The sequence below is a fragment of the Ixodes scapularis genome, unplaced genomic scaffold, assembly GCF_016920785.2.
Source record: "Ixodes scapularis isolate PalLabHiFi unplaced genomic scaffold, ASM1692078v2 PGA_scaffold5__190_contigs__length_132052651, whole genome shotgun sequence".
Lineage (NCBI taxonomy): Eukaryota > Metazoa > Arthropoda > Arachnida > Ixodida > Ixodidae > Ixodes > Ixodes scapularis.
This window is the reverse complement of record NW_024609880.1, coordinates 9,919,483-10,063,661: the sequence shown is the minus strand read 5'-3', so window position 1 is coordinate 10,063,661 and position 144,179 is coordinate 9,919,483. Positions and strand designations below refer to the sequence as shown.

The following is a 144,179-nucleotide window of genomic DNA, read 5'->3' as shown; positions in this document are numbered from 1 at the left end:
TGTTCGCGCTATGATACTAGACGTCCGATAATGTTTGGAGGAAGCAAATCCGAGTGAGCGCCGAGCACCGGTGCCATTTCTTCCGCGTTATTCGTAGTCCGTGCCAAATACAATCTATATCTTGCTGTCTGTCATGCTTTCCTGCTTATTGTTTCCTGATTTGTTGAAATGCACCATTAAAATCCTTAGGCAAACCATCCGACCTCTTTGACGTTGACCATCCGGACTGGGCTCCCAGCTTGTCTCTTGGACACAAGAAGAAGTATGCTAATAAAATGCACAGGTAAACAGATCTCTTCATCATTAGTTGTGAGAATATTTAGCAGAGCTTAGTGAATTATTGGTCTTGAGTGTAAAGTGCTCATCCCAAGTGCATGTTTGACGCAGGTACAATCGGCGTAAAGCCAGACACCAAAAAGCACGGTATGGAAAGACACGAGACCAAAATGGTATTATGTGTCCTCTTTGAATAACTCTGGTCCTTCGCGCTAGAATATAGAATTCGAATTGTCGTCAGTTGCCTGCCGTCCTTCCATGCGACTCTGTCGAGTGGTGTTACGACCAAATTCTCGTTGTGTTGTCACCAGATCTGCACGAAATGTCACAGCATTCATGTCGTATTGTTGCTTTTAACCAAGCGCATCTGCCCAAACTGTTGCATCACTCTTGTCGTGTTGTTGTGATGTGATGTGAGATTGTCCGAGATGTCGGCCTACATGTTTTGGTCAACCTGTCCGTCGAATGAACCTCTACGCCTCCTTGACCGCACCCCTGAATAAGAAAGACAAGTTGAATCTTTCACCGTCAACACGATTGACACTAGTGCTTCTGCACCATTACCCATCCTGAGAATGAAATTGATTTCTTGACCTCACAACTGACATAGCAGCGTGGTTACTCTTCACATTCCAGCTGTTAATGTAGTCTTCCACGTCGTCATTCAATCTTTTGAATCATGATTGAATTTACTTCTGGAGCTGTGATCACACGTGACCGGCTATCATTCCAGCCTAAGGAAAGAATGAACCAGGCATAGTTTCTACCAAAGTAAATCTAAAAACAGAGTTGCAGTGTTTAGGAGACGACTCGTTGATGGCATGAATACATGTACTACCCTTGCATTCAATTGCATTATAATAACAAATTAATGCTTTATGCAGGCCTCGAACCTGACTCGTGCAGCCAACCAGGAACGAGTTCTGTCGACACAGCCAGCTGCAGTGCAGGTAAATTGATTTTAGCGATCCGCAAAATTTAAGAAAGGGTCCGGCTCGTTACACAGGCCAGAAAGCTGTAGTGATCTCAGCATGGAACTCTTTCTCGAGTGGTGTTACGACCAAATTCTCGTTGTGTTGTCGCCAGATCTGCACGAAATGTCACAGCATTCTTGTCGTATTGTTGCTTTTAACCAAGCGCATCTGCCCAAACTGTTGCATCACTCTTGTCGTGTTGTTGTGATGTGATGTGAGATTGTCGGAGATGTCGGCCTACATGTTTTGGTCAACCTGTCCGTCGAATGAACCTCTACGCCTCCTTGACCGCACCCCTGAATAAGAAAGACAAGTTGAATCTTTCACCGTGAACACGATTGACACTAGTGCTTCTGCACCGTTACCCATCCTGAGAATGAGATTGATTTCTTGACCTCACACCTGACATAGCTGTGTGGTTACTCTTCACATTCCAGCTGTTTATGTAGTCTTTCCCGTCAAATCATTCAATCTTTTGAATCATCATTGAATTTACTTCTGGAGCTGTGATCACACGTGACCGGCTATCATTCCAGCCTAAGGAAAGAATGAACCAGGCATAGTTTCTACCAAAGTAAATCTAAAAACAGAGTTGCAGTGTTTAGGAGACGACTCGTTGATGGCATGAATACATGTACTAACCTTGCATTCAATTGCATTATAATAACAAATTAATGTTTTATGCAGGCGTGCCAGTCCTCGAACCTGACTCGTGCAGCCAACCAGGAACGAGTTCTGTCGACACAGCCAGCTGCAGTGCAGGTAAATTGATTTTAGCGATCCGCAAAATTTAAAAAAGGGTCTGGCTCGTTACACAGGCCAGAAAGCTGTGGTGATCTCAGCATGGAACCCTTTCTCGAGTGGTGTTACGACCAAATTCTCGTTGTGTTGTCGCCAGATCTGCACGAAATGTCACAGCATTCTTGTCGTATTGTTGCTTTTAACCAAGCGCATCTGCCCAAACTGTTGCATCACTCTTGCCGTGTTGTTGTGATGTGATGTGAGATTGTCCGAGATGTCGGCCTACATGTTTTGGTCAACCTGTCCGTCGAATGAACCTCTTCGCCTCCTTGACCGCACCCCTGAATAAGAAAGACAAGCTGAATCTTTCACCGTGAACACGATTGACACTAGTGCTTCTGCACCATTACCCATCCTGAGAATGAGATTGATTTCTTGACCTCAAAACTGACATAGCTGCGTGGTTACTCTTCACATTCCAGCTGTTAATGTAGTCTTCCCTGTCGAATCACTCAATCTTTTGAGTCATCATTGGATTTACTTCTGGAGCTGTGATCGCACGTGACCGGCTGTCATTCCAGCCTAAGGAGAGAATGAACCAGGCATAGTTTCTACCAAAGTAAATCTAAAAACAGAGTTGCAGTGTTTAGGAGACGACTCGTTGATGGCATGAATACATGTACTAACCTTGCATTCAATTGCATTATAATAACAAATTAATGTTTTATGCAGGCGTGCCAGTCCTCGAACCTGACTCGTGCAGCCAACCAGGAACGAGTTCTGTCGACACAGCCAGCTGCAGTGCAGGTAAATTGATTTTAGCAATCCGCAAAATTTAAAAAAGGGTCTGGCTCGTTACGCTGGCCGGGAAGCTGTAGTGATCTCAGCATGCGGCTCTTTGTCGAGTGATGTCACGAGCAAATTCTTGTTGTGTTGTCACCTGATCTGCCCGAAATATCGCAGCATTTTTGTCATAATATTGCTTTTACTTTTCTTTGAGCCGAGATTCGGAAAGGTTAGGATAAGTGACCGAATCTTGCATTTCGTGTCAACCTCAGGAGTAAATCTAGTCATAGAATAATCCTGGTCAGCACTTCTAGTATAGAGATAGGGATATTTGTCTTAGAATTCTTCACCTTGGAATGTTTGTGTCTACGTGCCACAGCCAGCAAACTGTCAAGCTTTTCACATCGTTTCTCTCGCTAATTAAGCTAAAATCACGTAATCAAACTTGTTATGTAAAAATTTTTATTTTTCAAACTAAGAACTAATAAGATAAAGATAGTTTAGAAGGGTACGGAAACGAAATTCCAGCTCTCATTTTCTAGCTTAAATGTGTTGCATGATGCACCATAACCTGAAAAACAGCAGTCTTTTGTTGGAAGGCGTGGGAAAACTTAATTTAAAGTTAATTAACAATCTTTCAATGTGCACCGTGTGTATGCTTGTGAAGCTTAGTTGGGAAATCATCTAGCAACGTTGGGAATCTTGCTATGCAGTCATGATGTAGGAGGAACCGTTACATAGCCGCACTAAACATTGAAGCAGCGCCACTCTTTGGAAGTATGTTCAACTGTTGCAAGTTACCTCGGCCTGCACACGATTGCGAAGTCCCTGCCCATGCTCTTTGCCCTTTTGCGAAGGAAGCCAACAAGTTGCCATGATTGACATGTTGAGATGTCGCCGCGCTTCTGCATAGCTGAGAACTGTGGTAACGACTGCAAACAGCATTATGCCGATGAACAAGTTTCCGAACAACGAGAAACTTCGTGCCCTGTGGATCTGGCTCGCACGTTTGTCGTTTCCGAAACGGGTTCCGACGCCTGCTGCTCGCTTTCTGAAATGAATACAGGGAGGACGGTGTCGGTGCCCTCGTCCTCACTCGTGTTGTTCAAGTTTATGTTCCCAAGGAAATCCTTCTGAAGCACCATTGGAGTGGGCCACACAAACACGACGCGCACGACTGGTCTCGCACGTGAAACGATTGTCACCCCACGGGTACTTTGAATGGCTCGGTTGCAACGCGTTGACACTGTTGACGCCACCACAACGCTAACAACGTCAAAGCTCATAACCCCGCCAGCCTTGCTAATCAAAAATGCGGGGAATCTTTTTTTTTTGTGCGTGTGCTTTTGTTTGCGACGAATATCCCATGACGAATCACACTCTCCGTTCGCTTCTTTGAGTGCTTGCTCGAGTGCACCGTTTGGAACGAAAAATATAGCCAGTCATTCAAAATACAAACATGCAATTCTCATTTACTGTTATTATTCATCATGCTCAACTCATTGTTGAACGAGATTTGTATATTTTAGTTTGTGTGCACTTTTAAATATGTATTGCCTGGCTCGAATTCTTTCTTTGTATAATTTTTTTTCAGGAGTGCAGACCGATCTCACTTTTGGGCAAATTGAAGCAATCGAATCTACTAGCCTTGTGCAGACGGCCGAGATCCGCACGCTAATGGTCAACCTTTCCGCACATGAGCTGGATGAGGAGGCATTAAAACAAAACCAGGGGCTGGTTCAGTTTTACACAGGCCTCCCCAACATTGAAGTGCTCCAGGCGGTGTTTGACCTGGCGAAGGGCTCCGTGTCACACACACCCCTCAATTGCCTGAGCCAGTTTGAAGAAATGATGGTGCTGTTCTTACGTCCCCGTTTCAACGCACAAATGCTGGACCTTGCTTACCGGTAAGGAAAGATTTGTCACCTTATACATATGGGGATTTGGATAGTTTCTTGCATAGTGGGACCTACAGAGGAGGCAGGAAAAGGCAAGAAGGCAAGGATGAAACATGGGAGGACTCGGAAAAGGCACTGCATAATTTAAACGACTACTGCATGTCATATCACTTAATTACGTAACTCTGCCGAGAGCTGCTTCTTGATGGTTGTTTCTTTGGATGTAGGCAAAAATGTCTGGTTTCGAAAGTGAATTTAGTATTTCAACTGGGCATCCACATTTTTTGCAATACCATTGACTAAGTGAGTTGCAAAACCAAAATGTGCAGCAGTCAGAATAAACCAGAATGGGATCTCTCAATTCCTCATGTTCCAAGATCATGCCTCAATTAATTTGGTGTTGCCGGTTGAATGTTCTTAGTCATCAAACATAAAATAAATACTAATACGTGAAAGCATGAAACAGACGACGGGGACGGGAAAAAAAGAACTTCTTTCATTTAGGTTTACAAACATTTTTTTGCTTTCCTTCAAGGTTTCATGTCTCGGAATCTACTATCTCGAGAATTGTTCACCGTTGGCTGGATGCTCTGGACCAGTGTCTCCAGCCCTTCATCTCCTGGCCCTCAAAGAAAGAACTTCAGGAACCAGTGCCTATGGGGTTCCGAATGTCGTTTGGCGTGGATGTCGTCGTTGTAATGGATTGTTTTGAACTATTCATAGACAGAGCCACGTCAATGAATCCACACTCATTGACGTGGTCTCAGTACAAGCACCACAACACAGTTAAATATCTGATAGGCATCGCACCCCAAGGTGTAGTGACCTTTGTTTCACGTGATTGGTGCGGGAGAACAAGTGACAAGGCTGTAACTGAGTCATGCGGCATACTAGACAACCTTGTTCCAGGCGACTCAGTGTTGGCAGACAGGGGGTTTACGATGGCGGAGTCTTTTGGCCTGCGTGGTGCCCGCCTCCACCTCCCTGCCTTTACCAGGGGGCAGGCGCAACTGGCCCCCTGGGAGGTGGAGCGGACGAGAAAAATTGCAAATGCCCGCATACATATGGAAAGGGTGATTGGACTTGTGAGAAACAAGTAACCAATCCTGAAAGCAACCCAATCCTTCGACATGCTGCTGCTGCGAGACGAAGACTTGACTGTGCTGGACCAAACGGTCTTTCTCTCTGCGGCACTGACTAATCTGTGCGACTCTGTTGTTCCCTCAGACTAGTGCAGGATTGGGACCAGGTTTGGTAATAATGATAAACTTATTGCTCCAACTCCACATGACAAGATTAACATTTTGCAATTTCATCAAACCATTTTTTGTAGGGATGTAAGAATATTCATTTTTCAAGTAATGAATTGAACATATTTCACCATGCGATTTGTTATCAGAGTCTCTCAAAGTTTTGAATATTTTTCACATAATTTCTGACAAGTCTGCGGTTTAGTGCCATGAACGTTTTCTACAAAAGCACCTATCACGGGCCTCCCATATGCACCGTAAAATATAACCGAGCTCTTTTGTTGTTTTATGCATCCACTATCTCTGTGTGGAGTGCAGGAACAGATGCAACTAAAAGTAGCATTAGTTTTTGTGTTGCAAAGCACTGGGCAAACTGTGATAACATGTTATCTCATTTTTTGTTCGAGATTCATTTTCCCCGTTCAACTTACACACTTTGTAATCAGACTCTAGTAGTCTACCCGAGCGGTTTTCTGTGATTGCGATGCTTCAGCAGTTTGTGTTCTGCTAAAATCCAGCTGTAGTCGACAAACTTGCACATTCTCCTAGTTTGTGTCTATTTAGTTACATCTTCTATGTGTCAGTTTCACCTAGCCTTGCATTCTTACAAAGGTTTCCAGGAAACCATGAGCTGTACTTTTGTAGACTGTGTAGCCCTTTATAAAATGCATGAACCATTCAATTCGAAAGATCACTCTTTACACGCCTGTCATTTTTTGTGTTGTGGGAAGTCTGAGTAATAATCACTGAAATTCGAGTAGGGCTGGATTTTCTTTTTTTAGTGTTCACATTTTTTCTTTGATTTTCTTCCACTCAGTTGAACATGTGCTGGAAGGTAGTCAATTTTTAGTTTCCAGACGCGATTTCTGCCTGCGACCAGAACATGTAGAACAGCTCCGGCAGTACCACCTTTACAAAGAAAGTCTTGCACTTAATCACAACCTCGTCATGAAGGGCAGCGTCGGCATACACCCTCTCAATAAACATTGCCTCGGTGGTCCAGAGGGCAAAGTCACAGTGGTTCTTCTTTGCAACAAGCATCTGGGTTTGTACCTGGTAGTAGTATGTGTGAGTGGTCTGCAGTGACACCACACCAGTGCTCTCTTCCCGCTCCAAGCACTCTGGGAGAGATAGTAGCAGCTCGTCTAGTGTGCAGTGCCTTTGGAGGTAGGGGCACTTCACCTCCACGAGCCCTAGGCCACAGCAGCTGCACTCTGTTGCCCCATCTGGAGTGGCTGCGATAAAAGGCAAGTCTGGGCGGATTAACAGTCCACTGTTCACACAGGTGAAGCTTGGATGCGACAGTCCCATCACTTCGGTGTATGGCTGTCGAGCTTCATCTTCGTGTTCGATGCCCCAGGTTGTCGCAGGACTCTGGAATACAAACTTTTCCGGGTGGCATATTTTCTTTAGGAGGCTCAGTGCTGGCGCATCCATTGACGTGTGGCACACAGATCTTGTGGTGGACGCCGTTATTCTACCCGATCTGATGGAAAACCACTTGGCTGATCGGTGCTGTGTTCGTGTGTTCTCCTCAATCTTGTCTGCAACCTGCGAGAAAAATTGGGGAACATTGAAGGAGAGTTATATCATAACATACATCGGGGTAAGATGCACAGATTTTGTGCACAAAAATTAACATAGAGTGTAAAGGACACCCATGTTATACAATGACAGTAAGTGCACTTTGTCTACACCAGAGTACCCGCACTTCGTCTTAACCAAATGAAGCCAGCAACCGAGTAATGACTAAAAGTCTGGCAGCGACATGCGTGTAATTTTTCCCAAGGTAGCATAAATTCACTGATCAAAACTTTATGTTCTATTGTTCAGACCTAAAGACCGTGGCCACTTTGGTTTCAATTCAGCTGAAGCTTGGTGTAGTAATGGCTACATATGCTGCAGACAGAGAAAGGGAGGGGAGAGACTCTTTATTACAAAGTGCTGTAGATGGGGAGGGGGGAGAACAGGTTCCAGCAAAACGGAGTTTATGCAATTTAGAAACTAGGCCAGTTGCGAACAGGGTGATTAATGATTGCTGTTGGAATAGCAAAGTAATAAATGACCTGCCTACCTCTTGGTCAACCTTCAAAGAGCTTGCGAATGCCTCGCAGTCCTCCTCAATGTCCTCCCATGGAGGTAGAGGACCTCCCTTGAAGAGGTTGCAAAGGAGTACCTCCTTGTATCTCCCTTCTGCTGGGACGTATGGAGCAGAATACCCTCGTACCTGTGCTAACAGCGCTTGCTTGGAAGGAGCTTCCTTCAGCTTGTCGTAGAAGGCACTTATCATGGCCTGACTGGGCCTGGGCACGTGCTTCATGAGCTTTTGTGGTGGTCTGGCAGCTTGCTCGTCCAGCTGCCTCTTCTTCATGGATGCCGAACCGAAGTCTATCTCGGCTACAGTCTTGCAGACCAGCTTGTTGACTGTTGGTGGCAGCCACGCATTTTCCCCATCTGTGCAGGCCTGACTATCCATGCGCCTCACCACCACCTCCATGTAGAAAAGGATAGCCGCAACATGGGAACAGGCTTCAGCCAAGCCGGCGATGCAGGTGCAGTGTGCGGTGAGGACCTCGCCGTCTGGTCGTAGGAGGACCCATGGGAGCGAGGGCTTTGAGGTGAAGGTCTGGGAGTGCTTTACTTGAAATATATAAGGGTACATCATCATTTCTGTGCACGCAATGCATCCAACACAAAATGGCCAATGGTATAACTGGCCGAAAACGGTTTGGGTTGGGCAAACATTTACAAAACTAAGTATAAGCTCGTTCGTAACTTTTCCCCCACATCAGGGGACAACGTAGACGCGTGGCCACGTGGCTGAGTAGGATCATTTTGTTGTTAACTCGAGCAAACTCTCGAGGGGTTAAGGCGCCTTTCGGGGTTAGATGCTTGCGCTCGCACACTCATGAACACGACTGGGTGGAATGCGGTGGGTGATTTCCGCTCGCGGCGAGGCCACTTAAAAGCAAAAGCTGGTTAAGCAGCTTGACGCCGACATTTAAACGCACCAATAATTTTTATTCAAAACCCGCGTCCCGCTCAAGCGAAATGTTGGAGGTGCAGACCGACAACTCCGAGTAATGCTGCTCTGCGGTGAACCACATCCCACGATGTAACGCAGCGCTTTTACGCTAATTACGCGAGCCTTAGTCGTGCGACACAGGTTCAGAATACTACTATTTTTATGAATACCGGACCCATGCCACACAAACCCAAAAATGCATTGTGGTTACTGATTCACTTACCTTCGCGACACAGACGACATTATTGTCCGGCAGGACTTTGAGCCTGGGCTGGCTCACCCATCCGCTTGTTAAGTAATTATGCGCTTCCAGTGACTTGGAAGCTTTGAACTGTTCTCTAGAGTAGAAACTTGTTCCGTTCACGAGATAATCCTTGATGTCCGTCGTTTCCACTCGTGGATACAAGTTGACATCCACGAGAGTGTCCCCATCGTCGAATAGAAGCGGATCGACGGATACACACATCGCCACTTTCTGCTCCTACCGTGCCCGAACTCGCCCGGTGAGACTCGCGGCATATGCGCCTAAGATTAACATTGCTAGGCAGCACAGAACAAGACACTCCGAAATGCGGAGATGGCAGCGCTGCTACAGCGAACTGACGCCGAAGACCCGCCAATATGGCGTACTGGGCGAAATCAGCCGGAAGTGACGTCTTATGCAAGAAGCGTATAGGGGGCGGCACTGAATAGTCCAAAATGGCGGTCAACTGGCTGATCGATGGCCACGACGGGGTGCTGTAGGACGTGTTTGCTGCTGTTTCGGAGCTCGTTCTAATTAGTGTCATGGCTGAAGCTTTCGTTTTAACTTTAGAGACATTGCTAAAGCACATTGGAGGTGAAGGCGACCGTCGCATACGGTGCATCGTTGAAGGCGAAGCGGTGTTGAACGCCGGTCACCTTCTGTGTTGTGGCATCAGCGCGCACTCCGCGTCTTTGCCCACAATACAAGCGTTGTGCGTACAGACGAGCAGCCCGAAACAAAAGCCACACGAGCTGCGATCCGTGGTCTTTCAAGACGGCAAGGTAGAGGTAAGTCGCACATTTACTGTTGATCGATTTGTTATCCTAGCACCGACGCTGGAAACTTGAGCGCGTTACTAAAATCACCTAAATAAGGCATGAGAATGAACAGTGTCGCCAGTCTTATCAGTCTAGAGTGATATGCTCTAATACGCTGTATGTGCGCCATTCATAGAGATGCAAGCGCGTATATCGGCATGATGCGGTGTTCATACGAGCGTGCTCGCACGTTCCAACGACGCCGTACAACTACCTCGTTGGGAGCTTTGCAGACGTCGATCGCACATATTTTTGTTGCTGTTACATATTTCCTGTTTGGAATTTCAGCTACAATGGCAACAAATAGTCAGCGTGAAAGCTTGCTCACGAGCTAGACGCGAATATTCCCTACCAAAATTTATATTCGATTGACTTAATCTGGTTCTTTTTTGGGGGGTGGGTTTCAGGCACTCTGCTCATGCAAGGCAGGCGCATCTCAACGGTGCAAACATGCAGTTGCTCTGATGCTGTTTGTAAACCGGTGAGACCATTGTTTTAAGTTTCTTTCCTATGTTTTGCAAACACCATCTTTGCTATATTCACATTTCAGAGATATCATTGTGATGTTTAGAACTGAGGCAAAAAGCAAACAAAAATATGGATTACTTCATTTCTTATTTGAGAGGTACTGGCTACGACTTTGTTTTGCTTTTTGTGTTTGGCGTAAAATATTTCAGGGGACCAAGCAGTTATGCTGTTATGGGAAACATGGGTATCTTGCAAAAGGGTCAACAGGTAGATTTTGATCACTTCAGTAGTGTGGTAAGTCATGGGCATCCAGTATGCCGCCTGCTTGATTCAATGAACACAGCAGTCACTGAAACAAGTCTGTGCGAAAGCAATGGCTGGCAAAGGAGTCCGCCTACTGCAATTCTTTCTCGGGATTTTTAAGACTCACTGTAGGAGGGTAATTCTTAGCATAAACGTGGTGCCTGAAATGTGTCCAACTGGCATGTCTGCCGTATCCTCACTGTTGGTTCCTCGATTTCTGCCCGACAAGCCACTACAGGGCATTTAGTTAGCAGCAGCAATCCTTGCGGTCTCGCACCAGCACAGGTGGATGTAGGACAAGCCTGTTCTGTTGTTGGTGACCTTACATCCTGACAGTCGACACAAACAACGCAAGAAATATTGCATTTCTTTGCCAGCAGCAGTCCCGGCAATGTCCCGCCAGCACACTTGGATGCAGGACAAGCCTGTTCTGTCGTTGGTCGCCTTGCATCCCGACAGTCGACGCAAACACTAGAAGCAATATTGGGATGTTGTGACAACAGCGACCTTTTTGCCGACAATCCTGGAACTAACTGCCAGGACTACAATGGTTGACTAAACGTCCCACTGGCTCCAGTGACGTATTATGTTGCCACTTCCGGACCACTTGCAACGCATGGACAGTATCAGACATTGTAACGCATGCAACGCATGGACAGTATCAGACACCAGGCACTGTAATATGACAAAAAGGAAGAGATACATAATATTTAGTTCTTTATTTATTTTATTCATCTGGACTATGCGTCATCTGCCAGAGACTCTGAGGTTCCGCTTGTATCCGGAGCCAAGAGCTTTACAAAAAGTACAAGTGAAGCAGCAGATTATGACAGGATTTACTCATCTGGTCCGTTCAGCATGTGGTCGATTGGAAGTTGAAGAGAGACGGCAGACCACAAAATATTTCTCTCTCAAAGGAGGCTTGAAGTTGCCTGGCTTCGATGTGGAGCATTCACCGCTTTGCCTAAATTCTGATGAAAAGAATGGCAAGTAAATATGCACAAGACTGACATGCATGCACACGAAAGCCTAAAAATGGAATAGAAGATTTACCAATCAAACAGATTTCAATAAAGCGATGTGTGTGCACAACTTAATTTTTCTTGTGCATGTTTTTCATGTGTTTTGTCAAAATCTATGTAGCCCAACTACATGCCTTGCTACACTCATCTTAATTCTCATGCTCATACTGACTTTGTTTTTAGTGTTGGGACATCAAACCTCGAGCAACTCTCTCCAACGGACCTGAAGCAAGCCTGGGGTTATTTACGGACAACGCAGTTGTACGAGCCGAAGATGTTGCAAGAACTCTGTCACGTCCACGCCATGCTGGAGGTACAAGTGGACGACATGGTGCTGGAGGACATTCGTAGCAATCTCTTTTCGTGTGCCACGGAATCTGCTCTTGCCCTTCACCTGAAAGGCAGGGAAACAAGTGAGGTCAGCAACCATGGCAAAAGTCCAGAAGGCAGCTCCGGAGCTGTAAGTGCTGCCGACACCGATTTCTTCCTCGGCATAAGTCGCAGCACCTGTGTAAAACAGTATGAACACGTTAGTTTTCACACCGTTGCTTTTCTCGATGTCGCGCATTTCAGAATCAACAAATTTATGTGGGAAGATCTGTCACCTCAAGAGCAGGCAGCAGTTTTACAAAAAAAAAATGTTGCCGTGACAGCTGACGAGGCAGTATCTATTTGCCATGACACACTCTTACAAGAGGGCGGTCGTTGGCAGTGTGAGCGCAAGCTGCGCATTACTGCTAGCAGGTGTCGTGCCTACTTCACCTTTCTCCCTACGGAACACCGGTCTTGGGCAGGAAAGGTCCAGCTGATGTACTGCGACAGCTTCCGAGGAAATAAGGCGACCCCGCATGGAAAACGGTACGAAGGACCTTCCTTGGAAAAATACACAGAAATGACGGGAAGCAGTGTCCGAAGGTTCGGACTCGTTGTAAATCCACTTGTACCCTGGCTCGGGTGCAGCCCTGAAGGTGTTGCAGAGGCAAATGGTTTGCCGTCGATCCTGGTCGAGGTTAAAAGCCCTGCGGCGGGAATAAATACCTCAGCAAGGGAGCTGATCGCTGCGAAGAAGGTTGAGTACATAATCAAAGAGGGTGAGAATTAGCACCTGCGAAAATAACATTCACATTACTCTCAGTGCCAGCTAGGAATGTTTTTGTTGGATCTCAAGATGGCTCACCTTATGGTGTACTGTGAGAAGGGCTTCCTAATCATTCCTGTGAGCCGAGATAGTGCACACATTGACGAGCTCGTTAGGATGCTTGAATTTGTATACTTCGAACATATTTTATGCAAGCTAGCGCAGTAAGTCTTGCTGTGCAGACCCACTTGGAGCAGATATGACCGAGACTGCAACTGGTGGGGCCCAGCGCACATCTTAGACGGTATCATTCATGAATTGAACAAGTCCATACCAACTGAGCACATTTGCGCCCTTCAGGCTGATGTGGTATTGCTTGAAGCCCGAACACCGCCCCCAGCCGTAGTCCTGGCCAAGTGCTCCGAGCTTTTTCTTTGGTGACACTATTTTCTTAATAGTGCGTGATGCATGTTCAAGACCCCCAGGCTAGCAGTTGTACTGCGCTGACAAAATTCCTCATCTACAGCGCAGAGACAAGTCGCCCCTCTTCACGGTAGACTAACATCACACTGTGCAAGCATTCAGTCAACGAATTTACTTTTTCACCAGTTTTCTGTACTCTGTCAATTACTGCACTTGTCTCAATCCAATGAAGTCACAACTGCGATTTGCCTGCCTTGTGGGATTCTTTTTTTACTAATACATGCTCTCGGAATTGGAACCAAAGAAATGATGATGTGTACGTCGGTGCTGTCGGGTTGCTTCACATGTTTTTAGTGCACAAATTCTCCCTAGTCTGACATCTGTTTTGCATGTACTCTGTCTTGGTGGCTTTTAGAACCTGAATCAGTTTTGTATGCTCCTGTGCAATACTGATGTCTTCCACCTAAACATGCCAATGCAGATAATGTGATAGTTTCGTATGCTTTGTTTTTGTTTCAGTGTGCAATTTTATTTTCATATGTACATTATATCATTTTCATCTCATGCTCCACACAATGTCCAGTGAGGTTTCTGGCCACACCAAATAAAGTATGATTATTATTTCTCACAAAACAGGCTGGTTAGGACAGTTTTGACTAATCGTGTTAAAGAGGCCCTGCAATCCTATTTAAGCGTCTACCTTTTTTGCGGTTTCCACGTCTCTTGGGATTCAGGCAAGCCAGCGGGCACGGAGAAAGTTCCTAAGTATCAGTGCATCATATTTTAACTGAACAACGCGGAAACCTCATCCACTTACGGGGGCGACCCGTGGTTACGAAAGTGTGCGATATGTGAAGTCTTTGGTCCTGGGCTTACTACTAGTCAGAGCCGCTAAAAGCTTTTTTTGAGTCGAGATACAAAATATAAGTGGCACGAACCGTTACAATTATACATGAAAGTAGTTTTTGTTCAGTATATTAGATCAGAAAAGAAACAAATGTTGTTTAGAGAGTACGGAAACAAGGATTGACCCGTCAGCATACCCGCCACCATGCGGTGGAAAAGGCGGCGCATACTAGAAAGGGGTAGCGAGATCAGGCGCCGACGAGCGGCGAGCGTAGAAAGGTCCTGGATGTGCGCCGCTGCGCTGCGGTCGTATGGACCACCGAAACCCTAAATAGCAAATGTAATTAGGCCATCTGGGGACACTCCAATCAAAAATTTTGCAGTGTGGCAACCCTTGTAATGCGAGTATGTAAAAAAGTCGGCACGCCAGACAGTGCGATTTTTCAATTTCTACCTCTGTGCAATCGAGTACAACTTGCACCTCGCCATAGTCCTTAAAACAGTGGGGGACATTCTTCTTGTTCTCTGGGTGGCCAGTACATCGCACTCTTCAGCACAGCAGCTACAGAAGGTAGCGTCCCGGAAAAATATCTGTGCACCGTGGCCTCACTCACATTAAACAGAGTGCCTATGCATTTAAAAGAAGGAACAGTTTTGAGCCTCACAAGCACAACAACACGCTCGTGTACAGACGCGTCGGCACGCGTAGTGTTGAACCGCTCTGCATTTCTAGATATACTTTGTAGAAGCTAGATTGACTCCGCTCTCATGAACGCTTTAACTGCTGCATTAGTCTTCAGGAGACTAAAAAAGTGTCTTTCTTTTGCACCAAGGATCTTGTGTCCACTTGGACACTCCGATCTTTCGTTTGTCTGTTAAGAACACTACCGTTTTGCAGGCTCAGGAGGGCTCTCGCCACAATGAGGTCGCCTTCATGGCGGTGCAGACCGATGTTGTCTCCAGCCACACCATCTTCTAAGGAAGTCCCCAAAGTCACCTAAAAAACGTGGCTAATTGGAACTGTGTAACACATACTGCAAATGCCGAAGATCAGGGATGTTGTGTGTGCTGCTGTTCCCATAAAGAGAATAAAACCTACCTCAGCTGGTGGAACTTCTTCATGAGGCGAACTTGGCTGGCTCTCTGTTGCACCGTTTGCGAAAGAACACGACGACATTCCTGCATGTGGTGAACTTGACTGGATCTCCTTTTCATTGTTTGCAGAAGAACACTACAGCATTCCTGCGAGATAGATAGTCAGAAAATCTTCATTTCAGTGCAACTCTTTATGGTGATGCACCAAGGTAGCACAACATAGGCACAGCGTTGCATTAGATTCACATGTAAGGGGTGCACGCTATGTTTCAAGGGTGTCTACTAGCCTATAAAAACCTAGAATGATCAGATAAACGATCAAAACATGGCTAAATTAGGGAAAATGACCAGTGAAAGCAACATTTTGAATAGGGAACACAAGTACTATCTCGGTAACCGTTTCGCACTTGATGGGATGCACATGTTTTTCGTGCATAAAAGATTTAATATGAGTATTGGAACACAACTGCTTCTAGTCTTCCATACAAAGTACCCACCGGATGCGCTTCGGTCATCACGTTGCCTTCTCGGCTTCGGCGCTGGCCTGTCGTGCTGCTGCCTCACGGGTAGGCACAGAGAGGGCATGCTTCCACGCTTGAGCCTTTTCAAAATCGGCGACCACTCGTCTGGACCCGATTGTTGACACAGAAGCACAACAACAATAAATGATCTGCCACATTGTGAAGGCCCAATCAACTTGTAGCGTTTGCCAAGATTTCACAAGTTTCTGCGACATGTCGTGTTGGTTTGCGGATGCAAGCGATATGGTGAGTGACGAGACAAGCGACGGCAACCCGCTTCGCTGTCGCTCGGTCAGTCGCGCGACGAGGCAAGCCGCATGGAAGCGACGGGAGCAAGCGACCTATAGGTGGTGAGCTACGTTTCCTAGAAATCCGAAACCGAGCGACGCGACGGGCGACAGTGAGAAATCTCCGTCGCTCGTCGCAGACTCTCGTTGTTGTCGCCGTCGCTCGCTAAATTGCTTACATCCGGTTCGGAGATTTCACGTTGACTTGCGGCCGTAGCTCGACCTCACGTAAGAATCAAATGATTAACAAAACTCGCCAGTCGTGTTCCAAAAGTCTTCTTTCGTGAAATGGGAGCTGCATACTCGCAACGCAGCCGTGACTTGCTTTACAATCCGCAACTTTATCAACCAGGCCTTCTTCAACCGTTTGTCGAGTGTAAATGAGTGAAGGCTGATTTTTCCCTACACAGCGCGGTCTGTACATTGGGGAACGCAGCACATACGATTGCTCTAATATTTTAATGTAATTTTGTTCGCAGCCATCGTATAAATAAACTGGAGAAGTCCGGAAACACGCGAGCTCACAACAGACAGCACGAAAACCGACGAGTGAGGCGAGCGAGGCGAACGCGATCATCCAGGAGATAGGGCAAGCGTTCGCTGCACCGCGGCGCCACCGTCGCTGACATCTGCGCATTGTCTCTCGGAGATTCGTCCACACTAGGATCATCACGTGCGCAGATTTCTGCCGCAGTTGTGCAGACGTCGTTGAATGTCGTAGACACCGAAACGTGGTAAAGAGTGCGGTGTAGACGACACTTGCGCCTGGCGCACGCCTGCCCCAATTCCGCCCGTCGTTGCGTAGAGGATCACGTGACATCTCGTACCACTAGATTGCCATGTACTTGGTGGCCCGAGGCCAACGTTGCCGGACGAAGCCTAAGTTTCGGTTTCTGCTTGTGTTTAAAATTAATTTAAAAATATATATCCCATTTTTCGAGAAGCAAACGACGTAGCCTCTTTTGCTAGTGAGTGGATAATGAGTGATTTTCGAAATCACTGATTATCCCGAAATCTTCGGAATTGAGCGGAGTTGCCCTTTAAGTTTCCATGCCATGTGGTAGTTTAAAAGGCCGGTGACTGTCATTTAGAGCAAGTAGAGTTAATAGTAATATGTTTTTTCATTGTTACGTGTCAGTATGCATAAAACACCAATGTGCAATTTTTTATTGTTTCTCCATTAAATACATACATTCAATCTGACTTTATTTTTCAGAGCATTGTCTGCAATCAATTAACAAGTGTCTGCATGCTGCTATCTGGGGACATAAAAGTGGTAAAACAACTTTCAAAACAAACAGTGGTTCAATTGGATTTTGCCTGAAGAAAAAAATAATAACTTCTTTGAACTACAGTAGACTCAATAATTCAAACCCGAAGGGACCTCAGGGTTTCTTTTGGATTACCAGAAGCTCTCATAAATATGGCACCAGAAAGCAAAATTTCATTTTAAAAAAGTTGTTAACGGTCGACTGCTTTATTGCTGCACGCGACTTTAAAACAAATTTCTCTGAGCACCAAGAGCAGTCATCTGTTGTGGTAATGAATTTCTGGCAGGCGATCGGCTTTATTATCGACTGTTAAAGCGATTAAAAAACTCAAATGTTCAGCAAGTGGCGTTAATGGCAACAGACATTTCTCGGTGCAGACAAGCAAATAGTATGAATTAACCGAATGGTGTAGTTTGAATTAAACAACTTTTAAATACATTAAAAACATACCGAGACAACCAAACATTTAATTTTTGTTTGATTTAGCCAGAATGTTTAAATATTAGCATTTGAATTATCAAGAGTCTACTGTAAAGGTTCATTGAGGGAACTATCCCAACTTGTTCTCCGACAGAATGGGTGCAGAGAGATTTACGATAGCTGCAACCACGGTGATTGCATGATCAACTACTTGAAGCGTTTCCCAAAGAATTGGCCCCTTAAAAATCTTAAAAACTTTTATGCGCTGTATCACTCGCTCAACATGAACTCTAGCCTGTGCAACACTAACAGTCCTCATTGCATCAGCGACAGAGAACTGCTGTTGCTGGCGCAAAAACGGCGGCTGCGCAACGCCTAGCCCCAGTTTGTTTCACACTGCGTCAACATGAAATCCCTTGTCGATTATGACATCATCTCTGAATGGCTGGAGCCTACTTAGGACAAGAGACCTCTCCACGCAGGCTTTGTCGGATGCCCTCCGTACAAAACCAGGGCTGACGAATGTAATTAGGCCAGCCGGTGACACTCCACTTAAAAACTTCACTGTGTGGTGTCCCTTATAATAAGAGTAGGTGAACAACCGGCATGCCAGGCAGTGAGATTTTTCAATTTTCACCTCTGTGCAGTCTAACACAAATCTCACCTCGCAATAGTCTCGAAAACAGTGGGGGATGTCCTTTTTGATTTCTTCCTTGATGGGCCAATATGTGTCACTTTTGAGCACAGCCGCTAGGTTAGGCAATGTGCCATAAAAATACCTGTGCACAGTGGCCTCGCTTACTCGAAATAAAGTGCCGATGCACTTGAACGAAGGGAACGTTTTCAGCCTTACTAGGACGAGCACGACGCGCTCGTGTATGGATAGCTTGGTATTCATTGTGTCAAACCGCTGTAGATTCTTTGATATTCATTGCAGCAGCTGGATAGACTCTACACCAATGAAGGCTTTTACTTCTGCATCTGTCTTGAGAAGATTGTCAAGCGTCTCTCTCTTTCCCACTAAGAACCTTGTGTGCACTTGGGCACTATCGTTCTTGGTTTGCAGAGGACCACCTCCTTGTAGTATGAGGAGGGCTCTTGCTACAGTCAGCTCATCATCCACATGGTGACGTCTGCCGTTTTCTGCAGCTAGGCCTTCTTCAGCACAAGCCTCTCCAGTCACCTGAAAAATGTGATTAATTTAAACTTTCCGGTATACTTCTGAGAAAATAGACAATTTCCAATTCTCGCTGCATATTGAAGTGCAAAAGTGTCTGTCCCTTATCATCAGTTTATGTGGACTATCTGTTCACCGGTTTCCTACTTAGGCTTGGCACATGCAGTCCGTAGGTACCACCATAGCGGCCATGACATCGACAATTCCGTATGCCTTCTGGGAACTACTCGTCTCCCTCCCTGGTGAACCCGCCACTGGTACAGCTTCAAGGACAATCGTAAATGCGTCCCACATCCGTGCGGACGTGATACCAACAGCCATGGATGTGTATTTTCTGCACGCTACAGGAGCCAGTTTCAAACACTAGCTTGGCTGCCGCAATAGGCAGGTTCACGGGGATCGGACAAGCCATAAAAAGAAGCCGAGAGCTTGAGGGAGCAAGGCACTCGAAAGCTTCCTGCCAGTGTTTGGGCTGGGTTTATGTAGCCTACGTGAACTGGATTTACCCTTGGCTGTCACTATCGGGTTCCCCCGAAAGCGGGCGCACCCAGGATCGTTCGCGGAAGCTGTGCCGGACACCCAATTTCTCTCCGAGCATTCTCGGAACTACTCGGCTCAGCTGAGTGTCATGGCAAACAATTCAGTGTCATGGCAAAGAATTCAGCTTGAAGCATCTCCATGGTAACGGAAGGACCACTAGTCCCTAAACATGCAGATCTTTGTTCTGGCTGAGAATTAAGATTAACCTTGGTCACATTTTGTCTAGTTGATTCTGGAACAGCTAACACGTGACGAAAAACCCCACGTCAAAGAGCAGAGACAGAGGCCTCCTGCTTTGCCAAGGAGACGCTGCAGAAAAAACAGCTGGCAGTGCCCCCTACGATTTGTTTATCGGTATTGGGTAGTACAAACTGGCACATTTGAACTTGTCGAGCATAAAAACGTTAGCCGGCGGTATGAATTCCCCCCTTGAAATGGTCATACAGCATGGAATTGAGCCAATTTCTAACGTGGACATCTTTTTTCGTTCCTCAACAGTTTGCAAAGAGAATAAACTCAGCGATGTAAGCTACGTCTACGCTGCTGTACAAGATGCCGCAAATTTAGTGTCGGTGCGGTCACTCGCAAAAACAGCGAGCTTCTTATAATATCGAGCTTGAGGCGAGCATTAAGAGATACGTTAACGCGACTTGTAAGCAAAAACTCCCAAACTGCAGCCCCTTCGTACAGCCAATGCTACGAGCTGATGAACAATTTTGAAAATGCCCGAAACCAGATGCAAGCGAAGAAGCGTCGGCCGAGCACATCGTTCTTACTATTACTACTACTACTGCTACAATAATAATAACATTCATAATCTTTATTTGCAGAGAAATTTTACACTGAGTGGCTTGCTCAGCTAGAACAGAAAGGCGAAAGCTCGTACGCTCGTGCATCTGCTAGCCAACCACCCAGGGCAGGAGAAAAACAAAGGACTGCACGGCTGCCTCTCAAGCACTTGTAGCTTTTCTTGCATATCTGCGGTGCAGACATGTACAAATTACTCAAAAAATGTAGTTAAGTTAAGTTACTGAGTATCGACGCCAAAAGTAATTGGAGTAGAGTAGAAATTACGCATTTGTTATAGTAATTGAGTAAACTACTAACTACTGTAAGAAGTAGCGAGTTATTTTGAAGTTACCTTCGAAGTTACTTTTTTTTATATTTTTGTGGTAGCAAACTGAACAGCAGTTCTGATCCGTGAAAAACCCGGTGAGCCTAAAATAAATGCAGTCACTTTATGGCTTGCGTTTTCACGAAAATAGTTTATCCGCTCCCAGAAGCAATTGTCTTTCAAAGTTCTTGATAGAAGAGTTTTCCCCTTTTCCTCCTAAAGACGTCCCCAGCCCAGCTAAAAAGATGTTCCACCGACTCGCTGGATGGGACGGTAGCGTTGAATTTGAGAAACGGGCTGTGCGGGTCGGGTAAGCATGTGAGGTTTGCCTCGGCTAGAGGGTCTTTTGTAACAAATTCTCCTCCTTTTTTCTTTTTTCTTCGGCAAGTTGAGATTGTTATGACTGGCCCCTTTTTATTCCCACGACGTTCGGGAGGTACACTGAGCGAGTACGTGCACCTGACCGTCAAGGGTTCTAATCTCGCGCCGCGACGATGAGATCATCCGGACGACTGCCCGTCTCGTTGCAGTGCTAGTGCTACGATACTGAAAAAAAAAAATTATTGTTTGGTTTAACAGAAGATGGAACGAAGTATACTTCGCCGCTGACGCCGGGTCCAACAGGGCGGATGCTGCCCACCCGGTGACTCGCAATTTTCGCTGGCGACTACGGTGTCCTGACGCTCCTGACACGCCTGGCAAGCAAATCGTTTTCAACAAAAAAGAGGTCTCCCTGGCGTGGAAGGTTGGAAGGACGCGATGGATTACGTGAACAAGCATCGTCGCTCGTACAATTGCAGCTGGAAGCGAGAACGTGCTCCCATGAACGGATTATCCGTGTCTGCGTTTGTCCGCGGGGGAGTACGGCTTTGACAAGGCGTATGCGCTGACGACGAGGCGACCATGGGCACAGGCGCCCAGCTGCGAGGTCATTCCAGTGGCGCCTCTCCAGGAACCCCCAGACCGCTTGAGTCAGAACTCACTAAAGGAAGACACCATGAAAACAACAACCCTCGGAGTGTCCCCGTCTTTCACGGTTGCAGCTAGTGTCACTAGTTGCAGCTGGAGGCGCGGCGCCGGCATGCATTACCGGATTAGGTCAATACCCGACCAAGGCTTGTTAAGCATCTCTGCCGCTGTTATGTTTTGGCTGCTCGACGGCACCTTGGCCCAAGGACGCCTGTGATGCAGTTTCTACGTCTGGCGAGTATAAGTGCGTGGGAACGGAATGTGAGGGGGCCCCTTGTTCTAGAATGCCACTTCATCTGCCGGCGTCTTATTTATTTCTGCGCTCAAACTTTCGTGATGAGCAAAATTAGCAATTAGATTTCGAAAGTAGTTAGTAGTTTGAGTAGAAGTTACCTGAAAAACGTAGTTAAATTAAACTACTAATTACCCAAATAAAGTTGTAATTGAAAGTTACCAAGTTACTCGGAAAAGTAGTTAAACTACAGTAGTTTGAGTAGAGTAGTTGAACTGCGTCCAAGTCTGCTGCGGTGTAAGCTTTGTGAAACATAAAATCAGCTGTAGGAGCTCCGCCTTCAGCACATGCTTGTAGCTTTCTGCAGTGCTTTAGTATGCGCACATGCTCAATGTAGTTCAATCGAATCGCTCCACTGGTCGTTCGTGAAATTCGCATGACCCACATTTTGATGCTAACCACGGCCGCTTGATAGAGTGGCCGTGCCATAGCAGAACAACCTGGAGGGTGTGAAAAACAAGTCTCGCTTGCTCAGTGTGCTGAGAGGCTAGTATCGTTCCCTCCGTTCGACTTCGCACGGCTTTGAAGGGAATCTGTAGAAGTTCACTCTGGGGTTAATACCGTCCCGTTCTTGACAGTTGACAACGCAACAGTACTGTCGACTGCGACGTTTCGAACGCATCGAGGCCACACTGTTGGAACCCGGTTTTCGACATGCTTGAACGAAGAAACGAAGAAAAAATCGCTCGTTTGCAGCGAGCTCGGGTCCCCGGGGTAACATTGTGTGGTGACGACTGCGGGTGACCTATTTTGAGTCGTGACCACGCAAACACACAAATTACAGCAGCATGCAGAGGTAAACAACGGCTTGAACAGGTTTGTTATTGTGCGGGGCAGTGAATCTTGTACTAGTCAGACACTCTACTGCCCGCCACCAAAGGGCGCCACAATAAATTCGAAGCTTCGGCGCAGGAGCCCTATTTTGTATGCCCTGATCCACCACTAAAAAAAAAAAAAAACCTACTGCAGAGTGCACAACTTCTGCCCGTGGCGTACTTGGCTGGGTCTCAGCTGCCTCGTTTGCACGAGACGAACACGATGGCAATCCTGTAAGATAGTAAGATCTGTCTCACGAGAAAATCAATATATTTTTGTAGCTCGCCACAACGAGGCAACTATACGTGAGACAATATGGTCCCGGCGTGACATTAATTTGGATGTAACAGACGCTTATTAAATTTTACTTTACATCCAACACGTTATTTTTATTTACTCAGTACTCACACCCCCTTTTGGCATTACAGTAAGTGTGGTGGGGCAAAACAAAGAAAAATATATATTCCAGTCTCTTTTAAGGCATTTATTTAGTTTTTAGTAGGATCTATCTCTCATTTTCTCACCCACTTGAAGGAAGGGTCACTGCTTTCATTGCAGTGAAGATTGCAGATGAGCAATAGAATATACCTGCTTCTAATTTTCCGTTCAAAGGACGTACCAGATGCACTCCCTGGCGTTGGGTCACATTGTTGACTCCTCCGCATCGGGGCTGGCCTGTTATGCACCCTCACGGGCAGGCGCAGAGATGGCATGATGCCTTACTTGAGCCTTTTCAAGGGCGGGGTCCACACGTTTGGATCTGATTGCGGGACGACGTCAATGCACAGAAGCGCATGTTTACATTTTTGGTTCAACCCGGTAGGGCGACAATGTCGCGTTGACTTACGGCCTCACGGCAACGTAAAGTAGGGATCAAATGTGTAAAAAACTCACCGATTGTGCTCCACAAGAAGACTTCTTTAGCGAAATGGGCGCTACATACCCGCATCGTAGGCGTGACAGCCTTGCCTATTCGTAGTTTAATCACCCAGGCCTTTTTTATCCGCTTGTCGAGTGGGAACGAGTGTAGGCTGATCTTTCCTTTCAACGTGCGGTTTGAACATTGTGGAACGCAGCACATGCGATTACTGCGATACTTCACTTTACTCCTAGTCGATGCCATTAAAAATTTGCGCAGAAACGCCTGCAAAAACACGACTTTACAACAGCACGGGCAGCCCGGGTACGAAGAAGCGAAAAGCGATCATGCAGGAAGAAGCGCGAACGTTCGCCGCGGCGCGGGGCCACCGTCTGTGGATGTTGTGAATAGTGTGGAGCGGAGGTCCGAAAGAAAGTCGAGTCGCAGGAGATCGCAAAATTCGACCCACTGCACTGGGGCGGATCGCGCGGAAATTTCAAATTCGGCATTTGGAAATTGCTTCTTTTTTTTTTTAATTAAAAAATACTGAATTCCCAAGTTTCGAACTCCGAGGGTAATGTCCCGGCATCGTTTTAAATCGTTTGGGATAATTAAAAAAAATGATTTTGATGTGTCAGTGCCCTTTTAAAGAAGTCGAAAATGCGAGCCCTACGAATGGGGCTCTGGCAACTCACAGCGCCGTCCTAACCAGCCCTCAACGCTGGATGGTGGCTTTTTATGAGAAGAAGGACGACTTAGACGCATATCTCCTTCGGCTTCAGCGTTTAGCCCTCAGACAACTCTGGCCTCGCGACCAATGGGCTACGACGCTCGCATTGTGTTTGAAGGTCGAGGCACTGTCGGTAATTTCTCGACTTGCACCGAAGGAGTCCGTTGACTATGAAGGCGTGAAGAAGGTGTGTCGATAGCCACAGAGAAAATAAAAAAAGGAGATCAGTTCAATTTTGGAATGCATCAGACGTAGTCGCTTTTCGTCTGTCTTTCTCTTTCGGCAGCATCCCTGGCGAGCCTATTCGATCGTTGGGTCGCACTTGCCGAGACGATCAAGGAGTATGACACTCTCCGGAACCTAGTGCTCACCGAACAATTCATAAATGGGTGCACGCCGAAGTTCGCCATCTTCATCAACGAGAGAGGATCTAAGGCTCTGAACGACATGGCCGACTTGGCCGATCGGTTTTTGGAAGCACAAGGGGCCCAGTCTCTTGGATTCAAGCCAGAAGAGAAGAAATCGAACCCTGATGCTCCACGAGACGTCAACAAGGAACCTGCGGGAGAAGGACGGCCTCCCTTGAGATGCTTTCTCTGCGACCGCAAGGGACACTGGGCTGCTGACTGCCGGGAAAAAGGCCCGAAGACTCCCTCCTGCTGGAGATGTGGTCGGACGGGCCACACCGCAAATTTCTGCCAGGGAGGATCCCAAGAAGTACTCCGGGGGCGATCTCAAGCTTTCTGTTGCGTGGCTGCTGAGAACACCTAGATGACCAACGGGCTCATTCAGAACAGGTAGGTGGAATTGAGGAGTGGGGAGCGACTCCCGATCGTAAATTCGATCATTGCGGCCAAAAGGAAGCACTTGACTGAGGGAGTACCAGTACGAAAAACTTGACGGATGGAGTACCACTACGAACTGGAAAAGTGGGAAAACGGGTCGTCACGATCCTCCGCGACACCTGGTGCAACACCGTTGTCGTTCGGAGGAGCCTTATCGCAGATGAGGACCTCACGGGAACGTCTAAAGCGGTTTACCTGGTGGATGGCACGGTCAGGGTACTCCCCAAAGCCAGACTGTCGATGCGCACTCCCTTCTTCAGCGGCGAGGTAACAGCACTCTGCATGGAGAGTCCATTATAGGACATAATTCTGGGCAACATTACCGGGGCTCTGGCAGCAGGAGAGCCCGATCCCGAGTGTGATGTAGAAGCAGCTGATGACGGGGTCACCACCGAAGTCGGCAGGGAAAATGAAGTCGAAGCCAGGCTTCAAAAGAAGCCTGGTTTCGACCGCCGTGGAATCCAGGCTTCAAAAGAGGAGCAGCCAGACGGCCGGATCTAAGCAACTAAAGGTCCCGGAAATCCAGAATGAAACCCCCACTCCCGAAGCTCTGTGGGCAGAACAACGTAAGACGAGGGCCTCCGGAGCTGTTTCCTGAACGAGGGCAAGGAAATGACTGTCAAGAAGAAGATACATCCTTGCGATTTCGTTATCAAGGAGGTGAATCTGGGGCACTCGACAAATTTGTTTCACGGGAACCTGCTGACAAAGTACGAAGAGTGACAGACGGAGAGGGCGACCAATGCCTGCAACATAGTAACTTACGAAGAAGAGGAACGCGAATGTGATTTCTTTTTACTAATGCAAGCAAGCGAGAGCTCGAAAGACGTTGTGCTTAGGACGGGCCTTAGCCCTCAACAGAGGACGGACGCAGAGGCAGTAGTAGAGAGGTTCCACAACATCTTCTCCGACTTCCGAGAAGGACCGATCTCCTCGGATATGAACCAAAAGCCTCCACTGATCTGCCAGTGTGAACGAAGGCGTACCCGCTACCATTTGCAGTACGAGGCGTCATCGAACAGCAAGTTTAGCACATAAAGGGCAGGGAAAATGTTGGAGCCGATTATTTAGGACGGCTTTAAGAGTTTATTTTTATTTTTGTAATTTTTTTTTATTATTGTTATTTTCTCTTTGGTAGGGTTTTGACTTCAGGGGCGTCGGAGCGCTCTCTCTTGTTCATTTGTATGTGTGCTCTTTACCGCCTGGAGACGTATGAGGTTTTTTTTGTTTTGTTTTTTGTTATATGTTGAAGCGGCTGCTTTGGCGTCAATGCGTCTGAATTCGTGCCTCCCCACTTCAAGAATTTTGACGCGTGACAAATTCTTGAAGTGGGGAGGGGTGTCACAAATTCAGGTTTTTCTTTATTTTGTTTTTTAAATATTTTCATGGTCTTTTTTTGGGCCACTCTAAGTGTCGGTACGGTCAGGAAGGGGGAGTGTGGTGCCGCTTTTAATCTCAGTTCGTCCCGTCGCAGTTCCTTTCTAATTGCCTAACGGGTTTCCTCGTTTGCGAGATGGGTGTTTGTTTACGGGGGACGTGGATCATCCCGGATCACAGTTTGTGGCTTTGACCTCGCGGACGGAGGGGTGCGTGTGCTGGCTCGCGAATGGTGCCGATTTGACACGCGGGGGCGCCGTCGGGTTACAAAGATGTTTACGCTGGCTAGCGCGCTTTTTGAAGGCAGCAGCTTTGCCCAGTCTGCCGCCTGTCGTGGTTGTCGTGTTCTACGTATTGGCGATAATTGATGTTTTTGGACTCGTACGGGGAAATGGATGGGCACGTATGTTTGGTTGTCGGAAAAATGTAATAGGTTTTGCCATTTGGGTCGATGCCGGGTAGCTTTGTTTTTCTGGGAAGTTGACTGACCCGAAAGGGCGGAGAAACGGGAGGTTTTTCTGTAGACGAGCCTATAAAAGGGGATTTGGGAACAAAGGAGGTAGTCGAACCCCGGAGCCGGCAGGGTCGCTGCTCGACGCGGTTACTCCCTGCACGTGAGTCTTGGAACGTTTAATTTCTGGCTTCTGCCCTGCCTGTCGGGCAAGTGTTCGAGTTTGTTGTGCTGAAGCGTACGTGGCTGTGTGGTGCGCGGTGTCGACCTCATCAAGTTTCTAAGTGGACCGCCGGACTCTCAGACGACGCTCTTCGGCCGACAACTCAAGACTACGGACTGCTCTGGACTCAGCACTTACCGGAAAGCTAAGCCTGGTTTTCTATGACTTGTTTACTTCATCCTCTGGCTTTGAAGTACGAACTGTTGAACGTTGGGACGATTTTTACGCTGTGCTACTTTCTGTCGCGACTCTTTTGGGGGATTATCTCTTGTGTGTAGCGGTAATGTTCAAGTTCTATCTCGGTTTGCTCTCGTTGTTAGTTAGTGTCGGGTTTTCGTCACTGTTTTGTTGGCTTGATCCTGTTTTACCAGCGTTGAGTCTTTTAGTATTAGTTTCTGGCTCGCAGGGCTTCATAGCGTCGAGCTGGAATGTGGTTTGTGTTGAGTGCTCTATTGTCGTGTGCAGCTTAGTTTTTCACTTGATTAGATCTAATATTTTGTTTGCTTATCCTCCCTGTGTCGTCGTCTTTCTCTACTGATTATCCACCAGGCGTGGACCTAGCGCTAGTCACTGGTCGAACTTAGCTCTTTTGTTCTTTTCCCGTAATTTCTCGTTTATCCTCAGAGTGGATCATCGATTTATTTTTATTAATTTGACCCCCACTCCGTGACACCGAAAAAGATGGGAAAGCACCACAAAGTATTAAACTCGTCGAAAATTAAATTTTTTTTTTAATTACACCTTACCCATGCTTGCTACGTGATGAAGCCCGAAGCTTAGTTCAATGACAATCAATATTAAATGTCTTTAGATGGGCACCTGCTGCCCGATCATGGCCTTTATTGCAAAGCACTGTTCACACATTTGCGAGTCCTGCAGTGCCTTGCGGAACGGTGGCCAATACTTGGCGTTCCGCAAGGTACTGCAAGACAGATCAGGCTCAAATTTCGAAGGTCGACGTGCTTACGGAATGGTGCAGCAAACCAATCATAGGCCGAGGGGAAAAAAAAGCTATGTGATGAAGCCCAAAGCTTAGTTCAATGCCAATCAATATTAAATGTCTTCAGATGGGCACCTGCTGCCCAATCATGGTTTTAATTGCAAAGCACTGGTCACACATTTGCGAGTCCTGCACTGCCTTGCGGAACAGTGCGCGATACTTGCCATTCCACAAGGCACTGCAAGGCAGATGAGGCTCAACTTTCGAATGTCGACGTACTTACGGAATGCTGCAGCAAACCAATCATACGTTGAAGGAAAAAGAAAGGAAGTTGCATGCCTGCGTGTGCTCTTTGCATGTGTTTTCTGCACTGTTATGTACCCTGCTTGCGTGATGTGATATGCAAGCCAGTGCAGGATATGTGTTTCCACGATTTATTTGTGTGTTCAGCTGTGCAAATTTGTGATTGAAACAACCAAGAAGTATAGACCATTCCATTTAGCGCTCTCTGGGCGGCACCATTTTCTTCGACAGCAGCGCCCTCTCCATACATCTGGGAAATTCAGCGGGTTCGGCGGGGTAAAACGAGAGAGAGGGCACGCGCCCGACTCCGCTAGCAGACGACAAAACGGGAGGTTGCAATTCTCCATCTTTGGGCTGTATCGGCGGGCTGTACGGAACATCGAACTCTCGCTCGTGGCTGGCGTTGTGAAGCGGTTCGCGTTATTAGAATAGTTATGGCTACTCCAAAATCAGCCTAGAGCTCTCAGTTGTTCACTTCGGTAAATGATCAACTGACATATCTTTTTTCCGTTACTTAAATAGCAATTGAGTCAGCCGGCAGTACTACCCTCGACTACTGCGTGTATTGCCGCAGGAGAGCACGTTTTTATTTATTATTTCAGACATCCACCCATGGTCGCTAAAGGCCTACACCAGTACGATCTCTGTATAGTAAAAAAGGTACAGCCACCGGACTCACTTTTCGCCGGAGAGACCGGCCAGTTTGACACAGTTTTCCCTATTTTTTTTTTTATTTGCACGCAGATAACAGCGCAATTCAACTCTGTTAGTCTTTTTTATCTAGCATAGTAACACACGATAACTGGCATACCAAAATCTGCGCATCTGCGCCTGAAATTTCCAAAGTGACGCGATTTTAAACAGAGTTTGTACGCCAGCCGGATGCTAGGTACTGCCCACTCGGGGGAGCAGACGACATGCGGGTGAGAGGGGGAGGGCATTTTTTTCTCTTTTTACCCTCTCTGCTATGACCCTAATGGAACGGTCTATACACCAACTCAACTCTCCTACGTCACGCCGCGGTGGTGGCGCGCCGGACGCACTTCCGGTCTGGGGCGGTGGGCAGAAGTTGCCGTGCCAGACATGCATTCCTGTGTGCCTTCAGAAGATACGAGACAAAAAACCTGCCTTCTCGTCAAAATGCTGCGACGGGGGCTGTACCAAGAGAGTCTGTAAAGGTGTGAAGATCAGTTCTAATGTGTTTTTGCCCTCTCCGTTCGTCCGAGAACGTGGATAGTAGCCGTGAAAAGGGCAAACCAGACGCTGTCAAACTACGATTGCGTGTGCGAGCAACACCTTGTGGTCGCCAGATGTATTTCCTTTGTTCCAACATGAACGAGAGAAAGCTGCCAAGTTGTTTGGACCATCCACGGGCTCAGTGCGTCTTCAAATTCACACGGCCGCCTGATCGTTCGGACTTTCGTCTGCTCTTTCAAACTTGTCTGCTTTTTGTCGTCTGCTCGTTCAAACAAGAGCGGCCCGTAGACCAAACTTTGACGCGGTGATTGCAATAAGAACTAACTACAGGACTGAAAAGACTCAAGTAGGCTCGGTGTAAACAGTAGATACAAGATATGTTGATCATTGGTACCAGTGGCCATCACCGACGTTTTACGCTTGGTCTGTTCCCACTTCCGATTTTCAGTATCGACGTCGATCATCGCCGCTACCTTCTACACTTTTGCAGCACGAGCGACATCGTGACCGAAAATAGCTAGAAGAATATCATCATGGTTTTGGCGTCCATTCTGCGGCATTCATGCGAATGAATCGCCGCACGTCAAATTATTTACGAAACGTTTAGCGGCGTACGAGCCTTGATAATTTCGCTCAGGCGATTAAAGTGGTAGGACATTGCGATGACGACGTAGAATCGACAATTTCAACGCGAAAAAGAGTATGCAGACACACACAGACGCCGACAACGTGACATTCGAATGGTTTGTTGACGCGGGACGCGGTGCTTCTTGCCCGTGCTCCATTGCGCATGCGTTCGAACTGTCGTCTGCTCTTTCAAACTTGGCTGCTTTTTGTCGTCAGCTCGTTCAAACGACAGCGGCCCGTAAACAAAACGTTGACCCGGTAATTGCGATAAGAACTAAGTGCAGGCCTCAAAACACTTTTGAAGGTTGGTTTGGTTAAGTAGGCTAAGTGTAAACAGATACAAGAAGATGTTGATCATTGTTACCAGTGGCCATCACCGACTTGTAACGCCCGATTCTACTTGCGGTTTTCAGTATCGACGTCCACCATCTCAGCTACGGTCCACGCTTTTGCAGCCCGAGCGACATCGCGACTGAAAATAGCGAGCATAATCTCATCGTGGGAGTCAGGCTCTAGCGCCCATTCTGCGGCGTCCACGTGAAATGAATCGCCGCACGTCACATTATTCACGCAAAGTTTTGCCTCGTTAGTTTTGCTGAAGCTGCTCAAGTAGTCAGGCATTGTTAGCAGGACGTAAAATCAACGATTCCAACGCGAAAAAGAGCACGGGGACTACCACCGACGCCAACAACAACGCAATTCAATGGTTTGTTTATGGGCGACGGCGGGCTTCTTGCCCACCATCCACCGCGCATGCGCGGCGCCGGTAGCGTCCGCTAGGGGCGCTCCGGTTTGTTTGTAAACATGAGTTGGTGTATAGACCGCCGTTCTTTTCATCAAGTTAAGGCTTCGCTCAGCCGAACCGGGGACGATGACTGCTGTTGTTTACATGATTTTCGACAGCTCTGTGGAGTGGCTGTGTGTTTAAAATTGAAATCCCAAGTGCAAAAAGAAGTCACAGCTGACTATACTGTTAAAGGTTGCTGTTTAGAAATTCCAACTGGCAGGCTTTGGCTACGACTACCTTATTATTAATTCAAAATTGTTTGCATTTCTACTTACTTTGTGATCGCTTCATTTGCCAAACACATTAGTGGCCGGTCACCTTACCAATGAAACTAATGTGCTGGTGTCTCCCGCGAAGAATTCCCTCAGGGCTTCATGCAATGCACAACACAGTTTGCAGCCCGTTTTGACTGAAAGCTCTCACACTGGGGAAACGTTGTTGTTGTCACAAACGCAGTGAAGAAATGCGATAGGACTGAGGGACAACAGGGCGATTGCCCAAGTTGACTGACTGACTGCATGAGCATATGTTTCTATCGCCACCGTGTTCCCTCCACGCAGGCGACGGAGAAAACGATATAGAGACTCCTCGCGCTTGCCTAGTTTCTCTAAAACGTCGAAATACGAGACACCAAGCAGCGAAGTGTCGATAGTGCCGGTGAGAGCGGCGGGACAACAACCAGCGCAGGGTTACGGCTTCGTCACTTTTAGGCGACGATGTCTTCGGTTTCCGCTCTCTGCAGCTTCCACCGGGACGATAGCCGTGCCTAATTGTGCTAGCTTTGCGCACCGCAATTCGTAGGGTTCACAGCGCCCGAGCGAAAGCTCGCGCAAAAGAACCGGCGAGCAGTCGAGTCGTGTCCGATCGTCGGGGTCGCTGAACGCCGTTTGTGAGAATCGGGCCTAACGCTATTGCGTGATACACGATAGAGACCTGAGCCGGCTTGCTCAAAGCAAATCTAACGTTCTTGAACAGCACATAATAAAAATTTGAGACGTGCTACATTCTATACAAACTTGATCAAAACATCCATCACTCACCTTTGACTCCTACGACCGCCGTACCGCCTCGAGGCAAAAGCAACATGGCGCTCGACGTTTTGGGGTTTTGGGCTGGGGTGTTTTCATGTTGCTTACACACCTAGTCGTGTGTAGGGACCAAGTGTAGGTCGTACACATTTATTTACACTATTTACACTTTGCAATATCTAATGGTATGAGCGATATGTTCGGAGGCGTTGCTTTGGTACTCCACCGAGATCGTCGGCCGTGCTGCACGCTCTGTCCAGTGTCGCGCGCTCCCCGACCTTGCGCTCCTCTTCTTCTCTTCTTGGCGCTCGGCGCCCTACAATACTCTCCCTCCCCTCTCTCTCTCCTGCGTTCCTAGCATGACCGTACGATAACGGTAAACACCACGTCACTTGGCGAGTTGGAGCTTGGAGAGAATCGCCTGTGTTTGTTTGGTTGCGGCGAATAATGGTTGTCGTGTGTGACGGAGAGTTTGATAGTCTTGATCCAAACTGACCGCAGTCTCTGCGGTTGTTTTCAGAATAAGCAGAGCTGGGTCTGTTGGATTCTTGAGGTGCTTGTGTGCATTAGAGGTGTTCTGTATGGTTCTGATCAGGTCGAGGGAACCGGTGTGAGGTGAGGCAGGTGAGATTCGTGGTTGGTCGAGCGGGGATGGTGGAAGTATGAATGGCATGGTTTGAATTACCAAGCGGTTCCTGATGAGCGGGTTTTAGGCGGTCAATGGAAACGGTTTCTTGGCGTCCATTGTAGTCAATTGTAAAAGTCTTGGCTTCTCTTGTAAGTACCTTATGCGGGCCGCTGTATGGTTGTTGAAGCGATCTTTTAGAGCCGTCCCTGCGTAAAAATACGTGGCTGCACGTGTCAAGGTCGTTAGATACGTATACTGGAGCTCGTGCTTTCTTACGGGGTGATGTGGGTCGGAGATTTCGCATTATCGTTCGCAGCTGATTGGCATATGCCATAGGATCAGGAGCGGGCTCCTCCATACCAGATGTGAAAAATTCTCCGGGTAGGCGAAGGGTAGAGCCATATACCAACTCGGCTGGACTGTAGCCGAGGTCTCGTTTCAAATCAGTCCGAAGTCCGAGGAGGACGATCGGTAAGCTTGTTTTCCAGCTATTTGGGTTGGGTTGTGCCATCAGCGCTACTTTCAATGAGCGATGAAAACGTTCGACGAGACCATTTGCGGAAGGGTGGTAGGGGGTCGTTCGTATTCGTTTTGTTCCCAAGAGGGATAGAAGTTGTCGGAAGAGCACGGATTCAAATTGACGTCCCCGGTCCGTTGTGAGAGTAGATGGGATGCCGAATCATGACACCCATCCTTGAACGAAAGTGCGTGCTACGGTGTCTGCTTGGATATCTTGAATGAGAAATGCCTCTGGCCAGCGGGTGAACCGATCTATGCATGTAAGAAGATACCGATAACCCTCAGATGGTGGCAGGGGTCCCACTATATCAATGTGGATGTGGTCGAAGCGCTTTTTCGTGGTTGGAAATGCCTGTAGCGGCGCAGAAGTGTGACGTTGGACCTTTGATTTTTGGCAGTGAATGCAGGTTCGAGTCCTGTTTCGGACATCTTTATTGATTCCGGGCCAGAGGAAGCGTTCAGTAATTAGATGTTGAGTGGCACGAATACCGGGATGAGATAAACCGTGTACGGAGTCAAAAACTTGCCTGCGAAAGTTAGCAGGTATGAATGGTCTTGGGGTTCCTGTCGAGACGTCGCAGACTACTCCTGTGGTGGATGAAGATAAAGTAATCTCCTCGGAGGCAAGCCGACCAGGAAATTCGCGTAGATGTTTAAGCTCTTGGTCCTTTTGCTGGGCAACGCTTATTGCATCATGGTCGACAGCAGGAGGGAAACCCAGTCCGCAGGAAATTGGAGTGCTCCGTGACAAAGCGTCAGCAACTGGGTTGTTGATGCCTTTGACATGGCGGATGTCGGTTGTATATTCGGCAATATAAGCCAAGTGCCGTGTCTCGCGAGCTGAGTGAGCGTCTGTGCCATTTTGCAGAGCATACGTGAGGGGCTTGCGGTCTGTTAGAACGAAGAACTCTGTTCCTTGGAGAAAATTTCGAAAATGGCGGATTGCAGTGTATATTGCAAAGAGCTCGCGCCCGAAAGTGCTGAAACGTTGTTCCGCCGACGTCAGTTGTCTTGAAAAGAAAGCAATTGGCTTCCAGACCGTGCCGATTAGTTGTTGTAAGACAGCTCCTGCGGTGGCGTCGGAGGCGTCTACCATGATGTTAGTTGGAGTATTGTGCTGGGGATGTGACAGAAGCGTCGTATTTGCGAGTTCCAGCTTCGCTCGGCTAAAAGCTTGTTCGGCGATCGGTGTCCACTGCGCAGGAGACGAGGGTGTCTTGGTGCCTTTCAGCAGAGGAGTGAGGGGCACCAGAATAGCAGCGCTCTGGGGAACAAATCGCCGATAGAAGTTCACCAGTCCGAGGAACTCACGAAGGTGGCGGATGGTTGTGGGTGTTGGGAAATTGGTTATCGCCAGCACTTTTGTTGGAAGGGGGCGTACGCCGTACTGATCCACTTCGTGGCCTAGGAATTCTAGATGTGATGTCCCGAGTTGGCATTTTTCTTTGTTGATGTTAACACCATAATCGAAGAGGCGCTGGAAAAGTAGTCGCAGATTTTGGATGTGTTCAGTCTCGTTTCTACTGAAGATTAGGAGATCATCGACATATGCAAAGCAGAAAGGCAATCCTCTGAGGACGGTGTCGATGAATCTTTGGAAGGTTTGGGCTGCATTTCTGAGTCCGAAGGGCATTTGAAGCTACTCAAACAGCCCAAACGGTGTCGTGATGGCCGTCTTAGCAACATCGGCAGGTTCTACTGGTATCTGGTGGTAGGCCTTAACGAGATCTATCTTCGAAAAAATGGTTGAGCCGTGAAAGGATAGTGAAAAGTCCTGGATGTGTGGTATCGGATACCTGTCTGGTATTGTGGCGTTGTTTAGGGCACGGTAGTCGCCGCAAGGTCTCCAGTCTCCGGGATTCTTTTTAGGTACCATATGCAGAGGCGAGGCCAATGGACCCGAAGAAGGACGAATGATGCCCAATTCCAGCATGTGTTCGAACTCTGCCTTGGCGATCTTCAGACGTTCTGGAGCAAGTCGTCGTGGTCGAGCTTAGGTGCGAGCACCCGTCGTTACAATATGGTGGGTTACGTCATGTGGTACGGGTCGGGAGAAGTTGTTTGGACATGTGAGGCACTTGAATTCCTTGAGAAGGTGGTCGTAAGGTGAAAGAGGAGGATCAGGGATGATCGGTGGAAGAAGTGGCGACTTCAATTCAATGCCTTGCACAGTCAAGCGAGTGGTGTCATCTATTAGGCGAAGGTGAAGCATGTCTACCAGTAGATCGTAGTGACGAAGGAAGTCTGCGCCAAGTATCGGGTAAGAGACAGCCGCGACGAGAGATATCCAACGGAAGGTTCGGCGAAGCCCTATGTCGAGGGTGAGGGAAGATTCGCCATAAGTTGGAATAGGTGTCTTGTTGGGGGATATGCTGGGCGGTGCGGGGAGAGTGCTCACTTCGGCCCCCGTGTCTACCAGAAATCGAAGTTTAGAGTTTTTGTCTGAGACAAAAAACAGGCGGGAGGTAGAGTGAGCGGTCCGACTAGCCGCCTCTAGTGGCGCGCTTGGCCGTTTTTCGACGCTGTACATGGAGCTCGACATTTTTGTGTTTCTGGTGACAAAACTGCAATGACTTGGTGGAATTTCGTCAGTTGTCCCGTGATCTTGGCTGTGGAAAACTGGGCCTCCACTTGAGCGAACAATTGGAGGGGGTCAGATGGCCAAAACGGCGGGAGTCGAAGACGAACCGCACCGACTTCTCCGCTGGGTTGTCCAGTGGCCATGTCTCGTACGAGGGGTGCGAAAACGCGGAAGAATGCGTGCGTATCGGGTCACCAAATATGTAGGGACCAAGTGTAGGTCCTACACATTTATTTACACTATTTACACTTTGCAATATCTAACGGTATGAGCGATATGTTCGGAGGCGTTGCTTTGGTACCCCACCGAGATCGTCGGCCGTGCTGCACGCTCTGTCCAGTGTCGCGCGCTCCCCGACCTTGCGCTCCTCTTCTTCTCTTCTTGGCGCTCGGCGCCCTACACGTGTAAACCGAAACCGAAACACTAATTTTTACTACCCCAAGAAATTTTTCGGCGATTTATCACTTGCAGAGCGTTTAAGAATATGCTAATGAGTGAAAATGGGGTGTGAAAAGGGTTTAATTTTACATTTTCACTAGCAGTGTACCTAAGACTCACCTCCGGTTCTTGTTTGCTTAGTAATCTTTTCAGTTCTGTAATAGCTTCTTCGTACCTCTTCGCATATCACGAATTGCTTGCAAGTTTGTACTTGTTTATGAAATAAGCTGTCTAATAAACTTCTATGATCTTTGAAAACAATCCCGTGTGTCCGTTTACCTGCCTTTTTGCAATCACCGGGGCGCATAAATTTTTTAAGGGTTTCCTTGATGTCTTAAATAGGTTTATGAAGTTAGTTATCAAGCGGGAGCATAAAGTGGTGTGACCATGCACCTTTGAATTGGGTGCATATGTGTTCTCTCCGAATTCAGTGGGTGTAGAAAGAGATGTAACAGTACACTATTGAACGGGGTGCTCCTCTGTTCCCTTTGAGAGCAGCAGGTGTAGAAAGGGTAGTAATGGTACAACTATTGAGCCGGGTGTATCTGTGTTCCTTTGAGTGAGGCGGGTTTATGAAGCGGTGCAATGGTACACCTTCGAACGGGGTGCATTTGTGTTCCCTTTCATTTCATTGGGTGTAGAAAGAGGTGTCGCCGTACACCCTTGAATGGGGCGCACCTGTGTTCCCTTCGAGTGAGATTTCTGTAGAAATAGGTGTACATGTGCACCACAGCAGCGGGTTTACACATACTCCCATACTTGGGGTGTACAAGTGTTCCCCCAAAGGGTGTAGTTTATGTGACAAGCACTTACACCCCCTATGGGTGTATCCCATGACACCCTTTTTTTAGAGTATGACTGTGTGGGATGAGGACGTGTCCAGTCTGCGTAAGTCATGGGCCGGGAGCTCGGTGGAAGTGAATTTAGGTGTGCGGTCATGTGTGTGGAGTGCTTAGGGCACTACCAGATGATGTGAGGGCCCCCATGTCGCCTGTACTCAGCACTGGGGGCACAGCGGGCTAGAGCCGACGTCATTCGGGGAAGTAGGGTGGTGAAATCCGGCGATCTACAATGGTGTTAACTTGTGTTCGGAGTTTCCGGGAATATATCCTCTCCTATTTTTTGTAATCAGACGGGAGAGGATATTCCGAAGAAGAAAAAAGCGTAGGGAGTAGCGCTTTCTTGGCGGGACGTGCGGCCTCTGTGTTCTAAGGGCTCCATTAGAGCTTGGGGTGGCTTCACAAGTTCTGTTGCGCCTTCCTTTGAGCTTCACAGAGCTCCCGGAATGAATTATGCAGTCTCATCTGTTCTAGACCGTCGGCAGACGTATTCTGCGGTAACCCTAAAGCGCGATCCAAACCAACGCTTCTTTTTGCGCCTGTAGGTCGTGCGGCTGCGGATGTGACGCATTTCGCGGCGTTTTTGCTGTTTCCAGGCGCGCTTTCTGAGTCAGAACCGTGCGCTTTGGTTTGGACGGGCGAAACTTCGGCACGAGCGCACAAGCAAAGTGCAACTGCGCCAGACGGCGAGAGAAAGAGAGAGAGAGAGATCACGTTGTCATGTTGGAAGAGAATAAAAAAGGGGGGGGGGAGGAGAGGGCAGCCAGACGGCGAAGAAACGCGGAGCCGGAACTAGCTTGCCCTCCACCGATTGGCCGGGACACAGGAGCGCCCTACTACGTCACCGCGCGTTTTTGTGCGCGTTGAGAAAGAAGTTGAAATCAACCAACTTTCTTGTGCGCGCCCGGAAGGAGCGAAGAAGCGGCGCGACGTCACGAAAATACGTCATATCCGCAACCGCACGACCTACAGGCGCAGAAAGAAGCGTTGGTTTGGATCGCGCTTAAGGCCGTCTTGTACGCACTTCGGATTATTGCATCGATTATTTTGCGGCAGTTTGGGAGAGGGCCATGTATGGTGCAGCATAGGTAATTCTGCTTAAGACAAAAGCTTGTATAAGCCTGCAGGTGCTTTTCTCCTAGACCATAATGTCTCTAAGAGATTCTTCGGATAAGGCGAGCAACGTTGTCGGCTTGCTTACGCAGGATACGGTGTCTTCATGTTCCCTCCGTTTGCATGTAGTGCCATGCCTTGTATTTTAGTGGATTCCACTCTTGGTATTGGTTGCCCTTGTATTTGCACTTGAAAGTTTAGCAGGGCTTTGCCCTTCTTGAGTGGATTCCTTGTAAGTAGCGATTACTTATCGGAGGCTCATTCTAGTCCCATAAATGCTGCTTCCTCCACCACTATGTCTGTACCTTGTTGTAGTGCCTTTTCCATTCATGGCGGTGGAGCATTAGTCCGTAGGGTAATATCGTTCACATACATTGCATGCTTGAGATATGGAACTTGCTCTAGTCATTGAGATATGAGTATCATAGCTAGGTTAAAAAGAAGAGGGGAGAGGACCGCTTCCTGTGGTGTGCCTCTTCCTTGATACATGACAAAGGAGTTCGACACGTGATCTCCCAGCTTGATTTGTGCAGTTCTATACGTGAGAAAGAACTTCACCTAGTTGTATGCTCTTTCGCCTAGATTTAGACGTGACATCTGTTCTAGGATGGCCGAATGTGGAACCCTGTCAAAAGCTTTACGTAAGTACAGCGCTGCAACTGCTTGCCAGCGGGCTTCTCTGGAGTGATAGTCTTTGTGAAGTTGTACAAAGATGTCCTGTGTCGATAGATGGTTTCGGAAGCCATACATGTGGCGTGGGAAGAGTCCTTGCTGTTCCATGTGTTCCTGAAGGTGTTGCTATTATGACTCGTTCCATGAGTCTTCCAACACATGATGTCAAAGATATAGGCCTTAGGTTCGTGAGTGCCAGTTTCTTACCCGGTTTCGGAATCAAGCGTACTATTGGATATCTCCAACTAAGAGGGACTTCTTCCATCTCCCATATCTCATTGAAATATTCTGTGATGGCCATGACAAATTCATCGTCCAGATTCCGAAGAGTTTTGTTGCTGACCTCGTCTGCCCCGAGTGCCGAGTTGGGCATAAGATTTTGCATGGCAGCTCTTACTTCACTTTCTTCGATTGAACGGACGATGTCTGGATTGTAATCTCCTGAGTAGAGTCGGCTGTGCGCTTTATCTCCTACAATTCTGGGTGCTTGGAGGTGTGTCTCTTTGAGTGTTTCACAGATGGTGTCTTCATCGTCGGGTATGTCCCTCAGTATCTTTTTAGGGCTTTACATTTTTATGTTTTTGTGTTTTCTGGGTCTAGTAAATGCCGGTACAAGGCCCAAGGGCTTTTTGTATGAAGTTTACCCTTGAGTCCATCGCATGTTTGCTTCCAGTATTGTTCATTCAGGTATTTTGCGTGTTTCTCTATATTTCGAAATAGTCGCACCGCTCTTCTCGCAGTTTCTTGGGTATTTTGCCAGTATCTGTCCATCTGTGGTACAATGAGTAGTATGCTTCAACCATGTTTTGCAATCTGGTGTCCATTGTTCTCACTTGCGTTGGGTTGAGCGTGTCCCGCGTGGCCTCCCTCTGGTCTTCGGTAACTTAGTTTGCCCACTATTCTATCGATGTTATGGGTCCTCGACCTCTTCGCATTTCTCCAAACGTGTCCCGATCCGTAACAGAGCATGTTGGAGGTTTTCCTTGTCCTTCTATTTGAGTTTCCAATGTGATTTTCAATATGAAGTGGTCACTGCCTAAGTTTCTACCAGTGTTTCGCCAGTTTGCCTCTGCGATGCTAGCCATGAAGGCTAGGTCAGGGTTGGTGTCTCTGTTCACACTGTTACCCATCCTCGTTGAATTCGTCACATCGTTTAGGAGTACCATGTTTCTTAATGTGACTTCCCTGTTTATTGCCTTGCCCTTCTTGGAGTCTGTCCTGTATCCCCAGGTAGTGCTGTAAGCGTTGAAGTATCCTAAGATGATTGTCGGATTGCTGATGGCGATTTTTTTTAACCATGCTTGGTCTAGGTACCTCTATGAACGTTTTGGTTTTCCTCTTGTAACGTCTGCCGTATCCCACGGGGTTCACACGTTTGCGTATTGGATCCCATGATGATGCCTCTGTTGTCATACCATTGACAAATTACAACGCCACTGTACTTCTCTGAACGGAAGCAAAAAGAAGCTCGACCTTCGGAGTTCAAGCACTTCTCGCTCTTCTGTGGGCATGAAGCGCCGCGGGATGCATCCCATCCCGCGGCGCTTCATTTCAGTTAGAAGTTCAACTGAGGCAAAAAAAGTTGTCATAAAATATTTATTTTTATTCACAGCCATCAGCAAGGCGCATTACAGTATTTCCACGTTCACCAATGTCGTTTACAATGTCTTCTGGTTGAACGACAATGTTGTCGCAATAAAGCTGGAGTTTATAAACATAACCTGACCTTCCAGCAAGATTCCATACTTTATAACCCCTCTTTTTCGGCTTTTTTATCATATAAACCTTCAGGCTGTGACTACCCTTGAAAGGTATCCTAATCTCGTCCACTGCAAGGCAGGGCTCCATTTCTGCGGCTTGCTGAAACTTCTCATTGAGAGTCTCAATGATGCGACGTTTCTTGTAGAGCCTGTCATAGCCGTCCTCGTGTTTGTTTTTTTCATCATCATTGTTGCTGGCGTGGAACAAGGAAATCACTTCATCGAAGCGATTACGGGGCATGCACTCGGCAATCTCTGACTGGCGCAACAGCCGTGACCAATACGTGCACCCGAAGGGCAAGGACACTACGAACATGCAGAGAACCATCCCAATAAACTTTCTGATTTCCTCGCTTCTGATCGGCTTCACCTATGTTTTGTTCTTCTGGATCCTGTAGCGATTTGTTTCAAACGTGAGATGTTCTATCAAATCCTCATCAACGAGCTTAGTGAACATACCCAGTGGTGTTTCTGCTTCTGCTGCCATCACCCGTGGAATTATTTCACTTGTCTGAAAGCCCTTATTTAGTTGCAAATCTTTTTTGACCCAGTAGCATGTCTTTTTATCTTGTTCTTCACAGTTGTTGATTCCTGCACTTGTGATTCATTTGTGTCGGATGCGTCCGACGAATACTCGTCGGAGGAACTCTGACTGGCCGGGGGTTTTCACGTAGTCATCATCCGAGTTGTCCAACTCGGAACATTTGCTACCACTTGGGCAGTCATAAAGAACAGCTTGAATATCTTCTTCAGTCAGGTGAGGCCTGTCACAGAAAAAAAAAATGTAACACGGCATTACAGCGCAGCTCTTGAGGAGGAGGAGGGAAAGGTAATATTGGGAGAGTATACCTCTCCTCTCTTATCCTTCCGCCTCCTCCCCCTCCCCCTTCCTCCCTCCCTCGGGTGCATTACGGAAAACGTCCCATAACGAAACGCGCGCGTCACTGCGGTGCATTATAGGACGTTTCGTATAATGCACTGCGTAGTTACGCCGACGGCGACGTGTCACGCTGACGCGTTACGGTTACGCGGACGGCGACGCGTCCCTTCGATGCGTTAGGCCGACGCGTTACGGTTACGCCGACGGCGACTCCGACGCCGACGCTTTGCGCCGACGCGTTATGGCTACACCGACGGCGACGCCGCCCAAGCTGGAAACGAGCGCCTATGAGCTGCGCTCTAAAAATGCTTTTGAGAACACTGTCATTGTGTGCATAAGCAGGCACACCCGTTTTATAACGTATATATCACACGATACGACTCCACGCAACCGCGAATGTGGCGAGCGAAAATATAGAACACCACTTTCCTGACGGCAACGCATGTGGACGCTGTCAAGACAATATGCGGTGTGCAAATTCTACAGCACTTTTACACTTCAAAGATATGCAGAATGCAGCGTCAGGGATTCCTAACTATGCAAAATGTTAAACAAAAATTAAAGGGTGTATTACGACAAATTGTTCAAAAACAAAGGGAACATACCGTGATCCGCACCTCGTGGAGGAAGCCATTGTTCTGTTCTGCCCGCCACACTTTTCTGGACGCCTTGTGCCATCTATCGGGAGTTATTTGAAGCTCGGGAATGGCACGTACGTGGCCGTTGGGATTTGGAAGTTCTGCCCTTTGCAAATGACCTATAATAAATCAAGTCCTTTTGGCAACATGTGTTGCCATTGGTAAATAAAGGGTCAATATGTCATATCACACCGGCATCAAGCCTCTCGTAAAAGTTGGGGCCATGAGCTCGGCGTCAGTGCGCTGAACTGAAGCTTTAGGGTGCCTTATATGTGAGAGGGGTATAATGGCTACAGCCTCTTTTTAGAGTGTACGAATCGCGAAGAGGCGGAAAGATATTAAGACACGCCAATGTCTTTAAGTTTTATGTGACTATAATAAACTGCAGCAGTGTTGAAAGCTGGGCCAGTTGGTACTGGTTCATTATCAAACTGAGCGCTCCAGAAACAGAAGGAAGACTCGTACGACAGACGAAGCTTGTCTTTAGTACGTGTTTGCCATGGTCCCTACTCTGAAAAAAAAGAGTGTAGGCGCATTACACCCCTTCTCACATATACGACACCCCAAAACTTTAGTTCGATTTACAGCGCTCTGACGCCGAGCTGACAGCCCCAACTTTTATGAGAGAGTTGATGGCGGTGCGATTTAACATATTAATCCGCTAAAGTACGTATCAAAGTCTACAGAAGAAAAAAAAAAATCACAGAGGTTTTGCAGTAGAGCAAGGAAAACCCGGATAACTTTTTTTTACAGCTAGTTACACTTACTTTAGCTATTTTAATAAGTTGTGCAACTCGGCTATCAAGCCGATCGTGAGATTTGGTAGCGTCGGTTCAACGCCAATGCGCTGTACGTTCCACTAAAGTTCTGGGGCGTCGTATATGTGACAAGGGGTGTAAGAATATAGCCTTTTTTAGTCTGTATTTTTGAGCAACCAACTTTTATTCATTTCGAATATCCACGAGCTTACTTTACTTTCAACCGTAAACGGGACAAGCGCGCTGAATCTACTATTTCTTCTCGGGCCTTTAGAAGTCTAGGATACGTTAAATGCTCATTGAAATAATCTACCCGAGAGGTTAAATCATTTGCGTATAAAACCCTCGTTAGGCTATTTTGTGAGTATTACTCCGTTACTTAGAACCCTTATTTACAAATCAAACAAATCTAGGTTAATTTTTGCGATTACTTTCAGGCTAAGGCACACAGATTTATGTTTAATGGGTACGACAGATTTTTCTCTCCATCCGTCCCCATGACCTCTTTGGGAATCGAGCTCTTTTCTTTCCGGTTTACCGTAACGCGGCTAGAAATTTTACATAGAATCGTTAGTGAGATCTCTGACACTACTGTATTTACTCCAGTAATAGCCGCACTGTTTATGAAGGAAACCTGAGGGTTCGTTTTTTTGTGGAGCACGCAGATTGCCAATCACCGCGATCGACAGCATGACTCCAGCTGTTTAGAGGACGAAGATAAGGTTTTCGTGCGAAGGTACCCTCTGTGAAGATTGCATTTGTATGGAGAATCGTGTTCTCGATCTGGTTATTCGCTACATTATTTATACCCAACGCAATGATTGGCTTTAGACGTGTTCTGTGGGAAAGTAGACGCAAGGGCTTTGTTCATAAATAGTACGGCTATAACTCGAATAAATATGGTTCTTCAGGGCTTTCTCACGTACTAAATTATTTTATCATTTACAGAATGTGACATTTGACATTTGAATGAATGAATGAAATCTTTATTTCCAAAAATTTACTCTGGCGGACAATCCAGACAAAAAGCTACCATATTGTAAATTGGCGGGGTCTGGGGCCCTCGAGCAAAACAAGCATTGGAATCTGGCTGAAAAGTGTTATACATTGAAAAGACTCGTTATACAGCCTTATAGAGTTTATCTTACCAACTAAGCATGTACTTCCGTAACAATAAACAGAGTAAACAAGTGAGACCGCAAGATCGTTTGGCAGCAAGCATATTATGCAAAAGCGAGAAAAATATAAATGTCATATAGAGACATCCGCGTTCGATAAAACGCTGATACAATTCAACTCTAGTCAGGGAGTATATATCTATGTTTTCTAGATGTTACCTGCTGAGTAGAGAAGGTAACATATGTCGAAGGCATTGTAAAGCATGGTTCGTGCGGAAATGAGGAACATACCATAGTTTCGTAGTAATTGTTTTAAAAATTTCTTTTTTCCACGTACGGTGGGGTTGTGGAGTAACGTCAACGTGCCCACGCGCGTGCTTGAAAACAATTAGTTTTTTTTTTTTTTCGGAAATAATGCATCTTTCGTTGTCTTAATTTTTTCCAGCCGATACTTTCTGTAACTTTTCTTTTTTTCTTTTTTTAGAGAGCAGGTTTCAAGCGCCCGTTCCCGGGTTGAGCGGCGTTGCAGTCGGCGTCGGCATAACCGCGAGCGTTGTATTATGGGAAATTTTTTCCGCTAAATTTAGCGGGGCCATTTTCTGGCTCAATTGAGCGGAGAAATTCACGTCACATGACCTGAGCACCAATTCAGTTTCCCCGCTAAATTTAGCGGTAAAATCTTAGCTCAATTTCTCTGCTAAATTTAGCGGAAAAATTACCCTTGTTATATTTAGCACGAATATTTCCCCGCTAAATATAGGGGAGATATTTTTTGCTAAATTTAGCGGTAAATATAGCAAAAATATACTGCTAAATGGGAGGGCAGCAGGCCAGGAGGACGGGAGGTAACGGAGGGGTAGGAGGTGCATACCCTCCCTTCCGTACCCTCCCCTCCTCCTCAAGAACTGCGCTCTAATTTGCCGTTACAGAGAATCGTGAACGTCTTTCATTTGTGTTTATTATTTATTTCGTCCACTCTTAGCGCGAGCTGTCGTCTCCCCACTCCTGCAATATCAGTTGAGGTCGCGATATATGCGGATAAGTAAATAAATAAATATTGGACTATTTCATTTTATTGCGAGTGATGAGAGACCTCGGGATGGCGTCGAAACGGGAAGACAACCTACATTATAGCGGCAAACAGCCTAAGAAACACGGGCCATTCCGATCACCTTATTATTCCGCAGCAGCCGATAAGAACGCGGCATTGGCAAATAAAAAGCGCCGAGGAACAAACCCCGAAGACTCACTGCACGTGATTGGGTTAGCAAGTGACGTCAAACGTACAAAGACGACGAGCGAAGTGGCGATAAACAGGGTGTCTTAAACAACGGCCAGGCTCTTTAAATGGACCGCAAAAATTGGTTTCTTAGCCTATCGCGCTACGATTTCGTTCAGCGTTGCCCACAGGTGGTGCATTATTGTTTCTTATAAAATTTAGAAGCGGGACTTTACCCGAGAAAAAGGTAAAAAAGAAAAGAAAAAGGGCTTAACTCCTAAGCAAACGCCACGAAGTCACCGGTCTTTAACCAATAGGGCACCCTATGGGTTGATCACGTCGTCTTTGCTCGAATCCTCCAATGAAGAGTTATTAGCAGTACCTGAAACTGTTTGGATCTTGCCAGTACGGATCTCGCCGGTACGGAAAGTGGGTCATTTCCATGTTTACGTCTAGCAGTGCCCGGGAGAGGCAGTAAGTCACTATGTACGTAATAAGTTAACAAACTAAGACAGATGGACAAGCATAGGTATCCAGTGGGGGCAGTCAGTCACTGTGTACAAGATACAGACAGAGATAGTCAATCACAGTAGACCGGTAGAAACACAAGAGAGATATAGAGGTAAAAAAATTACAACAAGGTTTTCAAAATGAAGGTACGAAAACATTTTGAGTAGTTAAGTTGAGTCCAATCACTGAGCAATTTTTTAAATTGCTTTTTTGAGGCAAGCGTAAAACTGTCATCAGGAAGTGAACGAAATATTTTTTGGGTATAAATATCCCGAGTGGTTTGTCCATAGCGGGTACAGGAACGAAGTTCCTGTACCCGCTATGGACAAACCACTCGGTGCTCCCGGCGCCACTTGCCGATTGTTGGGTAATGGAGCCGCTCGGCGCTTGTGCGGTTGTCGTGGCAGATGCCACGGTCGTGACCGTTGTTGTGCCGAAGTTGCAATCTTTTGCAAGAGCTCGCAGAGCATCGACGTATTCGGGAATGGTTTCGTGAGGCTCCTGATCACGCTCGTGAAATCGCCGTCTCCTGAGTAGTTCCGATGAACCAGACTCGAAATGGCGTGATAGACGTTGCATAACGTCGTCGTAGGAGACCCCAGATGGCACTTGTGGGTGAAGTAAATCCCGAACCTTGCCGTAGGCTTCCTCCCCACGGAGGCCGAAGAGTAGCGCTCGCTTCTTTGCCGGGTCTGTCACGTCGCTGGCCTCGAAATAAAATTCGAGCCGTTCCTTCCAGGACGTCCAACTCGTACCGGGAGTGTAGTCCGGAATTCGACCTTGCGCCATCCTCGCTGAACCATTCAGGTTTATCCCCGTCGCCAGTATTCTGTGGTGGTCTATTTACATGTTATTTACAGGAGAAGACTGCAGAGATCGGTGCTGAGCTACAAGCCCTGCGAACATGTCGCTAGCTCAACCAGGAACAGTGCGTGAGGCGTGGCCCGTGCTCACGCCGCGCGTCTCGGCTATTGCAAAATGAAGACGACGAAGTCCCATCGTAACACTTCCCCCTTCTCGATAAAACTAATCAGTTTCTCTTAAACGCACTGGTTTGTTTGTAACGCGCTTGGGGCGTGTTCTGGGTGGAGGAACCGGAACAGACGAGGAGGATGGTCCAGGAGAACTTTCTGATGTCGGTTCAGTATTCGGCATAGCAGAACCCGGTCCCTTGATGATCGGTGTAGGCTCTGGAAGTGAAAACGCACCAGAGGTGTTCGCTGTTGCGAATTCCGTCTCTGAAGATGCCTGGCCTGAGGCACATACATCTTTTTGTTCATCGGGATCCGAGTCGAAAAGGGGATAACTTGAAATTCGAGACGATGTTCAACTGCATTGTTCCGAATGTTGGGCTAACCGACTTCGCATGTCGTCGATGTGTCTTCTTTGTATTCTTCCATCTGAAGTCGTTACTTCAAATGATCGGGAACCAACCTGACGGAGCACCTTAGCTTCTATCCATTTCGGTTGTCCCGCGAATCCCTTAATAAAGACGGCTTGTGAATTGCTGAACTTAGCGTCTTTGTAGCCTTCTTCATCTTCCTTACCCCGCGGATGAATATAATCCAATGGGCAAAGCAATTGTCGTCCGAACATCAACTCTACTGATGTTTTCCCAGTTGTTGAGCTTGGTGTTGTATGTTGCTTAAACAAGAACCGTGCCAATCGGCAGTTCAGACTTCCTTCTGAAAGTTTGCGGAGTGACTTCTTTGTTTCCCGAACCATTCGTTCGGCTTGGCCGTTGGTTGCTGGGTGATAGGGGGCGCTTGTGATGTGCCGGATGTTATTGGCTTGCAGGAATTGATTGGTGTCCTTGGCTAAAAATGGCGTGCCATTGTCGCTGCAGACGACTTTCGGAATGCCAAATGTGGCAAACATAGATCGGAGGGCGTCAATGACGGTGGCAGCAGTTGCTGACGCGCAGATGTGGACTTGCAACCATTTGGAATACGCGTCAACAACTATCAGGAGCATTTTTCCTTCAAAAGGACCGGCGAGGTCCATGTGAAGTAGACTACATGGCTCCTGAGGGCGTTCCCAAGTTGGACTTGGTGCTGGAACAGGAGCGCGTACTTGTTGCTGACACTTTGAGCAGAGTTGGACGCACCTGTCGATTTCTTTGTCGAGATCAGGCCACCAAAGATGACTTCATGCACAGCGTTTCATGGCTGTTACTCCTGGATGGTTTGCGTGCAGGAGTTTCATGGCTGCTGGCTGTGCCTCCTTCGGAATAACCACACGTGATCCCCATAAGACGCATCCCTTGTGGGTCGATAGCTCGGTAAATTGCCTCATATAGCTTGCGAACTGTTTTCCGATCAAGCATTTGGAGGCTCCGGACTGAACGGCTTGGTAGACCTTCGCCAGGAGGGGGTCCTTTGCCGTAAGACGGGCTATGTCCTTTGCTGAGAAAGATGGTGTCTCGAGCGCCTGAATCATGAGGATGTCTGCTGGACCGTGTGGTTCGTCCACGTTGCTGGGCTGTGAAAGACGGCTCAGGGCATCCGCATTTTGATGGAGTGCGCCGGGTCGGTAAACCAGGTTATAGTCATAGTTTTGGAGATGCAGGCACCAGCGTAGCATCCTCGGGGACAGTACCAGTGGCATCTGCCTGTCTGAGTTGAGGATGCCTAGCAGGGGCTTGTGGTCAGTGTATATTGTGACGGACCTTCCAGCAATATACTGATGAAAGTGTTCCACTCCGAACACTATGGCCAACCCTTCTTTGTCAAGCTGGGCATAGTTCCTTTCACTCTTACCGAGCGTTCTAGACCCGTAAGCAATGGGAGCTTCGCGGCCTTGGTTGTCTAGCTGGGCAAGTACGGCTCCTACACCGTAGGGAGAGGCATCGCATGACAAGAAGAGCGGCTTATCAGTATTGTAGTGCGCCAGGACCTCTGCTGACGAGAGGAGGCCCTTCAGCGCTTGGTAGTCCTTCTTATTTCGGGACTCCCATTTCCATGGCACATTTTTTCAAGCAAGCGATGCAAGCTTTCGGCCACAGTTGCTCGATGTCTGAGGAACCGATTGTAGAAGGCAATCATTCCAAAAATGATTGTAGTTCCGACTTGTCTCTTGGCTCTGGCGCTTCTACAATCGCCTTGACTTTTTCTTGTGTCGGCCGGATGCCTGCAGCATCAACTCGGTATCCGAGGAATTCAACCTCCGACATGTCGAAATGGCACTTTTCTTTCTTGACCTTGAGGTTAGCTTGACTCAAATGTCGTAGAACTGCTTCGAGTCGCTCTAAGTGCTGGTCCTTGGTGGAGCCAGTGATGAGGATGTCGTCAAGGTACGTGGCGACGCCCGGTAGCCCAGCAAGACATACGTTCATAAATTTTTGAAAGATAGCCGGGGCTACAGATACGCCGAAGGGTAAACGCTTGACGCGGTACAGTCCCTTGATCGTATTGATGCACAATACCTCAGACGTAGCTTCATCGAGTCGAAGCTGCTGGCAGGCTTGCGCCAAGTCAATCTTTGAAAAGTGCTTTCCTCCACTGATTGTGGTAAGGAGCTCTGGTACAGTCGGCAGTGGGTAGGTCCCAGGCTTGACAGATGCGTTGACTGTGCTACGATAATCACCGCAAAGTCTTAGCGATCCATCCTTCTTCCTCACTACCACTACTGGAGTTGCCCACTGAGAAGATAGGACAGGTTCTATTATTCCTTGTTCTTCCAAGCAATCCAGCTCCTTCAGCACAAAATCCCGGATAGCGAATTGAACTGGGCGGCACTTCAGGAACTTGGGTGGTGCGTCCGGCTGCATTGGAATAGATACTGGTGACCCCTTGTGACCGTTCTGTAGTTCAGTGAAAACATCTTGGTATCTATCCAAGACGTTCTGCAGTGAGGTGGAGGTCACGGCGTTCACTCCAGAAAGGGAAATTCCCAACGGTGCAAACCAGTCCCTGCCGAGGAGACTTGCTCCTTGTCCTTTTACAACACGCAGAGTGAGTTCGACTGGCTGCGTTCTTGCGGCGGTTGTTTTCAGGACGTTTACCTGAATTTTTCCGAGAACTGGCAGCCTTTGCCCTGACCAGGTATACAGTTGCTTCTCTTCAGACTGAAGTTTCGCTGTTTCTTTAGACCATAGTCTGCGAAAGGTTACTTCACTGATGAGCGTGATTGCAGCTCCCGAGTCAACTTCCATTTGCAAAGTTTTACCGTCGATGGTGAGGGTAATCTGAAAATGGGGTCGACTTGGTGATTAATCATACGTTTTGTAGAAGGTGTAAAGTTCTGCATCATGGTCAGCACTCGACTCACTCACTTGATGAGTCTTCTTGCTTTCTCCTCGTCTTTTCTTTGAGATACAAGCCTTCTCAAGATGACCAATCTTTTTACAGTAATTGCAGGTGCTCTTGCGATAGCGACAGTCCCGATTTTTTGGCTTTGCCGTTGATCCAGAATCGCGTTGTTTGGAGGAGTTCTGATGGATCTTGTAAACATCGTCTCTCATTTTCGACTGATGAGTTGTCGTTGATTCCATTGCCTTAGCCAAGTCAAACGCTTTCTGCAAAGTAACGGCTCTTTCAGAGAGTAATCACTGCTGGAGGTGAACGTCTCGAAGGCCACATATGAAGCGGTCGCGTAGCATAACTTCCAGTGGAAGAACTGTAGATGTTACTAACTGGTCCACTGACGCTTGCTGCATCGTGCTCCCGGCGCCACTTGCCGATTGTTGGGTAATGGAGCCGCTCGGCGCTTGTGCGGTTGTCGTGGCAGATGCCACGGTCGTGACCGTTGTTGTGCCGAAGTTGCAATCTTTTGCAAGAGCTCGCAGAGCATCGACGTATTCGGGAATGGTTTCGTGAGGCTCCTGATCACGCTTGTGAAATCGCCATCCCCTGAGTAGTTCCGATGAACCAGAATCGAAATGGCGTGATACACGTTGCATAACGTCGTCGTAGGAGACCCCAGATGGCACTTGTGGGTGAAGTAAATCCCGAACCTTGCCGTAGGTTTCCTCCCCACAGAGGCTGAAGAGTAGCGCTCGCTTCTTTGCCGGGTCTGTCACGTCGTTGGCCTCGAAATAAAATTCGAGCCGTTCCTTCCAGGACGTCCAACTCGTACCGGGAGTGTAGTCCGGAATTCGACCTTGCGCCATCCTCGCTGAACCATTCAGGTTTATCCCCGTCGCCAGTATTCTGTGGTGGTCTATTTACATGTTATTTACAGGAGAAGACTGCAGAGATCGGTGTTGAGCTACGAGCCCTGCAAACATGTCGCTAGCTCAACCAGGAACAGTGCGTGAGGCGTGGCCCGTGCTCAGGCCGCGCGTCTTGGCTATTGCAAAATGAAGACGACGAAGTCCCATCGTAACAGCAGCATAGCGAGGACTGTCTGTGATCACTCTTGACGACATAAACATTTCTTATTTAATGAATCATCCGTCCAAAAGTGGCGCTAAATTACTGAATTCACGGACAACTTTTTAAAGGAAGGTAAATGAAGATGCTCAAAGATACTTCCGCATTCGGTCAGATCACACGTTCTTCAGTAGGTTCCGCAGAATATTATCGATTCGTTCTTGCCATCTTATGGGGCAATTGAAATAATCCTATATTTCAAAGCACCGTATGCAAGACTGCTGACAATAGCTCTGCGCACATAGATCCGAGAAACAGGTCTAAGGGTTTACAAAGGCCTTCTTCTGATTTAGGTACAAATATAGGTCAGGTCGGTGTTCCAAGCAAGGTCAGCCTCAAACTAAACGCACGCTTATTTCACTAAATTGACGTAAGAAATCGCCGTACTGAAACAAGAAGCACAATCTGAGGTATGAATCAACAGAAGAATGTTAATCACAGTTTATTCTAAAGAACTACTAGAACATACTAAACAAGTTTTTGAGACGTTGATATTGATACAGTTGTCAGGAAACCAGTTCATAGCGGTGAAAGCAGCTTGTTGTAACATTTGTACTGCAGATGTGTAGTTGGTGTGACATGCGACTAAATGTATCGTCGGCATATTGAAAAATATAAAAATGTAAGACGCTTTCTAAAAGGCCATTCACATAAATATTAAAGTTTTCTAAAATGTCATTCACATAAATATTAAACACCAAGGGGGAGGTAGTAGATGTTTGTGGAACACCGCTGGTAAGAGGCACCTCTCTACTGATGTTGCGAACTCAAGGAGTAACAGCCTGCGAACGATTAGAGAAATAATTTGGAAGAAGAGGTAGAAAAGAAGAAAAGAAGGAAAGAAGAAGAAGAGGACGCTTATGTGCACTTAGAACGGCGCAGCTGGTGATGTGCAAGGCTGGGCAGATAGGTGAAAACCTTTACGCAGAGTGCCTGCCAGCCCGCCACCCACCTGCGGAAATCTAAACAATTCGAGGGGAATCTCAATGCTGTTTGAGGCGAGGATTCTCAATGCTCGTTGTCGGCGGCAATTAGCATCGCGACCGCATGCGCCATCTCTTGTCTCTCGTGCGAAGCGGCGATGTATTGTTTGAAGACCGGTGGCTTCGCTGCGTTTCCATGGGAGCTAAGCCCTTTTCTTTCAATACATTTTCCTCAGGTAAGTTTGCTCTTTGCAAATTTTACAAGAAAAAATGCATTATCTTTCGGCAGCGCTGCACAAAACCGTAGTGCGATAGGTTAAAAAACTGAGTTTTGCGGTCGATATAAAGAGCCTGGCCGCTCCTTGGGACACCCAGTAGTGTTGTCTGGTAACGTGAGCCCGTCAACATTATTAGACCTATCAACGTTGGGTGCCAAGTCGCGGTGTGCGTGACGTCACGCCCCGTGACCCTGTTGTGTAATGTCAAGTCACGTGACGCCACAATGTAACGTGACACTGTCACCTAACGTGACGTCACAACACCACAATCTGACCGGGAGACGTCACACTATGGCAGGTCACGTCATGTCGCGGCGTGACATGTTGCCAAACTTGACACCTTACATCACGTAGAAGTGTAATCCCGCGTTATGTCACTTTTCGAAGCGCCAGATATTTGTGTAGATACTTTAAATGAATTCGCATATGGTACGTATGGGCGGTACAGCAAAAGAGAGCGTTATTTATTTTTTCATCTTCCCTGGTGAGTAACTTCGGACTAATTTGATATATTCCATACCACTATAAAAGGCACTGTTAGGGAGCTGGGCTTTCGTACGTATTTAATTTCAAAGGATTGAATGCCCCACGATCATCTGGAGGAATTTTGATATTTAAGTAACCAACATTTTTTTGTCTTTAGTTAGTGCACTCTGGTCAACTATGCAGCTTTTCTATGTCTAATCCCAAATATTCATATCGATTGACATGTCTTACAACATCTTGTCCCAGTGTGAGGTAACAAATGTGCCTCTGAATGAATAAGATTCTAACCAGATGCAATGTTCTTCATTTTCTGTGACTCGAGGTGCCCCACTTTAAACTATTTTCTCTGACGCAAGTTGTATACCTTTCTGGAAAGGGGGCTGATAGAATTTTACTGATGTTAGTATTAGAGTGGTGCGATGCAAATAGTCGTGTCAGCAAATTCACTCGACTTGAAAAGTGTTTTCATTGACGATATCAAAGAGGGGTGACAGTGAGGTGTGGACGAATCACACTAAAACACTAAGGTAGGGCGAGGTAAAGTTACAGGAGGTGTGGGATATTCGGGAGAGAAATTGTATTTCAGAGGATATGAACGAGAGTAATATATAAAAGGCAAACCCAGGGTAAGAATTCCCCATTTGTGCTCTGATGTGTTTAAAGCTGTTTTCTCACAAATACAAGTTTTATATCAAGCGAAAATAATGTGTAGAGACGGATAAGTCAGATGAAATTGATTCAGTAAGCTTTAGTTGTAAGCAACTTAGTTTTCATAAAGAAAAAAAAAATGAGTATTTGTTGGTTTTCTTGGCGCGTTCGTCTTGTCATTTATACATAAACAGTGCTCGACACTTTAAACAAAAAACCGACTTACTGGCTTATATGCCACTTTAAGCATTTTTGGGTGACTGCATAAATTGTATCAATGCTCAAGGGCAAACTGACACTTAATTAGTTTCTCTGAACGAGTGTAGAAAAAGTAACGTCACCGGAAGTGATACAGGGTCGCACGCTGCTTACCAGGGTCATATTTATAATTCAAGTAAGTAACCAAAGTAAAACGTAAAAAAGTGAAACGGAAATCTTCCCGTCACTGCAAATAATTGCGTGAGTAACCTCGTGCCATCGTCTTCAGTGCACCTCTAATGCGCCGATGTTCAGCGATGCGGCCAGTGTGACGGCCGTTATGCAATGTAGTCTGCCATGATTGTTCTATGTTAATTCTGAAAGGAGTTTTGCGCTGGAGCGAATGCGACAGAAATAACAGGGTTGTTTCTTATTGCTTCTAACTAGTACCTAGACAGTAAGAAGAAAAGAGGAGACCGGCAAACATCGTGCAGCGAACGGACAAAGGAAAGGTGCGCATTTATCAGTATAGATATCAGATTTGACGCAACGTCGAATTCTGGCTTATATTCAGCAGTTTTAGCCGAGGGTGCTTGTATGAACGTCAGTACTACAGGACTCCAAAAGGGCTAGCAATAAGGTACAATATTGTTTCCCTTATTAATCTATTTTTTTTACATATTGAGTGGTGGGATGTCATGAACGCGTGTGATGTTACCCAATTTCATCCGGTTGATGAACATGAAATCATTCAAAAATACGAAAGAGTTAGACAAAAAGGACGGACAGGACAATCCTTTTTCGCGAAAAATGTTTGTTCTGTCCGTCCTTTTTGTCTAACTCTTTAGTGTTTTTGAATCTATTACCAACGCGCTCAATCCAATTTTATAAAATCTTTATTTGATTATTTCGTGACCTTGTAAGAAACAAAAAAGTACCTCATACTTTTCTAACCAAATCATTATAGGGATTTCCTAATGCATTTAGTCGACCTTTGTGCCTCTTTCTTGCGCGGCGTCATTCATTCAATATCTGAAGTGTTATAGGTCATTAAATATACTGAATAACTACGTCATTTAAATGCGTAAGTGTCGTATCATACTATTTGCTTTGCAACGTCGCAATCTCTTTGGTACGATTTAAGAATGGGGAAGGCGGGTATGAGTAAAATTTTGTTTGTTTGTCGTGATTTCTCTTTAAAAGTGTTCTTAGCCCAGCGATTTTATCACCAATATTATGCAAATTGAGTAAGAAAAGAATTTCAATCAGAGCCTTTTAAGTATTACTTCACACCGAGGAAACATTTAGTATAAAGCGATGCAGCTAATTACAATGAAATACAATATATTAATTCAAATTTAACATACCACAATTGTCTTCAACACATAGCAGCTGGGAGCAACGCAGAAAGTACATCATGGGAACCCGCCAGGACGTTGTTAGTTACGTTAAAGTTGGCTTCGTAGCAATAAAAAACAATTGTTTTAAGCATTTATAGGAGGAACAGAAAACCGCAGGTTAATAACTGAATGATCACTCGGCCGCTAAGTGAATGCATGACATCAGCTAAGTAGTTCATTCCTGAAACAATATTCGACATTTGTACGTGTAAAATTGTGTAACTTTGCTCAAGGAGCTTTTAACGGGATGAATTGCCCGGATCCTATTCTTTAGCGTGTATTCAAAAAGTACAAGTGTACTTTAACACCCTTTCCAATTACTAATTTAATTACTCTTTAGAAGGTAAATGCTTCCTTTTGAATGGATATATGCCAACATAGCCGCAATACTTACGTTGGGTGATATAAACAGTGTCAGTAAGTGTAGGCCAGTTTTGATTTACAATTTGGGCTTCAAAATCATGTAGATTATTGCTCACTTCAATATTATAAAACCTAAAGAATGAAACAAATTTGTTTGGCCCCATCAACATGATTTGAGACATAATTTGTGTAGTGTCATTCAGTTTAGTCAGCCTTCCCATAATATAATGGCTTTATAAGACAAAGCCGTGCAAGTTGACTTTGTAAGCAAAAAAGCGCCGAAAAAATACAGGGACACAGACGAAGGGAAACAGGACAAGGCGCACTCTCAACTGATGTTTATTGAAAAATTCACACGTTATATAACCACACACACACACACAAAAAAAAAATCTTTTCTTATCTATCTACTCAGCCCGCGTTTCAAAAATTCAAACTCATTTGTAGATAAGGATACCGACGTGTCACTTATACAATTCTTGTCTCTGGTCCTAATTGCATACGCCTCGTGTAATTCCCGCGACACTTTATCTTTGTATCTAGCCAAAATCTTGGTGTCATTGAAGGCCGGGGTGCAAGAGCATCTATTGCAATGAATTGCAAGGTGCCCCGAAGGCGTCGTTCTTGTAGAGGCAGCGTGCTCTCGGGTGCGATCATTAACGCACCTGCCCGTCTGGCCCACGTATGTCATCCCACACGTCATGGGGATTTCATAGACGACGCCAGTGGCACATTCAACGTACTTATTTCGATGTAGGAGGATTTCGATGTCTGTGTCCCTGTATTTTTTCGGCGCTTTTTTGCTTGCAATGAACCAACTGGCCCAAATCTCCACTTTACTTGACTTTGTATTCTTGAATTTCCAGAAAGCTTCTGATACGGTTCCACGTAGTCCTTTTCACATAAAATGCCACCCTCAGGATTGCTATACAGGATTACTTCAAGGATCGAATTTGGAGCCGTCGCTTTTTACGAATATTAAAACTACAACAACTTTAATATTATCAGGCATAAAGTGCTACTCCGATCACTGCGAATTTAACAGAAGTGTGCGCAATGTTCCTAATGTCGACGTCTTGCAACATAACCTGGGATCCGGGTTTGGTCAGCGCGACAGCGAAAACGAGATTTATTATCAATCTCGAAGATCCAGTTAAGATAGCGTTTGTGGGCGGTTTGTGTGCTAACGCAAGCCAAGAAAGCGGTTTCTCTGCCGCGAATCGTCATTTCTGGGGGCAAATAAAACAAGCAGACGCCTCACGTCGTCTGGTAACACACCGGACAAAAAACCTGATCGTCTGCTTCGAGCCCAGCTCCACCGAGAAGTGAGATCGGACGAGGGCTAAACTTGTAATCGTCTTTTATTTCACGTTGGAAACCATTGACAACCTGCGCTTCGCTCGGAAATCGCAAATTATTCTGTGTCGTTCGTAAGCTGACTTCGATCGTTTGGTGAAGGGTAACAAACGGCAAGAACATTAATGACCGCAAGACCTTTCTCGCTATTTGTATGTTCATCAGACGGTCTCACCAAAATATCACATATTTGTGAGCTCGAGGACGGGCCAAAAGCATCCCATTGGTTGGTAACGCGAAATGCATGGCGCCACGTCCAACCACCAGCCGAGAGCGATCTCTCACTCAGCTTCACCTAAATCGGACCCCTGAACTGTTATAATGGGTCTCACAATGGTGTGATCAATCTAAAAGGTACTTACACATAAGATATTTGGTATTTCTTTGACCGGGAGCCGTTAAAGTTTTATTCGCATCACAATCTGACAGTATCTAGCAGTGTAGTCTGAATCTGCCTGAAAACTCGGGTTTGGGCTAGCTAGTCCATATTAATTCAAAAGTTGTCTTCGTGTCTTTTGTGTCCTTGTTTGGTTGGCGCTTTTTAATCTTTTTAGTTAGTCTGAATTTGGTATGAAAAGGAACAAGCACATAGGTCATTCAACTAAAAGAGCTTCAAAAATGGCAGTCGTTTTTAGCAACTGGCGCCCAAAACAAGAAGAGCAGACACGTTAAAAAACCATAAAACACTCAAGCGAGTATTTAATTATCTATGAACATTACTAAATTGAACTCATATTTAGTTTTCTTCATATTGCAGGCAAGCGCTGAAATTGGCCGGATCAAATGCTTCGAACTTCACGCATCCAAAACCATCATATATAACCAGCTTGTTGACCTGATCTGAAAAGGAGCACCATGAAAAAATGGAATGCTTGTCGGATATGGGAATTGCCTCAGCTGCTCTGGATGACTCTGGCCAAGCTTGTCCTTTGGACCGCCGCCGGCGCACTGTGCCTATTCGCGCTCTTTGTTCGGAAAGGGGTGTGCAGAACGGAAACAACCATGGAAGGAAAGACCGTCATTGTGACTGGGGGAAGTTCAGGTAAACTACGTTGAATTACACGCACGTGTCTGTTGGCACTGCACGTAAATCGGTACGTAGTTTGGAGTTCATGTTCTCCATTCTTATTCACTTGTCTCTCGTATTTCTGACACTTTTATGTTATACAATATTCGCGATTGCTTTTCGCTTCATTTTTTATGCTACCTGGACAGCATTGTTGATGTCACGGTATAAGTAACTCTGTTACGCTAGCTTCTGTTAGACACATAATAACATATTTTTTTGCCGGAAAACATCAGGAGAGAAAGCCCCCGTCCTCTGTTTAGCCACGGCGTTTAATAAATATCGCCTAGCCGAGCAGCACCTCGGATACTTCTTTTCAGTTCAAGTCGAGACGCAGCCGACTCTGTGAGCTGACGGGACAAATCAGACGGAGTCAAAAAGACACCATCAGGGTGCTCGTCGTGTTTCTGCATGTGTTCTATCATGACTCAACCAGTCAAAAACAAAAAAAGGCCCAGTGATTTGCGCTTTTGACGCTCCTTGATTGGTCCCATAAGCTGGTAGTGTCGGCTGTGTTTGGACTTCAAGGTGCCCTAAGAAGGTTTCTGGGATCGCCTAAATATGGCGATAACTCACCCTGCTGGCTCTAAGCATCATAGAAATTTCTAAATCATAAAAACACGCGGCCGATTTTTCTATTAAAAAAAAACAATTAAAGCTTGCAACACACCGAGGATATCTCCGGCGAGGAAGGAGCTTGTTCCGAAGCCAGGACCGCGTCAACCAATAGCGAACGAAGGATCCTCGCGCCTCCGACCGGTGGAACCGCGGAGTGATATCTCGAATATGCGTGCGGCTGGTTGCCCATACAGCCCGGACTCCGATTCAACCCATCGAGCGCGCGCTCGAGAGCTGACGACCAAACATATCACTCCCGCGAAAAACTTAAAAAAAAATATATATATATTAATACGCTGTTTTTGAGACGATGATTGCAGTATTCTGATTTCTCTTCACGGAATTTTTACATTTTTCAACTACTCTAATTTGATTTGATCATCTACAAAAGCCTGCGCATTTTGTAAGAACAGAGTTTGCAATCTCAACGAAATGTCGCGTTTTCATCGGCCACATGTCCTGCTGGCTGCCGGCACGATGCTTCTCTCATCGCAAAGGTGACCTCAGTGTGGTGGAGCTTTGATTGCTTTCTTAATAGGGAAATCGGAAGCGCATCGTTCCGATTTATGGATTTCTAGGATGCTTAGAGCCCGCGGAGTGAGTTGTCGCCATATTTAGGTGATCTCAGAAACCTCCTTAAAAGCACCTTTAACCTTAAACAAGGTCATTAATTAATGCACTCATTGCACATACCTTCAAAATTTTGCCTGTCTTTTTCCCATGCAAAATGTCCGGCTTTAGAAAAACTGGGACCAAGGGGCCACGCCCTTTTTCCCAGTGTCGAAAAACGCTGTGCTCAAAAAAAAAAAAAAACGGTGTAGCCGTCAATTTATATATAAAGAATAACGCCAAATTATTGTGCTTTTTTATTTCTAACGGTGTAGCGGTAACGCGTTCCTGCTATTGTGGGGTAACGTACACTGTAAAAAAAAATCCCGTCAAATTACGGAAATTGCCGTTAATTTTTGATGCCGGTACAATTTCCGTTGTCTTGCATAACGGTCACAGCATTAACTAGGTATTACGTGCATGACAGTAATGAGGCCCTACGGTTTTTGCTCGTAACTTGACCCGTAGAAGCATGGCAGAAAACCGTAACTCTCATGTACGTGATCCACAGATACGGGAATTGTTCCGGCATCGAAAATTAGCTGGCGTGTTGTCCGTAACTTGCGAGGGCAAAAAACCGTAACGGTTAATAACTGAGCTGCACGTGATGTGCAACGACTGAAATCGTTCCGGCATCGAAAAGTAGCTGGAGTGTTGTCCGTAACTTGCAGCGGCAAAAAACCGTAATTCTCAATCACCGAGCTGTACGTGATGTGCGAAAACAGGAATCGTTCCTGCATACAAAATTAGCAGGTGTGTTGTCCACACCTTGCAGCGTCGGCCACAGCCTGTTGAACCGCTAGCTGCAGTGACTTAACAAAATGGATGTCTAAGTGAACAATAATATAGCAGGTAACGCGTCCCCTTATTTTGCAAGTAACAAGTAGTCTATTTCGTTATTTTGTTTGGTAACGCCTACAACACTACTTGTGGGTGACATAAAAACCATAGCGCTACTGCGCTGCTTTTCAGAAGGTGCTTAGCCGGGAATGTTGGGAGGCGTATTCGGAAAAGCTTGTCAATTAAGTTAACTGGCCTTTCGGCATCCTGATTGGAGCGTTTTCGTGGACGTCCCATCACCTGCTTTAAGGTGGAGAGTGAGGAGAATGAAGGCGAGGCTTACCGTATTTGCTCGAATAACAGCTGCACTACTTATGAACCAGGCCCTTGCGTCTACTTTACCCCCAGAACACATATACAGCCAATCATTGCGTTGCGCATACATAACATAGCGAATATTCAGATCGAGAACACGATACTCCACACAAAAGCAATCCTCTCAGATGGTACCTTGCACGAAGACGTTATCTCTCTCCTGTAAACAGCTGGAATCATGCTACCGATCGCGATGATTGGCAATCTACGTGTTCCGCGGAAAAGCGAACCCTCGGGTTTTTTCCATAAACAGCGTGGCTATTACTCGAGTAAATACGGTAGCTAAACACACCTCAGGGATTCACAAGATAGCCTTTAGCAACCTCCCAGATTTGCTTACCCGATAAGCGTAGGCAAACGTGTTAGCAGGCTAAAGGCTAATGAGGAATAACTAAGGCCTGATTTCTAAGATTCTCCCCCTCCCCCTACCTCTTCTCTCTCTCCATCCGTAAAGCAATCGACGCGACGTTCATGAAAACGCTCCAATCAGGGGGCCGAAAGGCCCGTTAACTTACTTTACAAGCTTTTCCAAATATACAGTCGGCATGCCTGAAATGTGGAAGGATAGATTAACTAGGAGTAAAACTTGCAAATCAAAAGCGAGTTTGAAAGCTAGATGGGGATGAAAAGAAGTGTGATGGCGGGGTAATGTAATAAAGTGTTAGTTAACACGCGAATGTTTCTGAAAATGATAATAAACAAATAGTTTTTCGGAGTGTAATTTTGGCGGCCATTTGACAACTTTTTTTTTAATTCTTGCAGTTTCTCTGGTGCCACCCATAACGGGTTCAAGCGTAGCGTCTGATATATTTTTTTTTATCAATTGACTCATTGATTTTATGTAGAAATAAGGTTATATTAACTTCAGGGTAGACGCAGTCAGGCTAAAGGGTCATGTAGCTATGAAATGTGATCTTGCGACAGTGAAAACATAAAAGACTACAACACTTCAGGACACTCGATTTGTAATCAAAACAGTAGCAATTTTAGTTTCGTGCAAAGTAATCTATTATTTATTATATTGAGTAAAATTAATTTTGTTATATTCCTTTGGCGGGCAGAGATGTGCGCCCCTGCGTAAACAGCATACATTTCGTCAACCTGACTACGAAATATTGTTCCTTTCGTCAAACATATTTGGAAAATTTCACGCAACTTTCCAACCGTGCCCTTATTCTGATTCCTTCCTTTTTATAAATTTTTATGTTCACGATACACTCATCATACGTAGTTTTTTGCTCGGTTCACGATACACACATCGTACTTTGTTTTTTGCTCCAAAGAAGTAATGCGTATTTAGTAAGCCAGATGGTTCTGTACAACCCATGCCCTTTACATTATGTCTTTTTTCGCACGCATTCGCCGATTCTCCTTTTGAACGCCAAAAACTACGCAGCAATGTGATTGGAGTGAAGCTGTTGCTTGACATATAGAAAAAAATGTTTTTTGTTTTTTTCGTTACCTTTGCATGGCACTGTCCTGTTTGATTTTATTTCGTACATCTCCATCATATAAAATGAGAGAAAAAGAAGATAGCTGAGGGACAGCAGGATATTTGTCAGTTTATGTCTTATATAGGGAGTTTTAAAATAACGTACGGAAGTATAGCGCACGCTAGCGCCAAATTTAGGGCTTGTATTAGCGCACGCGACGCAAGAGAGTTTTAGAATAGCGTTTCTCCGTCGCGACGCAAAAACCCTATCAGCTCGCGCTTGCGACGCCACCAAGATACAGTCACAATTTTTATGTCACACACGAAATGCTGCAACTTTAGAAAAAGCAAGTCTTTTGGTTCAGAGTACTAATTTAGATTTGTTTAAACATGAGAATGCGACGCGAGCGGTTGACGGGTCGTGTCCGCTTGCGTCGCCTCGGCAAGAGAGGTCTCGTGTACTGACCTTCGCACATCGTACCTTCGCAGCGAAATGTTCGCGCGTCGCAAGCATCAAGTTGTCGGTGATCGTCGCCAAACCGAGTACAATGTCGTCCCGTATTGAAAATCGCAGTCGCGAGGATGCCGCCGACGTCGCACTCACGACGCCGCCAAAGCAGCCGCCGACATAATCCTGGAAGCCGCCATTTTTGCTTAACTCTGCTCGTCTTGGCTTTAGCCAACTTCTCATCACGAATCCTTCTTGGAGAAGCGCCAAGACTCCTTGCGTACGCACGCTGTTTCCGAGAAGTAGCGCACGCTAAAATTGCGCACGCAAAGCGGAAAACCTGGTTTGCGTTCGGAGCATACGCAGTGGCGACTGCGCTATTCTTTGCGTACGCAAACTTTTAGCGTGCGCTATTCTAAAACTCCCTAATGACGCCACATTGATTGTCGTGTTTTTTCCCCTTTGACAGTTTTTTTTGTTCAAACAATACCTCTCTTCATCATTGGCGTAAAGTTGAGATCGCTTAAATTGTGTCCTCTTTGAGATAAAAAAAACAGATTAGCTAAATTTAGGCTCATATCGATAGATTTTTTTAGAGAATTGCAGCTGCACCCGTCTAAACTAACTATGTGCGGGATTTTGCGCATTTTTAGCGGGTCACTAACGTAACAAGCATAGCAATTGTTGACGAAATAAAACATGTAAACATACCTATTGTTAGATTTTGAAGGTATCCAGGTGTTGCTTATAGGATGCAACGAACAGAAATTATTGTATTTTTTGCGGGGATCTTTTTGTCCTCACTTTTTTTTTTATGAATCCAAATTTAGTCTTAAATTAAAACGCGCCTTTAGAAAAACCTGACTGTCTCATAAACAGTATCCAACACTCCTGTATAAAAAAATCAAAGCTGCAAAACGTGCTCAAAGGTTTTTTTTTCTTTTTTTTTATATCTGAACAATATTTTTCCGCATTTTATGATCACGCAGACCAAGTGAAATGAGTAACAAGCATGTATGAGTGCGTGATCTGCGTGGAACCGTAGCCGCAGAGATATCCAGCCTTCAGGCTTGACTTGTTCAAACGTGAAATTTACAATTAGTCTCTCCTCTCTACTTTCACACCGTTCTGCGTGTATCCTTTTTTGTCAAGTATAAGATACTAAAAAAAAACGTAATTAAACTGAGCGAACAATATCGGAACCATTTTTGTCGTCCACTGATTGCTGGGTCAATGCATGCACCCGCGTAGCGCAGGTTTCTTGGGCAACAATTTGTTCTTTGTCTCGGAATCAAGAGTATTTGAAATCCATAAAAACAAGATGGTTCAAAGTGATTTGAGCATATCTTGTGGCGCATGTATGGATAAGATGACTCCTTTTAAATGGCTTTCAGCCATCTTGTTTACAACTTCCTGCAAAGGGAGCTGTAAAGGCATGAAAGCCGTTTAAAACTCCTTGTGACGCCGAATCAGAGCGCAGCTCTTGAGGAGGAGGAGGGAAGGGTACCGAGGAGAGGGTATACCCCTCCTCCCTCCTCTTCACCTCGTCATCTTGCTGCTAGTCCTTGCTCCGAGCGGCGTCGGCGTCGCCGTCGGCGTGACCGTGAGGTCACGTGACCCTCGCGATCTCACGGAGGTCACGTGGCTTCACGAGGGTCACGTGACGTCACCGGCGTCACATGACCTTACGGGGGTCACGTGACGTCCCCGGGTTCACGTGACCTCATGGGGGTCAGGTGACATTACCGGGGTCACATGACGTCACCGGGGTCATCGTGATGACGTCATCGCCCTCGTCACCATGATGACGTCATCAGTAATGTCATCGTGAAGACGTCATCGTCACTGATGACGCCATCAGTGACGTCACCAATGACGTCACTTGTCCCATAATGCCCCGTGTGGTTACGCCGACGGCGACGGCGACGCCGCTCCAGCCGGAAACGGGCGCCTTAAAGCTATGCTCTAAAAAAACCAAGGTAGAGTCGAAATTGACCTTCTTTGGTCAGTCTGGGTATCGTGGCACTAATTCGCCCAACAAGTGCCAGAGCCACGCTTCGCCTCTAGTTTGCTTGTCATGTGGCAGCTTCGGACTTTAATTCCCAAACAAGCGCAAGATTTGGACTAAACTGCTGGCTCTTCGTTTGTAAATGGCATTTATGCCTGACGTCTGGCACTTTCAATTTTATGACAAGCCAGAGAAAAGCCAGAGAAACGTCAACGAACTCTGACACTAACTAACGCCTTAGAGCAAAAAGCATATTAGGCAGAAGCTAGACCCTAGGATTGCCAGGCTTGTGCCAAGTTAGGCATTTTTCTGGAGTACTATCTAAGAAAGTATTGTGTCTCCCACAGGAATGGGCAAAGCGACCGCCAAGGAACTGGCTCGACGAAAGGCCCGCGTCATCATCGCCTGCTGTGACCTCACAGAAGCCGACCAGGCAGCGAGAGAGATCTTTGCCGAAACCAAGGTGGACGTGATCGTCAAGTACTTGGACCTCGCTTCCTTTGAGTCGGTGCGAGGCTTTGCCCAAGACGTCATCGCTACAGAGCCCAGGTTGGACGTACTGATCAACAACGCGGGCATTATGTTGGGTGAGTTGGGCAGCTATTACATAGAATAAACTAGTAACAATTCTAGTAATCATCTGTCGTGGATATCATGAGGGCTCCTTGTTACGCTTGAGTAATTGAGCCCTAACCGACTGCATTTATACTTCGTTTCATATTACGTCAGAGTTACGCGCTAAGAAATATGGAGTCTATAGTTTACGGCAAAGCTCTTAGGAGTGCCAAATCGCTGCAATCTGAGGTGCGAGCTCGGCGAATGGCGAGAATGAAATCATGTGCCATCAAAACCTCATGGTCACTGCCCACCAGGCAGATTGTCTCTTTTTAAGTGCAAACATAAGTTTATCCTTTCCATTTTCTGAGCTGACCCCTCAGATTGCAACGATTGGTTCTCCAATTTCTTCGCTGAAAAGTAGACGCTTTAAATTTCTTAAAGTATCGTCAACGCTACGAGCCGAGAAAGCCAATCAAGCAGCGTAAGAAGAGCCACGTCACGGCTTTTATCGTGTTTCCGTGGAAATGTTACTTCAGATCAAGCTAATCAAGCTCGGTGAATGCGCCATGAGTCTTCGCTTTTGATGTGTGCGTGTTTCTTTTAGCCTTTGAACGCGTTTTGACCTATGGTGAAACGAAGTCGAAAAGAACGCAGTTGTGAACAAACAGTATGGCCGAGCATAGCGTGGGCTCCCAAAAATTTACCCATGAGGGACCAGCGAGCTGTGTTGACGGCTTTTCTAACCTGAGGAAGCGAGAGCCCACGGCCGACACTTTCTATTCAACACTGTAAAAAAAAAAGTCTGTGCGTCTACTTTCACGCACAGCACTCGGAGAGCCAATCAGCGCAACTTGCGGAGGCAGTTCAGCGAATGACAATACCGAAACATATGTTTAGACCAAAAAACGCAGTCTGAGTTGTGACATTAAGCAGTGTAAAACGTCACGCTTGCATTGCTTAATGCCACAACGCAGTCTGCGTATTTTGGTCTAAACATATGTTTCTGCATCGTCATTTGCTGTGCTGCCTCCGTAAGTTGCGCCGATTGGTTCTCCGAGTGATGTGCGTAAAACTAGACGCACATACTTTTTTTAGAGTGAAGGGTGACCAAAGTGTAAGATAGACAGGTGGGGAAACGGCCCATAGAAGCCCACCGCAGCGCCGTGACCTGATTGTGTACTCGTCTGCTTGCAGGTACCCCCGATTAGCGACAGAGGGTGCTGCGGCGAGAGGAAAAAAAATCGGAATCGGATTTGCATGGAATTTTATGGGAGAGTGCGAACAATTAACTGAGAGCACGACAGTCCTTTATTGAAAATCCACGAAAAACCATCTCCGTCAGTTTAGCCGGTCGACACCGGTCGCCCACCTGGAGTGAGAGTTCGCGGTGTTCCACATAGATGGCGCTAGAGAAAAAGAGAAAACCGAGGGGGACACAATTCGGTCGCTCATTTGGCTCTCGTTTCCCCACCTGTCTATCTTACACCCTGAGAGTGACTGAAAAATTAAGAAACTCCGGGCAAATCTTATTAGGTTCACGTGGTTCGCTTCGTGATTGGTTGTTCGACGTACTTTTCGGCGAATACAGCAATCTCATTGGTTGTGGAGCAATAACGAGCTGCTTGGACTCGCCACGCCTGCGTTTCCTGAACTGTCTGTGACAGAATAGTGTATGCCCGTAATCAAATGCAAAGAATGATGCACTACACCCTAAAAAAAAGTCTGTGCGTCTACTTTCACGCACACCGCTCGGAGAGCCAATTACCTCAACTTACGGAGGCAGCTCAGCGAATGACGATGCCGAAACATATGTTTAGACCAAAAAACGCTGTCGGAGTTGTGACAGTAAGCAAAGCAAGCGTGACGTTTTGCATTGCTTAATGGTATACATCCGAGTCGTTTAACAGCTTGTACGCTGCGAGTGTCATGTTGCCGAAAACGAACGGAGCGTGCGCGCGTTTATCGTAGGTGGCCTTGGCACTGCGAGAGGACGAGTACAGCAGTACTGCACCCTCGCCCTTTCGCTGATAAGGGTCGTGGTCGTCGCGGATGAAGGAGGAGCACGTACGGCCAATCGCGGTTGCGCTGGTGGACATGTGATCGCGCTCCTCTCTACAAGCTCTTCCTCGTGTGCTACGTGTCTACGCGTGTGCTACGTGCACATGTCTACGCAGTGTTCATGCATAGGCACGTAGCACACTCGTAACAATCACCACACGAGGCAAAAAAAAAGAAACGTGATGTCACATTACCGCGCGACGCAACATCAACGAAATTTGCAGTCAATCATGACGCAATACAACCATTGAAATGTCACACCTGCTGACGCTGTTCATTCGCATCACGACGCTTGAACGTCGCACAATATTTTCGGTGTTTTTATGGGCCAATTTCGCCGTGTTATCGGGGACGGAGCAATAATTAGATGCTCGACTCGCCATGCCGTGCTCTTCAGCTCTCAGTGACTATATGCGGAACTCGGATTCGTCTGCTTCTTGCGCAGGGGTCGCGATGATGTCAGAAACACCGAAAACATTAGGCGCAAACAAAAATCCCGACTACGAGAAGTCGTAAACAACAAGTGCTAAAATGCTGCGACCCCCAAATTTTTATTTTTGGGCAGTATTTGTTACTTTTTTTTACTCAATCCAGAAGTTTATTTTCAACGCTGGCCACGCTAATATCCTGCCGACAATTGAACCCTAGCTTCTCTCCCATCATTGGCTGCTCGAACAAGCACGTATGGCTAATTGAGGTCACATTTGCTTCGCATATTTTTGACCGCAATACAATAAAATGTAAGTTTCAATTTTTTTTTACTTCCAGGTTTATATCATAGGGTACTCCCAACAGTAGAGAAATATGCGAGGCGACCCATCTCTTGAAGTTTTACTTTGACAATTTGCTACATAGTAGATGTCAATAAGAAGAAAAGTATGCCTTCACATAACGCTCCTCTTCCGACCATTCTGTTGTGCTCCACCTAGGTTCTGAAGAGGTGGTGCTGACTCTGGATGGCTACGAGCGTGCTTTCCAGGTCAACTACCTGGGTCCCTTTCTCCTCACCATGCTGCTCGTGGGTAAGACACTCTCGCGGACGTAAGCTTGTGGCATTTCAGATTATTCTTGTAGTTTGGTGAGTACCGCTGACCTCTACGAATTGAGACCAATTTCCTTTCGTTCGTACTAACTGAAAGGCCATCCGACTAACGCGTAGATACATCATACTGTGCTTAGCTTGAAGATGACAACAGAAGAATTCAGGTGCGATGCGGACGGCGGACGCCCGCCCCTTTGTACATATATCGTCTCTTATTTCTCCACCTGTATTTTAATGCAAAAAAAAAAAAATTGCCTCATGGAGCGAGCTGACGCCATCAGTTTGAAGCAAAAAAACGGCTCCTCGTTTCCGGCGCCTCCTATTCCATTGGCTGGCGCGCGCCGACGGGGCTCCGATTGGCCGCTCCGCCATAACCTCCGAGATCCCGAAGCGCGCGCGCGCTCTAGTACGTAGCAGACGACAAAGGGAGCGGACGAGCGGCTTGCATGCTTTCGCATTCACAACTCATAAGAGATGCTTAGGTGTCCCTTAAGCTTTTTTTTCCCTTTTTCTTTTTTTTTTTTTTCAAATCCTACAACAGAGCTTTGCAGCAAGGAGAAAGTTAATGAGTGCGACAATGTGGCATGCACTCTAGGCTCAAGAGTTAAAAAAAAACGCAGGGCATGGTGAGTCTTAAGTTTTTTTATTAACGCCTTGGATCTAATGAGATGTCGGCATTAGACGACAGCAACGTTGAAGGACAAATCACGTAGCAAGAAACGAGAGCATCATACGTCCTGCGTTTCTTACGTAGTCAGCGAGTGTAAATATAATAATACCTTTCGTTTTCATCTAAGCGGTCGGGGAGGTTGGGGAAAAAAAGCTGAATAATCAACTTGACGAGCTCTCTCTTCTCCGGAAATTATACAATCAAAGATCACGAAGGCATACAGCTCACTACGTACATACATTACGCAAAAGCTGTCCGCATATTCAAACAAAACCAACAAAAAACATAAATATACAACACATGTAATCAGAAGACAACATAAAAAGCACCATAAAACAACTCAGATAATGACTATAAATGCAAAAAGACTCGAATGAGCTGTTTTTATATACTCATATTTGCATAAGAAAGAATAAAATGAGATCTATTTTCAATGCTAGTTCAAGTCGTAGATTTAATTTGTTTTCATTCAGCAATTCTGAATGTTTACTTTTTCATAACTTTTTTTCATGGCTTGTTTTGCACAAAATAATGCTTAAAACGCCGGTGGTAGGTGTGGGATATCTGACCCGTTTTCTGGATAAGCATGCAAATTTAACTTGAAGATGCGTGGGATTTAATAGTTTGTCCTTAAAGCCTGAACTGAAACGATAAGCACATATCTTGGGAATGCGCATTACACAATATTTCACAGGCAGTAGGGCATAGAGGGGGTCATGTTGCCGCGCCCGCAGCTGGCCAAGTAGGCAGCGCGCGCGTGGCCTAACGGTTATCGCGCCTGCCTCCCACGCGAAAAGTCAAGGTTCGATTCTTGGGAGCGACGCATCTTTTGTTATTCCTGCAATTTAGTTTCTGGTAAATTTGAGAATCCTGATGGGCTTGTCCGATGTCCGAATGTTCTACGTGTCGAACATTCTACGCCGATTATTCCAGAAGCTCACGCATGTACATAAGGGGCTCCGCGTGGCGAGCCGTAGTCAGTCTCGCCCCAGCGCTCGATCCTCCGGTATCGCCGACATCGACGCCCGCGACTCTCTGCTGTTTTCTTTTGTTCCCTTTTTGTTTTGGGGCACAAGTTCGCCCCATTAAACGTTTAGTTTCTTCAGTTATCATCGCCTCACCAATTGTCATTCGTGACAATATGAAACGTTTTCAATATTTCTTATCCTTTCCTTTCAATAAAGACATATTCTCCTACTTCTGCGACACGCACGCACACGCACACACAAAAACACTAAGTACTAAGGACAATTTAAGTCTGATATCACCCGTGCAACATCTACCTCTTCGCTGTTTGACCGGTATATCTTGGGGTAAATCCTCGTATTCCACGTTCCGATTACGACATTTTCTCGTTAATGGCTTGCTGCGATATTCATTACCCGTATTTCACACATGTGCGAGCAACATAAAGAATCTCCAGACTGGACAAAATAAATCTTTACGGTTATGTCTCAGATTGCCATTAGACACACCCACGATGCAAACACTTCCCAAGCTGAAAAAGTTCCGCTTGAAATAATCTGTATTCAGGAAATTCTCCGCGCGTATCTCCGATATAAAAATCGGCATCGTCAACATCCCCTTACGAGTGCACATTTGAGGCAGCGGAACGAGGAGTTGACTTCATCGCATATCGCACTTATGATATCCCACTATTTGCTGTCTTCAACGAAGCTTCACATTATTCACTTTAAATCTTGCCTCCGCCCACTGTGTCTTTACACATAAACGGGGTTGAGAACAAATCTTCACTGTCCAAGATTGTACTGCTACAATACACCTTATCACGTGTATATATATACCTGGATTTATGCATATATTTACCAACGAATCAACAAGTGAAATCTCCGCGTCCTCAGGATTGTTCATCCCTTCTCTAGAACTAGTTCACTCATGGCATTAAAAAAGGCACCGCAGCACATTCTGGACTGCAGTCTACGGCAACAATGTGTCCTATTTTCAGAATCACAAGCAGTACTAAAATGTATAAAAAAAAACGCTTAGCAAATCATCTAATCCCGCGCTTGTTTCTGAACTTCTATTTATTCACGACACGGCAGCAAACAATGGACAACACATTGTCCTTCAGTGGACGCCAGGTCACTGTGGTGTTCCCGGAAATGACGAAGCACACTCTGCGGCTGCAGATCGGATTCCACGCTACTACATCACCTTCGCGCAAACTGTGTCTAAACATGAACGACACTTTACAAGATCTCCAGGTCTAGTACACCCAACTGTGCCAGATGCAATGTCCCAGAGGACCTTGATCACGTCTTCCTAAATTGGTCTTACTACGATCAAGCTCGACGGTCCTTTTTTACCACCATCCTAAGTGCCAGTACAGCTGTGACTCAAAATAACGAAATCCTTTTTCTTACCGGAGGTCGACGAAGAAGAGAACTTCTTTATAAATCTCTTCTTGAGTACCTCCAAGCCACTAGACTGGCAACGCGCCTCTAGCCCACCGGCCCGCCACTTAGACCAGCCACGCTTTCGTCTCAACTGACATCGACTAATTTGTGATCTTCATACCAGGAGACAGTTCTGCAGTGCCCCTCTCCCTTAAAAACATAGCCTCCTGATTCGACCCTACTCATCCAGAGATTGGTGACCAAATCACCCCCCACCCCTCTTCTCTTCTTTTCTCACCCTCTTTCCCCGCCTATGCGAGTCTTGCCCCTGCCCAAGGAAGGCTAACATTACGTGCAGGCATCCCCTCTTCAGGTGTGTAACAACACTCAACAACAACAACAGCTGCTTGCGGACATAACGTAGATCTTTGTAAAGACGTACCATTCACAAAAGTGGACTGCCGTCAACTCATTAGAGCATTAGGAAGAAATCTTTTCCTTGAGACCTGGACATATACATACTATCACAGCTTCCCTCATCGCATTAAATCTCTTTTACAGAACTTTCTTCCATATGACCCCCAAGAGATGTAGACACCCTTCTTCATCGGTTAAGACTCAACGTATCCTACACAAATTAGCACAAATACAAATTGGGATTTTTATGCAGCCCTAAATGCGGTTCATGTGATATACCAGAAAACATTGAACATATTATTTCCAACGGTCCACTCTACAACACTGAACCTTTAGAGCTCCTGATTTCCATGCCAAGTCACCTCACGACATGAGTATATCTTCAATTTTAGGCACCACTGGCCGTCACCATGTGTCCAGCGAAAGGCCTTGAAGAGCATTTCAGCCTTTCTTAAAAATACAGGTCTGGCAGAGAGACTGTAGAGATAAAACCTGCTTATAATTTTTATCCTAATGATAATTCTGACAGTAACTGCTCTATGAATATTTGTGACTATGAATATATTTCTGACTGTGACTTATGACCAAGAATGTGAGTGCGACCCTGTCGCAATGAAAGTGTTCTGACTTGTAACCGGACACAAGCTCACCAGACAAAAGCTCACAGAACAGAAGCGCACCGGACAAAAGCTAACCCGTTTTTTTCACAGACTCGGACAAAAGCTCACCTCATTCTTTTTTTGCTACCCGGGCGAAACACGGGCTGGGATAAAGTGCGGACGCGATGAACATTGCACCATTTTTAGGATAACTGGCATCCCATCCCATGGAAAGGTGTCGACAGATATGCCATAACAGCCAGATAAGTAACGATTTGGGACCAAAATTTACGTCACTGAAAATGAGTGGAGCTGATAATCAAGCTTGCTTGACTCAAGGTATGCCGGATCACCCTTGTTCCACGCCCAAGAAACTTCGTCAACCGAAGTTTTTGAACCCGAAGAGTGACCGAAGCAGCGAAGTCACCCTTCGGTGATCTCACTTTTTCATTGTGCTTACGTCACGCTAAATGCGCACATTACTAATACATTGGTTTTCCTGGGGTTCAGGGTAATATTTGAAGTGAATGGCAAGGAAAAGTAAATTATTTCCGTCATTGACCGTCGTAAATGTATTTGCAATCAAGGATTATCTCAGGGTGATTTGAAAGGAAAACTGAAGCAAAACTTTCATATACAAACCATTGATTTGCGATTTTTTTATTTTGAAAGAACGGGAGTTGGGTCCTTTGGACAAGCACGAGACAGATGACCAGTTTAGAAAGCTGTGCGGGATTTTGCATAGGCTGGCGTTCTTTCCACCACAGAATTGTGCCCGAAGGACTAACCTACATCAGGGAAAAGTCTACCGGTGACATCGGCGACCTGCTCGACTACTTTGATTCCACGTATCTCAACGTTATGCTTCTGCTCCTTCTCCGGCGGCACCCAGAGCGAATTCTTCTCTTTGCCTGACTGTGCGCCGACGACGACCGGAGTTTCCCCCGGAACGATAGAATATGTACGACGCCACACTTCAAAATAAAGATCAGATGAACAACACCTGCGAAGGATCGAATTTTGGGTCCCAGAAGTTTGGCGGCCACGCCTATTCAAGCGTCTGGAGGGTGGAGCCTGATTGAATGCCTACAAGAAAATCAGTCACTCGTTGCCACGGCATTGACACAAGCCCGGAGGGGTGAACCCCCAGCGAATCGGGTGCGAAAAACTACTCTGTGACTGCAGAATCGTCTGAAAGATATTGTCGAGGGGCTTCAGGTTCACCCAGATCTGCCAAGACAGCTAGAGCTAGTAAGGAGCTGCATTTGCTTCTAACCAATCAATAAACAAACTTGTTTCTACTTTAATCAACAACCCATGCGCCTGTCAGATTTAATTTATCGTTGCATTTTAGTGTCGCACGCATGCACCTAAGTTGTCCGCACTCGTGTTAATACCAACATGAAACTTTCTCCTCGAGAGCTTTTCTCCAGGTCTGCGCAAAAATTGGCAAGCTTTTGTCCGGTGAGCTTCTGTCCGGTGACCTTTTGTCCGGTGACCTTTTGTCCGGGATTCGTTCTGACTGATCACAAAAAGAGACGTCGCCAGTTAAATTTTCTGTGGGAATTAGCGCCGAAGTGTGTGTCCCGCTTCTTCCTCTCTTTTCCCTACTCTTCTTCTGACATTCTTATGTCCCTTTTCTCATTTCCTAACAGAGTAGCCAGTCGAGGGTACTCCTTGGTTTACCTCTCTGCCCTCTCTATATTTCTGTTTCAATAAGGAAAAAAAAAAAAGCACAGTTCGAAGGCCGGTGGTGTCGGAACAGTGGGGGCTGGGGGGGGGGGGGGGGGGGTGAAATCGGCCCGCCACAAACTAGGGTAGGCACGAGCATTTCAGACATTCCGCGCAAAATTACGAAGGAAGGGGAGAACATTCTATTTCATAATTTTCCTATCGGTTCCGACGCGACCAAGAAGCCAAATAAGCTGAACCCACCACTGAAAATCAACAAAGAAAACTGTAAACCAGTCGCTTGCGTACATTTTCTTCATGTCCTCTGCTTGAAAAGAAAAAAAAAAAAAAGAGGCTGAAAACGTGATTCTATGCGCAAGCTTTCCCACCAAGCTTCTCCTCCTGTCACGTGGTTCTCCGTCGCGCTGTGAACGGCCAGAGCGGATGCTGCCGCTCTACCGCCGCGAAAAATTCCCAATCTTCTAGAACCGCAGCGACGAAGTTGATCAAAATTTGAAGGTTCGTTTTTTCAAAGCGTGAAGGGTGTGGAACAAACGTCCTTACATGTAAGTGTAATTCAAGAAGCTGTTGTGATGTACGTCGAAAAAAATATTTCTATGCCTGTCCCGCCGGCACAGATAGTATCCGCGGAGGACGTATATAGATTCGCACTAAATCTTGCAATCAGAGGTATCGTCCAGCGAAACAGCGGAAAGACCGGAGCAGCGAATGAAAATTACGAATCCACAGAAATTGTCTTACCTGTCTGTTTTCTGGTGGTACGAACAATAAAACTGCATGCTTCATGCCGCGGGCTCACACTTGACAGCGTGCTTTGAGGCGATTCTGCTTCCGTTTCTGCTTTGGTCCTAAGCGCCGCTCGCTGAGATCTAGAGAACTCACTTGGCTAGCTTTTTCTGCAGGGCAGCCAAGCGTCTGGACAGCCCTGAGCAGAGCGCGCAAAAAATCTCAGAGGCCATGATCGAGGCAACATTATCTTAGCTTTTGGGGGTATTAATTACTTTAAAATCCTCAAAGAATTTTATTTGGAAATGTTGAACAGATGAATGGCTAACAATGTGAAACGCTCAGAGGCTTCCAGAAGCAATAGGGATGGTATGTTTTGTTTTAGAAAAATAAAAACTCCTAGGCGCGAGTTTCATCGTAATATTGATATCGTCCGAAAAAAAATTAAACTTAACCTAACCATTGGGGTCTTCCGCCAATACCTTGTGCAAGTGACGGCTGCTTTCACAGATAATCACAAAGATTGACGCCGGAATGGTTTGACGTTCCGCATCTTTGCATGTTGTGCATCGTCAACCGGATGCAAATAACGAAGAAATCCTCGGAAACAACAGTCATAGAGTAATACCTGAAACTCTTGTGCGAAAATATGAAGAAACTTTGAAGTCGAAGGAAAAGGGCAACAGATAGGAATATGTCTCCAACTGTTGAGATGTTTCCTTACTGCTTTTCTTTTACCTAAAGGTTTTTGTTTTATTTCTCCACACCACGGTTTTAGGTGTTACAACGTGATTCGTTATCACCAGCTCACCTGCACACTTAATGCTATTTCGTTATAAACAACGTTCTGATTTGCGAATTTAGACAAAATATTCGTAACTTATTTTTATATATTAAGACATTGCTCGTTGGCACTTATAATAGGTACGTGCATTGATTCCAATGAAAGTTGGATATATACACCTTTCCAACGCTTATAATCAATTTGACCATAACCATCATCATAACCACCACCACCATAATCATCATCATCATTTTTTTTTTCTATGAGCCCATGAAATTACCCGAGCGAAAAAGGCCGAGTCAAATGGGCCGGGGACGTATGCGTGTCGTTTGATAATGCGCAGAAGGGTGTAAGTGCGCATGCCCAGAATGCCTTCCACAGCCTAGAAGACAAACCAGCGGGCAGACGGAAACTAGAGAAATGGCCTATGGACGTGAAGTCGCACTCCGGAAGATATCGCTGCATCTATCTCTGCCTTACGAGGCCTTGTTACCCATATGCATCGCACAGCAGACGACAACAACGAAACACTGCCATAAGAACAAAAAGCAAACAAAATGGACAAATATATGCAGGACGACAACAATCTACGTGCAGCAAAAATGCATCATATTGCGTACAATGCTTAATAAAAAAATAATATAAAGGATTACAACACCAAATAGAACATCACGCAAATCTTGAAATCGAGTAGACCAAGCAAACGACACTTGAAATTCGTGAACCATAATAGAAGGTATCACTTCATGTTGCTTTTCAAGCTGTCGTTGGAGAGAAAGAGCGCGAGAGAGAGAAAGAATAACTTTTTTATACGACTCAAGGTCGAGCCGTTTGTGGTTTGACCCACAGTCCGGAATAATCTTCCAAAAGGTTGGGTGCTCGTTTGGAAAATCAGGTATTAAGTATGTCAATCGATAAGTTTCATAGTTCGTCGTTGATCGAGGTGTTTAGCATCTGATCCACCTCGTAGACCGAACGGCGTATTACTAGGAAGGAATGAGTCGAACAATGTGAAAAGGTCACACTTTACCTCGTTATTAATATAAATTGAAAGCTTTAGTTGCAACAAACTAAAACTGTCCTCTAAAAAAGAAGGACGTTGCGTGGTTTATGATCTCAAGTCTTTCAGTACAACATTCTGCTCTTTTTTTAATTCTAGAAGCCGACAAAGATACTCCAAATCCGACCCGCTCCGTATGTATGGCAGTTTCGCCTTACGCAAGAACAGACGCCTAACGCTTCTGCTCAAAATGAGCACGTGACCTTGGGGCCCCGCCACCGTGAATGAAGGAGGAAGATCAATCATCGGAATTCACGCCACCGACAACCTGCCAATGGGAATATTGCGGCGCCTCTTCTCGGTCCTAGCGTCTGTCACTAAGGTTGTTTTCTCGCATAGGCGCCTTGGCCTTTTCGCCTGCCTTTCAGCATTCGTGACGGAGAAAGTAAGAAGATCAGCAGAGACCTTGGTTGACAACCAGGAGTGAATGTGATTGGCCGCGTTCTACGTCATTAGCACATCCTAAGGACGAATTCAGACTGTCTTTTCCACAAAACGAGCAGTCGAAAACGTCGGAAAGTAACTAGACCCGACCGAGACGTGGTCGCAAAGTTTGCCGTGCAAGCTTGGGATGTTAGACTTCGCGTGACCACGGTGCCTGAAACTCCTCTACTACGACTGGCGTGTTTGATGTCCTTTTCTGCCCATGTTTTGAAAGGGGTCCCAAAGCGGAAACAAATGACGTCAAAAAACCCCGGAGTGAGTGTCATGCTGTCCGTTGTCACGATCCTGGCGGTTGGTCGTAGAAATGCTGGCGAAATGCTGGCGAACGTGTCACCCTTGGCACAGCGTCGCAACTCTCTGCTGCCGATAGTATTCCGTGGTCTGACAAGCTGAAGAGCGACCTGCAGTAGAACAGGCTTCTGCCACGTTTACCACTGCTGCTGTGACGCCCCCAGGATCGCGGCCGGCGACAGCATGGCACTTCTCCGACGTCATCAATCAAAAATCGAAGGACCACTTTTTTTTTTCTTTTTTTTTTAAAGGGGGGGAGGGGGTTGTAAACACGTAAGTTAAAGACGCGTTCCATGCTCCATAGTGTGACTGTCCGGTGAGTCCTTAATATTACGGTTTCATGAAACACCTCGTTTCCGGTAAGGCGCGTCCCCGGCCCCAATACTTTAGCTCAACATAGAGCGCACAGCGGTTCACATATGATTAACCCCGCATGCTAAAAGCCCGACGTGTTAGACAGAGCCTCGGATTTTGCACGATCATTGCTGCAGCGACTTCTCCAGACAAGGCAGTCTCGCGCATGCCAAGCCTTCACACTTAGTCCATGCTAAGGTGAGACCAAGTGTAGTGGCACTCGGACATAAATAAGCTACTTCTAAGACAAAAATGACCGCATCTTCAAGTGGTGAATGATGTTGATTGGGGCGAAGCTCTGGTGGTGCTGATACGCAGAGCCGCAGCATGCCGAGCTTTTCGTTCGTTTTCATCCATGTCAGAAAGAGAATGTGTGGTATGGAACATGGTTATATACGCATTTGAGCATTTGACCGCAGCGCTCTCTCGTCTATGAACATTGAGCCAATGCATGCAAAGTTTAATGTGATTATATACGCATTTGACCGCAGCGCCCTCTCCTGTATGGACGTTGAGCGGCCACATGTAACGTTTCATCCATGACATCCCCAGCCCTTGAGTTACTACCACATCTCAGAGCCCCCTACTCGTCCCGCACTCGTGGCGGAGTGGTTAAGGCGATGGACTAGAAATCCATCGGGGTCTCCCCGCACAGGTTCGAATCCTGTCGACTGCGCAAACATTTTTTTATTTTTTTAAGAAGATAGATGGGATGGCAATCGATGGGAGCACGGACGCCGGACGGACAAGGCTAGACCCTAAGGAGCTTCGCCCCTAAAAAAGACACACATCAGGGCGCTTTAGGTTGACACATGTTGACTCACAACGCTGCTTCCAGCAATGAAAAGTTTGCATGCAAGGGTGTACATCAGCAAACGACACGAAAAAAATGGGGCGAGCGCATGGCTTACAGAGCCCGTGCTATCTATCAGAAATGACAACCATTATCGAGGCTTCAGCACCATAAAAAAAATGTATTGCATATTTCGTTTTTGTAATGACGATATCAACTATCTACATGCTATTTGGAAATCGCATCGTGCGAAAGGCCTCAGGGCACGAAATAGCCGCGAACAACCGGGCCAAATGTTTATCTGAAGTAGGCCCGGGCAGCGAAAAGGAGGCGTTCTCTAACCCCGTTTTTCCCTAATTCGGTAAGAATGAGACAAAGGGCCCTCCTTGCGATGGCCTAGGAGCACGCCCACACCCCTCCCCGCTATCCCCTTTTTGAACTAAAGTACAAAAACGAAAACTATTTTCGCAGCTCGCAGGGTGGGGACGGGTGGGTGGGTTGAGGGAAAGGGGGGGGGGGGGGGGAGGCAAAGGGTTTTTATGTTCAAGCCACCTTTGATAACCGAAAAAAAAGAAGAGCTTTTTTTTATTTTTGTATGGAAATAGCACTAGATCGCGTAAGCAGGTGGGTTCAAAGGCTCCTTTCCAGTGCCATCTGGATTCTGGAAAAGTTCCTATTGGAGGGGAAATTTTACCGCGATATCCTTTTAAGAATTTCAGCGCGCATATTCGCACCTCGGCAAGCAATACCGAACTCCCCGAATCTTACTGAGAAGGGGCTTGAGCAATATTACGTTACATGTGCCTGAATCAAGATAACATCGTTGTATGTCCCTTTGAGCATGTGACCGTTTTTTTTTTATATTCTACTTTTATGCTCCGAAGTCACCCCCCCCCCCCCCCCCCCCTTATCTTCGGTTTGCGGCAATTTAGCCCGCTGCAGCAACAAGGGGTCGACCCAAATAATTTCCAACAGTTCTCACAATAGTAAGCAATCGTGAACGCTGTAAAATACGTGCGTCAGTACATTTTCGTGACCGAAGCTAACTATAATTCGTTTAATGATATCTTGGCGAACTGTGGAGGTTGCGGGCCACGCGACCCAATGAAAGTGTCGGAGCAAGACGCGTGATAACACTCCATGGTCGAGGTCACGGAGTGTTCCCGCCACAGCAACTGCGCCGTCCCCAGCAAAAAAAAAAAGTGATCGGCGTCTTTTTCTTCTAGCGGCAATGGAACTCGCCCAATCGCATCTCCATCGACAATATATAAATATCAATAAAAATATTAACGAATTTATAAGTTTCAATTATATTTGAAGCAAAAAAAGTGACACCACATCTGTACCCGCTCCTTGTTCTTTGCATCTTATAGCACCATGGCCGTTGGAGATTGCAGCCGCGTAATCAACCGCATTCGCTCAAAACATCGCACTGGGCCATTAGCACTTAGAACACAAGGCCTGCGCGTTTCCTCCTCTAAACCTCATCACTAGTGAATCCACCCAGCGCTCCCCAGGTAACCCGGATGAGCCCCATCGTCTGCTCCATCGCCTGCTTCAGTGGTTTTTGTACCAGATAATGAAACACACGCTCACGCCGAGTGTCTATTGCTATAGACCTTTTCACCCCCCGCCGCATGGGCGCTGCCATCTTGGAATCACGTGATGCGGCCGCCATTAGGTTGCTTCAACTTGTTGCTCCGCTCTCCCGTCCGCGCCTTGGCGGATGCGTTGAATGCGTGTTTTTCGTCGCGTTTCACCGCGTCTCTTACCTTACTCCGTAAAGTTTCGTCCGATACTTATACTCACTATGCAATTGCATTACATCATTATGCGCGCAACTTCTGTAGTTAATTTTGTAACACGTTTTGAATATTTTTTACCGTCGGCGTGCGGGATACGTGTGAAAACGTTTTATAGGAACAGGAATCAGCGTTAGCACTTGCGCACATTAAATACATATATGACTTGAAGAGAGCCTCGAGGGTTCAAATACCAATAACTTATGAGAACTGAAGTTTGGTTACTAATAAGGTCGGAACATTTGCAATAGGAAGCCCAGTGTTATTATATATATATATGAGTGCGGATTGGTGTCAAGGAAGAAAACAAAACCACCCAGCGTAATTAGCCACGTGTTTTTCCTGAAAACATGGTGTTTTGTAGTTCCAACAGATCGAAAACAGTTTCTTTTGATTACACTAGGGAACTAGTGGACAAGGCGCGGGAACAAACATTTAGTTTGAACAATTTTTTATGCTAGAAATAATGGTACCTTAACATTAGGCAACTTGTTTGTTCGCAAAATCACACCTATATCTGTTTTACGTTCTTAATCGCGTGTGTGATATAAGCATTCGCTTTATCGGTTTATTTATGAATTCCACGGAATTGTATATCGTGCTTGGTCCCATGTCCATAGTTTTCAGTTGCTTTAGTAATTTTTAATATAACCATGCAATTTCAATTAATTTATTTCAACACAAATAATTGAACTCCCCGCGTAAGAAACTACCACAGACAGCTTGATAGTGCCTATGATTCATAAAATGTGACGCCGGAAAGATTCCTTCTGCATGAAAATCACCGGAGTGCAGCCAATTGTCGACGGCGCATAGGGAGTTACTTTCAGTAGATGGCGACGTCAAAATGTGCAAAGAGCATCGTTTCAAATCAGTGAACAGCTTTCCACACAGGTCCATTGGGTGGCGCCTGGCGTTCGACTTCAGCCAAACTTATCGGAGATCATTTCTTTTGCGCTCTTCAATTTCATTCGGCAAATTTTACGGAAGATGAATATCAGACTTTATTTGAAGCCTGGCATTCACTTATCTTACCATTCTCATACCTTGAGAACGTCGTAAGCAAATGTCCATATGACGAAAAGTTTATTTCATAAGGCCAATATTTTGAAATGCTGTAAACGAGTACTTTAGTTAAAGAAATTTTCTAGTCAGCATAGGCTGGTCTATCAAAATATTTGTCGAGCGCCTAATTTTTTAAAATAAAACAGGCCGAGACAATATCACTTTCTTTATATTATCTACGTGATTATATAAAACTTGTCTAGTCATTATAAAAGACATTTCCAGTCTCGAAGTCAGAAAAGGTTGGTGTACGGAAACCAAACATCGAACAGTAAACTTGTCAGTTCATCTGTTCTTGGTGATTCAGCAGATTGTTAATCATGTTGTCGACCTGATTTTTCACTAAGCACTCATGCAATATAGTCTGTTGCAATATAAGATGATCAGTTCAATATCTGACTTGAGCGCGAGCTATCTACTTCCGTACCGCTCGGTGCACGCACAGCCAAAGCACGGCGGCAGGCAACGAGCGCACGGTGCAGGCGGAGCTTGTCCTGCTCTTTATTTTTTTTTTCTTATTGAAATTAGTGCCCACGGGTACGGACGTGGACTATGGTACTCCTCCCTGTGCATCAGCGCAGTTGTTTCACCGCCGAACCTGGCCGAAATTAACGATGGACGGAATCAGACGCATATAGTGTTCGTAAAAAAAGATCGCAATTTAGGCTCGAAACCACTTTGTGGTTTGCCAAGTGGCTCAATACTATTGTTTCATTCGCTGTGTGCTACTAGAAAGAAATTCATATCGCAAAATTAATCGAAAGGGGCATGAAACAGCATCACAATCGTGTGTACGTTGAAACCGAAACCGACCAAATTGAAGCAACCTAATGGCGCCGAGTGCGCCAGCGCCCTCTACCCGCCGGTCAGGCAACTGCTGAAATGAAAAGGTCTATAGCAGACGATGAAGTTAGACGTTCACGTAGATCGTCGAATTCGTCAGTGAAAATTCCTAGTCACTGCTGCGCGAAGGGTGCAAATCAAATTTAGCACAGCTCACATAGCTCAATAAAAGTTTTCGCCTTCCCGACGGATGAACCACGATGGCAGCAGTGGTTGCAAGCCCTTCCGAAGGACAATGCTTAGTCCCAACAGTCAAAAGTGCGAATGAACATTGTGGTGCTTATACGCATATTTCGTCGCAGTTCTAAGAACTGCATCACCCTGTGCTAGGACCGCTTGTGTCGAGGTGCAACAGTGAGTTACCGGGACAATCGTGCATCATGTGGTGTATAGCGATCATGTCAAGGAGTCGAGATGCGACCGCGAATCTGCGGGACTTCCGCGTTTTGGAGGAAGCGTTGCAACAAGTTAGAGAAGTAGCTTGTAACGCGCAGTGCGAAGCACAGATGGGCCGTCTCAAGCGCTAAAGAACAGTGATGTAGGAACGGGAATAGTTACTCGCCGGCACATTTTACGTAAAGCCTTCAAACGCGACGGAGAAAAAAAGACATGCCCAACTTTCACTCAGGAGCATCTTAAAGGTGTTCGCCTAGATCCTGGCTGGAGATTATACATTTCAACATCAAAGCTAACAAAGAAATATACACACGCAAGTGAATAGACATAGTTAACCGGACGAACGGCCTTCCTGGTTGCGTCAGCTTTCTCAGGACGCGGCCTCAACCCTTTTTCACTCAACAAGTAGCTCAAGTAACGCACTTCGCGAACAAAGACGAAGCACTTGTATTGATCGACACACGAACCATGCTTTTCAAAACAGGTCCGCACTCCCACAACCCTCTTGCAGCAGTCATTCTGGTAGACCCCACCTATGAGTACATCATCAAGATCATGCATGCCTACCTGGGGCATGCCCAAAGAAATGTTGTCCACCGTAACTTTGAAAATTGCCGGTGCACTTCAGACGCCGTACGGCATACACGTAAACTCAAACAACTTGAGGTGTGTTGCCACTGTGAGCAGTTTCTGAGACGCATCGCCTAGAGCTAACTGCAAATAAGCAGTTTTCATGCCTATGAGAGTGAACGCACTACACCCCTGAAAATTTGTGAACCCCTCATCTACTCTTGGTAGAGGTAGTGCCCCGTGGTTGACTGTGGGTTTACAGACGCGATGTATTCACCACAAATGAGGACTTTATTTTCTGGCTTAGGAACCACGACGTGGGGTGTTGCCCATGCCCTATTCGTTACTGGTCTCAAAAAGCCCCGTGACACCTTTTCCTTATTCACTTCCTACTTGACCTTTCAACGCGTATGGCACCACATCGGTGTTTGCAAAACACGGGTAAAGCATCTCCTTCTAACAGAACCGTCGCCTGAAATCCATTAATCGATCCAACTGGACCGTGACAGAAGCTGAGAAACGACTTCTTCAGCGCCTCCCCAATTATTCCACTTTTGATGTTGTCCACCCTACTGAAAAAAAAACAAACAGTATAAACTGGATTATGGAATCGAATACCTAACTCGATTTCTCGCTAGAATGCTAAAATCCAGTTTGCAGAAAATGGTCTGCACACTAGATTTTAGGTTTCCAGCTACAAATCCAGCTAGATTTTTTGTTCCATAATAGTTTATACTGTTTTCTTTCTTGTTTTTTTTTTTTTTGGTAAAACACGCTGTATCATTTAAGCTTTAACTTCTCAATCCAGTCTCTGCAAAACAGACCTGGAAGATAGGCGCCTGCGTGTTTTACAGCCACCTAAGGTAACCCTTGTGTTTCATTTTTGCTTCTCACGCTAATGCTAGCTACGCCTTTGATCGGAACCAACACTCTAGTGTAAGTCTTTAGCTGCATGTAACTCGGCTCACAGGGCACATAACAATTTTTGATACGTGGATTCCGGTACCAGCGTAACCTGCGAGCCGTTACCGATTTCCATCGACACTGGTCTACTTAAATACCATACACCGTTTCGAACGCCGCAGACACGGAAGGCAGCGCGTAACCCTTACGCATTCAAGTGACACACTTAGCGTTTATTTAGGCCTCGCTTTACGCACAGCTTTGGTGCGCCCCTGTTTGCCTCAGTTAAAGGCTTCGCTTTTAAGGACGGACACTTTTGGCTTACGTGCGCGATACTACTGCATTTTAAACACGAGACTACCGCACGCGGTTGCTGAGCTTGTGGCGAAACAGCGGCGGTACGCGACCACTGGGAATGTCCTTCACCACCTCCTTGAACGCGGTGTAGGTCCCTTGTCGATTCTGGAACGCCGGGCTCTCTTCTCTCAGAGGTCTTTCGCAGCGAGAGTTCTTTAGAAGTCCCCACCTTGAACACTTCATCGATGATTTCATCGTCGAGTTGGATGAGTGTCCTATGGATCTCGGGTTCGGAACAGCCGGCCACCAACCGGTTTCGCAGCGCTTGGTCGATATAGTCCCCGCTTCTTGATGGCGACGACGAAGTCCGCTAGGCTCGCGCCGACCTCTTGACTTCGCCAGTGAAAGTTCGTGCGCTTTGCAATGATTAACCATTTCGGCGCGTAGTGACGCTTGAGCACATCGGAAATGTCGTTGTACGTCTTCGTGACCGGCAAATCTGGAGCGAGCATGGGTTTCAAAACCTCGTACGCGGATTTTCCGATGTAGTTCAACGGCGTCACGGCTCTGTCATCCTTCTTCACGGCGTTCACCCGAAAAAAAATCTCGAAGCGCTCGAGGCACTCGTCGATGTCGTCCTCCTCCGGCCTTAACTCCGCGAACTTCAGCAACTTGTTCTTTCTTGGGTTCACGGCCACGTCATCTCGTACTTGTCGCCATAGGTGGGCGGCTTTTAGCAACTTCGAGTTCCTTAGCAAATTTTGTTTCCCTGTTGACTAATGACGACAATGAGCTGCAAGCTTGTTCAAGCACAATTCTAAAACCTACAGTGTTGTTTTCAGACCCATGCTTACACAGGCTTGCTGATTATTGTCGTCGTGACCGACTGACACCATAACTGGAACAGTCCTCCAGGCCCCTCTTGACAAACCAAGATGTTTGAAGCATGTTGTTGGAGCAATTTTTGCCTGCACCAGGAAAAGAGTTCGTCGTACACAACGTGGCAAGCAGTGCAAGTAGTAGCTTCGAGAACCAGTTGTGAGACACGGTTGTACAAGTGAATGTGTCGTGGTCGTTTTAGAGTGCAGCTCTTAGGCGCCCGTTTCCGGCTTGAGCGGCGTCGGCGTCGGCGTCGCCGTCACCGTCGGCGTAACCGCGCGGTGCATTATGGGTAAATCTCCCCGCTAAATCTAGCGGAAAAATTTCCCCGCTAAATCTAGCGGCAAAATTTCCCTGCTAAATCTAGCTGAAAAATTGTCCCGCTAAATCTAGTGGAAATATTTCAACGCTAAATCTAGCGGAAAAATTTCCCCGCAAAATCTAGCGGAAAAATTTCCCCGCTAACTCTAGCGGAAATATTTCCCCGCTAAATCTAGCGGAAAAATTTCCCCGCTAAATCTAGCGGAAACATTTCTTCGCTAAATTTAGCTGAAAAATTCCCCCGCTAAATCTAGCGGAAAAATTTCCCCGCTAAATCTAGCGGAAAAATTTCCCCGTTAAATCTAGTAGTAAAATTTCCCGCTAAATCTAGCGGAAAAACTTTCTCCGCTAAATCTATCGGAAAAATTTCTCTGGGGGTCGCGTGACCCCCCGAGGTCACGTGACACCCCCATGTCACGTGACCCCCACGTGACCTTGGGGAGGGGTCATGTGACCCCACCAAGGTCACGTGACCACCCCCCTCGAGGTCACTTGACCCCCCCCCCCCCCCCGAAAACACGTGAACCTCACTACCCTTCCCTTCTCCTCCTCAAGAGCTGCGCTCTAATTCGGCGTTACAGGGAGTTGTAAACGGCTTTCATTTTTTGTTGCTGTGGACGCAACTGACGCGAATGTCTGAACCAGGCATTTCCGCCACAAGCTGCAGCTCATGGCGTTACGCTGGCGCTTGAAACATTTTGAGTGCAGGCGCACACAAGCTGCATAAAACAGAACAATTACTATAGACCCTTCCCGGAATTCAGTGCCATCTGGTGACTCAAACGGCAGTTTATCTTTTACTATATTAATGGCGGCAATGAAATTGTGATCTGCAGTATTTAATTGGGTACCGTCACTTTTGCAAGTCAACGGTAAACGAGAATGTGCACTTCACTACAATTCTTTCCAATCTCTTATAGTGTGTATGGCGAAACAAATGCAGCCAGTCGGAACGAAGCGCCAACCCACATAGACGCCTTAATAGAGTTATGTACATCAAGGGGCTCTGAAGCCGAGTGAGTGCTACTAACAAATTGAATGGGACCGAGCTAGAAATGAACGCTTACGCAGCTCTTGCGTCCAATTCCTGCTTCACGACGCCCCAACATCGAGAATGTATAGGCCTCGAATCATCTGCTTAGGAGCATCTTCAACTTCTTCCTTCATCAGTAAACGGAAGGCCGCCATTAGTATAGCACATATGCCGTTTTCAGATGATGATAGTGATCAAAGTGGCCAGACTGAATTCCGGAAAGGGTCTATTGGGAAACGCCGCCAAGTTACCCAATAAAAACACGAACAACCACAAACTACTGCGAAGTGCTGCCGGTAATGTCTTTGCATATTCCAGAACATGTCAAGTCGCGTTTTTAGATTACGCTGGATGTGCAGTACATAGACCTGGGTCCCTAAGCTGGACACTTGGCGAAAAATTCGGCAAGAAATCTGGCGGCCATAATTGGCCGTCACCGCGCTTGACCTTGGCGCTGGCAAGACTTGTGTTCGTTACTTGAAAAGTGTAATGAATTTCAATTACAAAATTTTTAGCCTCAAATGTAATGATTTACCGTTACAAAATACTTTCACTGAAAAGTAATGAATTACTTTACTAGTTACGTTACGAATTACTTTCACGTTACTTTTTCCGTACACTTATCCAAAAAACAACACAAACAATTTTGATGTTTTTTTTTTTTTTTTTTAATGTTCTGCAATACCACTTTTCCTGTCTCATACGCCCGTATTTTGGTAGTTTTTGAAAAAAAATATAATATTGCATTGACAGAAAGACTGTATGTGAACTCCGTCCACCTGTAAGCTGACAAGCCACCGAAAGCTGCAACCACACCCGCCATTCCGCCATCTTACGGCCTCCGGAAATGATCCCTAGAATTTTGCGGAGAAAGCTAGAGGTGCGCATGCTCAGTAGCAGCGTCTACCTCCCCTACGGGATTCGCAGCTAAAGAAGCGATCTATCGAAGTTCCCTTTTGACTCGGGTGTCTCGCCTGTTGTTCACAAGAAAAGAAAAACTTGCTTCTAACGTTACAATGTATAGCCGATGCGGATTGAGTGCTGGTGTCGCAGCTTACCTTAGTGTGCTTCCATAGATTAGAGCTTATTCTTCTTCCTTTGACAATATGTGTGTGTGTGTCTTCCGGCAAGCAACGTATGCGCTGAAACTCTATGTTTCCATCCTCCTTAATGCCCTGAATTTTGAACATCTCATTAAAGGGAAGCTACGGAGCTTCTTGAAAAAAATGAGTTAGAAGTGAATTCCAGTGTATTTTTACCTCGTGAACCCGAATACCAAAACCATTTGCCGCGCAAGTGTTTTTAAACGCGAGAAGAACGCGAAAGACTGTCGCTGTCCGTGACGTCATCGACGGATCTTTTGGCTTGCCAAGGCTAGGGGGGCGGGGCTTCAGGCCTTTTTTCAAATTGCTCTTATTGCTCTCCGGCGCGTCGCATTGAAATATAATTGTGATATCTGTTATTCTAAAGGCCAAATGAATGCAATTCAAGCGTTTTTTCTCAAATGTAGAAGTGCCCCATCTTCCCTTTAAGAGATGGCCACGGAGACGACGGACAATCTATGGCCAAAAAAGTGAAAGCCGTTTACAACTCCATGTGACGCCGAATTAGAGCGCAGCTCTTGAGGAGGAGGACGGTAGGGTACTGGGGGGGGGGGGGGGGGGTGGGTCAAGTGACCTTGGGGGTAGGGGGGTCGCGTGACGTCGGGGGGTCACGTGACTTGGTCACGTGATGATGAAGATGCCGATGACGTCATCAGTGACGTCACTGATGACGTCATCAGTGACGATGACGATGCGGATACCGCTGACGTCATCAGGGACGTCACTGATGATGTCATCAGTAATGATGACGATGACGATGCGGATGCCGGTGACGTCACTGATGACGTCATCAGTGATGATGACGATGACGATGCGGAGGCCGGTGACGTCATAAGTGACGTCACTGATGACGTCATCGGGGGTCACGTGACCTCAGGGGAGTCACGTGACCTTGAGGGGTCACGTGACCTTGAGGGGTCACGTGACCTCGGACGAAAGAGAAGGGGTCACGTGACCCCTCTCCACCCCGAGGTCACGTGACCCCCCTCCACCCCGAGGTCACGTGACCCCGGGGGGGCTTGCACGGTGCATCAAGGGACATTTCACATAATGCACCGCGCGGTTACGCCGACGGCGACGCCGACGCCGGCGGCGACGGCGACGCTGCTCAAGCCGGAAACGGGCCCCAAAGAGCTGCGCTCTAAAACTCGACCAGTCAAGAAAAAGGTGACGGTTACGGGTTATCGATCGTTCTTCGGTTCTCGCTTTTATACCATTATTCGTGAAGGCCAGGGGAGATGAGGGCAAGAGAGCGTGAGAAGCGGTGGCCATCGGTCTCACAAAACAATAGAGGATCACACCACTTTTATGCGTTCTCTTTCTCTCTCTCTCTAAGCATTGCTTAAATGGCCTAACCTCCCCCCTCCCTCCTCTATGTTGGCAGTTGACTGTAGAGTAAGGAGTTGACTCAATCACCATGCCCAGACAAGCAAACAAAAAAAAAAGTATCGTCCGTACCCTCGAAGACGATGACCTTAGCCTCACGCCTCGCGCTTTTCAGCCGTGCCTCAAAAGCGTGCTAGAATAAAGCAGCCCACATCAAAGACAAAGAGCATTCGACCCCCTTGCGCGAGGCTACATCGTCTGTTATCCGAGTTGTGAACCCGCGAATCGAGCGGGTACTGTTGGGACCGAGCGTTTGACCCTGGTTGGTGGTGTGTCGAGTCATGCCAGGCACGGGAGCGGGAGTGGGGCAGGAGACTGGGAGCCGATCAGCGGTAACGAACTGTACAGTATGTACAGATTTAATTACATCCTATGTACAGGTTAGGCGGCTGATCGTCAGCAGCGTTCATCGAGGTTGCGAGTTCCAGCAAAAGATAAAAAAAACACCACGCTCTTGCGCGCGCTCTTGCACCAGACCGTTTTCTTTCTCGTTGTCTTGCTACCCCCAGGTAGCTCGAGGCTGTAGGAGCGTCCTTTGTCCGGGACGTTCAAAACTACGCCAGATGAGTAGACTTCCCGGCGCTGCCAGTTCTGTCGGGGCAGCCGAGGCAGTTCCTTTCTTTCATGCCTCGGGAAAACGAGGGCTCCAGGTGTGACCGGTCCATCTCGCCGATCGCCGATACTTGGTGATGAAGCCGGACGCCCGCAGGGATACAACAGCTCCTCCGCCGACGGGTAAACGGTCTTGAGGTTGAGGGGTCTGCAACCGCTCTGCCGAAAGCCGATGGCTCGCTGCTGTCTTCCAGGCCCCAGAATCGGCGCTGCTACTTTTTCACCTCTCAAACATGCAAGCAGCGCATGAATCACGGAATCACCAAACATCACACAACAGAAATCAGCAAGCATTCACCCCGCCCGGAAATTCGCCAAGTAAAGATCACCCTAATTAATCTCACTGTCATCAAATTCTGCCGTCCGAGCGCGGCTGACCCACCAAACAAGACATCGAGAAAGCACTAAAACACTAGAATGGCTAGAAATCTCTCAAGGCTTTATAGCGTCTGTACAACCCCCTTTCAATACATGCGACTGAGAGTGTCTGCATTCGAGTTCAGCTTCCCCCGCTTGTATGTTACTCGGAAGTTAAACTCCTGAAGTGCTAAGCTCCACCTTAGCAGCCGTCCGTTTTTTGGCGACATTTGCTGCAGCCAGGTCAGGGGACAGTGGTCCGTCTCAAAGGTGAATGGAGCTCCCGCCAGGTAACAAGACAACTTTTGTGCGGCCCAGACTAGACAAGCACACTCCTTTTCGGAGGCGCTATACGCTTCCTCCCGTGTTGTCAGCTTGTGGCTCGCGTAAAGAATGGGATGCTCTTCGTCCCCTTCTTTTTGGCACAGAACAACCCCCATGCCCCGGTCACTTGCATCGCACTGCACAAAGAATGGCTGATCATAATCAGGTGCTCTTAGCACCGGCCGCTGTGTGAGCGCCTTCTTTAGGCTCTGGAAAGCCTGCTCCTTCTTCTCGTCCCACCCGACTTTGTTGGGCTCGTTCTTCCTGAGAGCATCAGTGAGGGGACTGGCTACCTGAGAATAGTTCGAGACATATCGCTGGTAATAGCCAGTCAAGCCCAGAAACGAACGAATCTGCGTCTTTGTTTCGGGTCTAGGGAAGCTCCCAACGGCTGCTACTTTAATCTCTGAGGGTCGCCGACAGCCCTGTCCGATTACATGCCCCAGGTAGGTCACCTCCGCTTGCCCCAATTGGCATTTTTCTGCCTTTGCTGTAAGGCCTGCTTCGCGTAGCCTGCGAAACACTTCCCGCAGGTGCGAAACGTGTTCTTGCCACGTTGCTGAAAAGATCGCGATATCGTCCAGATATGGCAGTGCGAACGTGTTAGTTCCACGAAGAACGCTGTCCATGAGCTTTGAAAAGCAAAACGGGGCGTTCTTGAGCCCGAAGCTGAGCATCAATGGGCGGAACGTTCCAAGTGGGAAATGAACGCCGCATACCTGCTTGCCCGCTCTGTCAGGGGCACTTGCCAACATCCACGAATCAAATCCAGCGTGGAAATGTACTTAGCGGCACTGACTCGTTCTACCCTCTCCTCTATGTTAGGGATAGGGTACGTTTGATTTCGGGTGATCGTGTTGAGTCTACGATAGTCTATGCAAGGGCGGGGGTCTTTGCCCGGCACCTCCACCAGTATGAGTGGAGAGGTGTAGTCGCTCTCGGCGGCCTCGATAACCCCGAGCCGGAGCATGCGTTCGATCTCTTCAGCTAGTATGTCTCTCCGTCTTGGAGAGACCCTGTACGCCTTCGATCGCACTGGAGTACTCTCGGTGAGCTCAATATCGTGGCACACGAGATTAGTACGGCCAGGTCGATCGGAAAACAACCCCTCAAACTCACTGATCACTTTGCGCAGATCGCTCAGCTGATCTTCAGTAAGAACGTCGGTCTTTACTGCCTTGACTATGACGGTGTCTACATCATACTCTCCCCTCTTCCCCTCCCAAGTAGGAATCTCCGTGGCGACTTCCTCTGGGGTGTTCCAAGCAAGGCTAACTATCTCTTTCCTCCCCACATAAGGTTTCAACAGGTTACAGTGATATATCCGTACTTTCTTTCGTTTCCCCCCCGACTCCACAGCGTAGTTCGTCTCAGAGAGCTTTTGCAGCACTTTGGCTGGACCTTCCCACTGCACCTCTAACTTGTTTTTCTTGGAAACCCTCAGCAGCATCACTTGGTCTCCCACTTCAAACTTACGCTCCCTGGCTCCCCTGTCATAGTAGAGTTTCGCCTTCGCCTGCGCCCGCTGCATGTTCGCCTCAACTACTTCCTGTGTCTTATGCATGCGATCTAAGAGCTTCAACACGTACTCCACCACAGTCGGGTCTTCCCCTTGGCCTTCCCACGACTCACGCAACATGCGTAGTGGCGAGCGCAGCGAACGCCCATACACAAGCTCGGCCGGGCTGAAACCCGTGGCTTCATGTGGCACTGTGCGCAATGCGAACATGGTTGCCGGAAGACACGCCTCCCAATCTACTTTCTGCTCGAAGCACAGCGCGCGCAGAACTCGTTTGAAAACTGAATGCCATTTCTCTACGGCGTTTGATTGAGGGTGGTACACGGAGCTATGCACAACACGAATGCCACATTTCTCCAAAAATGTGTTCGTGAGAGCGCTAGTGAAAACACTACCCTGGTCTGATTGAATTTCAGCGGGAAATCCAATCCTCGCAAACACAGACAGCAGCGCGTCCACGATCTCGGCTGAACTCAACTCTTTCAGAGGACATGCCTCTGGGAACTTCGTCGCGGGACAAAGTAGCGTCAATACATACTTGTACCCTGACTTGCTCACTGGCAGTGGACCTACCGTATCTATGACCAGGCGGCGAAAAGGCTCTGTGATCAGCGGCACTAGTCTCAGCGGTGCTTTGTTCTTCTCGTGCGGCTTCCCCACACGCTGACACGCGTCGCACGACCGTACAAAGTTTTCCGCGTCGCGGAAGCAGCCTGGCCAGTAGTACTCTTGTAACAGCCGGTCCTTCGTTTTCTTAATGCCGAGGTGACCTGACCAAGAGCTCCCATGAGACAACTCTAAGAGGTCCGAGCGGTACTTCTGGGGCACGACCAGTTGGTCGAGAACCCTGCCCTTACGATCTTTGTAATGGCGGTAGCGTACCCCTGCCTTGATCTGATACGAGACGTTCCGTCTGCTTATGCCATCTTTGGCGGTATCATGCAGTACTGTAAGGCTCGGATCACTCTGTTGTTGCTCAATGAGAAGCTCTCAGTCAACCTGTAGCAAGGCATGAAAGCTACGCGACGAAGGGGAGAGTACGAGTCCCCCCTCGTCCCCCGTTTCGCAGCCAGGCACAATCTTTCCCTCTTCTATCTCCGCCGCGGTATCGCTTCTCGCGAGTTTCCCGGTTTCCCCGGCGGCGCTCCCGTGTCGCGTTGACCCCATTTTGTTCGTAGAAGTGGTCTCCGCATTGTCGGAGGAAGAGGGCCCGTCCGAAGTTGACTGACAGCTCGGTGGAACTTCATCCTCACTCCGACACACCACTTCCGCGGCTATTTGGCGCGCCCTGGCTCTCGTTAGCGCCTGCACCTTCCTTTCGCTAAACACTAGGCCCCTTTTTCGCAGCACCTGATCGGATTTGTATGAAAACAAATAGGGGCAGCTGAGCGGCAGATTGCGGGAAACCGCGGCCTCGGTCTCCAGCTTCCCAAAGGGACCTTCTACACTAACGCGAGCAATGGGGAGGCAGACCTTTTGATCTTCGACTGCCTGCTTAATCCATGCACATTCCCCCGTGTAGTCATCTGGCCTAACCAGAGACGGGTGCATGACATCGATGGTTGCTGCGCAGTCGCGAAGAACTCGGCACGGGCTACCATTGACTCTTAAGTCGTGTACATAAGGCTCTAGAAGCCTCCGGTTCTCCTCGTCATCGACGTAGTGAAACACCACTTTTGGCTTCCGACATCCCGCCGCGATGTGCCCGCTCTCCTGGCAGTTATAGCACACCGGCGGTTTGCGCTTTTCAAACGACTTCTCTCTTTCGGGTTTCCCCTTCTCACTGGATCTCGACTCTTTTGAGACGTCTTCGCTCGGAAGCTTTTGTTCAGGTTGCCTACCTTCCCCATTACGTTTACCGGCCTTTGCCGCAGGCCATTTGCCGGTTCCGTCGGGCTTCTTAGGTTCCCCTCTGGCTTCCCTCTCGAGCGGACGCTCCTCTCCAGCTTTTCTACGTGAAGCGTATTCCTCGGCCAGCTCCCCCGCTCTCTCGACGGTGTTCACGTCAGGCTTGTCTTGAAGCCAGAACCTCACCGCGTCAGGGAGGCAACGGTAGAACTGCTCAAGGGCCACGCATTCCACTACCTTATCGTGCTCTCCGTACACATCGGCGCTTTTTAGTCACTCGATTAAGTTTGCCCGCAGGTCGTACGCGAGCTCCGGGTATGCTTGTTCGGGCTTCTTACGCATGCTACGGAATCGCTGACGAAAGGCCTCTGTGGTCAGGCGGTACTTTCGGAGCAGACTCGCCTTCGCCTTCTCATACACTTCAGCGTCCTCCTTGCTCAGACGCGCGACAACGTCCGCGGCTTCACACGGGAGGAGCGTCAGCAGTCTCTGTGACCAAGTTTCGCGTCTGAAACCCAGTTTTTCGCAGGTACGCTCAAAATTCACCAAAAAGAGGCCAATGTCCTCGCCTACTTTAAACGGCTGCATCAGTTTAGACATTTTGAAACTCTCGACCTTCCTTTGACTTGACCCCTCTGAGCTAGCCCGCCCGCTGTCGAGCTGCCGCTGCTCCAACTCGAGTCTCCGAAGCTCGAGTTCCTTTTCTTTCAAGTCAAGTTCCCTCCTTCAATCATGGTTTCTCTTCTCTACTTCTTCCCAGCTCTCAATGATCTCCTCATTTTCTAGATCTAAAGCCCGAATCTTAGCAATTAGTTGTTGTTTTTTTTATGGTTCTTACTACTTCTAATCCCAGTTCCTCTGATAGCTGAATCAGTTCCGGTTTCTTCAATTTCGCCCACTCCACGTCTATCGTGAATGCCACCCACGCTCGGAATATCCCTCTACTGAGAAGTACTCTAATGTCACGCTTCTTCAGTAGCCACTTAGGTACCCAAATGTCACCGATAAATTCCTAGCTATAAGGAACGACACTTGGCGAACCTCCGAACGAAAATGAACACCCACCCACCTCCGATGTCCGACGCATGTGACCCGATCTCCACCGCTGCCTACCAGTTGTTGGGACCGAGCGTTTGACCCTGGTTGGTGGTGTGTCGAGTCATGCCAGGCACGGGAGCGGGAGTGGGGCAGGAGACTGGGAGCCGATCAGCGGTAACGAACTGTACAGTATGTACAGATTTAATTACATCCTATGTACAGGTTAGGCGGCTGATCGTCAGCAGCGTTCATCGAGGTTGCGAGTTCCAGCAAAAGATAAAAAAACACCACGCTCTTGCGCGCGCTCTTGCACCAGACCGTTTTCTTTCTCGTTGTCTTGCTACCCCCAGGTAGCTCGAGGCTGTAGGAGCGTCCTTTGTCCGGGACGTTCAAAACTACGCCAGATGAGTAGACTTCCCGGCGCTGCCAGTTCTGTCGGGGCAGCCGAGGCAGTTCCTTTCTTTCATGCCTCGGGAAAACGAGGGCGCCAGGTGTGACCGGTCCATCTCGCCGATCGCCGATACTTGGTGATGAAGCCGGACGCCCGCAGGGATACAACAGTACGGACCCGCGTTTCATGCCTGGGCAGGTGGCGGGAGACGTTGAAGAAGTTAGAAAGGGTGAGACGGTATAAAAGACAAAAACAAATAAACATGAAGAGATTTCTCCTGCCCGAGAGAAGAAGAAAAACACGGTGGAAGGCGACGGAGAGCCTACGCGGCGTTGTATTACTTGATCTTTGTCTTTCGTATATTTGTATATGCGTTGCCCGTTTTTCTAGTGGTTCAATTGTGACCGATCATACGAAAAATCGCTTTTTTCTGTTCTTCACGTCTTTATTTTTTCTATTTTTTTTTAAATTGCTCCCTTTATGAATCTTAATGTTCTGCTCGTAATGCTCCAGTTACTGTATTATGATCATATTTCTGAAGAGTAACGAGAAATTAAAGTTGAAGTGCCAATCACAAAATTACTTGAGAAAGTAACGGATTACAAGTAATCCCTTACTTGTAACGGATTAGTTCCCAAGTCTGGCGCTGATCGATCGCGGCCGTCAGAAATCGCCCTGACGTTTTCGCCGTGTCCAGCTTAGAGCCCTTGGTATACTATGTTAAGGATGGCATACCCCTAAGACATATCGGCTCAAAACAAACGAAAAACAAAGGTACATACCGGGTTGTAGAACTGATCAATGCGTGTACGTTGGGCGCACTAAGACGGGTGACCCAAACGTCAATTAGAATCGGTTGCTCCCGTAACATGTCCTAGACATGATCAAGAACCCAGCCAGCCGTTTTCCCACTAAATAAGCACTCCACATTACATGCTGCGGCAACCGTGGAGTGCAGATAAAAATGAAGCGCCTAACGAAGGTCAGATCAAACTTTGTACTGCTAGTTTTGTTTCGATCGCTGCGATATAGATTGTGGGGTCCCGTCAACCCCCATCTGGCTGACAACCGGACGCCGACGCCTGGGGACTACCTTTCGGATGCCGCCGTGGCGAAGACGGCGCCTCTGAAGTTTGGTGCCTGATTGCCTCCTCCCTCGGGACCCACCTTGAAGACATTGCCGGTGTCGGCGGTGGACATCCTATGACCCCCCTCCCGGACGGCATCGGCGCCCGAGGCCCTGCACGTGCTGTGGCAGAGCCAGACGGGGAGTTCCAGCGAAAGGCCGCCCACGATGAGAGACACGAGGCTCCGGCCTGTCTGGTGCTCGGCGACGAGGGGAACGAAGGAAGCTTGGCGACCGCGCCGCCGGCTCGGGCGACGGCCCGGTGACATGGTCCGGACTTAGACCCGGATTTGACCCTCGACGGCGACGTCCACAGGATGCGGTGTGGACTAGCACCGCACGGACGATCGGCATGCCGCAAACAGTGGCGGCGCACCCCTCCCAGGCTTCCTCAATCACCTGTCCCGATCCCGAAACCCCCCAGCAGAATGTGAGTGGAATAAGCCCCTTCTGCCGAGAGCTATGCGCTGCTGTGTCACGTTCATCCGGAGACAGGGGCTCGAGGAATCGGACGAGAACCCTACATAAGTGGCGCCCAACGTGGGGCCTGATTTACATTCAGGCTAGAGTTCCGATTCCTGGCCTGTTTCCGGTTGGATTAGGGCATTGCTTCCGCACTCCTTTTGGGGGCGATCCTCGCTGTAGCAATGCCGCACGAGATCCGACATGATCGTTTGCTTGATGAGGAAGCGCGGATCTAGACGTTGTCTTTGCTGACAATCCTTTGTCCCAATCAACCAGGAGTGTATCCCCTGTGGCGAGGAGCGCCTTAATCCACTGTTTAGCTGTACCGTCGAATGCTGGCAGGTTTATCCTTCAGCCTCTTGATGCCGCGCAAGTGTTCAGTGTGCGTGGATATTCCCGCCATCTTTGAGGCCAGCAGTGTCGGGTGTTCTGTCGCCCCAACTACGCCTCCGGCCGCCCACGTCCGATGGGTGAGATGTCAGCTCATTTATTAGGCGATGTGACGCGCGCAGCCGCCTTTGTTCGCGTGTCGTTGCAGTGCCTTGGATTGACTCTTTTCGATTGTTCGCGTCAGAGAGGGATAGCTGTGGGAGTATCTCAATACCACTTCCATTGCAGACGGCGGTTGCACGGACTGCATTGGGAAATTATTCCCGAACTGCATTTTGTCCGGGGGGAGCCAAGTGTTCTAGTTTTACTGCACTCTCGCTCCCAGCTGGCCTTGTTTGAGCTGTCGGCGCGGTTTTGAGTTCTGTGGGTCCACAGCGTTTGGGTACAATATGCGCTCTTGTGGTTCCGACGGCAATGATGTAGTACCTTGCGGCCAGAGGCGACACCTTGGGACCAATCCCCCCCCCCCCTCCCCACCCAAGAGTTGTCGGATACGCGATGCCTGGTGTGAATGCATCGTAATTCCCGAGAGCCGCCGAGTTTCCATGCCAACGTTATCAGTGGCTGTGTAATGCTCCGTGGGGTCCAGGTTGACGCGATAGTCATGTTCTGTTCGTCCCTGGCGGCAAAGTCGTGAGGTTGATCCCGCTTAATTGCGTGCAGTTTTTGCCGGACCCTCACACCGCCATATCAGAGTTTGCGCTTCGGGCGGAGATTACTGTCGAGTTGTTGTCCCCATGCCCGGATTGGGGGGGGGGGGGGGGGGGGGTGAGGAAGTGCGTGCCCTGCGTTGCCGCTGGGTATTGTACCGGTTCTCCGCCGTGGGGTAGGAGCGGTTCTCGTGTAGCGAAAAGCCATACGGGGGAGGTGGCGGTCTTGCTATAATGGGACGAGTTCTTCATGGTTTTATGGTTTTATCCTGTACAGCTGCGCGGGAGGCCTGGGAAAACGTACGGTTCACGTCGGCGGGTGCCCGGGAAGCCTAGAAATCATGGCCGTCGGCTGGCTATAACTAGCGTTAGGTCAGCCTGTCGCTGTACAAACTCAAGCTTTTGCATGAATGACCAACGGGTGTGGAATCCAGCGAAAGACCGCCCTCGATGAGGGACACGAGGCTCCGGCCTGTCTGGTGCTCGAAGACGGGGGGAACGAGGGAAGCTGGGAGGACGGACGACGGGAGATTGGCAGAGGGGACTCTTGCGCGGGAAACGGGCCACGACGGACGTTCGCGCTGGTGGCGACCGCGCCGCCGGCTCGGGCGACGGCCCGGTGACATGGTCCGGACATAGACCCGGATTTGACCCTCGACGGCGACGTCCACAGGATACGGTGTAGACTAGCACCGCACGGACAATCGGCATGCAGCAAACAGTGGCGGCGCACCCCTCCATGGCTTTCTCAATCACCTGTCCTGATTCCGAAACCCTACAGCATAGTGTGAGTGGGATGAACCCCTTCTGCCGAGAGCTATGCGTTGCTGTGTCACGTTCATCCGGAGACAAGGGCCCGAGGAATCGGACGAGAACCCTACAAGATATAACGTCGGCCATACTTTCGTTTAGCCTCAGGTATTTGCCGGTTGGAGCGGGTCGGGGATCAACTAACGATGACGTCATGCGCAGGCCTTGTCCTCTAGATTGTTTTGATGGAGTCCTGGTATTAACACCCGTACACAGATTTCCGGGTAAATTGAGCATTTTGTCTTATGAATTGTTCCCAAACAGCTCGCAATTTTAGCGTACGGCAATGTTGCGGCGGTGGACGTTCATCCGTAGATGGCTGGTTTCGCAGCAGCAGAAACCCCTTGGCCAGCAGACGACAGCCGGTTACTACGGGCCTTACATTTGGCGCAATGACGCTCACACTCCAGTGGCGTGGTGCCACCTGCCTCGCTCCGACGCTCTTATTGGGTCTCGGGGGCCGTAGCCTCCTCAGTTTTCCAAGCTATTGCGAAACGGTATAGCCGCCGTGGCGAGCGCGAGCAGACGAAGTAATTTGGTTTAACGAAACACGACGTAAACTATCGTTCAATTTCTGTAACGTAGAGAACATTACCTACCATTATGGTCATTGAGGCACTTTTGACTCTAGGTACAAAGCTTTTGCAATTACAATCGGTAGATGTTACCTTGGTTGTCTGGTTTAGATCAGTTTTCACGCCGTGAAACGCGAATCACGGATCTGCACGCTGACGTAGGTTTCAGAGGCTTGCTACAATATGGCGCTGCCGGTCAAAAGCTACCATTACCATGGTTTACACAGTTGCGCTAGTTTTACAATTCAGAAAAGCTCGTTAAAATTCAGATACGGTTTACGGAACGGAGAAGCTGCATCGTCCAGGACTTTCTCAGAATGTTCTCTAGAAACTACTCACAAAAACTCTCTTATTTTACGCACGCACGTTAGCTCAGGTGTATAGTGTGTCCCCTTCATTGCATATTTCAGTGACCACGATTCTGTTTTATGCGTGATCGAATAAATAAAAAGTGGACATCCATCAGGGTGGGTGTTACTACGCGCAGTAACAGCTATCGCCGGCACTTATTTTACTGTAGTGAAAAGCTGTGGATTTTCTGTTTCCGCGAAAGTTCGCCCTACTACCCCTGTAGATTATTTTGTAACATTGCAATTTTCTATGGCGCAGAACGTTCAACCGGAGAGATTTCTCCCAAATACCTTGCTCGTCTTTCACTCGCTTTTATTCCAGCTTGGTGCACGTTCCGCAGGATTGCTGAAGGCGAGCGCACCGTGCAGAGTGATCAACATGTCCTCGATGCTGCACCTCCTCGGCAGCGCAGAGCGCTTCGAAGACAGGGCTCGTGGGATACATCCCGTGGCAGACCCGTTGGCCGTCTACTGCGACAGCAAACTGGCCATTGTTCTCTTCACGAGAGCACTTGCGGCGACACTGCACAACAAAGGCATTTGTATTTGTATCCTTTATTCAAATCTGTAGATTCAGGCAACCACAGGTAACCATCATATATAGACGTTCTCAGAATTCACTGGAGTGCCCCTTTAGGTGAACCTTTCTTACAGGCAGAGTTGGTCGCGGTGCACCACAAGGACCCGCGATCAATCGACACAATGTATGCGGTATGCGATATTGCTGAGACGTTTGACGGCTGTTAAAGGCCCTTGCCAGTGTCTCTGCAACATTGGGTAAGGGATATCTTAGCAAAGCTATAATCCGGTCTCCGAAAGGTAGAAGACTGATATTCCTGCGACATCCGGATCCCGGTGCGATTCGAAAGCGTGCGGTCCTGTTTGAACGACACAGTCAGCGCATTGGCGACCGAGGCGGCCGATGAAGTGGCGAGGAGCGCCCTAAACCTCCCACATCAGTTCGGTCGTTGCGAGGCCCCGAGTGTTAAAAGGACACTTCAACGAAATTTGAAATATACAATTTTGCAATATGGAATTAATTGCTGTGTGTACCGTTACTTCTCAGTAAGAAATACTTCCCTTGGTATGTTTAGCAACAATATTGAACAACAGTATTGGTGCGAAAGCAGCACCATATTTGTAACATCTTTTACGGACGAGGTGGTCACTGACCAACATACTTTTTTCAAATGATCAGTATAAAATACGTGTGGGTAGCCTTTTGAGGCAGCGATTGGGTTAGCGTGTCTTTGCTAGTATGTTGAGCGTGTTCAAATTCCTTGTATGTGTCAAATGTTGAATACGTCCGGAAATAGGAAATGAATTCTATTTGCATGTAAGCAGTGTAGAAAAGCATTTTATCCCAGCGACAATAAGGTTTTGTCAATTTTGAATTTAACGTTGACTAGCGCCACCTGGGTCTTGCAACAGTTAGTGGCAGTTACGAGCGAAAGGCAGTGAAATAGGTTCTTTAGGAACCGTTACTAGCTTCCATGGACGTACCAACGGGGGGGGGGGGGGGGGGGAAGGGGGGCGCTTGCCCCCCCAGTTCTTAGAGTGGGGGGGGGGGGCAACGTATGCGTCTTGCCCCCCTGAAAAAGCCGCCACTGGGCACGGCAAACACTAGCCGGCGTTGCCACAGGCATACGAAGGGACCGCCCCGGCCATAGGGGGTTCTGGTTTCCCCCCCACTCAAAAACAAGTTGGTACGCCACTGCTAGCTTCTTGCCTGTTGTTCTTGACATAGTAACCTTTACTAGCTTGACCGTTACTACATACGGTTTCTAGGTACCTAGTAACATATATGACAACCGGATACTAGCTTTCACTTAGTAAATGCTGCTAGCTTTTTTTTAAGAGTGTAGCCCGGTGGCTAGACTGACAAATCGAAATATCGTTTAAAAAAAGAAATATACAAAGGCTGAAACTAGTGTCTATTATAGCTAATGCCGTAATTTGTCCAGATCATGGTTGATTGACTTTAACGGGCGCGGTACGGGAAGAGTTAAAGTGAGTGAGTATAAGTGATAACTACCGATATTCATATTAATAAACCGTATTCACGCACACCAAAAACACATATTTTGGGTAGCATCTCAAGGCCCTAGCTTTTAAACTCTTCTAAAGGAATACAAAAACTGTTTTATAAATTGGAATCAGACATTCGAATGTAACTAATATCCTGTAATCTATACAATGTCACCTATTTTTAAGTCACATGGAGGTATAACCTATTTGACGTTGATATCAAAGTGCTTACGCAGCTTCATTTCCGTGCAATTAAATTGATTCTCTTGAGACCGAGAAGCCATGGCTTCCCTGTCTCACTTCTATAAAACAGAATTTTAAGAAATGTTTCAGAATTGTTCGTGTGCTTTGTTGGCACGCAATTTAGGCGCGTCCAATTTTATTAAACTTTCGGCACATGCGTGTCGACAGTTGTCGCCAAAACTTTGTACCACATAAGGCAGACAGACGGCAGTGCGTTGGGTGCTCTTCACGTGCCGAGCTGCAGTGAGGGTGTTGCATGTGCAAAAATACTAAAGTTCCCTCCATGCATCAAGGCGGCTGCGGATTAGACAAACTGGCCGCTAAGATCGGGAGCAGCTAGATTTTAGCAAATTGTTTTCGAAGGTCCCATGTACTTTCGAGATGCGTTCCATAGCGAGCTTACGATACAGATATCGTTTTACATAAGCACGATCTGCTGCAACACCCCAGTGAAGCACAGCGTTTACGCTCTCTGTCGTTTAATATGTTCAAAGAAACGGTTGTTTGCATAATTATTGACGAAACGAATATTTTTATAGGAACCTTATTGAAACGGGTGAGTTTTAAAATGAAACACTACACCGGCAGTATAGTTCCTTGTTTTGCATCATCACCGAAACCGTTTTCTGTCTATAATGGTACAATTGATAAAGTAGGGATGTTGTTCTTTTTGTATCTACGAACATTAAAGGAGCCGAAGTCGCGATTGAAGGACATATGCAATTAAATATAATTAGTAATCAATTTACCCCTATGCCTCACTTGTATGCCTTTATATGTTTGACTGTTAATTCAGAATACTTGTTAGAGAATGTATGTTGCCAAAATATCAGTTCTCTATAAAATACGTCAACAATATTGTTTTAACCTCATCTCAAAACTATTACACTCAGCTTTGAACAATTTAAAAAAAAATATCTGAATTTTTCGCTTTAATGTAATCCAGATGAGTTCTGTCCAATTGCCGTTCTTACAAAATGCGTAACCCCCCCCCCCCCCTTTTTTTTTTTTTTTTTACAGGCGTCACTGTTAATGCCGCTCACCCGGGTCTCGTGAGGACTTCAATAGCGCTCAACTCTCCCAGAATTCTGGCATCCTACTTCTCTCTACTCCAGTCTCTCGGCGGAAAAGTATGCTTGCTTTATCTACGCATGAAACAGGTGGACACTATGGTCGCTGGCACACTCTTAGCAGGGTAACTTTTATTAAAGGGTATGTGTTTGCAAATTTTTACCTTTTAATATAGGAGTTACAATGAAACCGCAAACACTGTATCCTCTACACAGTGGTCACGTGGAAGCTCCTGGATAAAGGTTACAGTAACATCTCACAAACACTTTTTTTTTTAAAGTTAGAAACGTGGGCGACCGTTGCATCAGGGCTTTCTTACTTTTTTTTATTTTTGAAAGTAGTTTTTAGAAAAGGCGGTAATAGGTACGTGGATGCCGTCTTCATCGTATTTTCGTTTGGTCGGCGGAAATTATATGAGATGATAAGCGCCCCATTATGTTTATTAATTAATCAAAATTTGATAACTAACCTTTTAATTAATAAATTGATTGGTCATGTTGCAATTGCAGTCATAACGTGAGTAATGGTTACTGCCTAACCCAATTGAGACAATTCGTAAAAAGACAACAATCTTTGAGATATCCACGGTTAAAATTTTGCCTTCACTCGTATCAAGACTTCAAGCTGATTGTAATCCGCAGGAAAGTGACGTAGTTACTTCTGTCCCTCCGTCACTATCATTTAAGTTTGACGCAGGCGAATCCACCAAAGGCACGCCGTCGAGATAGTTACGAGGAGGCCCGATAAAACTGCGTCACACTTCTATTCTAAGCACCATAAACAGGTGCGCCTTTCTGCGAGCGGTTTTGAATAAAGCAAGAAAGGCAAAATTTTAAACGACAAGTATCTCAAAGGTTGTAATTTCTTTTTTGCGAACTGTCTAAATTGGGGCAGGCTTTAATAATTGGTGCCGTTATGACAGCAATTGCGACATGGCCAATTGAGCCATTTCTTCAAAAGTTAATCAACATATTTTGATCAGGGTGTCTAGCAAAATATTATTTTGAAATGCCCTGACTTTTCCAGGTTTTCCCTGACAATTTCAAGTGAAATTCCATGAAAACTGCAGAGGCGAATAAATATATAAGACCAATACTATACAAGGCATTGAACACTGTAAAGATAATTCTGCCGGGGCTTAATCCAACTAGCATATCCCGAAATATTCTGGTTCCTCCAGTCCGGATTAAACGAGCACATTCTTGCCGCCGACATCGTGAGTGAAGAGGCCACTTCTGGAAACATGATGAAAACATGACGCTCAACCACACACGTCAATAAGCGAAAGGCAGCATGGCCGCCAGATCCACTTGCGGATATTTTTGGCTTGAGGCTTGGATTGGATTGGGGTCTGCGACTTTTTCATTTGTTACTAAATCTAGTAGCTCTGACTGGATCTAGCCTAGTGTAGCGCCCTCAGTCATATCAAATCTACAGCTTCGACTGGATTTGTGGGCTGTTCCTTTTGCATCGGGTAGTGCACTCTACAACGGGTGAGCAGAGCCCGCACTCCGTTCTAAGCAGAATTTATATCCTATTAGGGGCGAAGCTCCTTAGGGTCTAGCCTTGTAGGGCGTCCATGCTCACATCGATTGCACTGCCCCCGGGATCGGCCCACTTTAAAAAAAAAAAAAAGAAAAAAAAAGAAAAAAAAACGTACGCCCGCAAGGGGGTTTGAACTCAAGACCGCTTGCTTACGAGGCAGACGTCTTAACCACTACACTCCAACGTTGCATGAAACCGCTCAACGTCTATACAAAAGAGGGCGCTGCGGTGAAATGCGTATATAATCGCGTTAAACTTTGCATGCATAGGCTCAACGTTTATAGACGAAAGGGCGCTGCGGTCAAATGCTCAAATGCGTATATAACCACGATCCATACCACACATTCCCTTTCTGACGTGGACCGTTGACTTAAAGGGCCCCTGAAAAGAAGAAAAAAGTTTTTCAAAAACAGTCTGGTTGAGACACGCGTGTCGAAAAATGAATTTTACGCGAAAAAAAAATTTTTTTAGAGCAATATTGACTGCGTTAGACGCAATTTAGTCGGCAGTCACCTCCTTTCCACTTTTCTCTCTCTCGGCATCTCGGGCGCGTGGAGGAGAGGTAGTCCCCGCCTCTTCGTAGTGGATCGGCTTGGCTGCTTTCCTGGCTTGGCTGCGCCCCGCACGAGAGCCATTGCTACTTCCTGGCCGTGTTCCAAAATTGACTCGATCTTACCCCAGGGTGAGGGTTTTGTACTCTTGGCGTTCTAAAACCTACCCGCGTACAGCGTTTTTCAATCTGTGCTGTCACGTGATACGATCCGCCGGAGAAACTCGGATCCATTTGGAGATTTGGAACACAGCCCCTGGCCGGCTGTCTGCCGGTCGAACGACATACCGCGTCGTATCGTGCACGTACCGTGGTCACCGTGGTCGTACACACAGTAAATAGTCGTCGCGGTGGACCCCGACCTGAAGCGTCGGTTGCTTCAACGCTGCCAGCAGCTGGGCCTTCGTCCGTACGAGGACACGCCTTGCCAGCCGGAAGGCGTCCGCTCCGATCGCCGCGAGGCACCCGCTTCGCCGCGGCGAAGCGGGTGCCTCGACGAGTTCGTTCGAGCCGCACGATCCTTCAAGCCGCCGCGAGGACACGCAGTGGTAACTGATTTTTTTTTTATTAAACGTTGAGTGCGGTGCCGCGTGCCTCACTAAACTCTTTACGGGAACCACGGGAACCGACATCTAAACAAACATTGGCACTGGCGCGCGCCAGAAAACAAACAAAAGATGAGGTAAACGGGACACACGAATCGCGCAAAGAAGAGCAGAAAAACAGAAACCTGTCACCCCGCGCCACTTCCTAAGTACTTACTATGACTGACTAACTAACACAAGCAACAAGCCCTCTTCAGAACGCGAAGACGGCGACCACGACAGAAAACAAAATAGCGAAGCTTTTGTTTGTTGTTTTGTTGTGGTATCCGAACGGAAGTTATGATTTTGTAAAACGTTTGTAAACAATTGCGACATTCATTCGATGGATTGTTTCTTAAACCTAAATATATGTAATTCAAAAGGCGATTTAAAAAAATCACGAAGATTTTAATACCAACATCTAAGCTGTCACTCATTCTATTGGCCAATGAGAAGCTGAGTTGAATGACCATCGCTACCAATGAGAAGCCGAGCTGAATGACCATGGAATTTGCGCGCAAAACTCCAAATAAATCTCTCGCCGTCAATATTGCTCTAAAAATTTTTTTTTTCGCGTAAAATTCATTTTTTGACACGCGTGTTCCAACCAGACTGTTTTAAAAAAAAACTTTTTTTTTCTTTTCAGGGGCCCTTTAAGCGGTGGAGATGCGTTCCCATGGCTTCTTGCGGATCCAAGCTGATCCGCTAGAAGAACCACTGGCTCTGCATTTCACCGACCATAAAGCAGTAATAATTAAGTCGAAACGCAACCCGGAACTCAGCACTACCTATGAGCAATAAAAAAAAAAAGATCAGCACCATCAGCACTACCTATGGACAATAAAATCAGTATTATCAGCACCACCAGAGCTTCGCCCCAATCAACATCATTCACCACGTGGAGATGAGTCCATTTTTTGTTTCCGAAGACCCGAAGCTCTCAGGTCTTTGTTCAGGACACTCGATGAAGTTCCCGGCTCATTTTCCCTGACGGGGCTCGCTTTTTGACAATATTACTGATAGTTCCCTAATTTTTCCCGGTAATTAAAATTTCCCTGACAATTCCCGGTTTTCACAGGTCGCTAAACACCCTGTTTGATTAATTAGTTAACAAAACGGCCCGTTTATCCCCTCGTCTAACGACCGCCGAGCCCCACAAAAATGCGGCAAAGACAGCATCCACTTAGCAATGCCTCCTTTTCTTAAAGATACCACAAAGAATGAAAAAATACACTCTGTATATACTATCTACTTGTGTATATTTTTTAGCATGTCATTTTCGCCAGTTTGAGACCCTCCTTGAATATAGCTTTAAGTAACAAAATTAAACACGAAAACGTCCCTCGCCCTAAAATCGGCCCTCATTTAAAGTTAATTAATATTATATTTGTGACCCTTGCCATTTTCACACTTACATAGGCTCGCTGATTGGTGAATATGAACATCCCGCATAAATGTATTTGCTTGGGCAGCTTAAAGGGCAACTCCGGTCCATAATTTCGATTTTGGGATTATGGCTGTTTTTAGTGCAGTTAGCGCCCCCGAATTGCAAGGTGTAATTTTTTTCCCGTTATTGTGCGTAGTTTTAAAGATATCGACGTCTCAAAGTTTTGTTTGGGGCGCGGGCGACAAAACCGAAACTAGCCGCTCGAGGTTCCGGCAACACTGGAAATAAGCCGCTATGTGGACGTGACGCCAAGATCGTTCTCGTCCAGCGAGTACGCAGTCCAAGCGACACCTACCTCTGTTGCGCTAGCCGTCTAAAGATAGAAGGTAAGCTGATTTTGTTTTAATTCTGTATACGTGGTAGTTATCCAGCATATGTAGCAAGAGTCAGTGCGTATACCCTAAACGACCCTAAAGCTAGCGACTGGAAAACCCGTCAACTCGTTCGGTGGCGTACTCGGCGGCCACCGCCGCGCGTGCGCTATGCCGTGCCGTACTCGTTGCTTGTATACCCAAAAGCTAGCGATTGGAAAACGAGTGAACTCGTTCGGTGCCGTACTCGGCAGCTGTCGGCGTGCGTGCGGTCTCCCGCACTGGTCGCTAGGCCTAAATTGTCATCGGGGCTCCGTGGATGGAGCGGCGTTGCTCTACGCCGCGCTGCCAGTGACGTACAGTGCTGGCCCTTTCGCGCGGCGGGTCAGTCCCAGACACGAATCTTTGAGGCTCTCCGGCGCGTTCCGCGACAACCGAACAGACGTATGTCAAGCTGTAGACGTCTGTTTTTTCGTTATTTTTTCCTCAGGCGCGTAAAAGCCGAATTTGTAAGCTACGACACTAATTCACCACATAAGTTCGTCCAGGTAATGAATCTTTGTACAAATAAAAAAAAAAACTTGCCGCACAAAAAAAAAAAAAAAAAAAAGTTCTTTGGGCAGTCATTTTCTTCTCAAAGCTAGCAAAAGTTTTTGTGGGTGATAAAGGAAAACAGAGAACGTTAGCAAGGTGAGAACACTTTCTTTCCCTTCCGCATTCCCACCCCCACCCACAACAATTTTTTTGTTTATTAGAATACACAGGAATTCAAGTTTTCCTTCGTAACTTTTGACTAAGACAAGTGCTTTTTTTTTTTGCATTTTTAAATATTATATTTACCTCCAGCCGAACTCGGGCAAATTAGAGAGTTGTAACTTACAAATCCGAACTTTCGCGATTTCTTTAAAGTCCCTTGTGGTATTCACAAGCGCAATGTTAATTAATACTGCTGCGTAACGGGTTCGAACGATTGGGAGGCGAATGTTTATATAGCATGAGCTTCACGCGCCGGCTGTTTGCTAGTAGTCGTTACGGGCCTGAATACTACGCACGAGATTGCGTAGTAAACAAGCAGTGACGCAAAGCAGAACATTGTTTTCCTTTTCATTGCAAACTTCAGTGTTTGGAGCTAGTTAGTGGTTGTACTCTACATGCCCACCATTCCCCATTCAACAGACATTCAATGGAGCGTGAATGCTCAATCTTCAACACTGCACTTGACAATGACTGTTTTATTTATTGATCAGGATACTTTTATCATGTTTACCTTTTCTGTACATGTACGATGGGCAAAGAGCGACGGCACGGCATCCTTTTTAAGCCTCGACCCCTTCGCTGACAAGCCACAAGCAACCAACACCCGTGGGTTTCGTTCGTAACTCTCCGGCGAACAATGATCGGAGCAGAGCTTCGATCTGGGGGTCGACGTCCAAGGCTTTTCAAAGTCCACTCGTCGAACAGCGTTCACCCACACCTTCTCCGATTTTCGATCCGTTGGAAACTTGTGAAAACGCACCTCCGGGTTGCGCAGTGGCTTGTTTGAGCAGCCCACAGCGCTTTAAGTTGTACTCGGCATCTTTCGAGGAACAGCTGGGCAGTCTTGGGCGCACCGAGTTGCTCGCTGAAACGAGTCTAGGAGTCCTCACAAGCAAATAAACAAAAGGCTATACCGAAGCTACACGGGCTACAGGTAAAAGCTACGGCTAAACACGCAATTACAAGCCGAAGTAGCGGTGGTAGCGGCACAAAGAAGCGCGCGCGACAGCTGCGCCGTGCGCCCGTCCGGAACGGAGGAAAAAAAGAGAACGATGTTGACATCACGGCCCAATGTTGCTTTAGCGATCGGCAACCCGCTGGCCGCCCGCTAAGGAGCAGCGGCTCGCGGCGGGTCGCGTTTTTATTATCGGCATTAATTGAGAATGCGACGTCCTACGGACGTGAAATTTTGGCTGGGGCCGTATTTTGTGTCACTGAAGCGATACCAGTAATTTAATTCATTTTGAGTTTTGGCCGGAGTTGCCCTTTAAATAATGCAACAAATGCTGAGAGCTACTCCCTTTATTGTCAAAGCCTTAAAGTAATTAAAAAAGCGAAAGCCGTTTACAACTCCCTGTAACACCGAATTAGAGTGCAGCTCTTGAGGAGGAGGAGGGAAGGGTACTGGGGGGGGTGAAGTGACCTGGGGGGGGGGTCACGTGACCTTGGGGGGTCACGTGACGATGCCGGTGATGTCATCAGTGACGTCACTGATGACGTCATCAGTGACGATGACGATGCGGACTCCGATGACGTCGTCAGCGATGATGACGATGACGAAGCGGATGTCGGTGACGTCATTAGTGACGTCACTGATGACGTCATCTGTGATGGTGACGATGACGATGCGGATGCCGGTGACGTCATCAGTTACGTCACTGATGACGTCATCAGTGATGATGACAATGACGATGCGGATGCCGGTGACGTCATATGTGACGATGACGTCATCGGGGAGGTCACGTGACCCTAGGGGTGCCACGTGACCTCGGGGGGTCACGTGTCCTCGGGGGGGTCACGTGACCTCAGGGGGGTCACGTGACTTTGGGTGTCACGTGACCTCTGGGGTCACGTGACCTCTGGGGGTCACGTGACCTTGGGGGTCACGTGACCTTGGGATGACCTTGGGGGCCACGTGACCTTGGAATGACCTTGGTTACGCCGACGGCGACGCCGACGCCTCTCAAGCCGGGAACGGGCCCCTAAGAGCTGCGCTCTAAAACATGAAACACCCTGTCCACGACGATATTCCAAAATTAATGAACTTTTTATGCAATGTAATGTTCGACACAGCTCACACAGGTCTTTACTGTCCCAGCTTAACCCGCAACGCTTTCAGTTTTCCGTTCATTAACCCTCGGTGTGCAGTGTCCTTGTGAAAAAGCAGTTATTGGAGCTGTATCAACAGCTGCACAAGTGCGATCACGAGAGCTTTCACTGAGTATAACACGTTCTCCTGGTTTTCCACCGTAAATCACAATCTTCTCAGCTGTTGCGTATATGTGATGGACAGACAATGTGGGTTTGTCTGGCACCTCTGCCTGTGGTATGAGCAGACAAAAAAGAAATTAACCTACCAAGCTTGGGGAAATTTTTTTTATAATATTGGTGTACTGATCTTTTATCAATATTGGTCTGACAATATGTGGATTTTGTCTCTCGTTAAAAGTACTACAAGGGGACATTGTCTGCCTGTATGTAATAAGTGTTTCAATCTCACTATTCTGCCAAACTAAGGCATTCTATTGTTACTTACGTAAATCATATTCATTAGAAGTATTAAACTTCCCTACCGAAAAATCCGGAATAACTTTTGACTATCCGGATTATGGAACCGGAAATTTTTTTCTGAAAACCCGAAATCCAAATTGCAGACAAAGGAATATTTCTAAAAACCAAAATTCCAGATATAGTCCAGATAGAATCCAGATGGATTTCCGGTTCCATAATCCGGATAGCGAAAACTTTTACCGGATTTTTCGGTAGGGTTGTTAACATAAATTTTGCACAAGACAATGCACAAAATGAATCTTGAAACCTTATGTACCTGCTTAGTCAAAAGGTATTTCGTTCCAGCTGGCTTCAGGTGTCGCTCAATGTCAGAGAAAGTACAGCGTTTTCCGTGCATATCTGAAGAGATGTTGACTGCACTGATCCCGACGTCCACGAGGACAGACACTTGCCTTTAAAACCTCAACTCGGACTCAAAACCAAGCTGCATAGAAAGAACATTCGGTATAGAAACTTGAACCGAAGCTGTGATGCAGAATCAATCCTGCGTCGAGTGTAACAGCTTTCTCACTAGCCAAACGTCAAGCATACCTTGTGAAGATTTGTCGTCTTAGAGCCATCCAGATAAAACAGCAGCGACGACGGGTTCCGATCCGAAACCATACACAATAGCCGCGCGTGGCCACAACCCCGATCTCTCTAAAATCGAAGTTTCGGCGGTGAAGGCAGTGAAGGCGCCAAGGAGCCTGGTCACGTGAGGTTACGTCTCTATAGTTTCGGAATTCCTTGAGCTAAAAAGTTTGGGTTCACCCCTCCTCTTATTATGCATCCTCTCTCGCTCGTGTCGGCCCCTCCCTCTCCCTTTCCAAGTTCCCTTTTTGGGATGAAACAAAAGTAAACAATCAAGTCAATCGTGTAGAGGTAACCCGTTCTTGTCCAACGTCATACATTTCAGAGGTTACAACACAAGAGTCGCAGCATAAGCACTAAACGTGATTCTAGACAAACAAAAAAAAAATAATCGCCGTTTTAACCTCTAAGGCCGCGGAAAATGTATGAAACTTTTAAAAACGACTTCGTAACTTCTAAAATAGAAGTTTCATTCGTCTATAGTTAGTCATACAGATACGCCGTTAAGAGTGCAGCCTCCATAACCCGGTGGTCCGTGGGCATCTCATTTCCTCTCCGCCAGCCAACGAGATTGCTGCAGTAGCTCCTCGGGAGTCGGAACATCGCAAAACGAAATAGAAGCGTGCACATAATACGCACCGCCTCGCGTTCCTTAAGCTGTAATGATAATTGGGGTTGTGTGGATATTTACACAGTGTGTAGTTGGTCAGCCATTTAAAGTTGAGACTAGTCACTCGCTGCTGATGAGCCATTTAGCCAGTGCAGTACAAACGCTAGCCTAGGGCCTTTAACGTGCACCACGCAGTAGTGATACACGACTGCACGCTGGTGCGATGCTCATCCAGATCGAAACGGGCAGGGTGGGGATTGAACCCAAGATCCCTGGGTTCTGTAGTGCGAGCTTTCGCTCCACGTGCTCCAAGCTGGTGTGCGCTAGCCCACCCGGCCACCGATCCTCCCCCCCCCCCCCCTCCCCCCTTTAAGCGGCCAGCCACCATTGTTCTGCAAGTATCGCGCCACATTCTCAAGTGGAAGACGGTTCTCACGTGCTGCACAGTGGGAACCGGCTTACAATTGTGTATGTTGGGGTAAAGCGTTAACAAAAAAAAAAACACGGTAACCAAAATATTGAAAACAAAATACCGAGATACGAAAGTATATCTATATATATAAATAACAGGCACGCATCAAAGGAGGTAATAGTTTCATTATCATCACATATAAAAATTATGAACTAAACTTACCTAAATGATTTAACTTGCGTTGTGAAAAAACGACTAGGACGGCCAGGGCGGGCCAAGCTACTTCGGAATTGCCTCTTCAATAGCGATAACTCCGGAAGTTGCATTTTAGATGGCGATGAAAGATACTTTCGATACAGATACTCGACACAGTTAAAATATAGTTAAATACAGCGTATAATTCGCATATAGGATAGTTTTGAAAAGCAGAGTATGCCATTTCTTTAGATCGGTACACATATTTCGCAGCCAGATTTTTTTTTTTCTTTTTTAAGATTTCGATTTTTTTTTTTAACAACGCTTAAACGTATAACTGCACTTTCACAAAAAAAAACTAAAACTTTTTAGCGACGCCGTTGTTGTCGTTGGAAAAAGAGTATCATAAAAACTTGCAACATTGTTATAGGTATTCGATCGCTACCACTACTAGCAGTTTGACAAAACTTATTTTTAGGGTCCATCTTTTTTACGCACCGCCAGGTGAAGGAGGATTAGGGAAACAAAAACCACTTGATATTTTCATGATATATACAGGGTTGTCGTAGCAATATTTTCTGGGCTATTACTGCGTAAACTTTCCTCTAATTATTTAGCACGCTACGATTCTCTAAAAAAAAAATAATAATAATCCGCTCACTAGTTCATTTCGCCTGCTACTTTTGTATTCAAGCTGCACATTCGCACTGGTTGAGGACGATTTTCACGAATACTTCTCGTCCAATGCCAAAGAAGGGGCAAATGGAGGAGAGATTTTGCTCGCATAATAACCAAGTCAGAAAGTCAGACCCCTTCCTTCATTGGGCTTTGCGGAAAGCTCGAGGTGAACATCGGTCTGTAACATTCTTCTTGGATACTGTCGCACATTGCGTAAGTATGCAAAGAATCTTATATTCAGTTAGCAAAGCAAAAAAAAAAAAGGTTTTGATTTTGTTTCGGGGCGCAGTTTGAAAATTGCCATTTTGATCCTATCTGTTTCAGACTGCACTGGAAGGTGCTCAGACAACCTTGTTCTTGGCTGTTCATCCCGTGGTTGGTCGAGAAACTGGCGCTTACTACTCGGACTGCAAGAAAGGCTGGGTCAGCCGCAAGGCCATAAACTTCAAGCTGGCCCAGCAAGTCTTCCGGTGTTCGATGAGACTCGTGCACCTTGAAGAAGCCGACGTCCCTCTCCTTTGGAGGGAAATAAAATGAATGTGCATAAACCTTTTCTTCAATTACACAATCACCGAGAGCATGCTGCGGGAGCAGTTACACGCGCTGTACCTACCTGCGTTCGCAGCAGCTACTGTTATAAACCAGAAACTTTAAAAAAAGGCAATTTGCTCGCACATTTGGTAGCATCACATAGTTTTGACTTGATGAAATTCGTTAACTGTGCACGTCACAACATAAATGGTGCGATACACGTTTCTCTTTGGGAAAGAAAAAAATACCCTAGATGCTTAGACAGTATAGGGTTGCCTGCCGACGCTGCTTCGAATGGTGATGAGATGTTTATGCAGTGGAGCTCGACGGCTAGCCTGAAGCCATTCGCTTCCAAAGCCGCCGATCCGCCGGCCACGTCCTCCAAGACGAAAGTGCGAAAAGCCAGCGGATTGCCGTCCTCCGGAAAATCCGTTGTTTTTAAAAGCCCCAGTAGAAAGAGCTTCCCTGTACACTGGTTTCTGGTTGTTTTGTTATCTTCACACCAGATGGATATAGTTGTCCACTATTTTCGAGCTTTGGTTGTTTATAAAAAGAAAACAAAGTTTGCAGCTTTTTTTTCCTTGTCGATTCGTTCGCTGCGTCTGAAACATTGCGTCGCAAAAGAAGGAAACCCTCGCTGTAAGGAAATCCTCGAGCTGGTGTTCGAAAGTGATGACGAAGGTGACTGTGGCGACGATCCAGAAGCTATATCGGACCAGGAAAGTAGCGACGACGAGAGTGGCGGTGAGAGCGGCAGTGATTGTGAAGGTGATTTGTGTGGCAATAGACCCTTTCAGAAATTCAGTGCCATCTTGTGGCACAAATATCTGTCTAAATTTTTGTATGCTAATCTCGGCTAAAATCTAGCACCTAATCGTCAATGGCGGATGCAAAGAAGTTACGGTGTTCTTCACCGCGCAGTGTGCTCTCTATTGGTTTCAGTTTCCCCGGCAGTGTCAAAAAACTACCACTCTCTACGAGTCGCTTAGTTAAGCAGAACTCATAATGAAATTCACCAGATTTTATTTACGTGACACGTTCAAATTCGTAGAGCATTAGAAGCCTATCAGTCTCGGCTCATGTGACATCGAACAACAATAGAGCGAACTAAAGTTTCGAATGTTCAGCCTCTGCACCGGAACCTGTCTTGAAATTCTTCCTTCACCAGCCATCAAGAGGCCGCCATTAGCATGTGCAGACGATATACACTTCGATGATGATAGTTATTGAAGTGGTCAGACTGAATTTTGTAAAGGGTCTATTCATATGCACGTCTCCTTCAAGACCTTCCACAACCACAAGGTACTTTGAGTGCATTGCTTCCAGAAAACATTCCCCACCAAAATTAACTAAAAGGTGTTCACCTGCGTCTTATATAGCATAAGTTATAGAGCTTTCTTTACGACGCCACACATGGCAGTCCGCGTGGGGGAAAGTTGCGCGGTACAGCTCGCGGGAACAGACGACGATGCAGCGGAAGCAAAAGGGTTAACGCGCATGGTGTAGTAGTGACATCCGACCACACGCCAGTACGGTCCAACTAAGAGCCCCTGGGACTCTAAATTGGACACTCGGCGAGAAAGTCGGCAAGGTCGCCGACTGCCGTCTTTGGCCAGAGCCACGCATCAACTGGCCAATCGCAGAGGTCGGCGATCTCGCCGACTTCCTCGCCATATCAAACTTGGAGCTTCAGATTCAAAATGGTGGCCAATCATTTTGCGATGTTTTGGCCTTCTCTATGTAGCGGGTATCCCAAGTAGCAGCCAGGCTCTCGAAATCGACCGCAAAATTCGGTTTCTTAACCTATCGCGCTATGATTTTGTGCAGCGTTGCCCACAGATGGTGCATTTGTGTTTGTAAAATTTGCAATGAGCGAACTTACGTGAGGAAAAAGGAAAGAAATAAGAAGGCTTAGCTCACATGGAAACGCAGCGAAGCCAATGGTCTTCAAGCACTACGGCGCCGCTTCGCACGGGAGACAAAAGATAGCACAAGCGGTCGCCACGCCAACTGCTCCAACGAACGAGCGTACGGCGCCGAGAACCGGTGTCTTTAGCAGACGATCGTTTCGAATCAAATACGGCGCGCGTTCCGCAGGCGGCGACAATCGCAAAAACAAAAACAGGCGCGGTAACAACAAGGAACTGCAAAGCAGACGACATAAGTACCACGAAAAAAAAACCAAAAAAAAAAACAGTTAAAATAACTCGACAAACCATTTTTAATGGATTATGCGTCCATCCCTGTTGGAAAATTTCGATGATGGAAAGATGACGGAAAAGGCTCATACAAGCGTAACCGTAATATGGGACATTCTATACAAGCGAATCGGCGGATGGAATATAGTGGATTAAGGCGGAATGAAACAGGTAGGCGGAACCATACAAGCGTGTCGTATTATGGGACATCCTATACCAGCGAAGTGGAATATGGCGGAACCATGTGGAACCATACATGCATAACGTAATATGGGACAACCTATACCAGCGAAAAGGCGATACCAGCACGGTGGTATCGCCAGCACGTTGGAGCCATATGGCTCCAGCATGTTGGAGCCATATGGCTCCAACATGCTGGTTTCGCCTTTTCACTGTTGTACAGCAGGGCGATTTAGTTTTAAGCTTTACATATATGTTTAGAAAGGTCGTGAAAGCTAAATTAATGCGGTTTGTGCAGGCGAGTTATACGGGCAGGCGTACGTAGTATAGGGGCCTAATCGTAACAATCAGTCAGATAATTAAATACAATTTGTTAATTGTTAATTTCTATGTTTACAATTGTTATTTACTTTTTAATTAGTGAAAATGAAAATATCGTTTCAATTAGAAACTTGCTGAGTCATTGAAAACCACAAAATCAACTCTTTTTAGAAGGATATAATGCAGGGGTAGCCTTTTACGCGTTCTGTAAAAACGCTTTATTTGGACGAGTTTCTAGGTTTCAGTTTCTTATCAGAGCTCATCTCTGCCCCCAAGGTCCTGTTCCCCCTTAGACACGCAACGCACGTGCGCCTTGCTTCCCTCCATCCTACGAGGGAGGCGAGGGGGCGGCTTCGCACTGTGGCCACCGGGCAGCACGACCGCAGGTGCAAAGATGCGCTCTGGTAAGAAACCAAAGTCTGGAAACGCGTCCAAATTGACCATTTTTTTTAGAACGCCATAAAATGCTGCTCTTGTTTTATATCTTCACAAAGAAAGTTGATTTAGTGTGTTTTGATGATGCTTAGCAAGTTTCTAATTGGAACCATGGGTCTATTTTCACTGATTAAAAATTTCAGGAACATACTATACTTAGAGAGAGGCTGAAGCGGTTTTGTATTTGAGAAAACACTTTTAAATCTTCTTCATATGACCTCCAGAATCTCAAAAATCAAAATTATTTGGTAATTTTATGAATCGAGGCTGCATAGAGTCATTTTTAAAGCGCTGTGAAAGCACTTCCCTGGAGAGCGACGTCACAAAGGTGGCTTTCGAAATCTTTGCTCATGCATCTTCAGCACCTATCAAAGCTATGCACGCACGTGCTATTTTTTAAAAGGGCAGAAAAATGTGTCACGACTGGTGCCAATGCGGGAGAACACACCTACAAAACTTGAGATTGGACGAGCGGCCCTTAAGCGACGCGCTTGGCGGCCGAAAGGTCTTCTTACGATGTCACTATTGGTAGGATGTTTTTTTGTTTTCTCACGTTTAGTTAGACCTTTGCGGAAAACGAACGGGATATTCAGATACGCGAGATAAAACTATGCTAGAATGAACCTCCATCTAGTTTTCTGAAAGAAGACTGGCACATTTCTGTAATAAGCTGACTGATCATTACAAATTAGCCTTTTATACTATGCCTCCCTGGCCATATAACTCACGTGCACAGACCGCATAAATGTAGCTTTTACGGCTTTTTTAAAACAAATCTGTAAAAGATACAAAAGAAACACTCTCTAGAATGTCCCCCAATACGATACGATTGTATGGTTCCTTTCCCGCTTGCATTGTTCAAGAAAGACCTGTGGACATCCAGCGTTTCATTGGAATGCTGGATGTCAGCGAGTGTACATCAGTGAGTGGTTTCAAACAAGCTTGATGTTTGCACACCAGTAAGCTCTTATCCGAGGCTCACCAGGAGCACTAAGAGCAGAGGCAAAATGTTGTGACGTGGTAAATTTGGTTGTAGGTATTTATTTTTAGAAGACCAGCAAGCAACAAAGTTTAACTGTGCTCACAAAAGAAGATAATTAAAAATTCAATACTGAACAATGGTGTCCCTTGAGCTGTCAGATCAAACTCCCACTCTTGCCACTCAGGAGTTCCTAACTTGTGCGTAGAGGATCAGCACAACCCAGATTTGTGCTGCAAGTGCACCTGCAATATAAAAGTTGAATAAGCATGAGATAAAATATGAGACGTTTACAATTCTCTGTAACGTGAAATTAGAGCACAGATCTTGAAGATGAGGATGGGAGGGTATGCCCCTCCTCCCCCTCCCCTCCTCCTCTTCTGCTCCCTCCCATTTAGCGGGACATTTCCCTGAATTTAGCGGGAAAATTTCCCCATTAAATTTAGCGGGTTAAGTTTCCCACTAAATTTAGCGCGGAAATTGATGTCACATGACCTCAACACAAATGCAGTTTTCCCGCTAAAAGTAGCGGGGAAAATGACGTTGCATGACCGTGTCATGTCATCCATAAAAAATTCAGTTTCTCAGCTAGACTTAGCGGAAATATTAACGTCACATGACCGCAACATTAATTCAATTTACTGCCAAGTTTGGGCGGTTACGCCGAGGGCGACGCCGCGAAACGCGGAAACGGGTGCTAAGAGCTGCGCTAAAAAAACTAAATGCATCAGGTGAAATAAGGTGAAAATTAGAGATAAGAAAAAGAGAAGAGAATCTAAGATACTGTTCTCAGATCCTTCCTTTTGTTCGTTCTCAAATGTTTTGATTTCAAGAAATGTTTATATCTTTATTCATACCCAGAGAACCCCTCCCAGTTTCAGCATGAATGCAATAAATCAATGCAGACTAGACCTTGTAAACTATAATGCACATGAAAATGAATGTTCGCCACATAGTCATGTATGAGTCAGTGGCTCAGATCTCTAAATACATTTGTATTGAGGAACATTCTTGAATAAAACTTCTGGGCTTTGAATTCGAGTTTGTACTTCCATAAGGAACAATCTATGGCACTGATTTTTTTTGTGACACATCAGAAGCAGCAGTGTCATCCTTGCATACCTAACAAGAATTTGTATTTTTTTTTTTTTTTAGCATGGCATGTGCTATTTTAATGCTTATACAGCCTTCTTTAACAAAATTTCCTTTGTAGAGCTTTTTATTGGTTCTTATTTAACTCGCACGACAGATTCGGGACCTTGAGTTCTCACTCGGCATCAACAGTTTTATATATTAATGTAATAGTGAAAGACAAGATTAATGGTCTTGAGTACGGCTCGACAAGCACAGATGTTGAGAAAAGTACTGAAGAAAACTCAAATGTCAAAATAAAAATAAGCTGGAATGTGGATACAATTAAGGACATGGTCATGAATACAGTAGCAGATTCAATATGAAGAATACATGTTAGACGCACACTCAAAGAAACCTGTTGCATCTATATTCATGCAAATTACTTCGCAGAACCCAGCGCTGCAGTCTCGGGTGCGAGTTCGCTGAATGAGTCCACTGAAAATGAGTGCAGACGGAAAAAGCAGTTTGATCTGCGACAATGAGCATTACATAGGCAAGTGACATGTCATTGTTACTGTTACAGTGCCGAATGTTTCAAACTGCCAGTCGCATCATTCTGGAATTCCATCCGTATATTACAGGGTTTGGCTCTCTCGAATGCTTTGCGAGAAAAATTATGAACTGGAAATGTCTAGCGTAGTTCTATAAAACTACTTCCAGAATCCTAACTCAGCATCGTAAAGAATATAAAAAGTTTCTAGAGATAAGGTTAGTGCAGGAGTTGAATAAACTAAATACTTAGTTTTGTGAAACCATCTTGCCGTAGTAAACGTATAAAGTTCCCCTAGGTAGAGCTAGTCATTACGGATGATTGTGCCCATTGCATACCATAAAAATTTAATTTGCGACCTACAATATTTACAGACTCAACCAACTCTGAATAAGTGGAACACTTGGCACTAAAGATTGGTCTCACCATGACTGTCTGCAAACATCCACATAATAATAAACATATGCATTTCAAGAAAATATTTGGAGCGAGCTGTTTAAACTGCCATAACACTTTTTAAACTAATAGAAAGCCTGTAGTGGGCCACAACTTAAGCAGTTTTTACTTCATTATGAAGGGCAATAACAAATATGTGAAGCTTAAAACTAGGCCTGCACTGAATTGCTTTCTTAAGTTGAACGTGCTATGCTCGGTTCAATATATTATCTTTGCAGAGCTGACAATGTGCAAGTTCCCATTTTTTTTATATTTCACATCTCCCGACTGCTGGGTGGGGTAGGTACATAAGATTAATGACACCAACGTAACACAATGATTATTTTAAGAATTTGTTTGGGTATGGCACTAGCGAAGCCATCTGCGGGAAGTTATTTCTGTGACTCCGTCGAACCTACATCCGTGGGCTTTAAGTTCACATGTGAATCATGTCTGCAGACGCCTTTTTGCAATTGGAACTTCATCCAACCCGAGATTTGAATGTTTTTTGCATTTTAGGCTTAGTAGTGCTTTTGCTGTTTCACTTCAAGAATAGGTAAGAATGCTTATTTCGAGTAGCATACCTAACACTTGGTGGCATGAGGACTCCCTTGTCGTGATGCTAATCGAAAGTCACAGGCAGGGAGATACTGTGATGCTCTTGTTGCTGGGATTACCTCCCCCATGGTCCTGGCCGGACCACAGAAGATTGAGTCCAAGCTTGTGGCCACTAGGATCTCCAGATATTGAGGCAACCAAGTAGCTGGAAATAAAAACAAATCACAATCAAGTACTTGGCAGAGCTACATTAGAATGGCTAGCATATTCTTTCATGATCAGCACGTAGATCCTTTTGTTTTTATACTTTGTACTTGTACCTATTAAAAAACTGCTCCTTCACAGCCACAGTCATAGACACACCCCAGGACAAGGCCACACAGGCCTTGAAATGATGGGGACCGAATTAAGGCGAATGATCAAATGCATTCATTTAACCCTCTTTCACCCCAACCTGGGAGATTTCTGTCAAATATTCACATTTAACTCTAAAGACTATAAAAAAAACTACTACTGCAATGCAGAGCCGTATAGTGGGAGAGTTTAACCAGTGGGTGTGGTGACAAACGTGACGGAGAGGAGGAAAAGGAGGAGAGCGCCGAAGGAGGGAGAGAGAAGGCAGCAAAAAGGAGACGACCGCTATTTTGACGCAACGCTGTTGGCGCGAAGCACTGCTGAGGCTATGTGTCGTCTGCTACTGGCTTAATTCATTTTTGCCTTTATAAAAGTTTGCGTTTAAACATGGAGAAACTTCTTTCTTTAGGTATTTAAGCCACCGAGGAATAACACTATATTATTTTATTGCCAGAGCCTGCCAAATAAAAGCAAAGGGCAGGTGTCTGGATAGAAAGAGTTTAGTTGGCGCACCAAGAGGCTAACCAATAAAAATGGGTACCACTCTGCGCAAAATGCCTAAAAAGCGTGCATCTCTACTTGACACTAACAGCGGCACACACTATCTATTTTACTGACTAAAGGGTACTAGATCATTATTTTCAGCTAACTAGTCAAAATAGACAACGGCTAAAAAAAAAGCAATGGCAAAACCAACAATCGAATTCGCCTGCTCTCCAGTAGCACGACATCTATAGAAGGCAGACCTGCAGAATGAACAAGCAGTCTAAAGAAGAGTATGTCCCATGTATAATTTGTTTCCATGCTGCAAAGCAAGTGCTGGAAAGAGGTTTCACGACATTAACAAAATTTCTTGCAATCAGTTGAGAACAAGTTAGAGCAGTGAACTTGTCCTTGCCCTTGGCATAACGTTATTGCCCATGGAAACTCAAATAAATTTGTGAATAAAAACAAAAAAAGACTAACCTTCATAAAAAAAAAATCTAACTTTCGCAAAGAAAAGTTATCTTGAACAAAATATGCGGGATACAGTTGTACAGCATCCATTTTTGTGCTGAACCAATTTTGAGGCAAATCTGCGACAATGAAAAGAAAACGCCCGAGTACAATTAAGGGAAAGACAGAAAAGATGCATACCTACAACAAAAAAAATTTAGAATGACCACGGGCAGGAACCTCTGGTGAGGCTCTCGGAGTGACTCCCTGCAATGGGCCTGCGCAGACCAGAGAACAAGATCGGTCAGAGCTTGCAGCCATAAGGTGCTTCATACCATGAAGTTTCAGAAGTAGCTGCACTTGGAAGCAAAGTGCATTTCATTTCTCTGCAGAATGGAGAGTTTAATAGCTAGTATGCATTCATAAGGTGATACAGTCACGAATGCAGATTTTTCAATGCAGCACTATATCACCAAATTGTTAACCGTGCCGGGCAACACTAAAAACCGGGAGCATTATTCCAAACTATCTCAGTTTAAAGTTAACCACGGCAGAAGCTGCAAGCCATGTGACCTTCTAGTTGGATGCCATGGTACGTCGAGCTTATAATCATGTCTCACACTGTTTTTGCTGCAATGGCTTGTAGTGTCAAAAGTGGTCCAGCTTAAAAGAGATGCAAAGTATAGACGTTTGTGAGTGGGGCCCTGACCTGGTCTTCAGCTACATTGCGAGGTAGGACGTTCCAACCGGGATGTTTGCTGCCTGTAACCACACGACCAGCTTGTGCACAGCGATTGCTCGAGCCGAGTACATGTCCTCGACAGTGCCATTATTTGACAAGCAGTTTTATGAATGTTAAACATGACTGACTTGCAGAGAGACTGCATCTCAACGACTAATGACTTGGGATACCTAACTGAATACTGATATATTAACTGAATGCAAAACAAACTACCTGGCAGGCATTAAATTTATCAACAGGGTGGGTCGACTCCGCATTAAGTTGGAGTCGATGCGTCAGGCACGTAGCCAGGATTTTGTTTCAGGGGGGGCCCCCTCATAACAAAACGCTGTAAGAGGGGGAGGGGGAGAGGAGGACCCATGCAAAATGGAAGATATCGGGGGGGGGGGCGGCCTCATAAGCTTCCCCCTGGCTACGTGCCTGCGATGCGTAATAGGACAATACAAACAAAGATATGCCTTACAATTCCTTTTGCACCCCCAAAATGATGTGTTTATGAAGGTAAGATACACAATGTTCTTGATTCAGAAAGTGCCCCAGCTGTACCTCGGCTATTCTACCTCAGCATATGCAGTAAGGGCACTCGCCAAGCCTATTCTCCTCAGCTCTGTGCAGGTTAAGCTAAGTTAGAGTATAGAGGTACATGCTCACTGACAGCATGAGAAAGGCAGGGAGAAGTCTCCGTTGTTCCACCACCAGCCCGTCTGCTACCTTCGATGACGTTTCAGCGCCTCATGAGCCTGGAGCAAGCACATCTGTCCAAAGCGGGGTGAAAAGCACAACCACGTGCTGGAGGACGCCCAGCCATTCTCTTTTTGTCATCGGCTATTCTACATATTTTAGTATGACATATTTTTAAGTGAGAAAAAGTATTGCAAATATGCAGTCCAACTTTGACCATAATACAGAAGTCTGATAAAGATAACAGTTGCCATTCACCATTTTCCAAATAAGTGCTCCCACCTATCGGAACATCTACACATGTGGTGCGTGAGTGGGTTCAGGACTGAGACGCTAGAAAACGAAGCGCTCACAAGGCTTGTCTGGCCCTTCCAACCATGCGAGTACATTCATCGCAAATCCCAGATTTTTAGACAAAATGACTTAGAATAAGCAAATCTTGTCTACGCCCGAGGTAGAACATTGAATTGTGATTCCCCCATATTGTGCCAACCATCCTTCAACCTGCGGTACCACCTGCAAATGAACTATGTTGTGCTGCGGCACGCGTCCATGCTGCCTGCTTGAGAAGAAAACCACTGCTCGTGTTGAAGACGACATCCCACAATGTACAGGCAACAATGTTTAACGAACTAAAACAAAATTGATATCATTCAATAGACACAGATAGGCTTACAAAGTGTCGACACCATGATTGTTGTTGGTTTTACTCCTGCATACAAACATAAGTGACTTCCTCTTTCCTCCGATGTACAGTAAAACCCCCTTATCTTCGTGGCCCCTATTTGTTCTCGAATCGGTCACAGAGGACATAATCGCAGCCACTGAATTCTGCAAAATTAAAGGCCGCCAAAATTAAAGGTTCGCCAACATTAAAGAGTTTACTGTTCTTCCGTGTGTCACATAATGTTAACATTTCAAGGAGGCTGAAGGTATTGGTTTAAGAAAAAATTGACCTATGAAAAAAAATGCCCTTCTCCAGGTTAGGCACACGAGGTTCTTTTGCACTACCTATAAGGCGGCAAGTTTGTTTCGGCAGAGCTTTTGGTTAAACGGAGTCACAAAAGTAGCTATACTTGGAGTCAACCATTTTGTGCTGCATTATAAAGCTAGAGTAAATTCCGCTGTGCTTCTGCACAGCACTGTTTCTTGCGAGAGCATATGTGGTTTAGTGTTGCATCACATTTGCATGATCTAGAGAAACTAGCGCTGACAGTTAGAGCACTCAAAAAAAAAAAAAAAAAAAACAGCCGACTGTGGAAACATTGAGAGATGCACACATGCGAACTGTGCATTTCTTAAAAGTGGATTCGAGCAAAGGTAAAAACAATATCTATAATTACGGCGGCCATACTTGCCTTTCCCAAGCACGACCACTTTTCCCTCGGTAGCACCATCCAGTAAGCACCAGCAACCCGCCCATGAGACGCCGCTGACTCCTGGATTGAATGACGACCCGCCTGAGGTCTTGGAAGGAGATCCGGAACACTGCTTTAGGCCAGATGTTGTATCTGGAGAGGGCAGGGACTAAAAGTAAAAATTAACAAATTTATCTGAAGCGCTACATTCCTATAGCATAAACTCTAGGATAGCAGTATTTTTTTTTTAGGTCAGTGATGCATTTTAATTAAACACAAATGGTTGGTTTATAACTTTATATGATGAACCAGCAGCCCCTATTTCCCTTAAGTGGAACGGAGTGTCTAACGTCACGTCCGACGGAACCCGAAATAAAAATTAAAGTTACGCCCAACGTAACTGTCAAGCATTCGAGTTGCGTCCGACGTAACCCGAAATAAAAATTAAAGTTACCGTATTTACTCGAAAATAGGTCGAACCCTATTTATTAAATCCACCAAGAACAAAAAAAAAAAAAAAAGGAATTGAAATTTAGGTCGATCTTTTTTTTTATTTTTAAGAACAGGGGAAATTTTGGGCAAAAGAAAGAAAAAAACCTTTATTTGCATCACTCTCAGCTAAATCACGGGGCGATGCCAAAAACTTCATCACCGTCAGAACTTCTGGCCAGGTCATCGTCGTCCCAAGCTTCGTCAGCTGGGTAGACATCCTCGCAAATTCGCAGCAATACTTCACTGACACCTTTGTAAAATGACTACAAGAAACGAAAAAAGGTGCGAAGCGACGGAAGACAAACTACAAAGACGCAAGCAAAGCCGCCGTGTCGCCATGAGCAACACGCGAGCCGAGCCGCCTCAAGCAACTAACAAAAATAACATCTTTTTTTTTTTTTTTTTGTGCGCGTTTGCGAGGATGGAGGGTAAAGTGCATGGCGCATCGCGTTCCTCTCCTTACCCGTTGCCCAGCAAGGGGAAAGCTAGAGGCGCGATGTCGAAATCCGACGCCCGACCGGCCACCGCAGGCGGCGAGCCATTTCGGCAACCAAAAGCTTTTCGAAACAAGAAGCGGCGCGGCTCTACGGCAACGCCGGCTCGGTGACTCGATAGCTTCATGCCTCCGGTAGGGTCGCAAAATTTGGTCGCGAATGTAGCTGTCGAAATTCTTTAGTCACGATTTCCGAAAAAAAAGAAAAGGTCGACTTATATTCGAATACACACGGTAGTCAGCCGCGCGCCGAGACACACATTATGAAAGCGATTGGTGCGAGCGACCGAGGCGATGAGCAACGTTTTCTAGAAGCCCAAGAACCGAGCGGCGCAAGCAGCGAGAGTGAGAAATCTTCGGCGCTCGGCAGCGGCTCTCGTAGCTTCTCGCCGTCGCTCGTCTCGTTGATCGCTATATTGCTTACATGCCGTTCAGAAAGGCGCTCTAAGTGCTTACCATTGCATTGGGACCAGCCTCGCATCCAACCGTAACCAGTATTTTTTTTTAGCCGCCCAGGTAGAAGTTAACATCGTACATACACCGTTTTCAAGCATGGCTCCTCGTTCATTGCTCGATTTACATTTTCGGCAAATGACCGCAATGAAGCACAATTATTCTAGTTCAAAATTGTCACGAACACTTGGCACGCATGCTTATACTGTAGCGCACCTAACGTAATTTAAAAGTAGAACGAAAACGGGACGAGATTCGCTTACCGTTTCACGGATCCTAGGCCTAACGGCCGTACTTGGAAGTCGCCTGCGGTCCGGCGATCGGACGAGTCCAGCCGGCCTGACGCAGGCTGACCACGCCAGGTTGAACTATGAGAGGTGCCGTCCAGTTGAGAGCCAGAGACGCAGTAGAAACAGACCGCAAAACATCTGTCCCGTAACCGTAAACGGGCCAACGAACCCCCACACCGCTCTATCTTCGCCATCTCCGCGACGACCGGAAGTGGAAGCCGCGAAGTTATTAGAAAACCCGCGGCAGCGGAAGCCACTGGGCGGAAGCTTTAAGTTTCGGTTTCGCTTTTCTCCAACGTAGGCTACGGTCGCTACGGTTTCGGGCTGGTGGGTTTGTCGGGTTTGTGGCTGGTTGCGACGACGCGAGGGGCCACGAAAAGACGCCAAGTTGGCCGAGTACGAGTCACGGCCCACGATACGAGCAACGGGCCGTTTGCCGCTGTCGACCGGCGATGAGGTATCCGCGGCTTGGTGTCACGATCGGTTTGTTGCCGTGCACGTTGACTCAAAGCTCGAAGTTATGCAGTTCCGCTCCGGCACCAGCCGCACCACGTTTTCCGGTGCATCGCACGTGGAGGCCTTTCGACGCATTCAGTGAACGTAAAGATCGTGACCGCTGTCTTCGGTGCTGTGGAAGAAGTTGGGAGACGGAAGGCGTTTAGGACTCCAGGCCGGGCCGCCGGTTCACTCTGAACGAGAGGCGACGTGTGTGTGCACGCTTTGAGGAAGCCTCCGCGTTTCGCCGCGCTAGACCTCGCCGATCGCGACCAGACCAACCGGACCCCGAGTCCGAGAGGCTCTTGCGGAGCCAGGAACTGCACCGAGGTAGGAGCTGCTCGTTCTGCGCTACCATGCAGTGCTCTACAGTGCTCGGAGCTCTCGGTGTCATTCGTGCTTGCACCGAAGCCTTTGTGACCCCTTCGGACGCGCAAGTCGTACTTCGCAAATGTTTGGACGGGGCCGCCCTCACCGAGCAGCTCCGCTATATTCCGCTTACTTATGATCGCAATAAAAGCTTGCGTTCTCGGGAAAAAAATTGCGGGACCGCTCTCCGCGCCGCCGACGAGGTTGGCCGCCGCCATGTTCTCAGCTGTTCACTCGCTCCCGCAGCGAGCGCCTTCCGATAATCCTCCCCGTTCCAAAATGCGATGCACTTTGCGCATTATGCCGTTTGCATGACCGCATATTGAATGCGGCAACTGGATTCAATACAACTAAGTCGCATTCGTGTAAACGTGGCTTATGTTCTTTTTCGACATGTATGGTGTATGTAACGATAGAGGTGGTGAACGATGGACGTTTTTGTTGGAAGATGGCGGTCGTCTTTCTGCATGTATGATTTGGTTATACCGGTGGTCCTGTGGTATAAGCGTTTTGGTGAAAGACGGCAGTCGCCTACGTCATCGGACGCAAAATCATACCAGCCACACCGAATCATATCGGCAAGCAAATTGGCTGCCAGTATAGACAGACCCGGAGCCATAGTGGGGCCGGTATCTCCAGTTATGCAGAACGCCAAACCAAACTAGCTGCATGCGTAACACAAAGAAATTATGGTGGTGTCATACCAGAACTGTACAAGCAGCAGGTTTGTTTCTTGTACGTTTTTCCAATAGGGGTTTAATGTGTTTTATTGGAAATGATGATAAAATAATGCATTGGCAACTGATATAAAAAAGATAGAGGTACACCTAAGCATTTCTTATGAGTTGTGAATGGGAAAACAATTAAGCCGCTCGTCCGCTCCCTTTTTCGTCTGCTGCGAACTTTTCGTCGTCGGTCAGCGCGTGTGCTCCCCTGGGCACGCTGACCTTGAACGCTCCGCGTTAACGGCGCACTGATGGACACGCAGCGCCATGGGGTGAGCGGTCGTGGAAACTGACGAGCGCAGCGGCCAATGGGAGCCCCGTCGACGCGCGCCATCCAAAGGAGCCGAAGGCGAAATCGATCAGCTTTACTTCGCTCCTATTGGGATCGCGGAAACTAGGTGCCGTTTTCGTGCTTCAAACTGATGACGTCAGCTCGCCCCATGAGAGCGTTAATGCTATCGCATTAAAAAAGCTCGCGCCGCTTTTGAGTCGAAAAAATCGCCTGCTAAAGACGCCGGCTCTCGGTGCCATATGATCGTTCGTTGGTGGCAGTTGGCGTCACGACCGCTTGCGCCATCTCTTGTCTCCCGTGCGAAACGGCACCGTATTGTTTGAAAAACGGTGGCTTCCCTGCGTTTCCATAGGAGCTAAGCCTTTTTCTTTTTTTACTTTTTCCTCAGGTAAGTTTGCTCTTTGCACATTTTAGAAGAAAAGATGCACCATCTGTGGGCAACGCTGCACAAAGTCGTAGTGCGATTGGTTAAAAAACCGAATTTTGCGATGATTTAAAGAGCCTGGCCGCTACTTGGGACACCCAGTATATGTATTTTTTGGGGGGTATCACTCATTAAAGGCAATGGCGCTGCCTTCTTAAATACCAAAGACTTTAGAAAAAGCTTGAGGCAGAGCAGCTTGGTTTCAAATTTGAGTTCTTGGAACGGCAGATATCAGCTAAACTCGCCCGTGCTACAAAGATGTCGCCGCGGCCAGGCAATCCCGTTCCCGCTGCGCTGGCGCGACCACAGAGCCACCTGTCGCCCTTTCGTCGGCCCGGCAACTGCTCGTTTAAGGTAATATTTTTCTAATGCACGCTGCCCTACGAACTTTTACCCTGCTCTTTGTACACACATCAAAGTTGTCCTTACCTACTGATGGTAAGTATGATTTATAAGGCGATTTCGCCTTTTTATTACCAAAGGCTAACCCTAATCAGTTGCACTCATTCCCTAAATACACATCTTTATATATTCGGACATAGCGAAACATGTCTCTTGAGCAGACTTGTTCCTACCTCAAATACTCTACTCAAAATACTGTACTTCAAATACTTTTTGAAGTATCTTGATATCTTGCAAATAATTTTGATCGAGGGTATTTGATGTTCTATTTTAATTACATTTTTCAGTACCTTGTACTCATTATCTCAAATACATTTTTGACATTCCGCCTTTTTCCGAGTTTTTTCGTATAAAGTGGCGTGGGAGTGGCACGGGCAACCGTGAACATTATTTCGAGCAACCAAATCCTGTTGCTAGCTCCTATTAGCTACAATAACTTTAGATAAACTCGTAAAAATATATTTCTTTTTTGCCTATTGTGACATATTTCAACCCAAAGTCCGCATAATGAAGTTTTTCCCGTCGCCTTCCAAAAGCCACCTTTTGTTTCCTAGAGTTTCCCCCGAAAAATCATCAAACAAGAGGGGTGGCTTTACGGAAGTAAGGAGTGCCACACTAAGGCGAAACGCAGACCGGGGAACGACCTACGACAACAATGCAGACCTCAATGTCAAGAAAATAATAATAAAAAAAGAATAGACACAAAAGAAGCATTCTTGTTAAAAACGTTCAGATTTTTTTTTATTTTATTTTTGTCGTCAGTCCGTCAGTTATTGCTCTCGTGAACACTGTCTGTAATCGAACATTGATCAGCAAAGACAGACAGGAAAGGTACTAAAATCTGGATGACATCTTAAAAACCCCAACAAAGCGCTCCCAACGTTGGGTGCCTTTCGGAACGCAACCTGCTTAAAGGAGGTACGACCACTGCCGTGGCTATTATGTTTGTTCTCTTTTTTATCCATTCGCTTATATCCGTATCCCAAGTTCGTTTATAGTGAACTCCCCATATAGGGAGTATATATTAGAGTTAAAGATACGTCTAACGTGCGCCGCAGGACATGATATTCAGCGATGTCACTGACTATAGCTAAAGCGACCTTTTTATTTCTGCCCCAGAAGTGTTTTGTAACATCAATCAGTGATATTTCCACGTGCGTTGCCGAGCGAGAGCGTGGACGAATGGCTACGGCGATTTTAATCTCCCAGGTATAGACGGGTCGTCTCGCAACGCCACCAGCGGAAACTTGCATGCTTCAAAGAAAGCTGTTTCCTTGATGAACTTTAATACTTTTAATGGTTTTATTCAACTCAATCACATTGCAAACAATGCTGGGAATATTCTTGATCTCTTTCTTTCAAACAGCCCCATTGAATGCAATGAAGCCGCACTGACGCGCTAATTCATCCTGATGTTTTCCATCCGCTTTTTTGTGTAACCTACTACCTCTTGCGAGATCAGTGTTCTAGACAAAGTTATCCCAAGTACAATTACAGTGCTGGTGATTACCCGGGAGTTTATGAGTTTTTATGATATCATGATTGGTCAACAGTGTTAAATGATCAAAACGTGGACACTGCTACGGATTCCTTAACCCGCACTGTCATAAATGGGATGGATATATTCATTCCAAAGCGTTCATCGTAACGCTCCGGGGATCCCCAATGGTTCGCAAGAGAATTAAAACACTATATACGTAGGAAAAGGTACTTCCATAAACTCTATTAAGAAAGCGGTGTCAATTTATGGTACACAAAGTTCAGTATCTATCGGAGGCTAGTTAAAAAGTTATTCAGGTATGACAAACAGGTTTATAAGCCAAGAGTTGAAAGCTGTCTATACCGAAAGCCTGACGAGTTCTGGAAATTTGTAAAGCAGCTTACAAAAACAAGAACCGACAGTCTATGTCTACAGGGTGACACTGGATATGTATGGTCTACTCTAGACGTAGCCAATATTTTTCGGGATCATTTTTGTGAACGATACTCCTCAAATTCGTTCTCGAGTTATTCCCCTCATGACAATACTGGTTGCCACGATTTTCTGACAACTACCTCTATTGACACAGTTGAAGTTCTAGAAGCGATATGAAAACTGAAGTCGAAGTTGTCAGTGGGATTGGATATGATACCAAATTTTATTATCAAGGGGTGTGCACACCTAATAGCCCCCGTCTTAAATCACATATTTAACCTCTCGTTGAAAAGTGGTGTTTTCCCATGATCGCGGAAAATGTCTGTTGTCATACCAGCGTATAAAAGTGATGATGTTTGTAACGTAAATAACTAGCGACCGATATCTTTGCTGTGCGCCTTTTCGAAGGTATTTGACATGGTCATCTACACTCGTGTTTCGTATTTTTTTAGACGGAAATTTAGTAGTTCTCAACATGGTCTTTTAAAGGGACGCTCCGTGGAAACTTATCTTTGCTCAGTCGACACTGTTTATTTTGATATGACAAAAGCCTTCGACAAAGTTAATCATGATTTACTACTGTTGAAGCTCTCATTCTATGGAGTATCGCCGACCCTTTTGAACTGGTTGAAGACTTACTGAACTGACCGCCGTAGCAGTGTGAGAATTGCGAATTATTCCGACACTTTTATCCTGAAGTCTGGGGTCCCCCAAGGATCTAACCTCGGGCCCCTACTGCTCCTCGTGTTCATCAACGACATTGAAAAGTGTATAAGAAATTCACACTTGTTTTTGTTTGCTGATGACATCAAGATATTAACGAATATAAGATCATTTGACGATGGCAGTGTATTGCAAGGTGACATTTTACGCATATCTCAGCGGCGCTCCGCAAACTTCTTGGTGCTTAACAATGACAAAACAAAAATCTTATCAATGTCTCATAAACGCTATACATTATCTTACTCTTGTGTTCTTAAATCAGCTACCATCCCACGAGTCGTGGACATTTGTGCTACAATACCAAAACCTCACGGTTGTTCTGGGGCACTGTGGAAATAAACAATTATTATTATTATTACCACGTTTGGCTCTCGCGCGGAGCCTCCGGGTTTGATTTCAGGAAGCGGGCTTCTCTTTTATTTATTCTTTCAACTTGACGTTTTGTAAGTTCGAGAACCTCGTCGTGTGGTCGAGTTAAAAATGTTCTACGCGCCGAACTTTCTATGTCGGATGTTCTAGAAGTCCACGTGGGTGCAGCGCCCGATCCTGCTGTTTCGCCGACATCTACGAATGCGACGCAAGTTTTTCACGATTTTGTTTTGGGCACAAGTACGCCCCATTATACGTTTAGTTTCTTGATTTTTTCCGCCTCATCAGTTGTCATTCATGACAATATCCTGCTCATTATAGCTGGACTCGAAAAAAAAAAAAGCCCTGCGATGCGGTGTTGCGTGCTTATAAAACCATTCAGTTAAAACAGAATTGCGCAACTGTATAAGTGTCGTTGTCACTGACGTGGATACAAATTAAGCAATGCGGAAGTATCTTCAAAATTAATTGACTTACATTTATAAGTAATTGTACTCTACTCAAGATACTTTACAGTGAAAGTAACTTGAGTAGTATTTTAAATACTTATATGAAGGAGGTATTTAGTAACGTAACTTAAACACTTCTATCGACTATTTTGTCCAACACTGATCTAAAGACCGCGTGACACTGAAGAGACAGAAAGGACAGCACAGTTGCTCGCCTGCCGTTGCAAGCACACCGTCACCTCTGTCGTCAGCTAGAACTGGTTGCACCTAAAGTTACCGGCATTCTTTTCGGCGCCGCGGACGGCGCTGAACGCTTACCAAAATAAATGAACGAGTAACTAACTGGCGGTTTTATAGCATCGCCTTCATTTTCTTTTCGCCGCCAACTCCCCATTGGCGGAGAAAGGATCACATGCGCCACGTTTTACTACTTTTTGCGCCTGCGGCGAAGCGACGCGAAGCGGCGGGGTTGGGGCGGGACATATGTTTTGCTTTGCACTTGTAAAATGTGGATCTTGCACTGACGTATGACAAGCTGGAATCTTCTAGAAACCTTGGACTTTATGTGTGTCACGTAGCTGCCTTAAAGGGGTACGAAAGTTCTTTTGCAGATCCTCGTTTTATTGTCATAGCTCAATCTACAAGCACTAATTATCCTAAAAAAAACGAAATTACATTTATGCGCGACCGATTCGCGTATTAAAAAAGTAATCGAAGTTCCCGCCACTTAAATTTATTTATTTATTTATTAGTAACCTGAAGGCCCTAAAACAGGGCATTATAGAAGGGATGGGCAGCTCATATTTGTAGGACAATAAGAAAAGCATATACGCATATACACTCATGGACAACAAAACAAAAAGAATCAACAAAATATTCAAACAAAAGATGACAAAAAGTTCACATACACTTATGTCCAAAAAGTGTTTGTTCATTGTGGATTATACATATTCGCCTAGCGCTTTTTTTAAATAAATCTTTATTGTGAGCTGTGACTCTGTTGTTAGGGAAACAGTTCCATTCATTAATTGTAAAATTTATGAAAGAGTTGGCGTAAGAAGTCGGGGATGCATATATGGGTTCTATTTTAAAGCTGTTATCTAATCTCGGATAAAAATAAGCAGGAGGAGGAAGTAGTTTATATCTAATTGTTGGGTTATGGTGGTAAATCTTGTAAAACAGTGTCAAACGAAATATTTTCCACCCTAAAGTGCGGTCAGGGACGTTTGCTCGTTTACGCAGTTCAGACACACTTCTGTGAAAGTAATGATCAGAAGAAATAAATCGTAATGCTCTTCTTTGGACACGTTCTAGTTCGTCTTTCAGATAAGTTTGCCTCGGAGACCATATGGATGCAACATATTCTAGTTTTGGGCGTACTAATGTTAGATATGCAATTTGTTTTACTTTAGGGGGTGCGAGTCTTATGTTCCGTCGGAGAAAACCGAGTGTGCTGTTTGCCTTAGCAACAATGTGATTGACGTGGGTGGTCCATGTTAGATCAGTGGTTATATGAAGACCAAGATATTTGTAAGATGAGGATGAACCGAGTATAATGTCGTTAATGCTTTAGTTATAAGAAGACGGCGACAAAATGTGAGAAAAGGTGAGTACTTTGCATTTATCTAGGTTTAGTGACATCTGCGAATTATCACACCATTTTGCAATGGATGACAAGTCAGTTTGCAGGGATGAGTGGTCGCTGGTGCTCGAGGTAGTACGGTAGATTACGCAGTCGTCTGCGAAAAGGCGGATGGTCGAAGAAACACAATGAGGGAGGTCATTGATGTAGGTTAAAAAAAGGAGTGGTCCGAGCACGCTTCCTTGAGGAACGCAAGTTGTTACGCTCATTTTTGATTATGCTCAGTTATTAGCAACGGTATATTGACAGCGATCAGAAAGAAATTCAGAAGTACAAGTAATAATGAAGTGGTCAATTTTTAATTGGTGAAGTTTCATTATACGGCGGTTATGTGGTACTCTATCGAAGGCCTTCGAAAAATCAAGAAAGATAGCGTCAGTTTGTTGTTTATGTTCTAAATTGGAATGAACGTTATGTGCGAATTCAAGGAGTTGGGTCTCGCATGACAATTCTTTCCTGAATCCGTGTTGGTTTATGGTAGGAAGGCCATTAGATTCGATATATCTCATAACATTAGAAATTATGATATATCCCAAGATTTTTGAAGGAATGCTGGTCAGTGATATTGAGCGATGATTTAAGGGCGAATTTCGATTCTCGGACTTATGTATGGGGATGACACGGCTACTTTTCCAGTCATGAGGGACGATACCTGACGAAAGGGATTCACGAGAAATATCGGTTAAAAACAGAGATGATGCATGCTTTGTATTTTTTAATATTTTTGAGTTGATGAGGTCATCGCCAGAACTCTAAGAAAGTTTCTGATTTTCAATAGCGTTGATAACACCAGAATAGTCGATGGTAATGGTTTCCATAAACGGATGAATAAGGGCAGGAAGTACCGGAATGCTGTTAAGATTTTTTGTTGGTGAACACGGAACAAAACTAGTTATTTAGGCAATCAGCACACTGGTCGCCGGAGAGAACTAGATCTTCGTCATTGGTGAGAGCAAGGCGGGTGAACGGCTTAGGATTGATTACGTTCCAGAACTGTATGGGTTGGCCAGATAATACTTGTAATAGGTCGGTACCGTAAAATTTTTATTTGGCTTTTGTAATGTCATATCTATATTATGTTTCGCATTCTTCATATTTTTGTATCTATTTAAGGGATTCTGCCTAGCACGCTTGAATAATCTTTTTGTTTCTTATTGCCTAGTCGCTTGATTGCTTTAGTATACCAGAGGTTGTGACTATCTGTCTTGATGTTCACCAGAGGCACGCATTTATACGCGAGGAATGATAATCTATTTTTAAAACGGAACCAGTTTTGCTCAATTGAGTAACTATGGAACGCCTCCCTGAAAAAAAAAAAAAACATAAAATGCCTCTAGTTAAGCGTTAATAGACTTCGGCTTTGTTGTAATTCCTTATTTGTTTATGAAGAATACATATGCAAAGATAGAAAACAAAAAGTTAAAATGTGCAACGAGGTAGTCACTGAGTCCAGGTAGTAGTGAAAGTTTGTTGATCACATTCGGATTCATAGATAAGCAAATATCAAGTATGTTGCTACTGTGATCAGTGATTCGAGTTGGCTGACTAATCAGTTGTGTAAAGTTGAAATCCCAACACATATTGATGAAATATCTTGATTTATTGTCATTTGCTGTTAACTAATTCCAGTCGATGGAGGGGTAGTTAAAATCACCTAAAAGTATATGCGTTGCTTTAGGAAATTTTAAAGATATATCACTGAGACACTCTTGTAATAAAGGTACAAAGGCATTATTGCTGTCACGTGGTCTGTAGCAGAGGCCAATGACTGTTTGAAAAGAATGCAATGAAAGGTATAACTAAACCACTTCTAAGCCCTGTGCAGTAGTCACTCGTGATACCGTCAGGCGGTTGTTCAAAGCTATCAGTACCGCCCCCCCCCCCCCTTGCTCATTCTATGACATCTATGCAAATTGAAATTCATACACGAGGAGAAAAATTTAGAGTCGTGAATCTCAGGGGTGATCCATGTTTCGGTTCAAAGAACTATGTCAGCTTGCGTCGAGTCGATTAGAGAATACAAAGCATCGCGTTTGGATAACACACTTCTTGTGTTCGTAAATAGAACGGAGTGAGCATATAACGAATCTTCGGTTCGTTTTGATGACGACGCAGAAGGGGCAGAATAAACGTATTTTTTTTTTATTCTTGCGTTCCTATTTGTTCTTGGCAGTTACACATTGGTTAGCGTGATCATAAACGAAACAGGTGTTATCTACGTAGGGCTTATTATATCGAAGCTTAAATCGACAGTTTTTGGGTTTCACGTACGCGAGCAGTTCCCTCCTAGCAGTTCTTATGTTTACCAGAAAATCTTCACCAACCGATAGATTAGTACCCTTCACTTCAGTTTAACACCAGCGGAAGGAATGGCCTTTTATGTTTGAAAAAGCAGAACTTTACAATAATGGGCCTACGTTTGTTGGGGTCGAATTGGCCTAGACAATGTGCTCTGCCTACGGCGAAGTCGTCTAGCACAATGCCAAGGTTTTCGGCCCACACAGTTCGGACAATCTGCTCGGACTCAGCTCAAGTTTCTGATTCCTTATCGTCCAGACCATAAAATAGTAAGTTAGACCGGCGTACTCGGCTCTCTGCGTCGTCACAACGTGCTTCCAATTGTTTCAGATGAGACTCCGTGATAGCAGCGTTGGCGCCCTCGGTGTGAACCGTCACAGGATTCAATTTCACCGCAGCCAGATCAGCCTCTAAGTTGGTGACTCGGGAGGCTAGATTTCTTGCAAGCTTGTCCGTATGCGCCCGCTTTTCGTTGAGTTCTTTTACTTGATTTATCAAAGCAGATTGTCCAGTTTCAAGTTTTGTTACAATCGCATGAATACTCAGCAGAAGCTCTTTGCTTTAGGCCTTGGTCAGGGCGCCTGGATTAGACTCTATATCACCACATAATATCAGAAGCAGCAATTTCCAAAGAGGTGTCAGGCATGCCTGTGGGATCGGCAGAACTTGAAGGCAAATACAGTCACTCTTAAAACAACCGGTTTTGGTTCACCAACTTGTATGACGAAGAGCAACAGTTTAGCCTTCATCGTTCCACGGGTGTTACCAAGCCCGTAGGCAAACTGTCGAAGCGCACGGTCTTTTGTAGCCGATGGTGTCGTTATCGATGGTGTTACCGTGGCGAGACGCAGATAATCTTGCGCAGCAAATTAGAAGATAACGCTGGTGGCTTTTCTCGCTCCAGGCGGTTGGGCGGGCTTGGCTGGGAATGCACCATGTTCTGGCTAATTCAGAATCTGTATGACGAAGCGCAACAGTTTAGCCTTCATCGTTCCACGGGTGTTGCCGAGCCCATCATGCTATTCATGTTAAATTTTGGCAAGTACCTCAGTGCCAATATAGCAATATTGTTTTGTATGGTTGCTTGTTATGTTATGTACAATTGCAATGTGCAACCCCGACGTCGTGTTAGGAACGGAGACTTGGCTTTCTGATAATATACTGAATAATGAGTTAGTACTCAACCATGACTTTGCGATTTTTAGAAAAGATAGGATACAGTCACGTGGCGGTGGAGTCCTTATTGCTGTCAAAAGAAATTTGCCCGCTGTTCCCATTCTAATGGATGACAACATTGAAATAATCTGGGTGCGTGTAAAGGTTGCTTCCTCTTTCATTTTAGTAGGTGCATGCTATCGACCGCCGAACTCTTTGTCTGATTTCGTTGATGACCTGTATACCTCTATTGGAAATGTTACCTCTCGTTATCCAAGCTTGCCTGTTTTTCTTGGAGGTGACTTTAACTTTCCCGGGATTGAATGGACCACTGTTAATGTGTCTGACGAATGTCGCAACAATTCGCTTACATCCGCCTTTCTAAACATCTCGCAATCATTTTGCCTGACCCAAGTAGTACTTAAACCCACTCGGGACGATGCAATTTTAGATTTATTGTTCACTTCTGTGCCAGAATATTTAAAAAAGGTCACGTGTCTTGACAAGATCAGTGACCACGTGGCTGTCTTGATTAACTTCAGTATATCTATAAGAAATGCTCCCTTACAGTCCAAGGAAATTCACGACTTCTCTAAGGCAAACATTGATGGCATAAACAGTGTTTTAGAAACTTTTATTGGCGAATTTAACTGCGATTTCTTTTCTAGGTCAGTAGAAGAGAATTGGCAAAGGATAAAAAATAAGCTTAAAGACATACTTGCTACATTTGTTCCAAAAATTACTATACCTGATGCATCGGAAAAGCCGTGGTTCACGAAATCCCTGAAAAAAATGCTGAACACCAAAAGACGTCTCTTCAAAAAGGCACAATCTCGGGATACTGACGAATTATGGTCTCAGTACGATACTCAGGCTAAGCTGTGCAAACGTGAAACCAAGGTTGCAAAATCCAACTTTTACGGCAATGGTCTAAAAAACTTGATGCAAAAAAATCCCAAGAAATTTTGGAAAATAATTAGCCCACCTAAAGACACAATTCCTAATCGTTTCTTAGACCAGCATGGAAATGTAATGTCACCAACGGAGTGTGCAAACAAATTTAATGAGTACTTCGGAGATGTTTTTACCGAAGAGTCTTACCCGCTGCCCCAGTGTGATTTGGCACACAACCATTCTTTATTATCGAAGATTAAAATTGACCCGGATGGTATTAACAATATACTACAAAACCTGCCCCTCCAGTCTTCTCCTGGTACCGACGGCATCAGTTCCAAGCTACTAAAACTTACACAGCCATATGCCGGGCTTCTTCTTGCACAGCTTTATCAACAATCCTTAGACCAGAGCATTATACCGCATGACTGGAAACATGCAATCGTCACTCCAGTTTACAAATCTGGTAGTAAATCGTTGTTTTGTAATTATCGACCGATATCTCTCACCAGTGTCCCATGCAAGATTCTTGAGCATGTTCTGTACACTCATATAATGAACTTTCTTGTAGACAATGGTTTCATTTTCATAAATCAGCATGGCTTTCAGAAGAACCGGTCTTGCGAAACCCAACTTTTTGAATTATTAACAGATCTACACACAAACATACATTCGCGCTTTCAAACTGACACTATTTTTATTGATTTTTCTAAGGCGTTCGACCGCGTGCCACATAAACGCCTACTTAAAAAACTCGAGTGTCTTAATATTGATAGTTCTTTAACTAACTGGATTCGGGAATTTTTGACCAACAGAACACAGGCAGTTTCTTTTCATTGTAATGTTTCTTCTAGTATTAATGTGAAGTCTGGAGTTTCTCAGGGATCGGTTTTGGACCCCTTGTTATTCCTTATCTATATTAATGATATTGCCACTAGCATTTCCTCTACAGTCAGACTCTTTGCAGACGACTGCATTATTTATAGAACTGTAAAAAACCAGACCGACTGTCTCTCACTACAGCATGACTTAGACGCCCTCTCTTTATGGTGCGACCGCTGTCAAATGAACATCAATACCTCAAAATCTAAATTTATGAGCTTCTCCACAAAAAAATCCACTGTAAGTTTCAACTACTCAATAGGACATTTATCAATTGAGAAAGTAAATAAGTACAAATACCTAGGAGTTATTTTGAGCGAGAACCTACACTGGCAGGACCATGTAAATTATGTGGCTAGCAAGGCTAGTAGGTCATTAGGTTTTCTAAGACGAAATTTATATCTGGCACCTCCGGACGTTCGTTTACTCGCTTACAAGTCATATGTTCGGTCTCAATTAGAGTATGCCTCTATCATATGGAATCCTTGTCAAGACTACCTTATTCAACAAATAGAGTCAATTCAGAATAGGGCAACCAGATTTATTTACAAAGATTACTCTCGACAATCCAGCGTATCTCAACTGAAAGAAAAAGCTGACTTGCCACTCCTCTCTATCAGAAGAAAACTTTCTAGGCTAACCTTCGTCCATAACATCTATTATAATAACCCACTCCTCAAGCTTAAACTATTAAAGCCGCCACACCGTATTTTTCCTCGATTTGACCATCAGCATAAGGTATTACTACAAACATCACATACTAAACTTTTCCAGACGTCACCTCTACAGTTGGCAATTTCCGACTGGAACAAACTTCCAGCCAACATTGTAACTTTAGCAAATGTCGACGAATTTAAAAATGCGTGTGCTCAATACTGCGTAAATTGAAATGTATGTTTTCCACGTGTTTTTATTATATTGTTATTTTTGCATGATGTGTGTTCATATTTTCACTGTTCTGTTTTCCTTGTATACTGTTGAATTTCCCCCCTCATGTATGCCCCCTTGGGGCGCTTGTGAGGTACAAATGAATGAAATGAAATATATATATTTTTTTAATTTCTAGTGTTGTGTAGTTCGAGAATAAATATATTTGCACAATGAAATTGCTAATTTTCATCTGCAGATTGCTTCCGCAACTTTTTTTTAAACAGTGCTGCTGTCTGTTAAAGCCTGCCCCAAAGGTCTACGAGTGTTGTCTGCATATCTGCAGTCTTCACAAGCATCTTTATCTTTTAGATTCGGGTAGGACATGATGCTGCTTGTTTGGCGACACAGGCTTGCTTTTTCCAAATAAAGGTGTTCGAATTTTCAAATGTACTGCAATATTTCCACCTTTCAGCTGTGAACGGGAGTGAAAGGTCTGCGGTATTGAATACCTTCCTGTTCTGAAAAGACACTTTGTGCAACTTTTCGGAAGGGTTACGTCTTCAGACAAGTTGCACAATTTGTCTTTTCGGAACAGGAAGCCATTCAATGCAAACCTTCCACTTCTACTCTAAGCTAAAGGATCTAACTAATAGAAAATTCGTCTCTAAAAATGTCAAAATTCGTAGTCAAAGGAACAAAAGTTGCTTCCTCATTACTACGAAATTCATTTCTAGAAAGTCAGAATTAATCCTCGAAGGGATTACATTTGCTCCCTCAATACTGAAAAATACGTCCCTTAAAGGTTGAAAATGTATTCTCAAAGGGATGAAAGTTACTCCCTCTCTAATATAAAAATTATATCTGAAGTTGGCAAAATTGATCCTTAGAGGGATGAAAGGTGCTCCTTAATTTCTGTCAAAATAATTTATAAAAGTGTAATTGGTCTTCAAAAGGACGAAAGTTACTCCCACTTCACTAAAACATTATCCCTCTAAGCTCCAAATTAATACCCAAAGCCGCGAAAAGTTAGTCCCCAATCAGAAGGTTACCTCCCAATAATAGCACTGTTGATCCTCAAAGGGATCAAAGTTACTCCTCCAATTGTGGACACGACGGGTCTTAAAAGGGCCCTGCAATCCTACTTAAGCGTCTACCTTTTCGCGGTTTCCACATTTCTTGTGGTTCGGGCTACCCAGCGCGCACGGAGGGAGTAACTAAATATCAGTGCATCATATTTTAACTGCATGACGTGGAAACCTCCTCCTTCTACCGGGGCGCCCCGTGGTGCCGAAGGCGCACGGCATGTGACGAAATCGTGACGTTGTCGGTCCTGCTCATCTTCTGCCTTACGACTGGTCAGAGCCGCTAAAAGCTTATTTTCAGTCGAAATACAAAATATAAGTGGCACGAACCGTTTCAATTAGTTATGAAAGTACTTTTGTCCACTATTTTAGATGAGAAAAGAAACGAACGCAATTTAGAAAGTACAGAAACAACAAATTGCCCGTCAACATACCCGCCACCAGGCGGTGGAAAAGGAGGCGCAAACTAGAAAGGGGAAGTGGGATCAGGCGCCGACGCGCGTTACGCATTGCTGTCAAGCGGCAAGCGTGGAAAAGTCCCTGATGTGCGCTGCGGCGCTGCAGTCGTATTGGCTGGAGGAGCCGACCGGTTCTGAGCGCTCCCAAGGCCTCTGTCAAGCAGGTTTAGCTTGCGGTTTGGCCGTTTCTTGTGACAGACTCCTGGTAGGCCCACCTACCTTAAAGTGCTCGCGCTAAACGCAGAAATAGTCGGGAATCGAGACGCCGCCCAGGGAATTGGTCTGGCGGCGTTCGCCTTCAACGTCACGCGTTTGTGCTTAGTACCACGCGCGAAGCGAACACAGCCAGACGAATTGCGTCACTCGTGTGTCGCATATTTCTTTTGTGGGGTTCGGAGGTTATGCCTTCAAACGGCAAACATTTCGAGCCAAAAAGCTTCAAGAAAGAGTGTTTAGTAGCGCAGCAAATACAATGCGAGCCGTCCTGGCCACCCGATTCATCCAGCCTGTCCAGTCCATGCTTTAGCGGCGCCCTCTCGAGCCGTCGACACAAAGTGCGGCAGCCGTGAGCGCTCGCTGATCTCACTACCCCTCCTCTAGTTCACCGCCATCCAAGCCAGGACCAGGGACGTCATGAAGGAGGTTATTTTTGGCTTGTTCTTGTAAAATTAATTTGCCTATAACTTTAAAAAAAATCAACATTAGAGAAAAGAAAAGTTTCACCAAGTTTCAGTGCGCTCAGGTTCAGTGTAAAATAATAACAAGTCAAAAAGTCGTTACAGGGCCCTTTTAAGGGACCTTAAATAATCCCTGAAGAGTACAACTTAACTTCGGATGCCCTGGTGTAAGGATCAAACACTTTCCTTTTCATGGACCAACATTTCGACCTAATGGATCAATGCAAGGGGACCAAAATAAAAGGAAAGGACTAAACTGGAGTTTGGCCGTTTTGGGGGATCACTCTCAGTGACACCGATTTAGTCCTATAAAAGGACGGAGTCCCTTTTTTTCTGGAAGTGCATGCCTCCAGCCATGGAGGCCGCGATCCTGTAGCTAAATCGCTTCTAGAGCCTCTTGCCGTTCTTAACCGAACCTCGGACACTGCCATAGGAGGTACACTCTAAGAAAATAGGGTATCGATAGTATTTCTTAAGGGGAGGAACGGTCTTGTAACCTATGTTCCTTTAGAAAGGGAGAAACCTTCGTCACTGAAGAAGGGGAGCAAATAGTTCCTCCATCGCCCGCATCTCATTATGTTAGCCCCGAATCGAGCAAATCGAGCGCAATAAGGCCCAACGGGGACGCTACGTCTCTTGTACGGGACGAGAGGAGCAGCAAATAAAAGCGTAACACGAGCTTTCCTCGAACTGTGTTCATTGCCGAAGCCTGATTTCCTCCGCAGGCACAAAAATTTGTGTTTCGAAAGCAGTTACTCAGTCTTCTCGTCGTCAGCACTGCGATGTTAAACGGAGACATCGGCTACCCAGTTAATTCGCGCACTTTACGTCTTACCTTTGTTGTTCCTCGAGTCACAACTCTTTCGTCAACCGCTCATCACGGAGGAATGGCAAACCAATCCGCGAAACCAAAAGCCGCTTTCAAAGGAACAAACTCGAAGCCGCTGTTTATCGCGTAGCGTGAAAAAAGGTTAAATTGCTTACCACCAGATGGCAGGGTCAAGCTGAGTAATTTGCAAGTAGCTAGACTAGGTGGCGCTAGGTACCGTCCAATTCATGTTCTACAAAAATATTTTTATTTTCTGAGGCCAGCATTGCGCTTCGGGACCTTCGGGAACCTCTACTATACATTAGGCACAGTACGCATACTACAAGTATACATTGAGCGCATACACATACATGGCACACACCAACATATTTTTTATTGCTTTATATATTACAACGACACAAATCATGGTTCAACATTTAAAGAAAGGCTAAAGACACGAGGCGTCTTGACTGATGTCAAAAGGCTAAAACTCTTTCAGAGTAGACAGCGCTTCGAGTACCGACAACCACTCAGGTCGAGGTTGCTGCGCCTTGTACACTTTTTCAGATAACTCATGTTTTCAACAAAATACTCATAAACCGGACGAACGTCCACGTCAGTGTGGCGTACAGCACTACGACTCCTCCATATAGTGTGTAGGCTCATGAGCATTATCATATCATACGCTACATTACCTCTCCTTCCATCGGCCGAGAACGAATTCCTTGACGGGTTAAAGGAAGGTCCTTTTTTTATGGACCTTTGAAGGACGTGCCAGAAGAACACAGCGTCCCAACACTATAAATATGTGCTCAATAGTTTCTGTATTTTTACATAGAAAGCAGTTATCTGACCATAGAACGCATAGGCGTGCGAAGGATTTTTCATTAGGGGGGGGGCAAGGTTTCCCCAAAGCGCCCCCCCCCCCCCCCCCCCGCTTTCTATCAACGCACTCCCACTGATGTCCTTACGCTCATATTGTAGTGCTGAGACGAGATATGGTTATGAAACGTTTATTTTAACAATAATGAATTGTAACATATATGAAATATTATTAAGCAGTAGGTTTCACTTTCTTGTGAAACGTCCGCAAAGAAAGGCAGTCCCTGCGCAGCTGAGGCGTCAGTGACACAACGCGCGTACAAAATTTTTTATTCTTTCTAAACCGGAGAAAGGTACGACACATATGCCATCTTTAGCAGCGCAGAATATTTAAAAATAGTGCCTCAACGTGACTCTTCCAGTATGGAAAATATAGTATACATACAGGGCAAACGCATGGGTGCACCTACACATGGCGAAAGCTGTCATATGGCGTCTGCAACGTTCATGCAGAGGATGAAAAACGCCACCCAATACACAACGTAATAGCAAAGCTTAAAAGCACGAGAATATACCACAGATTAAAAATACGAGAAACAACAAGTTACAATATTTAGTAATTATTAAAGATAAACGCTATGATATGCCATTTTTTTTTCTTCTCAGCATCCAAATGTACAGTTGATAATCTTACTTTCTGGCGCTTGATAAAACATGTAATAGAAACAACAAGATAACACGCACGCATTATGTCATGCTCAGCAAACATTATACAAACTAATGGATATGTTATGTGGTGGTAAAAATATTTTATGTCTAGATTACTGAAAATGTGTAGCACGTGG

The 144,179-nt window shown here is 46.2% G+C and overlaps 1 protein-coding gene across 1 annotated transcript; it reads left to right on the top strand.

The window, feature by feature from the left end:
• The first annotated feature begins 57,573 nt into the window (after window positions 1-57,573).
• On the top strand, window positions 57,574-113,060 carry LOC121838041 (retinol dehydrogenase 12-like). Its single transcript, XM_042294021.1, has 6 exons — window positions 57,574-57,760; window positions 64,402-64,641; window positions 67,600-67,692; window positions 99,294-99,488; window positions 102,244-102,353; window positions 112,848-113,060. Exons 1-6 carry the CDS (start codon window positions 57,574-57,576, stop codon window positions 113,058-113,060), a joined length of 1,038 nt encoding a protein of 345 aa, XP_042149955.1.
• The last annotated feature ends 31,119 nt before the right edge of the window (window positions 113,061-144,179 follow it).

Excerpts from the sequence above, each read along its gene's own strand:
- LOC121838041 (XM_042294021.1), top strand. The coding sequence starts at position 57,574 with ATGAAAAAATGGAATGCTTGTCGGATATGGGAATTGCCTCAGCTGCTC. Across the intron at positions 67,693-99,293 it reads CCTCACCATGCTGCTCGTGG|GATTGCTGAAGGCGAGCGCA; the intron begins GTAAGACACTCT and ends CACGTTCCGCAG. Across the intron at positions 99,489-102,243 it reads GGCGACACTGCACAACAAAG|GCGTCACTGTTAATGCCGCT; the intron begins GCATTTGTATTT and ends TTTTTTTTACAG.